General features: G+C 36.9%; 1 pseudogene; it reads left to right on the plus strand.

The window, feature by feature from the left end:
* Nucleotides 1-27,070: 27,070 nt before the first annotated feature.
* LOC140514788 (C-1-tetrahydrofolate synthase, cytoplasmic-like) lies at nt 27,071-70,887 on the plus strand (annotated as a pseudogene).
* The last annotated feature ends 73,292 nt before the right edge of the window (nt 70,888-144,179 follow it).

A 144,179-nucleotide genomic window follows, 5' to 3' on the forward strand; every position in this document is an offset into this window, starting at 1 on the left:
TAGCTGGTTGGAAAAATGCCAGAAAAGGGGAAAAAAATAAGACTATAGAAGGTTACTTTCTTGGTGAACAGATATTTTCTCTCATCCTTTCAGATGAGGAAGAACAATGCTTACCATCAGGGAAAGACATAAAAATCAAGGCTTCTGTATCCCAAACATCCAAAATAAATATTCAATGGTCTCAGGCCATGGAAGAGCTCAAAAAGGCTTTTGAAAATCAAATAAGAGAGGTGGAGGAAAAATTGGGAAGATAAATGAGAGAGATGCAAGAAAATCATGAAAAGTGGGTCAACACCTTGCTAAAGGAGACCCCCCAAAATGCTGATGAAAATAACACCTTTAAAAATAGGCTAACTCAATTGGCAAAAGAGATTCAAAAAGCCAATGAGGAGAAGAAAATTTTAAAAAGCAGAATTAGCCAAATGGAAAAGGGGGTTCAAAAGCTCACTGAAGAAAATAGTTCTTTAAAAATAAGAATGGAACAGATGGAGGCTAATGAATTTATGAGAAACCAAGAAATTACAAAATAAAACCAAAAGAATGAAAAAATAAAAGACAATGTGAAATATCTCACTGGAAAAATAACTGATCTGGAGAATAGATTCAGGAGAGACAATTTAAAAATTATGGGACTACCTGAAAGCCATGATCAAAAAAAAAGAGCCTAGACATCATCCTTCATGAAATTATCAAGGAAAATTGCCCTGATATTCTAGAACCAGGGGGCAAAATAAATATTGAAAGAATCTACTGATCACCTCCTGAAAGAGATCCAAAAAGAGAAATTCCTTGGAACATTATAGCCAAATTCCAGAGTTCCCAGGTCAAGGAGAAAAATATTGCAAGTAGCTAGAAAGAAAGAATTTGAGTATTGTGGAAATACAATCAGGATAACACAAGATCTAGCAGCTTCAACATTAAGGGATTGAAGGGCATGGAATATGATATTCCAGAAGTCAAAGGAACTAGGACTAAAACCAAGAACACCTACCCAGCAAAAAAAAATAAAGAAATTTTATTTCTTTCAATGAAATAAAGAACTTTGAAGCATTCTTGATGAAAAGACCAGAACTGAAAAGAAAATTTGACTTTCAAACACAAGAATCAAGAAAAACATGAAAAGGTAAACAGCAAAGAGAAATCATAAGGGACTTACTAAAGGTCAACTGTTTACACTGGTACATGGAAAGACAATATTTGTAACTCTTGAAACTTTTTTTAGTATCTGGGTAGCTGGTGGGATTACATACACACACATATACACATAGAGAGAGACAGAGAGCACAGGGTGAGTTGAATAGGATGGGATCATATCTAAAAAAATGAAATTAAGGGGTGAGAGAGGAATATATTGGGAGGAGAAAGGGGCAAATGGAATGGGGCAAATTATCTCTCATAAAAGAGGCAAGTAAAAGACTTTTCCGTGGAGGGAAAAAGGGGGGAGGTGAGAGAGAAAACATGAAGCTTATTCTCATCACATTCGACTAAAGGAAGGAATAAAATGTACACTCATTTTGGTATGAAAACCTATCTTAAAATATAGGAAAGTGGGGGAGAAGGGGATAAGTAGGGTAGAGGGGATGACGGAAGGGAGGGCAATGGGAGGAGGGAGCAACTTGAAGTCAACACCCTTGGGGAGGGACAAGGTCAAGAGAGAGAATAGAAGAAGTGGGGGACAGGATAGGATGGAGGGAAATATAGTTAGTCTTACACAACATGACTATTATGGAAGTCATTTGCAAAACTGCACATATATGGCCTATACTGAGTTGCTTGCCTTCCCAATGAGGATGAGTGGGGAGGGAGGAAGGAAGAGAATTTGGAACTCAAAGTTTTAGGAACAAGTGTTGAGTATACATGAGTTGCATACAACTGGGAAATAAGAAATACAGGTAATAGGGTATAGAAATTTATCTTGCCCTACAGGACAAAAGAGAAGATGGGGATAAGGGAAGGGAGAGGTGTTAGAAGGGAGGGCTGATAGGTGATAGGGTAATTAGAATGCTTGGAGTTTTGGAGTGGGGGAGGGGAGAGATGGGGAGAAAATGTGGAACTCAAAATTTTGTGGAAATGAATATTGAAAACTTAAACAAAAAAAATGAAAAAGAAAAAAAAGAATTTGCCTTCACTCTTACTGTTGGAGGAAGGATTCTGGTCATATGAGCAGAGCCAAAGGAACACGGAAGACTTCTGAAGATTATTGACTTCTTCAAATTTCTCTAAGAAAGGGTGAAAAGAATTTGTATATACATTGATGTATATACATATATGTTTATAGAATGAAAACTCTTTGAAATCACAGATTCTTTCTTTCTATCCTATTCCTTTCTTTTCTTCCTTCCTTCTTTTCTTTCCCTTCTTTCCTTCCTTCCTTCTCTTTCTTTCTTCCTTCCTTCCTTCCTTTCTTTCTTTCTTTCTTTCTTTCTTTCTTTCTTTCTTTCTTTCTTTCTTTCTTTCTTTCTTTCTTTCTTCCTTTCTTTTTTTCTTTCTTTCTTTCTTTCCTTCTTCCTTTCTTTCTTTCCTTCTTTCTTTCTTTCTTTCTTTCTTTCTTTCTTTCTTTCTTTCTTTCTTTCTTTCTTTCTTTCTTTCTTTCTTTTTTTCATCTCCAGGAACTATCACCTAGTTTGTACTTAAAATAATACTTCCTCATTGATCATTCATCCCAATTAATGTCGATTCAAATCAGTTCACTAAGATTAAACATCTCCTCTCTATCAGGCACTATATTAGGTGCTTTAGCTATTCCCCCCTTTTTTAAGGAAATAAAATCAATTACATTTGACACACACCTAGGGAGTGCAGTAGATGATATAGAGCGCTGGTCTTCAGTTAAGAGGACTTGACTTTAAACCTGGTCTTAATCACTTACTAACTGTGTGATCCTGTGCAAGTCTGTCTGGCTCATTTTCTTCATTTGTAAAATAGGGATAATAATAACACATATCTCCCAAAGTTGTTGTTAGAGAAGAAAATATTTATAAGGAGCTTTGCAAACATTAAAGTGACATATCAATTCTAGTTGTTGATGTTGTCATTTTTAAATTGACTGGGTTAGAACTCCTTGTTCTCTTCTTCTCTCCATCTCTTTTTTTCTCCAATTAGATGTTTGTTGTATCTAGTGGATTTCTACCTGAAGAAAGGCACCTGATTCTAATCCTTTACTTAATTTTGCTGATGAGAGATTTATTTTTTTCTCTGTCAGAACTCTAACTCCAGATGTGGTCAGTTCACTTCAATTTTATATAAAGCTTAGTAGGCCAGTACTGTGTTCCAGGCACTGAAGACAAGGCTCACAAAATAAAACTATCTCTGCCCTCAAAGAGCTTGCATACAGATTGGAGTGCCTACTTCTGATTGATACCAGCTGCATGTAGCCTTTTTCCCTCTGAAGGGACTAGGCAACTGTGCAGCTATTAGGTATGGAAGTGTCCATCTGCCTCAGAAAGAGGGAATTGCTTCACTAGATGTTCCTTATAGCAGAAAAAAATGGATTTGGATTTCCTACTCACCCTATCTCAAAAAATTTCAAGAAGAGAGTACTAATAATTGAATAACTGAAGGAAGCAAAGGGCTTCATGATAATAAAAATAGCTTGCATTTAATGTTTGCAAAGTATTTTACATATGTTATCTCTTTTGATCATAACAGTTGGAAAGTAGATGTTCTCGCCATTCGATGTTACCACAGTGATTGTTTCACTCCTTTTCTTTTTCAACAGAGTTAGGAAAAATCACAATATTGTCCCATAGCATTCACTTCTCTGTCTCAGTCTCTGAAGGGAGTATGCAATGTCACCTTTCTATCTTCACCGATCCCTCATTTGAGGTGACAAAAAAAAGAGTAAGTGACTCTTGGCATGTTCATGGGATATTTCATACAGGCTTCCAAACGGGTTATGACCAATGCCTTCTCATGTCTCTCTTCTCATTGTAGACCTGACAACAGAAAATAATAATAATAAATAATGAGAACAGCCAGTGCCGCCTAGCTATCTCTAGACCCTAGAATTGTGACATGCTTCCAATGTCCTATTAATGATAGCACAATGTGTCTTTCCCTTAAAACATTCATTTGTGGAACATATTTCTGTCAATGGGCTGGCATTACAAACCAATGATCTATACATTTCCTGGAAAGTGCAGAGCCTGGAAAAACTGATGCTGTAGTGTATTTTCCCCATCACTTACTTCAAGACATGGGGCAGTTATTGTGTTTTCAACACATGTGAAATTGGGTGAGATTGATGTGTCAGATTCTCTCACACTATGATTGATTTTTTTCAGTGCATCTATAAAACCAGCCCTAGAAAATGACACATATATTTGTTGAGATAAAACTATAACTAGTTTCATGTTTTTAAAGTTCATTAACCCATTGGATTCTTATACAGTGTAATTAAACTGGAAAAACAATAAAAGTCTTTCAAAAAATTTTTGTGAAACACAATAGTCCATCAACATTTATTCTATTCTGCATTCCCTGGTGTTTCAATTGTCTGTCTGTAGAACTGGCTACAAGATTTGCTCCTTTTTCCACAAAATCTGAAGTGTTGATAGCCAGGAAACCATGACCTTATAAAAATGCTAAGGTGTAAAATACCTTATTACAGCAAGGGCAATATATAAACTCTTGCGGGCTAGATTTGATTTTTATCTTTAAAAAAATATTTAAATTGCCTTACATGAACATAGAGGGTAGGGGGATGGGAGAAGAGGGCTAATAGAAGGGAGGACAGATTAGGGGAAGAGGTGGGTTAAGGTGCATGCTGTCCTGGGGTGGGGGTGGGGATAGAGGGGGAGAAAAATTAGAATTCAAAACGTTATGGAAATGAATGTTGTACACTGAAAATAAATACATAAAAAAAACATTGAAATTGTACTTGAGATTTAATTGGTCCAGAAAACTGAACCTCAGACCATGGATGTTACTTCCTGGTGGGAGTCTGGGGCTTCTTCCTACAGTTTGACACACTTCTGACTGGAGCACCAAGGTCCATGTAGAATCTAGGAAGCTGTATATATTTGAATCAATGCCATCACTGTTTGTCCTTCAAGAGGACCATGGCATCAGGAAGGTGAGTGACATGTGAGTGAATTGAATTTAAGTGATGGAGGGCTGTGCAAAGTCATCAACCTTACTTTTTCCTCCTGAACCAATGCTATATGTCCTTGTTGAATATACTTTCCATGTTATGACTAAGAAAATTTTCTATTGCTAAATTCTATATGATCTATACACATCATATTTCATTCTAGTATCAAAATTCAACCACCAAACCAGTCTGAGTCAAGTCTGGCCTTCGACATTTGACATTCCTTTACCAGACTGGAGCAGAACGATATTGTGATTGAAGTGGAGAAAAGACAATGTAAAGGAAGGACAATGATCAGAGACCCTGATGTGGAAGCCCTGCCCCCTCTTTGTTCAGAAGAGATGATAATTCTGTATATAACGTTTAAAGTCGATTTCCTTTTCAGATTGATTAGTACTGAATATTGGCTTAAGATAAAGTTTGACAGAACATCAAGGATCTCTATGTTCCATCTCTCAGAATCTCTACCCAGAGGGAAGGTTTATGATAAGTATGGTGCCTTTATGCAGGTAGAAATCTATTAGACACAACAAACATCTAATTAGAGAAAAGGGATGGAGAGAAGACGAGAAAAAGGAGTTCTAACCCAGTCAATTTAAAAATGACAACACCAATGACTACAACTGATATATCACTTTAATGTTTGCAAAGTTCCATATAAATATTTTCTCCTCTAACAACAACTTTGGGTGGTAGGTGGTATTATTATCCCTAATTTACCAATGAAGAAAGTATGGTGTGAAGGAGAGAGAAGACAGGACCGAGTCTCTGTTGTGACTGTAGGCAAATGTCATGATCCATAGCCAAGTGAAAGAGAATTGTGTTGAGTTTATATTCCATCAGATCAGGGCTGCAGTTGATTTGGGATTTTCTCTCCACAAAAGCCTGAGGTTTGAGTAAGCAGACTTAAGTGGTGGAAGGAGGCTTAGGGAGGAAGGAGCAGGAGGGGCTTCCCTCCAAGGCTGTTACCCATTTTACTTTCCCATTGTTCTACTCCAGAAGGTTAAAAGGGGCCCCTTCAGCTCCCGAGTGAGGAGTGGAGGGGACGCTTTGACTAAGGGAGGGGGAGAACGGGGAGAAGGGGAGGAAAGGGAGAACAGGGAGGAAGACAGCTAGTTTTTTATTTTTCTGCTAACCTCCAAGACACACACTTAAATTAATTAAAAATAATAGTAGTAAAGGATAGAATTGTAATAATGGAAACAAAATATCTTAGTAGGAAAAAAGCTGCCCTTGAATTCAGGAGTCTAGTTCAGATCGTTCCTTGGACATTTAGTAGCTGTGTATCACTTGATTCTTAACACTAACAACAACTATGAGAATAGGAATCTCTTAATAGTGACTCCTGTTACTTTAAATTTTTTAAGGCACTTTGCATATATTTCACGTGATTTTTACAATAATTCTGTGATGCGGATTTTATTTTTATCCCCACTTTACAGAGAAGAAAATTTGACACTGAGAGAAGTTAACTAACTTGCCAGTAGTCACACAACTAAATACATATCTGAGATATTGGAGTATCAGGGCCTTACCACTTCCACCAGCCTCACTGTTCTCTTTTGAAAGGAGAATAAGAATCTTTGCTTTAATTAAATTAAATTAAATTAAATTAATCCTTGCTTTTGGATTGTAAGACATTTGAGAGTAGGGACTGTTTTCTGCCTTTTTCTTTCTTTTTTTTTTTTATCCTTAGCAATTAGCTTGCGTAATCTCAGACAAGTTCATTTAAGCTTTGACTCCCTCTGCTTCCTAAAAGAGTGGAGCTGATAGCACCCATCTCCAAGGTGAGCTTGAAGATAAAATGAGTTAGTGCGTATCTAGCGTTTAATACAGTCTCTCACTTAGTTTAATTAGTTTAATATAGTGCTGCCCTGTATGGTTTCAACCCAAGTACAAGATGCCCCTCCCAGCATCACTTGTAATCTCCTCTAACTCAAGCCTTGACTGCCACTGCTTCCCTTAGCCTCTTCCCCAATAGGGCTGGAGGGCAGAGCACCAAACTCCTCCCAAAGCCTTCCTCTGTAGAGGGCAAAAATGAAACTTCCCAGTCTTCATCTACTACCTTGGCTTGTTTCAAACACATGGAACAAGATGCCTCCTGGTGTGCCTCCTTCCACTTTCCTGCCTCCTTTTGTGTGCCTCCTTCATTATATCGCAAATTATTAGTATTAATTGTATCTCCACCACTTAGTATAGTGCCTGGAACATAATAGGTATTTAATAAATGTTTAATGGATTGAATGAATACAAATGTTACTTATCATCATCATCACCATCATCAAAAGCATTTAATTTGCTCAAAGTGCTGTAGAAATATGAGTTGTTGTTTTCACGTCTCACAAAATTTTATGAGAAGAATGTAACCTTGAACTATGAGAAGCAGACCCTCGCTGAACGCACTTTAGGACCTTTGGGCTTATTTACTGCACAGTTCTTTGGAAATGAACAAATACAGGAGTTCATAGAGGTCTGTTGGACTCAGATCCCAGCTGTCAAAGAGAGAAAAGCCCAGTGAGACTGTTGCATGTTTCTTTCTGCCAGGGTAAGATATACTAAAGTCCCTTGAGAGAGGACTTAACACTTACTTTTTGCCAAGAAACTTTAATTCCTTGTTGGCTGAGTAAGCAGAAGTATCTGAGAGCCAAGTCAATATGGTATGATTTTCAACCAGACCAGCCCTTTCAGAAGAGGTGTGGAGGGCTCATGGCAGGTCCATGTTGGAGGGACCTTGGCACCACTCTTTGCTCCAGTTGGATCATCTGCTAAAGTTTATCCAGAAAATCAATCCACTGGAAAATATTGCATTACAGCTTTAAGAATGCCATTAGTAAAGAAGAAACTATTTTCAGGATTCAAAGGAGAAAAATGAAATGAATGTGTTCTAGTAAAATCCTGGTCATGACTAGAAATTGCTGAGGTATCAAGGAGACATAGCTTAATTGAACATATGTCTTTAGCACCCACGGCTCATTCAGCATCCCGTATTACATAGAATATTAGCCAATAATATTTGATGATAATGAGTAAGAAGTAGACATTTTCAAGCTAATAGTGCAAATGTCATGGTACACTATCCTAATTGCATACAACCTTTTAATTTCTTGGGTTCCTTCCTCATAATTCTCAATTTTTGGTGGTTCTTTGGGAGGCAGATGATACCTTCAGTTCTCCAGGAGACATTTTGGTGCTTTCTATTAATAAAAAATACTAGCATATAACATCAGCTTTAAGGAAATAAACATTTATAAGCTAAGTGCTTATTAATAAACCTATTATCAAACACTCATTATATACCTACTATGTCCCAGGCACCATGCTAAGCCCTTTACAAATCCTATCTCATTTGATTCTCACAACAACCCTGGCAGGTAGGTACTCTTATTATTTTCATTTTACAGTGGAGGAAACTGAGGCAGGCAGAGATAGTGAGGTGTGTAAAACTAGACTTGAATTAAATTCTTCCTGATATCAGGTTGAGCACTCTAGCAACCTGTCTGAAACAGAGAATCAATAGCTGAATGAATTTTGTAATTCCAGCTTCCATGAGAAGCAATAAAAAGTAGTTCAATTTTTTTTTATTTTTGAAAATTTATTTTATTTTTAATTTATGGAATAAAATAAGTATTCCCATAACACAGTAGAGTAAAAAAAAAAGATGATTGTGCATGAAACTGCAAATCTGTTGTGCAAAACCTGCAATTCTTTTAAAATACATAATAAAGTTATCAAGGTTCTTTTTTCTTTTTCCTTTTTTCGTCTCTTTCCCTGCTCTATCCTAGAGATGGTTATCCTTAGACACAGATATCATTTACACATATATGTAAAATTATTCTTTATATACTTCTTTATCAGTTCTTTCTCTGTGTGCAATTAGCATCTTTCTTCATATGTGTGTTTACTTCTTTCTGTATTTGTAATTTTTAATTTGTATATTTATAATACTCAAAATGACGCCATGGCTCAAAGTCAAACAGTAATGTTACTGTGTACAGTTTTCTCCTAGTTCTGTTCACTTGCCTCTCTGTCACTTCATGCAAGTCTTTCCATGCTCGTCTAAGATCAGATAACTCAGTAGACCTGCAATATTGTGGATTTGGAATCTACATTCCTAAAACCAAAGCTCCCTGGGCCCTACTAGTGCACTCATGTTTGTTAGTCTGCCAGTTGATCCAATTAGCTAAAAGCAAAAATGTTTATGAAATGGTATAGAATAAACAGTAAAAAAGTAAATAAACCAATGAAATATGGGGGTGTACTTTCCCACAAATATGTATGTTGTCAGTAGGAAGAATGAGCACACATTGTAAGTATATTAGTAGAAAGACATACACATAAGGAACTTAGATTGCCAAGATAACTCTTCATTATCCCATTCAGGATCTTATCATTTTTTTCCTCTTATGTTAGAACTATATAGAAATGCTGCTGAGTTTTTTCTTTACCCTGATACCTTACCAAAGCTAATTATCATTTTAATAATTTGTGGGCTGATCCCTGTGGCTTTCTAAGGACACCCTTATCATCAAGAAATAGGGATGGAGGCAGAGCCAAGATGGCGGAGTAGAAAGACACACATACGCTAGCTCTGAACCCACAGTCCATAAAATATCTGTAAAAAAGAACTCCCAACAAATTCTGGAGCAGCAGAAGCCACAGAACAATGGACTGGAGGAGATTTCGGTTCCAGAGAGCCTGAAAACCTCTCGCAAAAGGTCCTTCACGCTGCGGACCTAGAGCCCACAGCTGCTTTGGCTGCAGCACCCAAGAGGAGTGGATCCGAGTAGGCTTCAGAGATGGAATCTCCAGTGGCCGCACGGGTCTCTTCACCCAGAGGTTACAAGGGTTGGTGAGAGGGTCTCTTTGATGGGTCCAGAGGGGAGTCGGGGTGCCCCCATAACTCAGGCCCCCTCGGGAAGCAGTAGCGGAAGCAGCAGCAGACCTGGGCTCCCCAAGCAGACAGGAGCCTGGATCCATTGTTGAAGGTCTATGCATAAACCCCCTGAGGAAACTGAGCCCGTGAGGTGGCCCTGCCCCCACCTGAGCACCTGAACTTGATCTCACACTGAGTAGCAGCCCTGCCCCCGTTAAAAGCCCTGAGGCTGGAAAGCAGCCTTTGAATCTCAGACCCCAAGCGCTGGCTGGGCAAAACTGGAGGCCAAGTGGGTGTGAAGAGAATATTCAGAAGTCAAGTCACTGGCTGGGAAAATGCCCAGAAAAGGGAAAAAAAAATAAGACTATAGAAGGTTACTTTCTTGGTGAACAGGCATGTCTGCCCTTCCTTTCTGATGAGGAAGAACAATGCTTACCATCAGGGAAAGACACAGAAGTCAAGGCTTCTGTATCCCAGCCAACTCAATGGGCTCTGGCCATGGAAGAGCTCAAAAAGGATTTTGAAAATCAAGTTAGAGAGGTGGAGGAAAAATTGGGAAGAGAAATGAGAGACATGCAAGCAAAGCATGAAAAACAAGTAAACACCCTGCTAAAGAAGACCCCAAAAAAATGCTGAAGAAAATAACACCTTGAAAAATAGGCTAACTCAATTGGCAAAAGAGGTTCAAAAAGTCAATGAGGAGAAGAATGCTTTCAAAAGCAGAGTTAGCCAAATGGAAAAGGAGATTCAAAAGCTCACTGAAGAAAATAGTTCTTTCAAAATTAGAATGGAACAGATGGAGGCTAATGACTTTATGAGAAACCAAGAAATCACAAAACAAAACCAAAAGAATGAAAAAATTGAAGATAATGTGAAATATCTCATTGGAAAAACAACTGACCTGGAAAATAGATCCAGGAGAGACAATTTAAAAATTATGAGACTACCTGAAAGCCATGATCAAAAAAAGAGCCTAGACATCATCTTTCATGAAATTATCAAGGAAAACTGCCCTGAGATTCTAGAACCAGAGGGCAAAATAAATATTCAAGGAATCCACAGATCACCGCCTGAAAGAGATCCAAAAAGAGAAACTCCTAGGAACATTGTGGCCAAATTCCAGAGTTCCCAGGTCAAGGAGAAAATATTGCAAGCAGCTAGAAAGAAATAATTCAAGTATTGTGGAAATACAATCAGGATAACACAAGATCTAGCAGCTTCTACATTAAGGGATCGAAGGGTGTGGAATAGGGTATTCCAGAAGTCAAAGGAACTAGGACTAAAACCAAGAATCACCTACCCAGCAAAACTGAGTATAATACTTCAGGGGAAAAATTGGTCTTTCAATGAAATAGAGGACTTTCAAGAATTCTTGATGAAATGACCAGAGCTGAAAAGAAAATTTGACTTTCAAACACAAGAATGAAGAGAAGCCCGAAAAAGTAAATAGCAAAGAGAAGTCATAAGGGACTTTACTAAAGTTGAACTGTTTACATTCCTACATGGAAAGACAATATTTGTGACTCTTGAAACTATTCAGTATCTGGCTACTGGGTGGGATTACACACACACACACACATGCACACACACACACACACACACACACACACACACACATAGAGACAGAGTGCACAGAGTGAATTGAAGAGGATGGGATCATATCTTAAAAAAATGAAATCAAGCAGTGAGAGAGAAATATATTGGGAGGAGAAATGGAGAAATGGAATGGGGCAAATTATCTCTCATAAAAGAGGCAAGCAAAAGACTTATTAGTGGAGGGATAAAGAGGGGAGGTGAGAGAAAAACATGAAGTTTACTCTCATCACATTCCACTAAAGGAAGGAATAAAATGCACACTCATTTTGGTATGAAAACCTATCTTACAATACAGGAAAGTGGGGGATAAGGGGATAAGCAGGGTGGGGGGGATGATGGAAGGAAGGGCATGGGGAGGAGGGAGCAATCTGAGGTCAACACTCATGGGGAGGGACAGGATGAAAAGAGGGAACAGAAGTAATGGGGGACAGGATAGGATGGAGGGAAATATAATTAGTTCTTACACAACACGACTATTATGGAAGTCATTTGCAAAACTACACAGATTTGGCCCATATTGAATTGCTTGCCTTCCAAAGGGAAGGGGTGGGGAGGGAGGGAGGAAGAGAAGTTGGAAGTTTTAGGAAGAGAAGTTTTAGGAACAACTGCCGAGTACTGTTATTGCCAGTAAGAAATAAGAAATACAGGTTAAGGGGTATAGGATGGAGACAAGGGCAGAGAGGGATGATAGAAGAGAGGGCAGATTGGCAGACAGGGGCAATTAGAATGCTCGGCGTTTTGATGTGGGGGGAGGGAACATAAGGGGAGAAAATTTGGAACCCAAAATTTTGTGAAAATGAATGTTAAAAGTTAAATAAATGAATAAATAAATTTTAAAAAAAAATTCCAAAAAAAAAAGTTAAATAGATAAATAAATTTTTTTAAAAAAAGAAATAGGGATGGTTGTGTGTCTTCTTTGCCAATGTTTATACCTTTAATTTTATTCTTTTATAATATTGCTTATTTTTTTTTTTGAACTAGTTACAATGTCGGTAGAGGGGCACAAGTTTCTTCAAACTGTATTCACCAGGAAAGTTTCCCATGTTTTGTCATTGTGAGTAACAATTGCTTTTTATTGTTAATGTAAGCTTTTGATCATACTAATGTATAGTTTTTTGTGCCTATGTTTTTTTGGAGTTTTTTTAAAATGTAAATTAATTCTGTATTCTGTCAAGTTTTTTGGTATCAATTAAAATAGTCATGTGCTTTTTATTTTCACTTTGAGTCATATGATTGACAATGCTAATTGCTTTCCTAATGCTCTTAGAGATATATGTGCTCCTAGAATTATTCTAACTTGGTCATTGTGAATGTTTTTATATATGTTACATATGTTATTTTAAAATTTTGCATCAATACTCATTGGTGAGATTGCTCTGTAGTTCTCTTTTTCAATTCTGCCTCTTTCTATTTTGGGCATAAGTATCATATACGGGTTATAAGAGGTAGGAGCAAAGAATAGTTTCTGTCCCTCTTTCTGCAGCATAGTTATTGAGTGTCTTCATATAATAGATATAATTCACTTATAAGTTCTTCTGGCCTGTGTCCCACCTACCCCCATTTCTCTTGTCTCTTGTCTATATTATTTTTTTGCAAACTGGTTTAATGGACATAATTTTCCCATTGTTTTCCTCTTTCTTTTTGAACTAATTGATATTTTATATTTTCAGAGATATTTATCAGTTTCTTTTGAATCTTCAATTTTACTCATATGTGATTGAGTATACTTATTTCTGATCATTCTTCTAACCTCCTAAATCTGTCTTTTTTCTTAAAATTGATTTTACTGTATCCTTTTCTTGATCAAGCTATCTAGTGGTTAATCAGATTTTATTGACTTAAAAAATAATCTCCCAGGGTTTTTCCTTAAATCAGTTCAGTAGGGCTCCATATTGACTTTGAGAAACAACTTAGTAAAATTAAATATATTTTATGTATATTTTGTTAGGTATTGCTGAATTACAGTTTAATCTAGTTTAGTCCACACTAGGGAGCTGGCTATGTGTTTAACCTCTCTGTACTATGGAATAAATCATTAAAAAAAAATAAATCATCAAAAATACTAAAAAAATAAACCTCACAGATATACATATAGTAAACAGACACTTTAAAAGCTATAGTACAATATAGATGACTATTGCTTTACATTTGAATTCCTCTGTACTCTACACATATATACACACTTACATGGCCACATACTTCATTTGTGTTTTCATTGGTATAAGGAACTTCAAGGTGACTAAAAATTGATTAAAATGAGCCCCAGTAATTCACCTTTTATAAGAAACATATTTTAAAGGAAGTAAAATGAAAATTAGCTTTACACACACACATACATACATACGTATGTATGTATGTATACACACAAACCTATATAGGTACATACACACACATGCACATATATATGTATATATATGTATATGAACATGAGTATATGACATTTTCATTTTTGTCATCATTTAATCACAATTTGTTCTGATTAAAGTAATATGAATCTGTTCTCTATAAAAAAAATCTCTTCTCATTGCCCTCCCCAATACCAAATTCCTTGACTCTGTTTTTATTTTCTCCTTCCTGTATTTGTTTTGCTTTTACTTTCCCAGCAAAGTTGTAAACTTACTCTTGACTGTGTCCCCCCACCACAAGACAAACCATATCCTATCTTATGTTTCTATAATATTGATCTGTAATACACATTTTTTTTAAAGTTTTGTTCTATTTCGCTCTGATTTACTTTTAACCCCTTCTAGGATTTCTTATAACTTATTGCGAAAAAAACTAAAAAAATCGAGTGCATGAAAATAGCAAGATGCAGAGGGAAAAGGATAATTCCTGGTCACTGATTCCTGGTCACTACCTTTTCTCTCGTTGCTTGCTTATTCCTATGGATGATACGCCGTGGTGACCTCTTCAGGTCCCATGGATTTAATTATTATCCCTCTGCTTACAGTGATCAAATCTGTTTATCTACTAAATTTCTCTGCTGACTTGCATCTCCCTCTGTCTTTTGAACGTCAACTGGATGCCCTACATGTATCTGAATTTCAATATGTCCGAAACTAAACACAATCCCTTCTTCCCGCACCCCAAGCCTTTTCCTTTACAAATTTTCCTATTAAATTCCTTATTCTCCCAGTCTCCCAGGCTTTCAACCTATGTATCTTCCTTTTTCTCTTTCAGCACTCCACTCCATATCCAGTCTGTTGTCTAGGCCTGTTAATTTCATCTTTGTAACATTTCTTTAGTCCAGTGACACCAGCCTCCTTTTTATTTCTCACACAAGACATTCCCTCTCCCGACTCCTAGCATTTTCGTTGACTTTCTCTTGCCTGGAATGCTCCCTCTCCTTCTCATTGCCTCTTGTTTTTTCTTGACATTCTTCCAATACCAGTTCAAATACTGCATTCTACAAAATGTCTTTTCCAATCACTTCTGATTCTAATTCCTTCCTTCTCTTAATTACTTCCTATTTATCCTTTATATGACTTTTTGAACATTGTCATTTATAAGTTATGTCTGCCATTAGACTTTGTACACCTTGAGGGCAAGGGCTGCATTTCCTCTTTCTTTGTATCCCCAGTGCTCAGCAAAGTGCCTGGCACATAGTAGGTGCTAAATGAATGTTTATTCTGACTGACCACATCAAACTTTTTGGCCCTTCTATCCTGTCTGACTCTCTCAAGTATTTTTTTGTAGACACAAAGAAAGGATATGGTTTTACTATGCGTCTATAGGCAATAAAAAGCACTGATGAGTATTTACAAAATGATGAACGTGAAACTTCAGCATCATTGCTTTTGAGGATGAATAGGTAAAAATATCCTATGAAGAACTCACAAAGATCCTCTGAATTAAATCTACACATTCTAATACTTGGTGACTTCAGAGCAAGGGGGAGAATGATAAAAAATACATGGGAAATCTTGGTTAAAGGGCAGGAGAGAAGTCTTACTTCTCTCATTTTCATTTTATTGAATTAACAGATTTTATCCTATCTTCCCTTTGGTGTACGCTTATTTAGTAAATTTTCATTTAAGTTGTTTTTTAATTAGGGTCTCTTTGGGGTCCATACTACACTATAGGAAGCATACACTCCCAAAGGATATCCTATTTTATTGCTAAAATCAGTCTATGTCCCAAAAGTGATTTGTACTAGTCCTACTCCCTTCCTGTATCACAATCCACAACTGCTCCTATGAATACCCTCAGTCAGTATGCAAATAGTAAGATAATTGCCTTTGACAAATTAAGTTGACCTCAGCCCAGACCAACTATATCTTCTGGTACTGAAAAAATGATGAGCCATTGTCACATCCTTTCTGTTTCCAGGTGCCCTCCCTACTTGGCTGCTATCTGTCTCTGGAAACTCTTACACTCTTCTGGGGTAGAATGCAGCCCTGGGAAGCACAAACCTTATTTGGGGAAGGCACTTTCTTGGTGGATTTCTTCTTCCTAGCCCAGTCCATTTCCACAAACTTTTAGATCTTTTAGCATCAAAATAGAAACATAATTTAATGATAACCTTCTAAGTCAACATGTACCTAATAATTTCCCCTCATTCATATACAAATGATTCTTCTTCTTATTTTTTTATTATCACTCCTACAGGCATATGCAGTTTTTGAGGGATTAAGTTAATCTCTGTCTTTTCTCCCTCTTAGATTGGATAGAACTGTATTATAACTCTCCCTATCCCTTCCCCCCTCCTTATTTGAGCTACTTCTCTCTGAGTTACTTTGTCTTTTTGTCTCTGTGTATCTTTCTAAGCAGAGAGGTATCTATGTAAGGGAAGACTGTTGACTGAGAAGGGTGTCATATCTACATCAATATGCCTGTATCTACATCTTTATGTGTGTGTGTGAGTGTGTGTGTGTGTGGGGGGGGGTATGTGTATGAAAGAGAGTGAGAGAGAGACAGAGAGAGACAGAGAGACAGAGAGATAAAGACAGAGAGATATGGGAGAGAGAGAGAGAGAGAGAGAGAGAGAGAGAGAGAGAGAGAGAGAGAGAGAGAGAGAGAGAGAGAGAGAGAGAGATTCAGTAGGGGAATTTAGTCCACAGAATAAGAATGTGAATTTTCACTCTTTCTCTTGACCTGATTCTTCAAAATTTCCTTAAGTCTTTAGTGCTTTATATATATTTTTGTCTCTTGATGGTCCCTTTTTATTATTTAATCCTTCAGTCTAGTTTATTTAATACTCTTACTTAAGAAGATTCGATTCACTGATTATTCTTTTCTTGATAATGCATTTCTTTATGCATTATTATATTTACATTTCTTGTATTTGGAAATGTATATGCATATTTGCATTTCTTGTGTTTCTCTTACCTCGAATATGTTCGGATCAAACATTCTATTATATTCTCTTCTGTTTTAAAGAACATTTCACATTTCTCTCTTGCTCTAAATGTGCATTGTTTTTCATTGAAGATAAGGTTTAGATTTGCAGACTAGGTTATTTTGGAGTGTAACCTGAACTTCCTTGCTATTTGAACTATCATATTCCATCCTTCTTTTGCAATATATTATGCTTGGAGAGTAAAATAAAGTTATTCAGACTGATGTGACTTCATAACTGAAATCCATTCTCCTGGCTACTTACAAAATCTTTTAATTTGAATTTTTGAAGGTTAACCATTATATATCTTGACATTTTAAGTGTAAAGACTTTCCCTGGCAGCAATCTATGGATTCAATCAATCAGTATTTCTCTGTGAAGTTTTCTTGCATTCTTTCCTAAGATATGGAACTCATATATTTTTATCAGGTTCTTCTGGGAGATCTATAACTCTTACTTAATTAAAAGCATTCTGTCTTCAATGTCAGTCATTTTTACTTCAACATAATTCATGCACATGTTTCTTGTGTGTAGACTTTCTTTTTTACTTTTTTATCATCAATACCTGGCACATAGCACTTAGTAAATACTTGTTAATCGATCAATTGACTGCTGTGTTCTTAGGGAAATTATTGTCTTTTGTGTCTCCCAAATTTACCAGTATTTATGCACTTGAGTTCCAAATCTATCATTCTCTCATTCAGAACATCTTCTTTGTCAGAAACAACTATTGTATACCATAAGTTTTATGTTTTATTGCTTACCTGCTATGATTCTGCACTGACAACTCTAATTTCTGTACTGTCATCCTACTACCTATTTTTAAGACATACTTCTGTTCTTCTGGATCATGTTGATTCATGACCTTTTGGAAGTTTATGGATTTCTCTTTTAAGCAGGTTGTTTTTTATTCATATTCTTTTATAATATAATAATTGTTTAACATTATAACTTCTTGATTTTTAATAATTTTTCCCTTCTGTATTAGTCTTTTTTGTTGTTTTAATCTGCTTGATCTATCTATTGATTTATATATTGGCCTGACTATTCATTTATTTATTTACTCACTTTATTTATAGATGCATTTATATATTCATTAATTCATTCCCTTTTTGCTCTTCAGTGTTTTTCATGTAACCACAGGAACACAATTTCTTTGCCTTTGCTCATCACTCTTGGCCTTTCTTCCATCCACTACTGGACAGCCTATTGTTTGTAGAAGTACTCAGTCTTCTGGTAATGGGATTTGTGGGTCCCTGGCAAGGTTCCTTCCCAGAGTCAACTTCATTGGGAGAGCAAAGGCCCCTGATCAGTTTCCCAGATCAACCTGGTTTGGTTAGGCTGTAAGTACAATGAGTGGAAATTCTAAGCATTTCAAGTTTCTTATATCATTTCATGATGATTTCATTTTGTGTGTTGTATCTGTCTCCTTTTTTGGTGGACTTAGCTTTAGCCATTGCATGGCTTTTGTGTGTTTTGGGGAAGCTTTTTTAGTTTAAAGAGATTTGGGAAAAACAATACTTTACCATCTTACAGATCAAATGAATATTCTATTTCCATTCCTCTCTGTTTAGTTGAAAGATAAGAAACTCAATGTGTCAAAATTCGCATTACATTTATACTTGTCTGGAAAAATCTAAATGTTATAATTTTTTAATGTCAGCTTCATTCATTCATTCACTTAATGAACATCTGTATGTCATGCACTGGGCTAGACATTTAGGAAGCAAAGTCACAAGTAACAGAATCTCTGCTTTCAAGAAGCATACATTCTGTTGGGTGAAACACTAAGTACACAGATCAGTGAATATACAATATATGCAAAGTATATAATAAGTAAATGAATGGGGGGAGATTACTTGTAATTACCTCAATCAGTATAGGTCTCATTCAAGAGGTAGCGCTTACGCAGAAATTTAAAGGAAGCTAGGGATTCTGTAAGTTGGAGGAGGCAGGCTGGACAATAGCATGGAGTCATAGAATGGAATGTCCTGACTAAGAACAGCAAATAGTTTAACAGATAATTTATCGTGTTAGTTCTTTGAGCACCAGTCTACTCATAAAATGAGGGCTCCAGGTAAGGTAGGACAATCAAGCCAGATTGATTTGATCATTTAGGCCTCATTTATTCAATTAAAGTTGGGCTCATCCCAAGTTTTGAATATGCCCAGCCAACCTTAAAAGATGCGATCATGGGAAATCAAACACAAAACATCTGGGACTTTTAATGTAACCCAAACAATATGATGGGGATTTTCAGGTACCTGAAACAAAACTCCTGATGAATAACTTTGAGGTATAATGAATAGTTTCACTTCATTTTGAAAGTTCAGACATATTGACATAGGTAGAATTATTCAAATACATAAGAAATAGAAGACAGGGGATGCATGTTAGCATTCCACAGTTTGCCCTCCACTGCCTAAGAAAATGAAATTGATCTTATATTTCTCTGTATAGTTGGCTCTAGAGCTTGGCCTGAGTCTCAAATAATATACAGTAACACACAGCTTGAGAATGCCAAATAAACTGTTATTCTGAGTGATAAAAAGGCAATCTTTCACTGCTTCAAAATCTATGACCTTGTCTTCCCTTCTCTTGTAGAGACAGTTTGTGGTCAGCAATGGGAGTGAAAAAAATACAGTATTCCTAATGAATGTGTGTTCATCCTTCATTGCCAAAGAAGACCATGACATCAGAGAAATGATGATATGACTTGCACTTGACTTCGTTTTCTTTTCTTGAGTGAGGGAGGACTGTGTAGGTGACAGCCTCCCTTCCTCTCCAGAGTTATCTGAATCCAGTGACCAGATATTCATCAGGATGACTAGAGATGACCTAGAATGAAGCAACTGGGGTTAAGTGGCTTGCCCAAGGTCACATGGCTAGTGAGTGTCAGGTGTCTGAAGTGAGATTTGAACTCAGATCCTCCTGACTCCTGCACTAGTGCTCTATCTTCTGTACCACATAGCTGCCCCATTCCTAATGAATGTCCATTAATTGAATGAATGAGTGAAGCTGACCTAATAAAAATTTATTATACTTAGATTTTGGGAATTTTGACACTCTGAGTTTCTTGTCCTTAACTAAACACAGAGGAATGAAAATAGAATGTTTGTTTGATAAGTAAGAGGGGAGAGCACATTTTTTTCACCACACCTCTCTAAAGTAAAAAAATAAATTCTTTCCACACATAAAGAATGATTTAGTATTGTACTCATTACTCAAGAAGAAATAGGAAGAAGAAGAAGGGAAAAAAGGAGACTGTGTTCAAAGTGATCATTTATGGAGAAAACAAGACAATCTGGATGGTGATATTCATCAATATTCCCAAGAAACTGACATATATTCACCTAACTATGACCTTTTCAGGAAATGTAAAGCTGAGTTTGATCCCACAAATGAGTGAAATTCACCTCTTACCTTAGTGTCTTCTTTTCTTTTTTTTAATACTTTGTATTTTCAGGGTGTAAAGTGGCAGTTCTTGGAAAAGGTGAATGGTTCAGAAACCTCAGATTTCTTTTGGATAACTAGAATGTAGAAATCCAAGGCTTCAGTCCCTTTTAACTAATAGAGTATAAGAATACTCAATCAAGAGTGGTATAAGGATTGCATAATTGGAGGAGAAACCATAAGATTGTTGCTGACTCTATATACTTCAGGGTTTGCTATCAGGAATCAAAATTGAAGGTCTGAAGGATGCCTGAGGCAGCTACAGTGTGCAGTCAGGAGGAACTGCGTCCATATCAAGTCCCCTACTCTTACTAGCTTTGTAATTTTGCACTAGTCACTTCATCTCTCTTTACTTCAGTTTCCTCATTTTGATAACGGAGATAATAGCACCACCTGCTTCTCAGGATTGCTGGAAACATCTAATGAGAGATTTGTAAAGCACTTAGCACAGTGCATGGCACACAGTAGGTGCTTAGTATATGCTTTTTCCTGCTCCCTGACATGAGATAAGAGCTAAAAGAAACAGTGTTCAGTGAAATATCTGGCAATATCTCATTGTCTCTGTATCTGGGCACCCTCTCCCCTAACAAGAGTGGGAGAATCACGATAAATTTACTTTCAAATTTAACTCTTCTAGCTGAATTTGATTTATTTGAAGTTAAACAGTCTCTTTGATGTCAATATTTATCTTACATATCCAAAAAATTAAAGAAGATTTCTTTAGAGATAATCCTTATATACCTAATAGTAGTGTGACTCTGAGTTCTGTTTGTCCCTCAGTTTCCTCATCTTTACATTGAGGGGCCTGGACTTATTAACCACTAAAGCCCCTTCCTGCTCTCAATCTATGACCCTAAAGAAACTGTGCCTTCAAATGAAACATTTAATTGCAAGTAAATGTTAACATCCCAACAGTATGTCTTCATTAGAGATATGATTAAGAGTACAATTTGGAAGTATTCAATCCTTGTTACTATTATGATACTACTATGATACATTGTTTTTATTAGGAATCTCATTACTTGAGAAGTAAGACATAAAGATACACTATTTGTCTTGTATAATTGAAAAAAAAAAGTCTGAGTACAAAGTACCCCACTTGATTTTGTCTCAAAAACATTGCTTTAGATCCATAGCAGCCATGTCTCAATTTGAATTTTGTCCTGTGAACAAATGGTAGGATTTACACCCCATCAACAACCATCCATTATAACTACTTTTAACTTTTCATTTTTCAGAAAGGAGGTGAACTGTACACCCTTAATCATTTTAAATGTAACACAAATGATTGTAATATTCATGGGGGGAGGATGACTGCAAAACAAAGTTGTCTCCTTGGTCTCTGCAAATGCCTTAGATCATCTGTAAACTTAAAATAATTTATCCAAGCACCAAGAAAGAGACATTCTGGAAGAACCATCTCTTCTTTCTTGAACCATCTGTGTGGGTGGTAGGTATAATACTCAGCATAAAATGCTTTTCTATGCTATTGCAATCTTTCTAACTATGTCTTAGAGGGTGGTAGTGTTAGGGTGAGAACAGAGGCATCAAATGGCTGTGGTCCAAAACATCCTTTCCCCTCTCCCCCAAATCAAGATGCATCTAAATTATACAATTTAAGCAAAAAAAAAAAATGAAAGCCAATAATAATCTTGTGATCTCTTTCCTCCGGAGTCAGAATAACTTTAATTACCATTTCACAAGACAGTCTTTTAAATACTTAAAGACCTCTAACTTCTAAATTCTGTCTTTAACAGATTGAAGGTCTTCTGTTCCTTCACTGAATCCTTTACATGACATTTTCCAACCTTCTGAGATAAAATCTGATATATAAGATATAGAAGTGTAACCTGATGAATGGGTTTTGAGGCTTGGGTCACATAGAGAATAGATAACAATTTAAAATCGCAAGAGTCACTACCAAACAACTTTTTTTAAGAATGAAAAAAATTTCTCAAACGGAAAAAGGTAAAATATCACCTAACAAATAAAAAACAATATCTAGTGACTAAATAGTAAGAGAAATGAAGATAAAAACAACAGGTTCCATTTTGCATCCATTGGATGGACAAAGATGAGAAAATTGAAAGTAGCAAACATAAGAATAAATGAACTGTTGGTAGATCTGTGAATTTGTCTGACCATTCTGGCAATTCTTAATCTCCTCATATCTACCAATACCATTACTATGCCTACACTCTAAAGAGAGAAAAGGAACTGTGAAAAACTTACATGTACAAAACTCTTCACAGCAGCAATTTATGATTGAACTGGAAACAAATAACTTAGCATATTCCCTTTCATTCAGTACATAATTTGTTTCCAATTCATGGCTATTATTTGAAATCTTCAAGTGAAGGCTACTGATAGGGATGGAATATGAATATAGTGAAATACTTTTTGTCAGCAAGAAAAGGTAAAATGGGAAATTTCAGAGAAACCTAGAAAAACTTGTTCTACTGAAACAGTGAAATGACAGTGCCAGAACAATTTACAATAATTATGCAAAGATATACCACTTAGAAAGATTTAAGAACATTCAGGAACGTGATGCTCAGACATGAAGCCAGAGGACAAATATTGAGGCGTGGAGCTACTCACTGACTGACAGAGAATTGATGGACTCAATCAATGTTCAGCATCAGATGTAAAATTTTGAACATGATTGATATGGGAATTTGTTTCCTTTGATTGTATGTTTGTTGTGAAAGGTTTTTCTTTCTTTTTATATCTCATTGAAGGGTATAGGAGGGCAAATGTGGGACAGAGAAAAAATAAATTCTTTGTACTTAGAAAATCCTATTCATTAATATTAAAATAAGGATCCAGTCAAAGGAATTCCTGTTCAGGAACAGTCCAGACTCATTTCTATAGTTTTCATTCTCATTGTTACTTCTGGCTTCTGTGAGAGAAGGGTATGGGAAGAATGGAAAAATGGAGAATAAGTTGGGCCAAATAATAATAATTGGAAAATCATGTAAGTGACTTACAAGGTTTATACTCATGAATTAAGACAAAGGTTGAATTTTGGGGAGGAACAATCTGGCAAAATATGGGATAATTTGGGGAAAATCTAGAAAACAACCTCTAAACGAAGAAACTGGTCTAAATTTGACTTTCAGATTATAAGAGACTTGGGTTCAAGGAAAATTAAGGAGGATATAAAAGGTTTAGACTGATACAGGAAAAAAATCGATGAGGAATAGAACTCAAAGGAGTAACCTAAGAAGTATAAGGAATGAATAGTTGTTAAGACAAGGTAAAGTGAGCAAGAAAAAACGTCTGTGGAACAATTAAAGAAATATTATGGCTTAACTATAGTATGTAAAGTTGAGTGAAACAAACTGGCGAAAATGCAGATTGGGGTAAGGCACAGGGAGAAATGGATGTTGTTATGGCTGTGAAATAGTTGTCAAACAAGCAAAGGAATTTAAGTGTGGTTGTCAAGTTGTTAGGAAGCAGTAGTGTGGAGGAAAAAAATTTAGCCAGGTGCTTAAGTTTGTGGTGTAAATACCCACAAATAGTCTTAAGAAATGAAGTTGGAAATCTTGACCATTATGGAAAATACAAGAAAATGTTCCGGGACTTTCCTTGAGTTCATGATGTTTGCATTTCTTTCACAACTGAGTAGTTGTTATCTGTAGTCCTGGTGGAAGCTAATCCCCAGTTAGGAAGATAAGGTCAAAAATTAAAAGAAGACCTCTCCACACTCCAGGTGGTTAGGGAAAATAAAGCGTTACTAGAGGAAATAGAAGTAAAGCTTACACAGGGAAAATAAACAAACAATAAAAAAGAGATGGTAGGTAGAGAAGGAGAGATTTGAACTTTGCCAGAATGTTAGGGAATGGAAAAGCATGATTACATTACGACAAAAAGGAAGGGAAAAGAACTTATATATAATGAGAACTTAAATATAGATTTGACACTTTCCCTAAAGAGAATGAAGCAGAGTGCTCTGATAAGGAACAAGCTACTTGTCATTTCAAAAATGAGATAGTATAACCATTGATGATATCATCTGAGAAATAATAGTAAGAAGCAGATCACAAAGAGAAGCAAGGTAGTAGATGGTGATTCCCTGCTCAGCAGAAACTGGGGGCAGCTTTTGTTGATCTGATAATAAAGAGATTTGTTAATTTATCAAAGCATCCAAAGATAACAAAGAATCTCCAAAGACTCTGTTATCAAAATAGATTATAATTGTCCATTTTTATTGATTTATTTGAGCACCAATGACATGAATGGAAGAAACCTAAAAACTAATGCCAAAATCTTGGCCAAGAACCCTAGGATCTTAAGGGCATAGATTGTGGTTTCCTTTTGTTGCACATTAATGGAAAAGGGTAATGAAGAGAAAAAAATAACTACATATAAGTATATATATATGTATATATATGTGTGTGTGTGTGTGTATGTATACACATACACACAGATATCTATATATGTTTATGTGTAGTAGTAGTAGTAGTAGTAGTAGTAGTAGTAGTAGTAGCAGTGCATAGGTGACCAAGAAGGTAGTATCTGAGAATGGAATTTGGATTTCTAGACCATGGTTGACAGATTCCTGGCCAAAGATAAAGTACACCTAAGACAATATGATAAGAATTTTTTGCCAAGTATCTTGCAAATGTAATCAAAAGAAATTTAAACAAAAACAAAATGGTTGGAGGAAGGAGAAAACTACGTATATCCACAAAGTTAGACACTTAAAGTGAAGCCTCAAAGAAAGAAGAATCATATCTGAGACTCCCAGAAATGCACAGAGACAACAACCAAGAAGGGGATCAATAATAAACCCATAGCCTATGGAGTCCTTACACAAATTCATAGTTTGGCGAACAAGCAAGAGGAGCTGGAGTTTCAATGGAGAAAGTCTGATCTTATCACTGAGAATGGGAATGAATTCCATGACTAGACAATGCTTCTGCATTGGAGTACCTTCTAAAACACAAAAAAAAATACGAACATTAATAAAGCAAGAGACACACAAGGGGAAAGATGTAGCACTGACCATTAAGAAGGTATGCACAGGTAAGAAAATCCAGAAATTAGAAAAGGAAAGCACATGTGGTTCCTTTTCCCTTTTTAGTGATCTCTGGGATACAGACCTAGTAGTGGTATTGCTGGTTCAAAGAGCATGCAAGTTTGGTTGTCCTTTGGGGATAGTTCCAAGTTGCTCTCCAGGATGGTTGGATTGGTTACAACTCCACCAACTGTACATCAGTGCTCCAGTTTTCTCATTCCTCTCTAACATTAATCATTTTCCTTTTTTTGTCATTTGCATCAATCTGATAGGTATGAGGTGGTATTTAAGAACTGTTTTAACTTGCATTTGTCTAATCAAAAGTGATTCAGAACACTTGTCCATATGCCTACAGAAAACTTTGATTTCTTCATCTGAAAAATGCTGTTCATATCCTTTGACCATTTACCAGACTTGTTTTATGTTGGAGGCAAAATACAACCATTATATCTTTTTAAAGAGCCTAGAATTTCCAAGGATACAGAAGCATTAACAATAATCTATTATATTCTCAAGTACTAATGACAACTTGGTAAGGCAAATAATTCATTATAAAAACATATTTGAACATTTTTAAAGCATTGGAAATAATTTTTATTAGGCTGGTAAGTTCTTACCCTCTAAGCTTACAGAAGGTGATAAAGGTTGTGAATGGCACAAGTAAATGTTTTTTAGATGGAAACTGATATTAAGACTTGTGAAAACTATATTATCTTTTTTGTCTTTACAAAGAAACATGCTATTGTAAGGGTCCCTGAGATTTTGTTGATAAAACCACTGGAAGCAGACATTAAAAATATTGGTTGTTGAGGACAATATGCAGTGTAAACAGTTGGGTCCTTGGAAAGTACATAGGACTTAATCAGATCCCTTGACTTGGCTATTTACTACTTCAGTGACCTTGGGAAAATCACTTTAATTTAAACTTCCTGCCATCAGTTTCATCCTCTGCAGCACATAGTGAGTGCTGGACCCAGAATCAGGAAGACAAGTTCAAATCTGGCCTCAGATATGGAATAACTGTGTGATCCTGGATATGACATTTAACTAGTTTACCTCTTTTTCCTTGTCTGTAAAATGGACATAGTACAAGCACCCCAGGGCTGTTGTAAAGATTAAATGAAATGATATTTGTAGAGACTTAGTAAAGGCCTTGGCACATAATGGGTACTCAATCAATACTTCTTTCTTTTCTTTCCCCTTACTATGCTTTTTGTCTCAAGGTAACGAGTGCTTAATGGATCAGGATCACATTTGTAATGACCATGCTTTTTTATGACAACCTCAATGTGTGTTAGCTAGTAACAGCCCCCCTTCTTTACGACTCTTTTACAAAATAGATACAATTCATCTTCTCCACTTTGCCACTATCAGCACACTTGGGCAATTGATCCAAGAGACATAAAGACAACAGTAGTTACCAATAACTGTGACCAGGGTGCCAGCCTCACCCTATGAGGGTGCTTTTATTCAACTTTTTAAAAGAAAAACTGATTTCTGGGCTAATAATTCCTCAAATGGTCTTTACACCATTGAGAACTAGAGATCCAGATGGGACATTGTATCTGAAAAGAAGAGGACCAGAGAATTACTTATAAAGTTTCCTTATTTGTCTGTGTTGTGTTACCTAGAAGTTTATGTCTTCAAAGAGCCTGAGGAATTGCCAGGTCCCCAAACTACTGAAAGACTTAAGGTATGGCAAACAATGAAGGGCTGTGTTATGATGAAGGTGAGTTATGAGGTCATCATTAGCTGCATCATGGAAAACACATTCCTGGGCCTTTCCCTCTTATCTCAGGTATTCTTGTTCTGCAGGTTGTAGAAATCTTGCAGTCACTAATTAATGAATCTTAAATAACTGAATGATCTACCTCGGCAAAATTTACTTATAAAATGGAAGTGGATAGCAGAGTGGATTAAAAATAAGAATTCTAAAATATCTTGTTCACTAGAGACATATTTGAAGTAGAGAGAAACACACAGAGTAAAGGTAAAGGGCTGGAGTAGAATTTATTACACTTCAGCTGAAGTGAAAAATTAAGGTATAATAGATCTCTGGAGAAAATTGAATGAGGATAGAGAAGAATATGTCTTATTCTCAGAAATATGCGACACACAAAACTTGAGCAGGTATTAGGGGATAAAAATCTCAAAATCAAATGCAAAAAGACAGAAATATTAAATCCATTCTTTTCAGATCATGATGCAATAAGAATTATATCTAACAAAGACCACAGAAAGTTGGATTAAAAAGGATTTGGAAACTAAATAATCTAAACTTAAAGAATGAGTGGGTCAGAGAACAAATCATAGAAACAATAACGTCATTAAAGAGCATGACAACAATGAGATAATATACCAAAATTTATGGGTTAAAGCCAAAATGATACTTAAGGAAAATTCATTTCTCTAAATGTTTTCATTAAAGAAATAGAGAATGAGGTATGTAATGAATTTGTCATGAAACTTAAAAAGCTAGAAAAAAAATGAAAAATCTTCAATTAAACACCAAATTGGAAATCCTGAAAATTAAAGGACAGATCAATAAAAGTAATAGAACCATTGAACTAATAAATAATAGTGAGAACTGTTTTTCTGAAAAACAACAACAAAATAGATAAACCAATAGTTTATCTGATTTAAACATAGATGGAATAAAGGCAAATAACCGTATCAAAAATGAAAACAGTAAATTCACCAAGATCATACACTATGACCAAGTGGGATTTATACCAAGAATGTAGGGCTGGTTCAATGTTAGGAAAACTATCAATGTAATTGACCATATCAATAACACAACTAACAAAAATCATATGATTATCTCAATAGATACAGAAAAAGCTTTTGACAAAATATAGCACCCATTTGTATTAAAAAAAAAAAACACTAGAGAACATAGGAATAAATGGAGTCTTCCTTAAAAATGATAAGTAGCATCTACCTAAAACCATCAGTAAGCATTATATGCAGTGGGGATAAGGTAGAACCATTTCCAATAAGATCTAGGATGAAATGTTCATTATCACCATTGTTATTCAATATTGTACTAGAAATGTTAGAGAACGCAATAAGAGAAGAAAAAGAAATTGAAGGAATTCGAATAGGCAAAGAAGAAACAAAGCTATTACTTTTTGCGGATGATATGATGGTATACTTAGAGAATACTAGTGAACCAAATAAAAATAACTAGCTGAAATAATTAACAACTTTACTAAAGTTGTAAGATAGAAGACAAACCCACATAAATCATCAGCAGTTCTATATATTAGCCAAAAGGAATCAGCAGCAAGAGATAGAAAGAGAAATTCTATTTAAAATAACAGTAGATAATATAAAATATTCGGGAACTTACCTGCCAAGAAAAACCCAGAAACTATATGAGCACAATTACAAAACACTTTTCACATAAATAAAGTTGTTCATGGGTAGGCTGAGCCAATAAAATAAAGAATGGAATTCTACTTAAAATTAATTTATGTATTCAGTGCCATACTAATAAAAGTAGCAAAACATTATTTTATGGAGCTAGAAAAAGTCTTAACAAAATTCATTTGGAAGAACAAAAAGCCAAGAATATCAAGAGAACTAATGAAAAGAAATGTGAAGGAAGGTGAGCTAGCTGTACTAGATCTCAAATTGTTTTATAAAGTGGTCTTCATCAAAACTATCTAGTACTGGTTAAGACATAGTGATGGATCACTTACACATAACTCAGTAGTAAATAGCCATAGCAATGTGGCATTTAATAAACCCAAAGACCCCATCTTTTAAACAAGAACTCACTATTTGACAAAAATTCTGGGAAAACTGGAAAACGGTACGGCAGAAACTAGGTATAGACCAACATCTTACACTGTATACCAAGAAAAGATCAAAATGGGTACATGATTTGAACATAAAGGGTGATAGCATAAGCAAATTAGGAAAGCAAGAACTAGTTTACCTGTCAGATCTATGGAGAAGGAAAGAATTTATGACAAAACAAGAGATAGAGAGCATTACTAGGTATAAAATGGACAATTTTGATTACATTCAATTAAAAAGTTTTTGCACAAACAAAAACCAATGCAATGAGGATTAGAAGGAAAGCAGAAAGCTGGAAAATCATTCTTTATAAATTTCCTGAAAAAGACCTCACTTCTCAAATGCATAGATAATTTATTCAAATTTATAAGAATACAAATCATTCACCAATTGATAAATTGTCAAAGGATATGAACAAGCATTTTTCAGATGAAGAAATCAAAGCTATCTGTAGTTATATGAAAATATAGTCTAAGTCACTATTGATTAGAGAGATGCAATTAAAACAACTATCAGATTGTCTAATATGAGAGAAAAGAAAAATAATAAATGTTGGAGGGGATTTGTGAAAAAATGGATATCAATGCATTTTTGATGGAGTTGTGAACTGATTTAACCATTCTCAAGAATAATTTGCAACTATGCTCAAAGGACAATCAAATTGCTCACACCCTTTGACTCAACAATATTACTACCACTAGGACTGTATCACAAAAAGATCAAAAAAAGGGAAAAGGACCTATTTTTTATGAAAATATTTATAGCAGTTCTTTTTGTTGTGGTAAGGAATTGGAAATTGGGGGGAAATCCATCAATTGAGGAATGGCTGAACAAAATATAATATAGGATTGTAAAGGAATATTATTACTCTGCTATAAGAAATGATGAGCAGGCTGATTTCAGAACAGCCTGAAAGACTGTTATGACCTGATGCAAAGTGAAGTGAGCACACCTAGGAGGACACTGTATGTAGTGGCAGTGATATTGTATGTTATAAAATGTGAATGACTCAACTATTCTCAGAGATACAATCATCCAAGACAGTTCCAAAGAACTCTTGATGAAAAATATTATCTACCTGCAGAGAAGTAACTGAATACTATTTTTCACTTTATTTTTCTTTTTTTTCATTATCTTTTTTTTTTGCGTCTGTGTCTTCTTTCACAACGTGACCAGTGTGGTAAGATGTTTTGCATGGCTGAACATGTATAACTTATATGAAATTGGTTATTGTCCTGGGCTGGATGGGAGGTGAGGCAAAGGATTGAGATCACATGGATGATCTGATTGTGCCTCTGCATTTAGAAGTACAAGTGACAGATTCTTTTTATCCAGTGCTCAGCACAGAACCTAGCACATAGTAGGAACTAATAAATTTCTATTGATTGATTAATCTAAAGGCTCTGTTTGCTCTTCCTTAATTGCTACATTTTTATTTCCCTCACCATTTTATATACAATACAACATGGCAGCAACTAATCTTTGTTTGATTCATGTTAGTGCAGGTAAAAGTTTAGGAAGAGGAAGGACAATGATTTCCTTCGGAGGTATCAAATAGAATGGAGGCATATTGAAATTGTATTCCTAGCCATTCTGTATTGTTACTGTTGAATCCTAAATAATTGAAATGTTGATAATTATAGACTACATTTTCTACATGACTTTGTGGCTTACAATTTTCTGCTCAAAATAATTCTTTGTGATAAGTACCACAAGTATTGTTCCAATTTTACCATAGAGGAACCTGAAGGGCAGAATTCAGTACTGGAGCTACAATCTGAATGTGATTCTTTGAACTGGAAAACCTCATCCCTTTTCTTTATAGCACACTGCCTCTTTTAAGTATATTTTGTAAAGTTACATAGCATTCTCCTTGCTCTAGGCATTTCACAGTCCTCTCTTAAACCAATCACATATACATTAAAAATCTCATTGTACACTTGTCAGGTTAGATGCCATCTCTAAATAAACTCAGCTGGGGAAGGATTTTACAAACAAAAAACAAGAGGTTCCATTTGTTCAGCATACTAAAATGTTCTAGTCCTCTTTCAAGTTCTGTGCCCTCTATTAAGTAAAAAGAAGAGACATATTGATTTTCATGGTTCATTCAACTGCTAAAGTATCTCTTGTGGATAAAACCCCAAGGCCATATGGCTCTAATATGCTTAATATAGCTCTCCAAACACTATAAATTATGCTCTAAAATTAAATTGGACATGCATAGAGAAACTTGTTCAGAATGACAACAAAGGAGTTTGAGGTTCAAAAAAAAATGAATTTAGAAGATGAAACACAGGACAATTTATTTACATCACTAATGGCTAACCAATCTAAATTAAACATGGGTGTATTGATAGAGCACTTAATGTGGAATTAAGAAGTCCTGGTTTCAACCCTGACTCAGATTTAAGTCAGAAGGCACAAATCATTTCCAGGACTCAGTTTCCTCATTTGCAAAAAGGGAAGCCCACATATTAAAGAGTCATTGTGAGAAATGAGTGAGACAATGTCAGTCACTGATCTTTGCTAACTTCAAATGCTCTAGGATTTGAATGATGCTACTTAGGTAGCAACTTTACTTTATCACTCTCTCTGTTTCTAAATTTAAATGGGAAAGCAATTCATATACACATTGTGTCTGATGAATTAAAAGTAGTATTAGAAAGAAACAACATGATACAGGGGCTAATGGGCCATCCTTAGAGATAAGGAGACCTGGATTTGAATCCCATGCCTCATACTTGTTAGTTGTGCTTAGGAGCTCCCTCTGACACACACACACACACACACACACACACACACATACACACAGTATTTAGGTGGCCACAGACAGGTTACATAACCTCTCAGTGTTTGAGTCATTCTCTAAAATGGTAAGTTACTGATGGGGTCCCAGGGTGTTGGAGATAGTTTACATAGTAACCCATACTGAATGACATAGATCTTTCTTTCCTGCATGAGAAAGAAAGAGATGAAGAGAGAAGAAAGAAAGAGGAAAGAAGGGAGGGGGAGACAGAGAGAGCAGGGAGGGAAAAGGAGGAGGAGAGGAAGGGAGGAAGAAAGAAAAAAGTCAGAAAGAAAGGAAGGAAGGAAGAAAGAAAAAAAGGAGGGAAAGAAGAAAGAAAGAAAGAAAGAGAGAAAGAGAGAAGGAAACAATATTCTTTGGTTTGCCATTAACGTATGTGTTATTGAGTTGAATTTCTGTGAAAAGAATTCAGACCAACATCTCATTAGACTTGTAAATGTACATTTTTAATGGAAACATTCTTTTGAACATGAGAGCAGTTTACTGCCTTATCCTGGCAAAAGTGAGGTCATAAACTACGAGAATTTTAATTTAAGGAAAAGTTTAAAGGCAATTGTGGTTTGCCAAGATTATGCTTCATAAAAATTTCTTAAATGTTTATTTGTCAACAACTTATATGATTATCCCAAATTAATATGAGAGTAAAATCCAGCCTATTTCTTTCAATACATTGGGGAAAACATTGAACATTTTTCACTTGTGCTTTAAAAACCATTCCAGTCAAGCAGAGACTCTTTATATTTAGAGAGACAATGACAAAAGGAAGAAAAAGAAAGAGAGACAGAGAAACAGAAACAGAGACAAAGAGATGAAGATAGGGACAGAAACACAGATGTAGAGAGAAATAGACAGAAAGAAACAGAGAAAGACAAAAATAGACACACACAGAGAGAAATAGGGAGTTAGAGACAGAAACAGAGAAAGACAGAAAAAGAGAGAGAGAAAGAGAATGAGAAATTGTTGTTGTAACCAGACTCAAAGACACCCAGGACTATTCTTGTAGGCTCTCTGATGTGACTCATGAGAGTCAGTATTATGAGGTTCCCTTCCCTTTCCAGGATTATGTAATGGTTACTAATGCTATATTGGGTTTAAGCTTTATTCACTTTGGAATGACTTTGTGACTTTGACCAATCCTGTGTGTATTGGATCACATATCTCATGAGTTTTGTGGTCATCTGGAAAGCTGCCTTCTTGAATCAAATCCAAATTACTGACCCAGAATAAATCTGGCATCAAGGGATCTCCACAAGTCACCTCCTGTATCAAATATTGCTTAACTCTCTCCAACTATTTGCTTAAGTAACCATCCCATTAGTCAATCAACAAATGCTTTTGAGAGTGTCACTCTATTAGAAATGGGTCACTAAGTCATATTTAAGGATCCTTAAGTGCTACCACTTATAGATCATTTTAAAATTAGCTATGATAAATGTTTTCTAATGAAGTTCTGATCTTGTTTAATCTTGTTCAGGTTGCTCTGGGGAGTGTTGTGGACTGAGTGCTTGACACCGCTGCTTATGAGGACATGCTATGTGCAAGATAACTGATATGTAATGAGCCAAAGTTTGTACAACTTTCAGCATATAGTATCATTTTAGAGTCTTACCACTATAAAGTACATAGCATAGATATAATTGACCCTATTTTATAAAGGGGGAAACAGGCACAGGAACTTGCTCATGATCTCACAGATAAGCAACTGTGATATGGTAGAAAGAACCCAAGCTCTGCAGTCAGAGAATCAGAGTGCAAACTCATCTGTGACATTTAACTTGCTACCTAAAGGTCATTGGGCAAATCACCTTACCTCTGTGGCCTTCAGTTTCCTCAAGTGAAAAATAAGGATGTAGATTAGTTGGCCCCTGAGGACCATTTCTTGTCTGGATCTATGACTTTATGTTCTAAAGGCCTTCTTGACTCCACATCTAACAACTTAGTTACCACACAATGCCAACTCTCAGCTACTTTTTTTCATGAGTTCAAATATTCAACCAATCAAATTCAACCAGCCATGATTAAGCACCTGATTAAGCAACTCTGATGACAATATCTAGCATCACTTCACTCCAGAAAGCAATGTGGACAGCAATATGAGATAATAATTAAAAAGAACACTGGAATGAAAATCAGGGGAAATTGAATTCTAGTGCTATCTTGGTAACTGACTATCACTTTTGCAAGCCATTTCTCTCTGGGATGAAGAAGAAGAAGAAGAAGAAGAAGAAGAAGAAGAAGAAGAAGAAGAAGAAGAAGAAGAAGAAGAAGAAGAAGGAAGGAAGGAAGGAAGGAAGAGGAGGAGGAGGAGGAGGAGGAGGAGAAGGAAAGGGATGAAGAGGAGGAAGGGAAGGGGGAGGAGGGAATAATGGGGGGAAGATGAGAAAAAGAAGAAAAACAACAAACAACAACAAATTGAACAAATCTGGGGCTGATAAGTCTTGTATGAGCATAAAACATTGTATGAAGAGAACAGGATTTTGATATAGGATATGAAGAGAGGGGACTAGCTAAAATTAATACTAATTATTTTTGTAGCATTATGCTTAAGCCCATTTTCATAATGTTCTCCTCACTGGTGTAGGATGATTCGTCACTTCATGAGGGGTAGAGTTGGATAAGTCCTTTACATGAATTCTCTTACTTGAGCCTTACAATAAAGTTTTGAGAAAGGAATTATAGTTGTTCTGTCTATTGTATTGAGGAAGGCATTGAGACTCAGATAGGCATGTCATGATTTGTCTTTGATTCCACAGCTAATTAGTGTTATAAACAGGATTGAAATCTAGTTCTTCCTGACTCAGAATCCAATACTCTGTCCACTTTTCCATGACCCCTCTCATATGATTTTTATGTTTTAAGATGTATTAACAGAGGAAAAAATAATATCCAAAAATGTGTCATTATTTACAAATGTTCTCAATGACTTTTTCATTAATATCTACCCTCAGGCTCTAGTAATAACCTATATTTCTACAGATTTACAAAAACCCTGTGAAGTAGAGGGATTTAAATATAATTTCTTTCTTTACAGATGAGTAAAAGGAAGTTCAGGAAATTATACTGACTAGCCCAGAATCACTCAGCTAGTAAGTGTTAGGAGCTGGAACTGAATGCAAGTCTTCTGACTTCACATCCAATGGTCTTTCCAATACCATACGTTCCCTCTATGTATTTTCTTCAGGGCTCCATGGGTCATGCTCATTGGGCTTGACTTCTTAAAGAACCAACACAATGGAAAGCACTTTGGCTTTGGAGTAACTGGCCCTATATTTCTACCCCATCTCTTATGCTTATGGTGTGACCTTGAACAAGTCACGTAGCTTCAGTTGGCCTTATTGAACTCTTAATACATTGAAGTGATTGGGCAAGCCAGCACCTATGATCTCTTCCAGTTCTAAGTCAAAGATATCTTTTTCGAGTTTTTCTATCATAGAGTTGCTTCTTTATAAGCAGACATCCAGTTTTTGGCCATCAGAATTTATTAATTTTTTTTTTTTTTTACTTTCGGCCATCTGAATGTAAAGAATTAAGGAGGCTGTGACTGTTCACTTTTCTATGAGATAATTCTTTATTTTATGAGAGTGTCATGTATCAGCTGAAGCTTCCTAAAGGTCACCTCTAATCCATGATGACTGACTTTGATATTATCAATGAAAAGAAACTTTTGCGAGGTAGAAGAGACAAGGAGACACATACCCTGGTGATTTCTAGGAATTTGGTATGATGGTCTCTGGTGTAAATCCAGTCCATGAAATTCATCTGCTCAATTATTTCACAATCAAACATCAAAGAAGTCAAGGACCTAAAATTTCATCATGTGAAAAATTCCTCCACCAGTGCATATAAAGATACCTATAAATTTGGAGGATTGTATGAGACTCACATGGGTTAAGTGACTAGACCGTGTTCAAATTGCTAGGAAGTTTCATTGGATAGATTTGATCCTAGTTCTTCCTGGGCCAATTCTAACATGCTTTCGTTCTGTGTATACTGGCATGCTGCCTCTCCTCAATGTTCATCAATCAATCAAAAAAAAGAATGAATAAATAAATAAACAAAAAAATAATTAATTCCCACACAATGTTTGGCAAACATCTACTACATGAAATAGAATACACACTATAAGGAAACCAAATGATTGAATGCCAGCTACACTGGTTTCCAAAAATAGTTTACAAGAAATGTTCACCCAGCACTTACTAACATAAGTAGAATCTTACATGAAGGCAACATCTCATGGAACCATGACTTTTTTGAGCCCTTGAAATCTGTGAAAATGGATTGTGCCATTGGAAAAGGATTGTAAAATTTCCTAATAATAATACTAAAAATAATACTAATAATGATAGCTAACATTAAAATTGTACTTTAAGATATTCCAATTAATATATGTATTTTATTAAGAGGCAGTATTCCAATGAAGAAATCAAAACAATTTATAATCACATAAAATACTCTAAATAATTATTAATTAGAGAAATGCAAATTAAGACAACCTCAAGATATCATTCTATGTCAATCAGATTGACTGAAATGATTGAAGGGGAAAGTGACAAATATTGGAGGGGATCTGGAAAAAACTGGGATTCTGATTCATTATTGGTGGAATTGTGAACTGATCCAACCCTTTTGGAGAAAAATCTGAAATTATGCCCAAAGAGTTATTATTACTACATGTATCCATTGACCCAGGGACACTACAACTAGATTAATCTTCAAAGATGGTTATGGAAACAGGAAAAGAACCCATATGTTCTAAAATGTTTATATGGAAATTGTGGAGATGCCCATCCATTGGAGAATGGTCAAACAAGTTGTGGTATATGATTGTGATGGAATTCCACTGTGCTATAAGAAATGATGAGCTCAATGATTTGTTTGGGGGGGGGTAAGAAATGAGAGGGAAAGACTTGCAAGAAACAGCGAAGAGTGCAATGAGTGGAACCAAGAGAGCATTGTATACAGTAGTAGCATTAATGTTTTAAGAATGAATTTGAATGAATGAGCAGTTGTGACTATGATAAGTATCCAAATTAACTATAATGGACATACGAAAATCTTAAGACAGTCTCTGCATCCAGAGGAAAAAAAACTGATAAATAGGATTATGTATGGAATTTTTTGTATATATGTGTGTACACATACACACATATATAAATGAATACACGTGTGTGCATATATACATATACATATATATGTATATATATATGTATATATATCAATCTATCTATTTGTGTCTGTCTCTAGGACCAGGGCAAAGGGGAAGAAAAAAAGAAATTTATATGATAACTTTATTTTTAAAAGGAATAGTGAGTTATACATAGTAAAGTTGTGGTTTTATCTGCAATCATCTTTTTATTATGCCATGTTATGGAAATTCTTGCTTTACTCCAGAAATTAAAAATAAAATGAATACAAATTATGCAGACATTTAACTGTGTACATACATGTGTGTCTATCATCTGTTTCTCTCTCTGTCTCTTTCTCTGTCTGTCTGTCTGTCTGTCTGTCTGTCTCTCTCTCTCTGTCTTTCCAAGGTCTTTTTTTAAAATCTTGTCGGGCCTGCAAGTCCAAGGGCTCTTTACAGGTTTCATCCCTCTCCTACTGACATGGGAGCTTTAACCTGCTGTTGCAGACCTGGATGGGCTCACTTCTCAATTAAGCAAACAGTTTGCTCCCCTTCTCCCAGGGGTTCACTATATTAATACTGAACTGAATTTTGTGAAGACACCACATAGCCAATAGCCCACTGCATTTTTCAACTCCTGATCTCAAGATACTACCCAACCAAGCCTCCTTGATAGCTGGGATAATAAGAATAACCACTATCCCTGCATCATTTCAGCTTGCTCAGGTTAGGAAACATTTGTCCAGAAAATGCCTTGACTGAGGAACTCACATCTTCTGTTGCATTTATCCTAGCATTATAAAATATCAATTAAAGGAAGTCCATTTGACTTTTCTGGAACCTGTTACCCTTCAAGACAGCATTGAGTACAGGCAGAAAAAAAGAACCTTCTGAAATAGTCATCAACAATGCATGCATTAACTTACAATAATCATCAGATATTTATTCAGAGACAATTCATTTTTATTTTTGGTATAGTTCTAAGAAGGGTAGGATCTACTTTCCCAGGCCATGTAAAATAGACATATTGGATGAGATTGTGTCTAAGTCTAGTGTCAAAATTTGAATTTGAAGTATGAGAAGACTGATAGAGATGGGGATATTGACAAAGGCAAGAAATGAGAGCTGATTACCTGACAATGTGAAGAGAAAAAAAGGAACAACACAGTATTGAAAAAAGATTGGATATATTATCATGTGACGATTCATTGTTTTAACTAATAGCAAATGATATCTACAATTTCTGATTTATGCTATATTTTGAGGGACTGAGAAGGTCTGATTTCCCCCCTTCATTCTATCTCTTGATAATCTAGAAAATTTGTTCCTCCAAAAGATTCGTGTTCTTATTTTGTCTTGCTCTAAAACGTATCCTCTTGGTAGCTTAATTACGTTAGCATTAAATCTATAAATGGATTTGGTAGTATTTTTATATCTTCTTATGTGTGTAGCTGTATCTATATAATCTATATTTATATGTGTGTTTGTGTGTATATATGTATGTATGTACCTATATACATACATAGTGCATGTATGTACATTTGTGGTTCATTCTTTTGCTTCTTTAAGAGGCAATTTGTAGTTATAGCTACAATGTTATTGATTTGGTTCATGGAAGTTTAATCTCCACATACATACAGCATTTTGTAATCATTTGGAATGGCATTTTCCATTTCTAATAATCTCTCGGAGATTTTGTTATTGCTATGTAGATGTGCTATTGTTTTCTGAGAGTTTACATTGCTACAATACTGAAACTCTTAATTATCTCAATTAGTTTCTTTAAGTCTCCAAGAAATTTTAAGTAAGCCATTATATCATCTGTAAATCGAGATAATTTTATATCTTCTTCTTAAACCTCTACGCCTTTTTTTTTTCCTCTTTCCTAACTGTTCTTGTTGGCATTTCTATAACTATTCCAACATCTGGAAAAGGGACATCATTGCCCCATTCTTAATTATTTGGAAAACTTGTAGGGTTTTCTCATTATGTATCATTCTAGCTTTTAATTTCAGATGGACTAGTTTATCATATTAAAATGTCCTTTGGTGCCTAAGCTTTTTACGCTTTTTATGAGAATAAATGAATGCCATACTTTCTATTACATCTCTTGACATACCTATATGAGTTGGGATGCTTTTGTTTTTGATATGATTATATTAATAGCATTCTTAGTGCTGAATTATATTTGAAATTCCCAGTCTAAATTTAGCTTTAAATGATTCAAATGACTTTTTCATGACTTTCCTTTTTGAGGTGCAAGGATTTTGAGCCAATTTTAAAACCGGTATTCATTAATGTTATTATTCAAGAAGTTTGTTCATTTGTTTTAGCTTTCCTTTATTTAAATATCAAGGAGAAGAGAGCTTCTTTGTAGCATCAATTTGTATTATGTGTTGCATAATGCTTGTAAATGGTATTAGCAATGCCGTATTATTATTGTATGAGGCTTCATTGAAATACACTTTTTTGATATATGTAAACAGTGATATATATATATATATATATATATATATACATATATACATATACGTATATACATATATATATACAAGTGTATGTATGCGTATATATGTATGTGTGTGTATATAAACACGTATACACACACGTACCCACACATATGCATGTGTGTGTGTGTGAAAACACTGCCTACATATATTGTGGTAAAAGGAATTCCTACCAAAACCTCCCAACATCTGAGTTCTTTTCTTTAAAAGGTTTTGAAACTGCTCTTGATACTCAATTGGCTCAGGGTACTAGTACCACATTAGGGTTGTTGATATAACTTCCTGTTTGCACCCTCAGACTTGACTAATAGACCACTATAGGTAACACGGAATCAGGTATGCTCAGTTCAGTTGAATTGATGGTGTATTATCTGCTAAATATCTTTCTGCTGCTTGAAAAGTCATCCCCTTGTTATGGCTAAGGATATTTCCCTTTCTTAACTTTTAGTTGAATTGAGAGTGTCTCTTTTTCTTCCAATCTAACATCTTAAGTAATATAACTAGTTATTCTTTCCATCATGGGGGTGGTACCCCCATGATCTGGAAAATCTACATAATTTTTTTGGCCCTCCATACTAAAGAAGTTTAAATCTTTCTTCTTCTTTTATGGGGTGTTTATAGTACCTTAGTCTTAGATATAACCCATACCATTTTACTATTGTACCTTAAAGTCCTGTGGCAACAGGCAAACAGGCAGCAGGTGTGGATACACTGGGAGCTGTAGTCACAACCTCATGCACAGACGGCCCAGGCCATAGGGTTGTTTCTCATTGGAAGCAGCAGTGGAATTTGGCAACCCTCTGGGTGTCTGAGCAGCCTTTTAAGGACCGCACTGTTTACCTCCTGGTGTAAGGAAGGGGGTGAGAAAAGTTGCCCTAAAAATTGATTACCCAACTGTGGCCTGATTAACATGGCAGGCAAGGAATCCCACCCTATAGTTGAAACAAAAAAATGTACAAAATGTACAAAAACATCTGCAAAGACAATTCCACTCACCATAGGCACATGGAACGTGTGCACACTTAAAGACAACACAAAATGCAGTAGACCTGAAAGACAAACTGCTCTTGTTGCAAGAGAACTCAACAAGTATCACATCCAAAGAGCAGCCCTGAGTGAAACAATGCTGTTAAATGAAGGCCAGTTTCCTGAAGTCAGAGTTGGATACACATTTTTTCTGGAGTGGCCCCAGTGAAGGGGAACACTGTGAAGCTGTCATAGGTTTTCCAATCAAAACTAATCTAGTCAGTAAGCTGGTATGCCTGCTATAACTAGTGAATGGCAGGTTCATGACAATGTAATTTCCACTTGCAGGAAATGCTATGCCACCATCATCAATGCCTATTCTCCCACCATGACAAACCCTGATGAGGACAAAGAAACATTTTACTAAGACCTAGAGACCTTTATCATCATTGTGCCAAAAGAGCACAAGCTTGTAATTATGGGTAACTTTAATGCTAGAGCAGGCTCAGACAACCAGACTTGGCAGCCAGTCCTAGGGAGGAATGGAGTTGGAATTAGCAGCATCAACGGTCATTTACTGCTGAACACTTATGCATTGCAGGACCTTCTCATCGTCAACACTTTTCCATTTACCTAAAAACAATAAAACTTCATGTATGCACCCTCACAGCAAATATTGGCATCTGATAGACTATATGATTGTAAGAAGAAGAGACAGACAAGATGTGAGAGTGATGAAGGCAATGTTTGGTGTAGAGTGCTGGACTGATTATAGACTTATCCTTTCGAAGCTAAATATTTGCACTCATTGAGTGCCACCTCCAAAGCAAAACGACAATCCAAAGAGCTTTTATGCTTCCCTGAAAGCTATTTATGGACCAAAAATCTATGATGCATCACAACTACTTAGTGCTGATGGAGCCACATTGATTAGTGATGAGGAAATGATACTAGAGAGATGGGCTGAACATTTTCATAGTGTTCTCAACATACCATCATCAATCAATGCTGAGGCCAGTGACTGTTTACCTCAGGTTGAAGTCAATCCTTTCTTGGCTAAACTTCTAATTGAAGAAGAGGTTTTAAGGGCCATTAGGCTCCTTTCATGGGGCAAAGCACCTGGTGCTGATTCTATTCCAGTTGAGATTTACAAGGTAGGGGGAACATTGCTCATACAAAAACTGGCTGAAATTTTCCAGATTATATGGCAAGAGAATATTATCTCCGATAAGTTCAAGGATGCCTCCATTGTCTATCCCTATAATGGTAAATGAAAAAGATTGTCCTGTGACAATCGCAGGGGGGTATCTTTCTTAGTCATTGTTGGCAAAATTCTTGCTAGAGTCATCCTTTATAAGCTGATCCTTCAACTGAAAGTTCATCGTCTAGCTGAGAGCCAGTGTGGCTTTGGAAAGGGTTGAGGAACAGTCAATATGGTGTCTACTGGCTGACAACTCCAGAAGAAATGCCAGGGGCAGAACAGAGGTCTGTACACAACATTTGTAGATCTGACCAAGGCCTTTGATACTGTTAGGCATGAGGGCTTATGGAAAATTATGTCAAAATTTGGTTGTCCAGAGAAGTTCATCAGTATTGTACGTAAATTTCATGACAGCGTGTTTGCCCAGGTTCTGGATAGTGGACAATGCTCTCGTGCCTTCCCAGTCATCAGTGTAGTGAAACAGAACTGTGTGCTTTCACCCATGCTTTTTAGAATGATGTTTTCAGCCATGTTGACAAATGCTTTCAATGAGGATGGATAGGGCATCAAGATCAGCTACTGCACTGATGGTAAATTCTTCAATTTGAAAAAGCTGCAAGCCAAGATCAAAGAGGAGGGAGTATTGTTGCATGATTTTCTGTTTGCAGATGGTTGTGCATTCAATGCAGCCTCTGAATCTGAGATGCAGTGAAGTATGGATCAATTCTCTGCTGCCTGTGTAATTTTGTCCTAATAATTAACATCAAGAAAACACAGGTGCTCCATCAGCCAGCACCACACCATCCATACATGGAACCATTGGTTACAACAAATGGAGAAGTTTTGAATGCTGTTTTTACGTTCACTTACCTTGGTAGTGTACTTTCCAGGGATGTATACACTGACAATGAGGTTGACACACGCATTGCCATAGTTATCTCAGTGTTTGAGAGGCTCCAAAGTAAAGTATGGGAGAGAAGAGGTATTAGACAGACTACCAAACTCAAGGTCTGTAGAGCCATTGTGCTGACCTTATTGTTGTATGCCTGCGGAAAATAGACAGTCTACCAATGCCATGCCAAGAAACTGAATTGCTTCCATTTGAAATGTCTTAGGAAGATTCTGAAGATCACCTGGTAGGATAAGGTACCAGACATTGTGGTCTTTGTTTGAACCAAACTGCCAACCATTCAACCTATGTTTCAGAGAGTTCAGCTCTGATGGGCTGGCCATGTTGTTCAAATGCAAAATGTATGCTTGCCAAAAAGACTATTTAATGGAGAACTTGCATGGGGCAGATGATCACATGGTGGTCAGAAGAAGCAATACATGAACACTCTCAAGATCTCTCTCAATAACTTTGAATTTGATTATATGACGTGAGAGACACTGGCACAGGACCACTTAGCATGGCATGCCCACAACAGAAAGGGTGCTGTGCTCTATGAGCAAAGCAGAATTGAAACAGCACAAAAGAAACATTGGATGCCCAGATTTGTAGCAACCACTCCAAATGTTCACATGGACTATCTGTGCCCAACTTGTGGTAGAGCATTCCGAGCTCATATGGTATGATCAGTTACAGTCATATACACTGAAACTTCACTTTATCATATTGATTTCTTTTTGTTTCTCTTAGAGAATGATGGACAGCAACCAACCAAGAGTACTTTACTGTAAAATTTGAGTTGCTATTAGACAATGATATAGAAACGTGAATTTCTAAATTTCTAAACTTATTTTGTGTTGTCTGCTGACTTTCACATGTCATCTGTAACTTCCACAAAATTCCCCAAATATTTAATATTTAATTTCTTATATTTACCCATGATGTATCGAAGCTGCAATGGGGAAAGTCACAGTGTGGAAAGGATAGCTGTAGTATTATTACTATTGCTAATATTGCAATTGGTTGTTTTTCCTCTTTGCTATTTATTGCTATTTGCTTGATTTTTGCCTGTATGTTTTGTACATGTATGTACTGCTGTTATGTTTGCATGTTTCATTTCATTGCTGACATATATTTAGTCACTGAAGCAAAAAAAAAATAGAGTGGAAATTTGCATTGTGATATGTCCATTCTCCATAATAGTAAATACGGTTTTGATATATTAAAGAGATTTTCAAGGACTGAAAAAAATACTCAGAGGGATAAATGTAATCTAAGATTAAGTAGCCCCTTTCACAATGACTTTTGATATTGATACTCAACCTTTAGGAGAGGAGGAGTAGGATCTTGGCAAACAGCAAGTACCCATCGTTGTGTACAAGACACTTTGGGAAGACTTAGACAACTGTATTTCCTGAGTTAACTGTCATAGGCAATGAGTCTGCGAGAAATGACAATTTACTTCCATGAAAGAATGAGCAAGTTAGTTTTCAGTTTGGAGAGACTCTGAGGAGACGTTGTGAGTAGCTGAATCTCATTCTTATTCTATGGAAAAGACATGCTATGGAGAGAATATTCTGAGAAGAAATCCTGAGAAACTTTAATTGCTTTCTTGAGGAAAAAATGAATTGTTCAATTGTGGTGTTAAGATTTTGGAAATATTGCAGTCGTTGTGAGGGACTCTTTCTCGTAACTGATACATTTTATGAATATTTCTCTATGTCTTTGTATTATTTATTAATGTGAATAAATTATATAGTTAATAACATAAAGCTTTGCCTAATTCTCTAGATTATGTATAGAAATGAAAGAAAAAACTTATTGGTATATTTTTTTTTCTGGCACACATACAGACTAGCGTAGACAGAGAGAGGAAATTAATTAATGAAAGAGATATTGTCTGTTAATGATTTATTAGGAACTATAAGAACACACTCCATTATTTCCTTTTAATTCAGTGATAGAATTAATAAGACAATGAGTAAGTAGTAAGCTAAAGGATAGGGGTTTTGTTGTGCTTGTCCTGGAGAATAACTGAGAGATACTGTACTGCTCATAGCTGGTCCTCATTCATGGGGTGGCTACCTGTGCAGCAGATGGACTGCCTATGTATTTGCACACAAACATACCCACACTCACACACCATTTATGTAATACACACACACACATATATGTGGTATATATATATTGTATTATACACACACATATATGTATATATATACATATATATATACACATACCTAAACACACATATGCACAAATAGATACAGACGTTTATGTGTTTATGCATGTGTATATATGTATGTATGTATGTATGTATGTATGTATGTGTATAGAGGAATGAATAGATACCTAATCTGAGATCTCCAAGGGACATTATGATTTTAGCTTTTGTGGGGATCAGAAAGAGAGTCATTTCTGAGCATTTCCCTTTGTCAATCTCCAAGAAGGGTACTGGACTGCAATTTATTTACCCCATCTCAAAATATAGGTAGTTTGGGGGTAAAATCAGGGGGTCAGAAAAAAGGCACTTACTCTAATTGTTCACAAGGGGCAAATAATACTTAACTTGGTATCATCAGCTTTGGTACCTCCCATCAAATTCTGGCTACACAAAAAGCTAATATGCTTTCTTATTAAAACAAACATACAAAAGTAAGAAAGTTATAAGGTTAAAATAGGTTAAAGAATATACAAGCATAAATGATCTCTTCAGCTAAGAGTAAAACAAGCACCCAGTCCATGTAAGCTATAATCAAACAGATTTTTCAGGAGAAGGGGAAACTGCTCTTGGCAGCCTCTAGGGTTAGAAGTGCTGGCAATCAGTTGGCAGGCTATGAGATGGCTCTTCACATGTCTGAAGCTTCGGGGAGGTCTTTTATACACCTTTCAAAACTTCCAAGTTTTCTCTCTTGAACCTTCTTCAAAGTTCTCTAAAGGTCTCCTATCTTTATTCACCTATGAAGGTATACAGTATCATCAACTCACAGATTTTTCAGGTAACCAGGAATCATGTCTCCCTACACTTATGGAGCAGATAAAACATGGGTTCCATTAGTGGTGGGATTCAAATGAATCTTTCCTATAAAATCTGGCCAACCAATTTTTCTTAAAAGGCCATCAAAGAGGGCAATCCCATTACCTCCCAAAGTAACTCTTTTTTACTTTGAAATGCATGAATATTTTAGTAGATCTGTGATCTTGATAAAATAAGCACGCTGCTGGTAGAATGCAGATTCTAACCAACTCATCCTTTTTTTTTTTTTAAATAACTACTACTCTTATTAAAATTCTTTTATTAAATCCTCCACAGAGTTCCCCCACCCCATGTGCTTGAGACCTACTCACATCATATTAAATCAGTTCAACCTACTACGGACAATCATCATAAAATAAGTCTTTAAAGTCTAAAACTACAGTAAGACATTTTTAGGGACAACCTGTATTAAATCACTTCCCCTTTCTGAGCCTCAATTTACCTCTCTGTTAAATGAGAGGGATGAACTACGCTTTTTTCCTAAGTTCCTTTCAACTTGGAAATATTGTTTCTAACATTGCTCAGTTTATTGTCATTTTGTCGTTGCTTTTAATATAAGAAAATCACAGAAGTTTCTATGGGTCTTGCATTTGATCTAGAAACTCATAATCTATGATAAACAGAAAGTGGAAAACACATTTCTAAAGTCTCCTTAGGATTGCCCTTGAGGTCTGAGGCTGTTGACTCATAACATACCTGTGTTGGTGTTACGGTGGGAATACCAATCAGCAATACTGGAAACATTTGCTTCAGTTATTTTTACATGTTTTACTGGTTTCAGTATAATTTAATATATTTGTATGACACTTGTGGTTGTGGAATCTTTGTTCTACTTACTTCCAAGGAGTTCACTGATTGATTTCAGAAAATAAGTAATTAGAAACATATTTTGATGACTATGTTTTTACAAATTGGTTTGACTAAATAGAATAACTACTTCTACAAACATCGTCATTACTGGGAAAATTAAGAACCACCAAAACCTTTACAGCCAATGTCCTTAACCTGGAGTATGTGAATTAAAAAAAAAAAAAAGATAGCTATTCAATAGGATTGGTTTTCTTTGTACTCCCGTATATTTTATTTAATGCATTTAAAAACATGCTTCTGAAAAGGGGTCCATCAGATGACCAAACATGGGTCAAAAAGCCTGGTCTTGGATAATTTCTTCAAGAATTTTCAAAGATATTCAATTTTATAAAAGCGCAGAAACTGGAACATGCCTAATTTTTGCTTTTGTTGACTTCTGAAATATTGGATTTAATTGAGTTTAAACAGTTGCAAATCATCTACTCTCTTCCAAATTCTTGACTACCTGGATAGCTTTGGGAGAGGCACTTTTTGCCTCTGACTTTAGTTTCCTTTTCTATTAAATGAGGGTGTTGGGCTAGATGATTTCTAGGGTACCTCCCAGCTCTTAATCTATGTGTTGGACAAGCAGGTGTGTACTGTTGGAACTGCTGCATTATAAAACACAGAAATGCATCACTAAAAAGAATTCTCATTATTCTACACCTGGTTCCAATCAGTGTTTCCAAATGTTGCCCTCCTTAATGTCAAAGTAAACCCACACAATAGAAATGGCATGCATTTGATGCTAGCTTTCTATGATCTGATTTAGCTACCCTGGTGAATAGTTTACTATGCCTACCTCTTAATATGTCAAGCGGATTGTGGAAGGTTTGAAATATTCAAGACATGCTTGGCAAAACTATAGAAAATTAAGAGCTTTTTCAGTGTAATGATGTTCAGATCTCTATCCCCCTCTTCTCTTCACTTCCCTCCCTACCTCTCACTATATTTTACAACATCCAGGATTTCTGAGATCACACATATTTTCCTGAATGGTGATGAATTACAGGTTACTTCTTTAAATCAGGAACTAAAGATACAGAAGATGATGGGAATTACATTACATTATTTAAAAGGAGAAAAGTGTGTGTGTGTGTGTGGGGGGAGATATGTAGATCAGATCAGATCAGTCAATTAGGGAGCTCTATGAAAAACTTTGAAAGCACTGAAGTTCAGTATCATGCTTTGGGTACCCAGGTGCCCATGAAGATAGTAGAGAAAGAAAATCAAATGCTTTGACGAAGTGGGGGAGGGAGGAAAATGGAAAAGAAAATCAAAGAAAGACTAGGAGAAAGAAAAATGGGAGAAGAAAGAAGAAGGAAAGGAAGAAGGAAGAAGAAGGAGGAAGGAGAGGAGGGGGAGGAGGAGATGAATCAGAGAGAGAGAGAAAGGAGGGAGAGAAGGGAGAAAAAAGAGAGGAGGGAGATAAAGAGAAGAAAAAATACAGGAAGCAGTGAGGAGTGGAGAGAAGGCAGAAGGAAAAGAAAAGTGATAGAAGAGATAGAAACTAAATAACCTAAGAGAAATTTCGAAGTGCTTTGACTTTTTCTGGGACCTTTAGTTTCCAGAGCTTACTTTGGTCATGGAAAAGTTGATGCCAATGTCATTTCCCTTAGCTGATACTCAATTGTTTCAAATCATCCAGTCTACTTTTGTAGTGTTTTCCCTGCCTGGGCCATATGTCCCTTTGCTGATCACTTTCTGATCCCCCCACTCCAAGTCTGCTGGAAGTGCACTTTCACACTTCACTAAGAGAATAGGGCATGTGCTTAACCTCTCTGCCAGGGGAATTAATTACCTGCAGTTCTCAGTTCAGTGTGAAAGTCTTATCTGCTTTCTTTGGCAACAAAACTTCCCTGCAAAGCATTAGCTAGTTTTGAAGTTTTATTGTCTCCATCCAAGCACCCCACCCCCATTCTAGTTTAAATTGTATCTGGTTAACACAGTCTTATTTCAGTAGGTAATCTCATTGTGTAAATAATGAAAACAATCAAAATGAATTAATCGATGAAATAAAACTTTATATACAAAGCTGGACAAGGACTTAAAGACCTTGGCTTTTACTGGGTGTTATTGAGTTTAAGTACTTAGTATAAAGTGGAATCAATGAGAGAGACAGACAGAGAGACAGAGAGACGGAGACAGAGACAGAGAGAGGAGCGAGAGATGGAGAGAGACATACACAGAGAGACAGAGAGAGACAGAGAGAGACAGTGACAGAGACAGATACAGACAGAGGAAAGAGACAGAGACAGAGAGAGAAGAGAAAGAGAGGAGTCACACATACACACACACACACAGAGAGAGAGAGAGAGAGAGAGAGAGAGAGAGAAAGAGAGAGAGAGAGAGAGAGAGAGAGAGAGAGAGAGAGAGAGAGAGATCATTTAGCAAAATGGTCTTTTAATTTTATTTAATCAGATTCAAATGATAAGACATATTTCTGATGGAATCCCAAACTCAAAACGCTACATGAGGGGAAAAGAAATATTAGGATTTCAATATCAGTGATTCCTACAACTGGATTTTCTTGATTTTCAGGGAAATTGAAGTGATAATTAGTTTAAATAGGGGGAAGGAAAATAAGGAAATTTATCATTAATGGAGAAATTAAAGTTTTAAGCCTTTTTTGGAAAAATAGACCTCTTTGGCCTTCTATTCTTCTAATATTTTTCCTCTTTTTTTTTTTCTATAACAAAAATGAACTGGTAACCAAATGAACTAATTAAGGAACATGACTCTAGCAGAGTGATTTAAACTTAGTAAGTGCTTAATAAGTGTTTGCTGCATGCAAGGGTGAACAAATGAAATAACCAGCAACTAGGATTAGTAGATGGAAGTACATGGACACTAACATCCAATCTTATTTCTTATGATTCTTATGATCACACACTTTCCACTCTAGGTTGACCTGATAGCTGTGCCAGGTACCTCATACTCCATTCCTTGAGTCCCTGTGTCTGCCCAGGCTATTGTCCTGAATTCAAATGCACCATATATCACCTCTCCCTTGTAGACTCTCTTGTTGTTCAGTTATATCTGACTCTTTATGACCCCATTTGGGGTTTTCTTGGCAAAGATACTGCAATGATTTTGCATTTTTTTTTCTTAAGTTCATTTTACAGATGCGGAAACCAAAGCAAACAGGTTTAAGGGACTTGCCCAGGGTCACACAGCTAGTAAGTGTCTGAGGCCAGATTGGAACTCAGGAAGATGAGTCTTCCTGACTTCAGGCCCAGTGCTCTATCCATTGTGCCACTTAGGTACCTTATAGACTCCACGGATTCTCTTAAATCATAATTTTGTTGCCACCTGCTACACAAAGTAATCCCTAATCACTCATGTTCTGATTCTCTGGATTTTTTTGAAATTACTTTGGATTCCTTAGTATATACTTTGTATTTTCTTATCTGTGTACATATCTTAACCCCTTAGCAGAATGTAAGCTGCTTGAGACTGGAACTGATTTTGTAGCACTCTCTCTTTGTGCTATTCCAAAATCACACTCACTAGTTAGGTACTACCTTCCTAAGAAAACTCATAAAACCGTGTAACTCATGAGCCCTCGCTGACGAGTGCACATTTAGCTTTCTGCAAGCATATCTAGAAAAAAGACATTTCATGAATTTTAATGATCAGATATTTTCTCCATAGACCCATCAGTGTACACTATCACCCCAAATGCACACAATGTTGGTCAGAAGAGCAAGCACACACTTTAATGAGCGCTTGTGAACAAGGCCACTTAGGCTAATGATGCTGCAGGGATTCAATGTCCTTTTATTTTTCTCAGTTATGTCCTCTCACTGCTGCCCCAGGGCATGTCTACAGTTGGCTGGTCATTATCCTGGAATCCCTAGGCTACCTCCTCTCACCTTCTCATTTTCCACCTGCCAGGTCAAACTCTCTCTCCAGTCTTCTCATTGACTTATTCTGGTGTTTGGTAGATGTGGTTCTGTTGGATGCTGCCATGGCACTGGTGGTGGTGGTGGGGGAGAGGGGGGCTGGGTGGTAGTAGTAAAGGAGAATTTGGTTCTCCCTTCTTTCCTTTGCAGATTCTACAGGAAACTCTTCTAAGACCTGGTTGTCTTGATCCATGCCCTAGAGGTTTCTTTCTGTTTTGTTTTTTCAATCCACCAGGGGTCTTTAACAATTCTTTTACCATCATGAATGGGTTGCTTCCTCTATCACAACTTTGTCAATCTGTAAATAAATTAAAATGTCACAGATCTAGTAATGGAAAGGACTAAAGAGGATCATCTCTGACTCTGCTAGGCTTGGAAACAAAACAAACAAGCAAGAGACAGTTCTGAGTCAAGAAAGTAGGTCAAATAGAAAAGGAAGATATTCCTGCAGAAAAAAAACAAAACAGAAAACAAAACTCAACCTTGGAGGGCCCAATCTTTATATTTCTTTCGTCGCTCTTAGAGTGTACAACAAAAGGAGAAGGAGTTTCTTTTTGCTCATATGTCAAAACTCTAACAAACAGCTGTTGTTGGTTGCTTTTTTTCTATCTTTTGTTCTCAAAGAGAACCAGTAACATCAGGAGAGTGATGTCTTGACTTGCAAGTGAATTGTCCGTAGGAGACAGTTAGTTTGTGCAGTGCACAGAATACTGGACCTGAAGTCAGGAAGATGAATTGAAATCCAGCCTTAGGCCTTACAGAGGACAATCCACCTAACCTATCTTTACCTTAGTTTTCTTTTTTTTAAAAAGGAGATTTTTTTTTCAGCCATTTAAAAATAAATGTCCTTACTCTGAACTGCTTGTTTCAACTAGTTGACTATTAAAGTTGACAGAGTAATTGGGGCTCAAAAGGTATAGTTTTCAGAGACCACACCCACAAGTGTGTTTTGAACCTGGACTAGTCAATGTTCTGGCTACTCACATACAATATTTACCTCAGTAGTCTTTCTCTTCCCCTCCCGGAGAGCTATCCTATCTATTAAATAATATTACAAAAATTATTTCCTTTTATGGACACTCTACAGTTTTTATGGGGAAAAAAGTACTTCAAAAGAAGTTGTTCTCCTAAGACATTTTGTAACCATCCCAAAAAGGGTGGTTAGATTTTTCTGATCTTAAAAGGTCACCGTAAGGTAATAGGGGAGCACATCTGATGGATGAATTTAAGGTGTCTGCGCATGTGTGTATAAATGTATGTGAGTGTGTGTGTATGTGTATGTATGTATGTGTGTGTGTGTGTGTGTGTGTGTGTGTGTGTGTGTGTGTGTGTGTGTGTGCATGCAGTCCTGCCTTGGCTTTCAGAAGAAAATGTTCCTTCATTCTTAAAATGCATTGGAACACTAATGAGGCATAGTTAAACCTATGGCAGGGTACTGTATGCACTAATCAGCCCTAAAATTCCCCCCTATTATAGACCATATGTCCATTGCAACTTGGCTAAGATTAGAATCTATAACTGGCAACACTTATTCTGATTGTTCTCATAATGATCAAATACTAATCCATTTCAACAAAAGTTTTACAAACCTTAATGTCATAAACTCAAACTAGTATAAGCTGGATCTATCAAGTAAGGTGATGTTTGTGCATGTATTCAGTGTGTGTGCATGTATGGGTTTGTGTATTTGATAAAATTAATCCAAAGCACATGAAACTATCCCATTATGGTTTACTTACAGTAGACGAAGCCAAATTGATACTTTAGGACTCTTGAGAAACATTCAAACAGTCCAAGATTAGAAAGATGACTGTATCCCTCCTTCTAATAATCCTAGAATTTACAAGCCTCCTGCTGTATATAAACTCTCATGGCTGAATGTTGGGGGAGGAGTCAATGAATGAAGGCCTTTCTGAATTTTGATTTTATGTACTTTCTCCTAAGACCTATGATAGTTTTGTTTTGTGGGGAGTTGTGGGGATTTGTGTTTGTGTGAATTTCAACACTCTTCATTTGTTTTCCATTAAAATATGATTAAAAATTTTAGGGACATAAAAACCTGAAAATTACTAATGGAAGCCACCAAGTTGAATGGTAGAAATAAGACTGAAGTTGCATATGGAAGCTGGGATTCAAGTTCTGGTTTGCCATTTGCCATTTGTCGTCATCCTCTGCTGACTGATGTCATCATGAAATGATGTCTTGACTTGTACCTGAATTGGATTTAACTAAGGCAGAGTTGCACAAAGTTGCCTCGCTCACTCTTCCAGTCACCAAAGTTCAGTGATGGAGGAAAGATGAGGAGGCAAACTTAGATCCACAGATATTCAGTGACTTGATCAAGTTCACACAGGGTAGTAAAGGCAGTTACTCATCTGTAAATTGATTTGGCTTGACTTGATGACCTCCAAAGTCCTATCAAGCTCCAAGTTAATAATCTTATGTTACCAGTAGAGAGTTGTGTGCCAACATTGGCATGAAATATGTCACAAATGACATGGAAAATGAGATGAACCAATCCTGAAGCTAGAGTCAATGATGACAGAACACTTAAGCCATGAAATAGGAAAGCTCCAGAGAATGGCTTTGAGGATACTGGGTAGATTATCCTTGTTGCTTCCATGGGAAAACATGGACAAGAAGTATGGAAGTTCAAAAGCCTGGAGGAACTTGGATCTGCACAAAAGGAATCACTGATAAAGCCATGGATGCAATGGGGCATTTAAATAAGATGTAAAATAGTCATATCTGTGACCTAACATTAAAGTCTAGGATTATTGGTATGGTGATATCAAGTCCTATTCCCTCACTCCCTCTTCTAGCCTCTGTTTGCTCTCCTTATGTCTTTTCTCCTTTTCCTTCTTCTCTTTCTCCTCCTTCTGCTGTCTAGGTTTGTGATACCCTGAGTATAGATTCCAACATCCTGCCACTAATGAAAGTAAGAAACTTGTCTGTATTTTAGGCTTCAAGTGCTCTCTGTTTCATGGAGAGAATGAATGAGAGAATACTCATGGCTGCCCAGCTATGGTGTATCAGATGCAAAACTTGAATCATGCTTTTTTCCAACTCCAAGTTGGGTCTGCTTCCCTTGAGAGCCACATTTCACTAATTTTACCATCTAAGCTCAAAGACATTCATCCCCTCTGTTGAAGAGACTGGATAGTTTTCTCTTGATGATTCATAATTAAAAGGAAACACAATTACAGCAGGCATTTTTGAAAGCTAAACATTTTAAGCACTTGGGTCTACATCAGCCTCAACATCTAAAACTTTTCTAACCCTCAGAAATATGAAGCAGCCTTAATTTGATATTTGAAAAATAAAAATATTGCAGTTTTAAATTAGAATGAAGATAAGAAAACCTACATCAGTGAACCCAATATTGGAGGTGCTCTAAATTCCTTATAATTCAGATGAAAGAATATTTATCTAAAGTATCAACACTATACGTGAAGGATGATAGCATAAGTCTCTTTTGAAGGAAGTATGACATAGCAGAAGGAACACAACTTTTAGTCATAAGGCAGGGGTCAGATCCACCCCTGAGTACTTGCTTCCCATGTGTTTTTATGGTTCAATCATATTTTTATATTTAATTGATTTATTTTCAGTTCTTAACATTCACTTCCACAAGAATTTGAATTCAAAATTTTTCTCCCCATCCCTCCCCACCTCAGGACAGCATGCACATCATCCACGCCTTCCTCCAGTCTGTCCTCCCTTCTGTTGCCCACCTTCTTTCATTATCCTTCTCCTCTATTTTCCTGTAGGGCAGAATACATATCTACATTTCCCTGCCTGTATATTTTAATTTTCAGTTGCATACTAAAACAATTTTAACATTTATTCTTAAAGCTTTGAGTTCCATATTCTCTCCCTCCCTCCTCAAGCACACTCAATGAGAAAACAGACAATTAAATATAGGTCATACATGTGCAAAAATGCAAAACGCTTCCATAATAGTTTTGTTGTAAAAGACTAACCACATTTCCCTCTGTTCTGTCCTGCCCTTCATTTATTCCATTCTATTCCATGACCTGTTCTCCCACAATAGTGTTTGTTTCTGATTATCTCTTTCCCCAGTTTGCTGTCCCTTCTATTATTTTCCCTCTCCTATTCCCTTCCCTTTGCCTTCCTGCAGGATGAAATAGATTTCCATATCCAACTGAATGTGTGTTATTCCCTCCTTAAGTCAAATTCCATGAGTGTTAAGCTCAGTTATTTCCTTTTATCTCCCCCTCCGCCTCCATTGTAAATGATCTTTCTTTCCTCTTTTATGTGAGATGATTTGCTACACTCTATTTCTCCCTTCCTCATACTCCTAGTATGTTCCATTCAGCAGTAAATTTTATTTTTTTAGGTATTCTCCCTTCATATTCAGCTCATCCTATGCCTTCTATGTGTGTGTGTTTGTGTGTGTGTATGTATGTGTACCCATACAAACATACACTCATGTACACATACATACCTATAATATATACATGCATACATACCCCTAACGGTACATATATATGTTTTTTTTTTCCCTTTAACTACCTCAATACTGAAAAAGGTCTCATGAGTTAAAATTAACATCTTTCCTTGTAGTTATGTAAGCAGTCCAACTTTAATGAGTTCCTACAGACTGCTCTTTCCTGTTTACTTTTTCATGTTTCTCTTGATTTTTGTATTTGAAAGTCAAATTTTCTATTCAGCTCTGGTCTTTTCAACAAACATACTTGAAAGTCCTCTATTTCACTGAAATTTTATTTTTTCCCCTGAAGCATGATATTCACTTTTTCTGGGTAGCTGATCCTTGGTTTTGATTCTATTTCCTTTGAGCTCCAGAATATCATAATCTAAGCCCTTTGATCCCTTAGTGTAGAAGGTGCTAAATCCTGTGTTATCCTGATTATATTTCCACAATACTTTAATTGTTTCTTTCTAGCTGCTTGAAATATTTTCTCCTTGACCTAGTTTTCCTTTGGGGATCTATTCAGGAGGTGATAGGTGAATTCTTTCCACTTCTATTTTGCCCCCTGGGTCTAGAATATCAGGGCTGTTTTCTTTGAATATTTCTTGGAAGATGATGTTTTGGTTCTTTTTTTGATCATGCCTTTTAGGTAGACGAATAATTTTTAAATTATCTCTCTCAGATCTTTTTTCCAGGTCAGTTGTTTGTTCAAAGAGATGTTTCGGGGGGCGGAGCCAAGATGGCGGAGTGAAAGCAACGACTCACCTAAGCTCCTGGAAAAACTCCTCTGGATATATCTGGGGGGAGAGCCTGACCAGACTTTGGAGGTGTAGAATCCAGTGGGAGACGGACTTTGACAGATTCGGAGCCCAGGCTGGACTGGAAGGTCCACGGGAGGGATCTGTTCCGCGGGGGTAAGACCCCGGCGCACAGCGCAGCGCGGTCGGTGCGGCAGGGCGGAGGGGACCCGAGGGGCCCGAGAGTGGCGGGCGAGACCAGCGGAGCAGGAGATAAGCCAGGCCGAGCCAACGATATCAGCGCAACAGCCTTTGAAATCTTCAGCCAAAAGACGGGACTTCAGTGGGTCACTACTTGAACATCCAGAAGCTGGGATGCCAGAGTGATCAGTAAGTGCTCTCCCCTCCCCCCCGATGACCGTGAGGGAACCATAAAATTCTTCCCCAGATTGATCCTGGATCAGTGGAAGCAGGAGAAGGGGACGGGTGGTCTCATAACACCAGAGGCTAGAGAGGTGCCAAAGGGGGATTCTTCCCACCGTGGTGGAGGCTATCTGGAGGGACAGACGACCCAGGGCAGAGAAAAATTCTCACTGAGACCCAGGCAAGCCTCAGCCCGGGAGAAGAGCCCCAGGAGGGGCGGGAACACGCATTAGCCTCTAGGCGTGCCCCAGCCCTCCAGGGGAAAGGGAAGACAATAGGGAAGCTGGGATCACCATCCCCGGACCTTGCCTTTGCCTCAGGCCAGCTGAGGAGATATCCTGAGACCAGACCACACCTCCCACACACCTATCAAGCTAACCCCAGGGTTGATCTGGGAAACAACAACAACAACAACAACAACAACAACAACAAAAAAGCCTGCTTTTAGCCTAGACAAACATCAACTCAACTTAAAAGATCTGTATCTTCTGACTGAAAGAACCAAAAGCTACAACACTCAGCCAACATCATGAATCGGAAAAAGCAGACGAAAAGTGAAAAAACCATAGAATCTTTCTATGGGGATAAGGACCAAAACACAAACACCAAAGAGGTCAGAGCTGAGACTGTACTTAAATCTGAAACCTCAGATGGGACTATGAATTTCTCACAAGCACAACTAGATTACCTGGAACGTCTGAAGAAGGATATAAAACAAAAACTGGCCAATGATTTTAAAACTATAAAAAAAGAATTCACTGATGAGAACATTAATCTGAAAAAGAAAATTGAAGAAATGGAAAAGGAAGTTCAAAAATTAACTGGAGAGAATAATTCCCTAAAAGGAAGAGTTAATCAAACGGAAAAGGAAACTCAAAACCTAATAGGGAAAATTGATCAGATGGAAAAGGAAACCCAAAACCTAACTGGGAAAATTGGTCGAATGGAAAAAGAAATACAAAAATTAAATGGAGAAAATAGCTCCTTAAAGGGAAAAATTGGCCAGATGGAAAAGGAGATGCGAAAGCTAACTGAAGAAAACAATACGATCAAGATTAGAATTGGGCAAGTAGAAACTAATGACTCAATGAGGCAACAAGAATCAGTCAAACAAAATCTAAAGAATGAAAAGATAGAAGAAAATCTAAAATATTTAATTGGAAAAACAACTGACCTGGAAAATAGATCCAGGAGAGAAAATCTAAGAATTATTGGCCTGCCAGAAACCCATGATGAAGAAAAGAGTCTGGGCAATATCTTCCAGGAAATCATCAAGGAAAACTGCCCAGAAGTACTAGACTCAGAGGGCAAAATAGTCATCGAAAGAATCCACCGTTCCCCACCGGAAAGGGATCCCAAACTCAAAACCCCAAGAAATATAGTTGCCAAATTCCAGAGCTATCAAGTGAAGGAGAAAATACTACAAGCAGCCAGAAAGAAACAATTTAAATATCAAGGTCACACAGTCAGGATCACACAGGACCTTGCAGCTTCTACATTAAAAGATCGAAAGAATTGGAACCCAATATTCCATAAGGCAAAGGAGTTGGGACTCCAACCAAGGATCAACTACCCAGCAAAGTTCAGCATAACATTTCAGGCAAGGAGAAAGTCATTCAACGAAATAAGGGATTTCCAGAGCTTCCTGACCAAAACACCAGAACTCAATAGACAATTTGATCTTCAAATGCAGGTCTCCAGAGAATCATAAAAAGGTAAACAGAGGGGAAAAAACAAAAACAAAAACTTGCAACTCAATTAGGGCAATCTGTTTACCTCCCTGTAAGGGAAGATGATACCTGTTAATCTTGAGAACTGTGCAGCTATTATGATAAAAGGGATATATGTAGAGGGAACGGGCATAAAGTAAATGATGTCATGGCAAAAATATGATTTAAGTATGAGAAGGGAATGTAATAGGAGGTGTGGAAAGGGGGAAGCAGAAAATGGCAAATTATATCACAGGAAGAAGTACAAAACTATAGTAGAGGGAAGGAGGGGAGGGAGATGAGCATTGTTTGAGAGGTACTCTCATCTGATTTGTTCAAAGGAGGGAACAATAACCTTAAGCAGATAATCCTAACTAGCTCTATAGGTAGTAGGAGGGGAAGGGGGAAGAAAGGGGAGGGTGGCTAAAAGGGAGGAAAGAAGCAATAAGAGTAAAGGGGACTAAAAGGGAGGGGGGCTAAAAGAAGGAGGGGAAGGCTGCAGGAGGAGGGGGAGAAAAGTGAATACTATTGAGGAGGGGAAGGGAGACGGGAGAGTTAAAAGCACAAATGGTGGGAAAGAGGGTGGAGGGAAATACACAGATTGTAATCATAACTGTGAATGTGAATGGGATGAACTCTCCCATAAAACGGAGACGGATAGCAGAATGGATTAAAAGCCATAATCCAACAATATGCTGCTTACAAGAAACACATTTGAAACGGGGGGATACACATAGGATAAAGGTCAAAGGATGGAGCAGAATATATTGTGCTTCAGCTCATGTAAGAAAGGCAGGAGTAGCAATCCTAATCTCAGACAAAGCAAAAGCAGAAATAGATCTAATGAAAAGGGATAAGGATGGAAACTATATCCTACTAAAAGGCACCATAGACAATGAAGCAATATCATTACTAAACATGTATGCTCCAAGTGGTATAGCATCCAGATTCTTAGAGGAGAGGTTGGGGGAGTTGAAGGAAGAAATTGATAGCAAAACTATACTAGTGGGGGACCTCAACCTCCCCCTCTCTGAACTAGATAAATCCAACCTTAAAATAAACAAGAAAGAGGTTAAGGAGGTAAATAAAACTCTGGATAAGGTAGATATGATAGATCTTTGGAGAAAATTAAATGGGAATAGAAAGGAATATACCTTTTTCTCAGCGGTACATGGAACATTTACAAAAATTGACCATGTACTAGGACATAAAAATCTCACAATCCAGTGCAGAAAGGTAGAGATAATCAATGCATCCTTTTCAGATCATAATGCATTAAAAATTACATGTAATAAAAGGCCATGGAAAGAGAAACCAAAAATCAATTGGAAACTAAATAATCTAATTCTAAAGAAGGGTTGGGTTAAAGAAGAAATCCTAGAAACAATCAACAACTTCATTCAAGAGAATGACAATAGTGAGACAACATACCAAAACTTATGGGACACTGCAAAAGCAGTTATTAGGGGAAGTTTTATATCTCTGAATGCTTACATAAATAAAATAGAGAAAGAGGAGATCAATGACTTAGGCTTGCAGTTGAAAAAGCTAGAAAAAGAACAAATTGAAAATCCCCAAGTAAATACCAAATTAGAAATACTGAAAACCAAAGGAGAGATTAATAAAATTGAAATAAAGAAAACTATTGAATTAATAAATAAAACCAATAGTTGGTTTTATGAAAAAACTAATAAAATTGATAAACCTTTGGTTAATCTGATCAAAAAAAAGAAAGAAGAAAACCAAATTACTAACATTAAAAATGAAAGGGGTGAACTCACCTCCAATGAGGAGGAAATTAAAACAATAATTAGAAACTACTTTGCCCAACTTTATGCCCACAAATTCGACAATCTAAACGAGATGGATGAATATTTTAAAAAATACAAATTGCCCAGATTAACAGAAGAGGAAGTTGAATACTTAAACAACCCCATCTCAGAAAAAGAAATTGAACAAGCCATCAATGAACTCCCTAGGAAAAAATCTCCAGGGCCAGATGGATTCACAAGTGAATTCTATCAAACATTTAAAGAACAGTTAATTCCAATACTACATACACTATTCTTGAAAATTGGGGAAGAAGGAGTCCTCCCAAATTCTTTCTATGATACAAATATGGTTTTGATACCCAAACCAGGAAGAGACAAAACAGAGAAGGAAAATTATAGACCAATTTCCCTAATGAATATAGATGCAAAAATTTTAAATAAGATTTTAGCAAAACGAATACAGCATCTTATCACGAGATTAATACATTATGATCAGGTAGGATTCATACCAGGACTACAGGGCTGGTTCAATATTAGGAAAACTATTAGCATTATCGATCACATCAACAACAAAGCTAACAAAAACCACATGATTATCTCAATAGATGCAGAAAAAGCTTTTGACAAAATACAACATCCATTCCTACTAAAAACATTGGAGAACGTAGGAATAAAGGGAACTTTCCATAAAATAATAAGCAGTATCTATCTAAAACCTTCAGCAAGCATTATATGCAATGGGGATAAGCTAGATGCATTCCCAATAAGATCAGGGGTGAAACAAGGTTGTCCATTATCACCACTATTATTCAATATGGTACTAGAAATGTTAGCTGTAGCAATTAGACAAGATAAAGATATTCAAGGAATTAGAATAGCCAAAGAAGAAACTAAGTTATCACTCTTTGCAGATGATATGATGATTTACCTAGAGAATCCCAGAGATTCAAGTACAAAATTACTTGAATTAATAAACAACTTTGGCAAAGTTGCAGGGTACAAAATAAACCCACACAAATCCTCTGCATTCCTATATATTAGCAACAAAGTTCAACAGCAAGAGATAGAAAGAGAAATCCCATTTAAAGTTAGGGTAGACAGTATAAAATACTTAGGAGTCTACCTGCCAAAACAAACCCAGGGACTATATGAACACAATTACAAGACACTTTTTGCACAAATAAAGTCAGATTTAAGTAAGTGGAAAAACATTAGTTGCTCATGGGTAGGCCGTGCTAATATAATAAAAATGACAATTCTACCCAAATTAATATACTTATTTAGTGCCATACCAATTAAACTATCAGACAATTACTTTCTAGAGCTGGATAAAATAATATCAAAATTCATTTGGAAAAACAAAAGGTCCAGAATATCAAAGGGACTAATGAAAAGAAATGCTTGGGAAGGTGGCCTAGCGCTACCAGACCTTAAACTGTACTATAAAGCAGCAATTATCAAAACCACTTGGTATTGGCTAAGAAACAGAGAGGTAGACAAGAGGAATAGACTTGGCACTCAAGATGCAGTAGGCAAGGAATATAGCAACCTTCTGTTTGATAAACCCAAGGACCCCAGCTTCTGGGATAAGAATTCATTGTTTGACAAAAATTGCTGGGAAAACTGGATAACAGTGTGTCAGAAATTAGGCATAGACCCATACCTGACACCGTACACAAGAATAAAGTCCAAATGGGTACATGATTTAGGTATAAAGATTGATACCATGAATAAACTGGAGAAGCAAGGAATAGTGTATTTATCAGATCTATGGAGAAGGGAAGAATTCTTTACTAAAGGAGAGATAGAATGCATTATGAAATGCAAAATGGATAACTTTGAGTACATTAAACTGAGAAGTTTTTGCACAACCAAACCCAATGCAACCAAAATCCGGAGGGATGTAGTAAATTGGGAAAAAATTTTTACAGCTAAGCTCGGGGATAAAGGCCTCATTTCTAGAATATATAGAGAACTGACCCAAATGTATAATCATACAAGTCATTCCCCAATTGATAAATGGTCAAAGGATATGAACAGGCAATTTTCAGAGGAAGAAATTAAAGCTATCTATAATCATATGAAAAAATGCTCTAAATCACTATTGGTTAGAGAGATGCAAATCAAAACAACTCTGAGGTACCACATCACACCTATAAGATTGGCAAACATGACAGAACAAGAAAATGATAAATGCTGGAGAGGATGTGGGAGAGTTGGAACACTAATTCATTGTTGGTGGAGCTGTGAGCGCATCCAACCATTCTGGAGAGCAATTTGGAACTATGCCCAAAGGGCTACAAAAATGTGCATACCCTTTGACCCAGCAATATCACTACTAGGACTATATCCCCAAGAGATCATAAAAATGGGAAAGGGTCCCACATGTACAAAAATATTTATAGCAGCACTCTATGTAGTTGCCAAAAACTGGAAGTCAAGGGGATGTCCATCAATTGGGGAATGGCTGAATAAATTATGGTATATGAATGTAATGGAGTACTATTGTGCCATAAGAAATGATGAACAAGAAGACTTCAGAGAGGCCTGGAAGGACTTATATGACCTGATGCTGAGTGAAAGGAGCAGAACCAGGAGAACTTTATGCACAGCAACAACCACAGTGTGTGAGAGTTTTTTCTGGTAGACTTAGATTTTTGTAATAACACAAGAACTTCTGAAAAAAAAAAAAATCCCAATGGTGGACCTCAAGGCAAAATGCCTTCCACACTCAGAGAGAGAAATATGGAAGTCACTCACATAATGTAGCAGATCATGTTTGTGTATGTGTATCTGTTTGTGTATCATGTTCTGATTTGTTATACGGATTCTTTCATTTATCTTAGTCTGACTACATAGCATGACTATAGTGAAAATATACTCAATAGGAAAGTATATGTAGAATCTATACAGAATTGTATGCAGTTGTGGGGAGGGAGGGAGGTAGTGGGGGGTGGGTGGGGAGGGATAAAATCGCAATTGTATGGCAGTGATTGTTAAACATTAAAAAAATAAAAAAATTAAAAAAAAAAAAACAAAAAAAAAACAAAGAGATGTTTCACATTGTCTTCTATTTTTTCATTCTTTTGGTTTTGTTTTGTAATGTCTTCATTTCTCAAAAAGGCATTAGCTTCCATCTGCTCCATTCTAATTTTTAAAGAACTATTTTCCTCAGTGAGATATTAAAACTTCTTTTTTATTTGGCCAATTCTGCTTTTTAAAGTATTCTCCTCATTGGCTTTTTGGACCTCTTTTACTACTTGGATTAGTCTATTTTTAAAGGTGATATTTTTTTTCAGCAATTTTTGGGTCTCCTTTAGCAAGCTGTTGACTTGCTTTTCATGATTTTCTTGCATTGCTCTCATTTCTCTTCCCAATTTTTCCTCCACCTCCCTGACTTGATTTTTCAAAATCCTTTTTGAGCTCTTCCATGACCTGAGACCATTGCATATATTTTGGAGGTTTTAGATGCAGAAGCCTTTATTTTTATGCCTTCCTCTGATGGTATGGTTTGTTCTTTCTCATCCGAAAAATGGAAAAAATTCCTATTCACCAAGAAAGCTACTTTCTATAGTCTTAATTTTTTCTCTTTTTGGGGCATTTTCCCAGCCATTTACTTGACTTTTGAGTCCTTTGTCAAATAGATGGTATACTCTAGGGTTTAGTAAGTTCTCAGTTCCTCCAAGGTGGCACAATCAAGGGAGAGGACTTTTCTTCACTCCTGGGCTGTGATCTGGTCTGTTATAAACCATGAGTACTCTTCTGCTCAAGTTCTATGAGTAGGATTCCATCTCCAGAGTCTCTGCCAGCTCTACCATGCCAGCACTCCTCCTCACCCCAGGACAGCCACCCAGGATTGAGACTCAGATCTGCCACTTGATTCCCCCAGTGTCTTTAGGCTGAGGTCTCCAAAAGTCGGTGCTGCTGCTGCATTGGCTGCTGCCACTCTGGGGCCAGGACTGGGGCCAAACTGGGCTCCCTTCTCACCCAGGTGAAAAAGCTTTCTTACTGACTTTTGAACCCTTCTTTGGCATTTGTGAGTTGAGATATCTGGGAACCACAGCTGCTACCTGTGATTCTGTTCCCTGAAGCCTGCTCCAGTCCTGTCCCATACCATGCTGTGTGGCCAAGGCTTGGCTTCCCTCCACTCTGAACCCAGTGTGACAGACCTTTCCTTTTGGCCTTCCAAGCTGTCTTGGGCTGGAAATCGCCTTCACTCGTTCACTTTGTGGCTTCTGCTGTTCTAGGATTTTTTTAGAGTCATTTTTTATAAGTATTTTGTAGGCAGAGCCAGAGCAGGTCAGTCCTTCTACTCTGCCATCTTGGCTCCACCCTGGTTCAGCCATATTTGACTTTATATGACCCAATTTGGGGTTTTCTTGGCAAAGATGCTGAAGTGGGTTGCCATTTTCTTTTCCAGGTCATTTTGCAGAGGAGGAAGCTATGGCAAATAATGTTAAGTGACATGTTCAGGGTCTCACAGAGACTAAGTGTTTGAGGCTGGATTTGAACTAATGAAGGTGAGTCTTCCTTATTCCAAGCCCAGCGTTCTGTCTACCGTTTACTACCTAGATGTAGTCATGTACAAAACATTCCATTTCTCTGAAGCTCATTTTCTTTGGATATAAAACTGTTATAATAATATATTCAGCAGTTACCTCATGGAGTTGATGTGATGTACAAAGCATCTAATGCATGCTAAATGTTTTGCAAACTTTAAAGCTCTATATACATGCTTCTTATCATCATTAACCAAATGATCTTAAGCAAGTCACTTCTCTCTAGACCCGTTTCCTCAATTTTAAATAAGAATAGAAAGGTTGTGCTAGAACTCTGAGTTGCCTTTGAAACAAAATCAATATAGTATAGCCCTTGTCTCAACACAGGCCATCCTTTCCCTATAAATATTACCATGAGGACTTGGTGGGCTAGAAGTGTCTATATGTAGTTGGGCAGCCATTTCTCAGAGTTCTCTCAATTGTTGACTCTTTAATCTTGGAAGAACTTTCCCAGAGAAATACTACTTATATGGAAAAGTCAAACACAGGCAGAAGACACTACCTTCTGGAACTACAGAAGTTTCTGAACATGAATCAGACTATAAAGTCTGTGGGCAACATTTTCCTTGAGAACACAAGCAGATGGCAACAGAGACTGGGACCCGAGTAAAAGAAGTGTCCAAATGAGGCTGAGGTAGACACCAGGACTGGGATCAGAACAAAGAATCAAAATAACATGGGGCACACATGTGATAGATTAGATGAACAGATGCACAAGCACAGTCCCCAGCACCACCTTCCCCTCTTAGTCCTAATTGGAAACTAATTTTCATTTATCTGTTGACCACTTGCTTCCATTCCCCCCTCCAATCTGATGGGCATAAGGAATATAAGATGGGTAAAACAGCTATCTGTCCCTTTTCAGCAGTAACTTTATTCCTTTAGTTGTTTATTCTCATTTTATGCTATTTTAAAATGTTATCAAAAATATATGGCCATATAACAAAAGTTTGTCTGTCTGACTGTCAATGTGTGGAGTGAAACTGAGGGATCCTTAATCAAACACAGAGGGAAAAGGATATTTTTCCCTGAGTGGAGCTGGAGACAACCAGCTTATTAATAATTTTCCAGATATTTGTTTCTATGTTTAGAGCATATACAGTAGCTTTCCTTTGGACCCAGAGAGACAGAGAAACTTACCAGGAAACAAGTAAGAAAATCTCTGAGTTGAGGGTTGTTGAAGGTTTTGCCCTAGAGTACCCTGGTCCTGAAGCAGTGGAGGCTGCTATAGCCACTAGACAACCACTAGATGGTGCAGTGGAAGAGCAATGTGTCTCCAGACAGGAATGTGAGTTCAAATCCCATCTCAGACATTTACTAACTGTGTGGTCATGCTGAGCAAGTCACTTAATTTTTGTTTGTTTCAGTTTCCTCAGCTATAAAATGGGGGCAGTAACAGTATCTACCCAGAGTTGTTGTGAGTTTAAAATGACACAACATTTGTTAAGTGCTTAGCAGAGTTTCTGGCATGTAGTAGATTCTTTTCCCCTTCCTTTTCTCTGAGACTATTGTTTACTTGACTTGATTTTGAGTAACTTTGGCACATACCCACAAGGCCCCTCTTTTTTGATTTACAATATGATCATATGTTATCACCCATCAATTTGTTAGATACCCAAGAAAAGTCATTTATTCATCCATTCATTCATTCTACAAATATTAAACACCTTTATTCTAGATGCCATGCTTGGTTCCAGAATTTTAAAAAAAGAAAACTAAAATGAAATATATCTTGCCCATAGGGCATCTGCTTTCTTTTGTACAGAAATAGCAAATAAGCAGATAAGTAAATACAAAAAAAAAAAATCCAAATAAATGCAACATAGTTTCAATGGAGAAAGTACACTAACACCTGGGGGGGGGGAGGGTGGTCAAGACAAGCCTACAGTAGGAAGGGGCAATTAATCTAAGTTTTGAAGATAGCTAGATATTGTAAGAGGTAGAGGTGAGGAAGTAATATATAGAGGGCAATCTGTGCAAAAGTGTGGAGACAGGAGATTGAATTCCATGTACGTAGTACAGAAAGAAGGGTAGTTTTGCTGGAATAGAAAGTGCACAATGGGAAATAGTAGACAATCATCCTGGACAACAAATAGGAGACAGATTATGAAAGTTTTCAAATGCAAGAGGTTTCATGTTATAGAGACAGACAAGAGACATTGAAGTAGGGGAATACCATGGTCAGCCCTTTAGAAATGTCAGTTTGACAGTTGTTTGGAAGATAGATTGGGAAGCTAACTAGGAGCAGGGAGCCAAGTTATGGGTCTATGGTCCTATATATATATATATATATATATATATATATATATATATATATATATATATAATGATATATGGTAATGATAATAGTCCAAATATTGAGGGTTTGAACTAAGTCAGAAAGAAGAGTTTGAATGCAAAACATACTATGGAAGTAGATGAAAGAAGTGGAAACATGATTTGGTCCAAGGAGTAGCATGTCAGTTGTTCATACAAAGCAGAGAAAAAAATACCTAAACTCTTCTAAGGGAAAATAATAGTTAGTGCTTACTGTATCTGCAGACCTTTGGAATTTCCTCTATTCACCTTCTTCCCATTGCTCCTGGTTCCATGCTCTGAGGCCAAAGAAAACAAACTAAATGCCTCTTTAACATCATATAACTTTTCTTTTCCAAAAATTAAATCCAGCTATCTACCTAACCCCCGAAGTTTTCTCTTCTCAGGGTTAAACATCTCCAATTCTTTTGACTGATTCTCAAAAGACATCAGCTCAAGTACATTCACGATCTTGTTGGCCTTCCTCTGAATGTGCTCTGGCCTTTCAATGTTCTCCCTAAAATATGACCTCCCTAGCTCAACGCATTGTTCTAGATGTGGCAAGACTGGAGAATATTCGGTTTATGACTAGATCCTGTGCTTCACTTCTCTAACTGTAGGTACAAATACCTGATTGGTCTTAAGGAATTCACAATCCACTCAGTTGGTAAAATACATTTTATAGGATAATATAGGTATATCTACATGTATATATACATATATGTGCATACCTAAATACACATATACATGTGTATATGTGTATTGTGTGTATGTGAGGAGGGAAGGAAAGAGGGGAGAAATAAAAGAGAAAGAAACAAAGAAAAACAATGAAGAAGAAGAAGAAGAAGAAGAAGAAGAAGAAGAAGAAAAAGAGGAGGAGGAAGATTTAAAGCTAAAAGTGATTTTCAGTTTCATAGCCCAGCCTGTTTATTTTACATAAAAGAAATCTGAAATTTTAGGCATTAAATTTTAGAAGTCAAATCATTTTAGAAAAGCCAAATTGGACCCTGACAATTCTTTTTCTATATGCCTGTGAATTGCAAAATCACGGAAATCTATTGGAAAAGTTAACGGAGTGGGGGTGTTTTTTCCAAATTTCTCTCCCTCTCCCTCTCCCTCCCCCCCCCCCCTCTCTCTCTCTCTCTCTCACACACACACACACACACACACACACACACACACACACACACACTCTTCAAGTCATTACTTAAACCGCAAGCACTAAAAATAAAGTGCTACATTCCACTAAGGCATTTGACCATTTCACTATAACTAATGGAAATAATTGGCTTGGTAAAGAAAGATTTGGGAGTCAACTCCAGCCAGTTAAAAATAACTAAACAGGCTGTTCTATTGAAATTTTCTAGCCACTGTGTTTGAAACGTAGTGGTAACTTCCTTTCTCTCATTCCATGACAGCACAGCCTGATACAGTGTAACTAGGAACAGTAGGAGAAGGTAAACGATTATGAAGCCAAAATTAATCTTACATACTGACAGATCCTGAATTTCCTTTTAAACTTATGTTTTGGGGAACTTCCAACATTACAAGGAAATATAGGACAAGTGACTTATAATAGATGTCCCCAGCGGGACAAGGAGAATCTTTGACAGTGGTCTGATTATTAGAATTCCCCACCTGGAGCCTCGAATAAATATTGGGCAATCAGGGTTCTGAATAAATAACATTACCTGGGCTGTCCCATTGTACACTCGGACCATGAACAAAGGGACATGGGGAAATACACATGTCAAGGTTGATCACACTTCTATAAAGAAAAAAAGGAAATAAGAAAGGAAACAACTTAGTTCATCACCTGCAAATCGGTGCTTGTTAGGGAACAAGTAAGTGAAGGGGAGAGAAAAGTTTACTTTCAGGCTAGTTCCTTTGCATTTCCCAAAATTCATCTGCCTCTAGTGGAACTTCTCACACTTTTCAGCTGCAATGACATAGGGCATTCTTTACATCTATCCCCATGGCTTGAAAAAGGAGAACAACTGTATCATTGGCCTTTAAAACCTTTCCCAGGCTCAGATTCGATCCAATTCAGACTCTGTCTAGCTGAGGTTCTATCTGGCCCACTTGTTGATACAAGAGTTCCAAATTGGACGTAACAAGATTGTTGTTGCGCCAATGCATGACTTGCTTCTATGGAATAATGCCACAGTGATCACATTCCATTCAAAGACTATCCAGTTGTCTGAGGAGGTGAATAAAGCTGATATCCTTGTAGTTGCAAATGGACAATCTGAAATGGTGAAAGGAGAATGGATTTAACCTGGAGCAGTCATAATAGACTGTGGAATCAACTATGTTTCAGATAACAGAAGACCTAATGGAAGAAGAGTTCTGAGGAATGTGGCTTATAATGAAGCAAAAGAGAATGCTTCCTATATCACCCCAGTTCCTGGTGGAGTTGGACCCATGACTGTGGCAATGTTAATGCAGAGCACAGCTGAAAGTGCAAAGCATTTCCTAGAGAAATGTGTACCAGGAAAATGGAATATCCAGTATAATCAGCTTAGCCTTAAGACTCCTGTTCCAAGAGACATTGAAATATCACATTCTTGCACACTAAAGCCCATTGGTTACTTGGCTAAAGTCATTGGCTTGCTCTCTGAAGAAGAGAAAATGTATGGCCAAACAAAAACCAAGGTTCCGCTGTACACCTTAGAATGCCTGAAACACCAACCTGATGGAAAATATGTGGTCGTAACAGGAATAACCCCTACATCTCTGGGAGAAGGAAAGAATACAATTACAATAGGGTTGGTTCAAGTTCTGGGAGAACATCTTCATCGGAATGTTTTTGTTTGTGTTCGACAACCATCTCAGGGCCAAACTTTTGGAATAAAAGGTGGATCTGCAGGAGGGGGCTATTCTCAGGTTGTTCCAATGGAAGAGTTCAACCTCCATCTCACTGGTGACATCCATGTCATTGGTGCAGCTAGTAATTTGGTTTTTGCTGCTATTGATGCCCGCATATTCCACAAACTGACACAGACAAATAAGGCTCTCTTTAATTGTTCAGTGTCTTCAGTTGATGGAGTAAGGAACTTCTCAGGTAGTCAAGTCTGTAGGCTGAAGAGACTAGCAATTGAAAAAGATGACCCTGCCACCTTAAGAGATGAAGAAATATATAGATTTGTGAGATTGGATATTGATCCAGAAACCATAACTTGACAAAGAGGGTTAGATACCGAAGACAGATTCTTGAGGGAAATCACAATTGGTCAATCAACAACTGAGCAAGGACACACACATGAATAACTCAGCTTGACATTTTTGTGGCTAGTGGGATCATGGCATTTTGGCACTTACCAGTGGTCTAAAAGATATGAGGGAAAGATTGGGCAAGATGGTGGTGGCAAGTAGTAAGAAAGGAGAACCAAACAATACTGAAGATTTGGGAGTGAGCAGCTCTTTGACAATGCTCATGAAGAATATAGTCAAGTCCAATCTCATGCAGATGCTAGAGGGGACCTCAGTGCTTGTTCATGCTGGACCATTTGCCAATATTGCACATGGAAACTCCTTAATCATAGCTGACAGGATCACACGGAAACTTGTTGGCCCTGAGGGATTCATAGTGACTGAAGCAGGATTTGGAACAGATATTGGAATGGAAAAGTTTTTTTAGCATCAAATACCTATATTCTGGTCTCTGTCCTCATGTAGTGGCACTTGTTGCCACAATTAGAGCTCTCAGAATACATGGAGGGGGTCCAACAGTCACTGTTGGAATACCTCTACCGAAGGATCACACAGAAGAGAACCTGGAGCTTTTAGGAAAAGTCTTTTGCAAGTTGGGCAAACAAATTCAAAATGCCAGGATATTTGGCATTCCAGTAGTCGTGGCTATCAGTGCATTCATGACTGGTACTGAGGCAAAAGTGGAATTGGCTTTCCATCTGGCTAAGGAAACTGGAGCCTTCAGTGCTGTGAAATGCACTCACTGGGCAGAAGGAGGTAAGGGAGCTGCTCCCCTCGCTCAGGCCATCCAGAGAGCCTCCAAGTCACTTCCAGCTCCTCTATGACATGCATCTCCCTGTTGTAGATAATATCAAGATAATTGCACAGAAAATCTATGATCTATGGGGCTGATGATGTTGAACTATTGCCAGAGGCTCAACATGAAGTCGAAGTCTACACAAAGCCATGATTTGGAAACCTACCCATCTGCATGGTTAAAATACATCTGTCCTTATCTCATGACCCAGAAAAGAAAGGTGTGCCCACAGATTTTGTTCTACCAATCCATGACATCTGGGCCAGTGTTGGTGCTGGCTTCTTGGACCCTTTGGTAGGGACATTGAGTACAATGCCTGTTCTCCCAACTTGGCCCTGTTTCTGTGACATTGACTTGGATCATGTATCAGAAGAGGTGAATGGATTGTTCTGAATTGATTAGGTGTATCTTCCAGAAGCTACATTGGAAGTTTACCCAGAAGCCTGCATTTGTAGTGCCTGATTTACATTATCATATGTAGATTTGCTTAAATCATGGAAGTTTTTTATTGTTCCTTGTGAAATTAAACTAAATTAAATGATTTTAATATTAAAAATAAAAACCAAAACAAAACATCTCTCCCAGACTTCTGGCTCCATGGCCACCGTTGCTGCTCATATTGCTCCCAACCTGCCTCCTTTCCCACTCAGCCATCACCCAAGCCTATGTAGGGAATCCCCTTTTCCTCTTTGTCTTCCTATTCCCTTTTATCTCCACTTCCTGCTGTCCTCTGGGAATTCTTAGGTAGGAAGATAAGCCAACAACCAAACCAAATCAAAGTAAGCAACCAAACCAACAAACACAATGACAAGTTTTAGAATGTTTAGTAAAGATTTCAACACTTCCCTAGGAAGTCCTTAACATAGGCATCACATTATCAGTAGGGGAAGCTAGGTGATGCAGTGAACACAGCACCAGTGTAGGAGTCAAGAGGACCTGAGTTCAAATCTCATCACAGACACTTGACACTCACTAACTGTGTGCCCTTAGATAAGTCACTTAACCCCAGTTGCCTCATCCTGGGTCATCTTCAGTCATCGTGATGAATATCTGGTCACTGGATTCAGATGGCTCTGGAGGAGAAGTGAGGCTGGTGACCTGTACAGCCCTCTCTCCCTCAAAACCAAGTCAAGTGCAAGTTATGTCATTATTTCTCTGATGGTATGGTCTTCTTCAGCAACCAAGAATGAACACACACATTATCAGTAGCTCAGAACTTTGCTGAGGATCTGTCCAAACAACTGTTATACCTGAAACTCCTTGAAAAATAGAAATAACTGTATGATAGCATCTCTCGTGTATTTCAACAGAAGGAAGGGCAATCTATGTAGTCCTGCTTCATTTACAATGGTGGCGGGGTGGAGAGTCAGCCTAGATAATTAACTAACCTCACTTCAACTAAGTGGTAAGATATTGCACTATAATGCCTTTACCAGGTGAGAACACTTCTTCATTGAGTCAGATCAAAGACACTTCAACCAAATTCAATGGGCAGTCTGTTCTGATTGCTTCTGATTCATGATCAGTCAGTAGATCATGCTTTGTGGATCACTTATAAAATAGTGAGCCATTTCAGGATCCAAGAATTTCAACTTCAGATAATTACTAGGAGAGTTACCTTTTAGAAAGATACATTTGGTGTGAGTGGATGAGAGCAACTTGGCTTTAGCCTCAGTCTCTTTCACATTCTCCATCTCTCCAACCCCTACCATGACCAGAGGAGGACTTTGAGAGCTTTTGTGGTCCTGGAGGACTTGGGACTTTCCGAGATAGGAAGCCATCAAGATGTTAGCATCTTTCCTCGGACAGCAGTGGCTGGTGGTAGTCTCTTCAGTGGGCAGCTAAGAATATTTTGTATTTTATAGGAAAAGACAGATTCAAGGCTTTATAAGAGGCCCAGCAGGGGAAGCATAAAAAAAACTCCACCATGCCGAAAGGGAAACTCTAATCACCAGAACATGTGAGTTACCCCTTAGTCATAAATGCTCTCTAAATTTGTACTCACTTTCCTCTCAGGTTTGGTGGGAGAGCGTCACAGATTTTTTGGGGTGGGATGTTTTGTGTCACTAATACCATTGTTGTAAATAATCATTTCTAAAAGATAATACAGCCTGGTTGACTAATTGATATCACTGGTATTCCTTTGGGAAAGGAGGGAAGGGAGTAATGGTACTAGAGAGAAGCCCTCCCTCTCAAGGACTCAGGGATTAAATAAAGCTTACCAAGGCAGTGGAGCCTGGGAGAGTCCTCTAGAGTATTGATGTAATTAACTTAATCACTACTGCTAAATGGGTGTTTATTTCTCTTATTTAATTTCTTTGTTGTTGCTGTTGCTGTTTTTCTAATGTTCTTTGACTCAAATTCAGTGTAAATATTTTTTATTGTCCTGTTTTCTTGCTAGTTGAACATTGTATTTTGTCAAGTCATCCAGTTCAGCCTTTACATACTTAGAGAATTACTTAGATCACTTATGTACTTAGAGAATTACAATCCACCCAAAGGGGTTTTCCTTTTAAAAATGATGCACTTTTGCATGTGTGTACTCACAGGTACAGTCACATTATAGAAGTCTCTGTGTGAAATGATGGGGGAAGAACACAGGATTAGGACTGAAAGGACATGGATGAAAGTATGAGCTTAGGAAATCACTTACCCGTTTGATGCTCTTTTCTCTCATCTAAGATGAAGAGGTTGGGAAAAATAATGGCTTAAAGTAGTTTTCAGGCTTAACTAGGTGGCACTGTGGATAAAATGATGGGCCTGGAGTCAGAAAGACATGAGGTCAAATCTATCCTAAGACACTAGCTGTGTGACCCTTGGCAAATAACCCTGTGTAACCCTGTTTGCTTAAGCTTCTTCATCTGTAAAATGAGCTGAAGAAGAGTAAACCACTCCGGTATCTTTGCTAAGAAAACCCCTAATGGAGTCAGGAAGAATCAGACATCACTAACAAAACCCCAAACCCTTTCAACTCCAAATTCCCATACTTTTATGTAATGTTAGCCATCTTTAGGACAGAGAAGAGGGAGGGAGAGAGGGCGGAAAAAGACAAAAAAGTACATGACATCTTCAGTATACATTTTAAAGTAATAACAAGTTTGTACATAATAGATTTGTAGTTTCACGTGCAATTATCCTTTTATTAAATTATGCTGTATTATGGAAATATATATTTTTTCCATAAATTAAATTCTATTATTTGACTGCTCAATTTAAGAAATTTTCACTAAGTACCTAATATGTTCAAGGTACTATGGCAGATATTGAGCATATATAGACAAAAATGAAGATTCTCTGCCTTCAGTGACCTTACATTTTAATCAGGCACAACCAGATTGAACATAGTTTCATCTGTATACCTATATACTCTACAGAGTGAGAGATCTGATAAATGGTATATTTCAGTAGAGAGAACACTACCCAGCTCAGAGAAAGAATATATATTTAGCAGAAACTGAAATAAATCTTGAACGGAGATAAGATGAGAAATATGAAAGGAAGTGATAGGGAGATACAATATTCCAAGTTTGGAATAGGGCCAATGCAAATGCCTAGAGGTGGGAAATGGTATACTGAGTTCAACATTTTGACTAGAATCTAGAGTATATGAGATGGAGTAATATAAAATCAGTCTGGACAGATTGATCAGATACGTTAAACTACTTTAAATACCACCCCAAGGAATTTGTATTTTTATTACCCTAGAGCAGTAGTTCTCAAAAGTTTAGTCTTGGCACCCTTTGTCTTCCTAAAAATTACTGAGAATCACAGGAGGCTTTGCTTGTGTGGGTCCTATCTATATTTATCATATTGCTATTTAAAAATGATACATTTAAAATATTGCTTTATTAGCTAATTTTAATCAACTGATAGACATTTGTCAAGTTTCTACTATGTGCTAGACACTCTGCGAAGTTCTGGAAATATCACAAGAGTTTTGCAGAATCCCTGTCCTGGAGGAATTTACAAGCAAATTGAGGACACAGTACATAAACATATATATACAGAGAAATCTATATATAGGATAAATGGGAAATAACAGAGGGAAGAACCTGGAATTAAGATGGGGTTGGAGAATAAGAAATGTATTATCTGTTAATGTAAATGAAATTTTAAAATTAAAAGTAGCTATATTTTTCAAAATTTTTGGTGAGAAGAGGGTAATTGATTTATATATTTTTGAAAATCTTTTTAATATTTAGCTTAGCAGAAAGCTGGAGTCTCATATTTACTTCTGTATGCAAACTGCTGCTTTATACACATAATATATACGTGTGTATATGTATGCATGTCTGTATAAATCCAGTCTCATATATGTGGTTGAAAAAGGGAAGAGAATTTTCAGAGCATTTTCATATCGTGGATACTTTGATACTACTCTGAAACTCGAAGTATTTCTTTTAAAGCTAATTGCAACACAGGATCTCAAACCACATCATGGAACTTTTTGCACTCTATTACATTAAAAGCCATTGGTCTATCTCATACTTAGAATGAATGTTTTACCCATGCATGGTTTTGTAACTTCACAAATAGGTCATTTGGAAAATAATGGTTCACTGAGTTATACAGATTTTCTAAATGATAACAGATTTCATTCTATAATATAAAAAAAGTATATTTGGTGATATCAAAATTGATTTCATTAGAAAACAATCTTTAAATATTGGGAAACCATCAGTACATGGCATTAGATACATATTTTCCAAAATTCTAATTTTCTCTGGCAAATTCTAATTTTATAATTGGCAAAAAATACCATCAGTTGTTTTTCCTAAAGGGGTAAGTTTAATTTTCAAGAAAATGTCTGCCAAATGCCCAAATCTGAATACCACAGCTTGTCACTCATTCCTTCAAGTAAAAATGGTGTTCACAGAAAATATCCAAAAGACAATTGCAGGTTAAGATTTGATTAAATTTATAATATCCTCCATTCTGTCCCATCCAACTTATTCTGTTTTCAACTTTGACCCTTTCCCTTTTCAAAAGTGTCTGCTTCTGTCATCATTCATGCTGATTTGTCATCCTCTTTATCATCCCCTCCCCCCTTATCCTCTTCCTTCTTACTTTCCTGTAGGGTAAGATACCCTTAATGTGTATATTATTCCCTCCTTAAGCCAAATCCAATGAGAGTAAGGTTTACTCAATTCCCTCTTGCCTCACCCCTCTTCCCCTCCACTGTGAAGCCCTTTTCATGCCTCTTTTATGTGAGATAATTTATCCCATTCTATCTTTCCCTTTCTCCTCCCAATATATTCCTCTCTCACCCCTTAATTTTATTTTTTAGATATCATCTCTTCATATTCAACTCACACTGTGCTATATCTATCTATCTATCTATCTATCTATCTATCTATCTATCTATCTATCTATCTATCTATCTATCTATCTATCTATCTACCTGTCTATCTATCCATCCATCTATCTATCTATCATCTATCTATCATCTATCTGTCTGTCTGTCTGTCTGTCTGTCTGTCTGTCTATCCATCCATCCATCCATTCATCCATCCATCTAATCATCTGTCTCCTCCAGCTCAAAGACTAAGACTAAGCAAGGTCTCATGAGTTACAAATGTCATCTTTCCTTGTAGAAATGTAAACAATTCAACTTTAATAAATCCCTTATGATTTCTCTTTTCTGTTTACTTTTGAATGCTTCTTTTGATTCTTGTATCTGAATGTCAAATTTTCTATTCAGCACTGGTATTTTGGCAAGAATTCCTGAAAGTCTTCTATTTCATTGAAATTGTACATTTCCTTCTGAAGTATTATACTCAGTTTTTCTGGGTAGGTGATTCCTGGTTTTAATCCTAGATCCTCTGTTCTCTTGAACATATTCCAAACCTTTCTATCCCTTAACGTAGAAGCTGCTAGATATTATGTAATCCTTATTGTATTTCCACAATACTTGAATTGTTTCTTTCTGGCTTCTTGTAGTATTTTCTCCTTGACCTGGGAACTCTGGAATTTGGCTACAATATTCCTAGGACTTTAGGATAGCTTTCAAGAGGTGATTGGTAGAGTCTTTCCATTTCTATTTTACCCTCTGGTTCTAAAACATCAGGACAGTTTTCCTTTATGATATCCTGAAAAAATGATCAGTAAACCCCCCCCCCTTTTTTTTTATCATGGCTTTCAGGTAGTCCAATCATTTGCAAATTATCTATTTTCCAGGTCAGTGGTTTTACAGTGAGGTAGTTCACATTGTCTTCTGTTTTTCACTTCTTTTGGTTCTGTTTTATACTTTTTTGATTTCTCATAAAATCATTAGTTTCCATTTGCTCCATTCTAATTTTGAAGTTATTTTTTTCTTCAGTGAGCTTTTGTACCTTCTTGTCCACTTGGCCAGTTCTGCTTTTTTAGGCATTCTTTTCCTCAGTTTTTTTTGGACCTCTTTTGCCATTTGGGTTAGTCTATTTTTAAAATGCTATTCTCTTTAATATTTTTCTCTGTGTCTCCTTTAGCAAGCTGTTGACTCCATTTTTTGGTGATTTTCTTGCATCACTCTCATTTCTCTTTCCAATTTTTCCTCCATTTCTTGTATTTGATTTTCAAACTCATTTTTGAGTTTTTCCATGGCCTGGAGCCAATTCATATTTTTCTTGGAAGCTTTTGATATAGGAACTGTAACTTTGTTTTCTTCTGGTTGTATGTTTTGATCTTTGTCACCAAAGTAAGATTCTATACTATGAGTTTTTTTATGCTGTTTGCTCATGATCCCAGGCAAATATTTGACTTTCTAACTCTTTGACCAGGTAGGACTCTGTTTCCAGTGGGGATGGGGGTGGGGGTGGGTGTATCGTCCCAGGCTTCAGGGATTTTGTATCAGTCACTCAATCCTCTACCCTCTGTAAGCCCAGAGCTCTGGAAGCAGTTGCTGCCACCTGTACTGGCACCTTGTTCTCTTCTGCCCTGGGTCTGGAACCCAAGCTGATCAGGTACCACAGAATTCTCCCACTGACCTTCTATGCAGTCTTTGACATTTATGGGTTGAGAAGTCTGGAAACTACCACAGCTGCCAACATTTCCTTCCCCTGAGGCTCAATCTGACCCTGCCTACGTCCAACTGTGATCTGCTCTGACCAGGGTGCAAAAGACACCTCCTGTCGACCTTCCAGTGTGCCTGGGGCTAGAAATTGGTTTTGCTTCATCATTTTGTGGACTCTGCAGTTCTAGAATTTGTTTAGAGCCATTTTTTACAGGTATTTGGAGAGGTTTGGGGGAGAACTCAAGAAAGTTCCTGCTTTCACTTTATCATCTTGGTTCACCCTCTTTCTCTAGCACTTTTTAAACTGTGGGTTGCGACTCATTATAAGGTCATATAAACTGAACATGGGCGTTGTGAAAATTTTGGCAATGGTAAGAGGTTTCTAAATGGACAACAATCAAAAATTAATTCAAAATCAAACACATAATGAATCTGAGTTGTTTCTGATAGCACTTCTTGGTGATGCATTGAATAACTTCAATGCCTTGGTTCTAAACACAAAGCATGCACACTTTGCACTGCACATGCTATCAGGTCACAAAACATCAATGAACACTGTGGGAACACCTCAGCTCAGATTCAAGACTATTATATGTCATGAATTGCACTGTTTTTACTGCAGATATAATGTTATTAAGTGATTTTTGGCTTGTTATCAGAATAGAATTTCCAACCATTTCTGAAATGGCAGGAAACATACTTCTGCCATTTTGTACTACGTGTTTATATGAAGAAAAGCTATGGAATCAAAATATCAATGAACTCTGAAAAACATTAAAGATACTCTAAGTCTTGCAGTATGAAATATTCTTCCAAAGATTTTATTATTTATGTAAAAATAAGCATATCCATCTCATTAGAATGCAAATTTATTTCCATCTTTAAAAAATGGTAAAATTTTACATATACCAAGAATTATTTAAAATTTCTTTATGATTTATAATTAGTAAATATTTGACTTGTATTCCTATTTTATATACCTATAAATCTGAGATTATATAAAAACTTCTTGAGCAAAAAAAGGATTGTAAGTGCAAAACGTTTAAGAACTGTGCTATAGAACATCAATAAGGACTGATCATTTTCCCACATTTTATTATCATTTGGCTATCTTACCCATCAATTTCTCCAGACTTTCACAATAGGATTTCCACCATATATACTCAGTTCCAGATGGCCGCTTTTGCTGTCAATGCTTTCCATAGTGCCATTTCAATCTCCTCTGTAAACATATCTAAAAATGTGGTGGTTCCTTTGCCACTGATGGTGAAAACAGTTGTTTTTATTATATTTACACATTTCCTTCCGCTATTTTTCTTCTATTTGTTTTTCTTCCATTTTCATTCTTAAATAGCCCTTGCATATCTTTGATTGGTTTGATGTCTTGTCAAGTTTCTTTCATTTAGTTTCATTATTCCTTCTTCTTTCATGAGACAATTCTCTTCACTGCACCCATCATTCTTCTTTGTAAGACTTTAAATTAGTGCATATATATATATATATATACATATATATATATATACACATACATATACATATCCATATGTATATAAAACCAGCATTTATATGTTTATCAACTGATGTAGCCCATTATCACTGCCATCTTTTGGGGAAAAAAAGACAGAATTTCTTCTCTTGCTGTCTGTTCTGAGATTTCTATAGAAACAGAAAGAGAAAAAAAAAAGTGTGACACAAAGACACTGACAAAACCCAGAAAGCTTTTCCTTTTAGTCAACAGGGACCAATTTTCTATTCTTCTCTTCAGGTGATGGTAGGCCATCCTTGCTCCCTGTGAGCTCCCTAACTCCTTCCCCTTGCGTCCTCACTGTCTCCACAGCTGTCAACATTTTACACCTACCTGAAAGGATAACTTAGCCCTTGTCCCAGACTCTGTATCCTGTCCCATCCCTTCAGAATTTTGATACTGGAAAAAAATCCAATACCTAAGGCAAGGGAAATATAAGAGATCTAAATTCAAATGCTTTGACATCAAGTCAGATTTGCCACCAGTGCTATTCTGATCTTTTACTCTGGCTCTTATCATTTCCTTGTGACCAAGGTCATTGTATTTACTGCGGTTCCAGAAACCGGGTCAGTCAGTCTTCCCACATTCTTGACATTGTGCCCTTGTTCTCCTATTCAATTACTTCTGGGAGAAGGATCCTACTTTGATTAGTCTAAGGATTTGAATTCTTGACCCTGGGCCCCAGATTCCATGGCTGTATTCCTGTAATTTGTATTCCAGACTGCTCTGATACCAATCTATTGCTTGAACAAATATAATTTCCTAATCTAATGTCTGACCTCATTATCTGCTCCAAATCCAATGGGTTGGTCTCCAGTTTAGTCATGGTCATACCAATTCTGACCCCTATCCAGCTGAAATAGCTTTTCTGATATATCTATATGTTTATTGCTAAATGAACAAATACACGCAATATTCTCATCCAAGAAATACATGATTTTTAACAACTTACCTATGATTCAAATACTTTCTGAGAAAACATGTATCCTTTATCCTCAAATATTATTATATTTGATCAACATTTAAGTAAAAAATGTTTTTGAAAAGGACATAAAGGGTTTTATTACATCTATTATTTTTTCTTGATGCTACAAAAGATTTTGCAAAACTACTAAATCAATCAATCAGCAATTATTTATTAAATGCCAGGAAATGCACTTTACTTCAGAAATATAAGAGAAAAAAATGAAACAGTTCTTTCCTTTAAGGACCTCACATTATAATGCAGAAGGTATCAAGAACATTTAGAAGTAAAAAATAAGAAAATATAAAATTGACATGTACAAGTATGTACAACATAACTAAACTCAAGGTAGTTTGGGAAGGGTGCCATTAGCAAGTGGGGTGACCAGAAAACTTCATGATTCTTGAACTGTAAAGAAGATTGAAATAAGGCCCAGTAACAAAATATTAAACTTAGAGCAAGGTTAGTTCTAGAAAAATAGCAGTATGTGTGGAAAGAATGACAAGAAAGGCTAAGGACAACAACAACATTTTATTTTTAATTATATTAGGAGAAAAAGTAAGATCAAAGAAATTGGATCTCAGAGTAGAAAAAGGGCCAATGGAGCAACATTATGACATGATCAGCTTTGATAGACTTGACTCTTCTCCATGTTCTAAGACAATTTCTAAAGACTCATGAATGTTACCCACATTCAGAGAAAGAGCTATAGAGTCGGAATGCAGATCAAAGCATTCTGTTTTCACTCTTTTCCCCCCTTTCTCATGTTTTTTCCATTTTGTTCTGATTCTTCTTTCACAATATGATTGATACAGTAATATGTTTAATATGATTGTGCATGTATACCCTATATCAGATTGCATGCCATCTTGGGGAGGGAGAAGGAAAGGAGGGAGGAAAAATTTGGAACTCAACATCTTTTAAAAGTGAATGTTAAACTATTTTTACATGTCACTGGAAAAAAACAAAATATTACTGGAAGGAGGAAATAAATTTAGAATCTGAGTCCTATACCAAAAAAGAAAAAAAGAGAGAAAAAAAGAAAAGGGGCCAATGATAACTAACAACTGTTGAAAATAATTAATTTAGATCTTTTTCTTATTTGGACCCTTGACTCATTTTCAATCAGTAAGTTTAGTGTGATTCCATAGGGGTAACTGTCATTTCTGTTGTATTTATCCATTATTTTACATTTAGGCAACTAATATAAATAACTATTAAAATCAGGCTTTGATAAAACTCATTGGGATTCAAATGGAACTACATAACCATGCATTATTCTCAAATCACTCTTGCTCACCCTCATTGGCTAACCATAGGTCCCATCCTAAGCCTCACTTGGGCATTGTTTGGGTTTTGGTGGCTCAGAGTGAGTGTAAATAGCAGTTGTTTCTGTTTTTGTCAGAAAGCCTGAGGGTCTTTTCCTTGAAGACTGATTTTTTTTTCTTTTTGGATTATGTAAAAGGCTCCATTCTTTGTCTCATTTCTTTAGACTGTTTTGCACTTAATAGTATTTTTTCCCAATTACATGTAAAAATATCTAGCCATTAATACTGAATGGACATTATCTTAGAGAAACTGAAATCTAGGAAAGACCTTAGCTTAAAAAGGTCAAAGTCTCCCACTGTATCCAATGCTATCTCTAGTCATCCTATCTATTTCTTGCCACTGGACCCAGTCGGCTTGGGAGGAGAAAGTGAGGCTGGTGACTTCACAGAGCACTGTCTCACTTAAATCCCATTCACCTATTAATCACAGCACCACCTCCCTGATGCCATGGTCCTCTTAGGACAAACAGCAACAACAACAAGGAATACTATATGCATACATGCATGCATATTTCTGTATATGTACCCACATATATAAGATGCATGTGTATATATACACACATAGACACACACATATTACACATACACATATATACACACACACAACACATGCATACATTGGGGGATAATTAGACAAAGTCAAATAGATTCTTTCTTATATTCAGAGCTAAAATCTTAAATTACACTTTATAAGTTCACTTGCTTGCTGTAAAGTTTATTTGCTTAACCACAGAATTCTTACTAGAGGACTTTCACCCTTTTCTACCTAATCATTGTGACCAAGCACAGAGTGGCTGAGATAACCTAGCAGTAGAAGTCCCCCACATGTTTTTGTTGCCCCTCCATCCTTTGTCATCCCTCTATTGCCCAAAATGAGGAGGCTCCCATCCCATAACCACTTAGCAGAGATGACCTTTGCCTTGCCCATGACTCAAGAACAGTAGCTCTGCACTCCATTATGGAGGGTCAAGATATGTATCTGTTTTTGGCCTGTGTAGATATTTTTCTCTACCTGCCATCAGCCCTAGACTAGAATGTAATACTGTAGGTTCTCTTGGAGAGTCAAGGCATAGGTCTGTCAACCAATGATATTCTTTATTTTATTCTGCTTCATCTGTATCATTTGGGTATCAAGCACTATAAAACCAAGGTCTTGGAAGAAGAGAGCATCTCAGATCATGAGGAAGATCTGAAGTCTCATTCATTAGAGTGAGCCAGGCCCCTTTAATAAATGTTGGCTCAGAGTTCTGCCTCAGCGGTTTTCATTGTGGATTGGACAATTTTGTGGCCCGCACAACAGAGGGAGGACTGCCATATTGAACAATTCTTATTTTGTTACTGTTGTGTTGGCAAAGGAAAATGAAATTTACATTGGAAAGGACATGTGAATAAAATAACTGATAATAATTTGATTGGAAGAAAAGTATGGAGTAAAAGAAATATGTAACTGACCTGGAAATCAAGTTACTTGGCCTAGGTGCACCATAGCCCTAGTTCTTGAAGGAATTATTGGATGCGATTGCTGAATCCCTGTCATTAATATCTGAAAAATTATGGAAAACAGAGGAGGTATCACAAGAATCAAGAAGAGGACATGTTCTGATCTTCAAAATAAAGGGAAAAGAACAGTCTACAAACTATACACCAGTGAATTTGGCATGGAAAAATTCCCTAATGGATCATTAGAGAGGTGGTTGGTAAATAAGATGGGAACTGGTGATTACAAAGAGACAGCATTGAGAGCAGCTCATTTCATATTAATCTCATTTCCTTTTTTGGCACAATTACTAGTGAATGAGAAAAATACTATGAGTATCATTCACACGGATTTTTATCGAATCCCTTAGCAAAGCATCTTATAGTAGTCTTGTGGACAACATAGAAGGCTACAACTTAGAAAAGAATACAATCCTAAGAATTCAGAACTGGCTAAAAATCAGAACTCAGTTGATAATTTTTTGATGATAATGAGACAAGAGGTCTCTGGTGGAGTATTCCAAGAATCTGTGCTTTGTCTGGTGCTATTTACTAGTTTTATTAATGACTTGGATTAAGGTAGAGGTAACATGTTTGTCATATGTTCAGAGAACGCAAAAATAAGATGGATAGCTTGAATGATGGATGCTAAAATCAGGATCCAAAGGAATCTTGGGAGGCTAGAACTTTGGGCTGAATCTAAGACAAATATATTGCAAAGAGATAAATGTAAAGTCATATGTTTGCATATAAAAATATCAACTTCATGAGGCTGATCGGGGAGGTATAGTTAAATGGCAGTTTTGGAAAAAAAAAGTTTTAGTGGAATTTAATCTCAATCTAAGTCAGCAGTGTGATATAGAAGTCAAATATCTAATGAGATCATGGGCTGAATTAAGAGAGATCCATAGATTCATCTAAAATTATTTTATGAAATACTTCTCAAATGCCACCCATCAAATGACTGTATAATTTGTTTCAGCTGTTTGTTTTATTTGCATTCACCCTAATCCATACCCCAGGCCTCATGTACCCTAGTATAAGCATCTGTTTTAAATTAGGGAGAAAGTACATTGCAGACCACCTGAATTTGGTAAAATTTCAAAGTAGCAGTACTTAAGTTCTCTTCTGAAATTTCATGGAAACGGTTTTATATGTCATTGTTTTCCACTAAAACCAAACACAAATATGAGAACAGCCCATAATTTTTATAGGCTTGGATAATGAAGACAATCCTAATTGGAAAAGAAAAAGATTTGAGATTGCTGAGAAGTGCTGAGATGCAAGAAAAAAATAGCCAAGATCACAAACACTTAATTAGGTGAAATAAATCCATTACTGCCTGAATGCCAGGGAAGAACAAATAATGGCAGAGAATTAAAGCTAGCACATAGTAAGTCACAGAAAAAAAAATAACATTCACAGAATGTTCTGGATATCCCTGTGATATCACAGGCTCTACAAACATCCAACTAATGTTTTTCACCCAGAGTTTATTCTAAAAATGAAAGGAAGATAACTAATGTATTGTAAGCTTCTGTACAGGACTTATGAGAAGGCATGAATAAGAAGACAGAATGATACACAACAGGCTTAGAGCAGCTAAGTAGCGTAGTAGACAGAGTGCTGAATCTGAGTCATGTCCACGCATGCAAACATGCTTTCCTCAGTTCAAATCTGATCTCAGGCACTTAGTAGCTGTGTGGCCCCGGACAAGTCACTTAACCCTGTCTGCTTCAGTTTCCTCATCTTTAAAATGAGCTGGAGAAGGAAATGGAAAACTGCTCTAGTATCTTTGCCAAGAAAACCCCAAATGGGATCACAAAGAGTAGGACATGACTGGTCAACAGCAACAACACTGAGGGAATATGCAAACCAAGAGATCCAGGACACAAAGCAGTATTGCTATACCACAGTGTTCAGGCCACTGTACTAGGTTGGAACTGTTAGGATAAGAGGTTATCTTATCATACATTTGTTGAGGGAAGGAACAAAGATGATGGAGCAAAATCTGAGAGTCCCTGAGCTCTCCCCCAAAGTTCTTCAAATACCTGCAAAATATTACTCTAAACAAATTCTGGAAGTGCAGAAGCACAAAATAATGGAGTGAAACAAATCTCCCACCCAAGACAGCCAGGAAGATTGACTTGTTGGGAGCAGAGTGCAGTCCATCATAAGCTCCCGCACAGACAGAACAGAGCAGGCCTCAGGGCACTGAATCACAGGCTGTTGGGGCAGTTTCCAGACTTTTCAGCCCACAAACACCAAAGACAGCATAGAAGATCAGTGCGAAAACACATTTCAATGTTAAATACAATGTCCTTGGAGAGATGACAATTCAGTTCAATTTGATTCAGCAATAATCAATAACACATTTGTTATCAATCAACCAATCAGTAAACATTTAGGCACTGGCTATGTGCCAGACATTGTGTGAAGTGATAAAGATAGGAAGTAGAAGTCCTTAAGCTCAAGGAGCTTTAAATCTAATGCATGCATGCAGATGTGCAAACAAATATATGTAAACAATCTGCATAGAATAAATAGGAAATCACTAACAGAGGAAAGCCACTGGAATTAAGGATGGAGACACTTCTAGTCAAAGACAGGATTTTAACTGGGATGTAAAGGAAGTCAGAGAAGTTAGAAGGAACAGAGAAGGGAGTGCTTGGACATGGGGGACAACCAGAGAAAACACTCAGAGTAAGCACCCAGAGTATTTGTGGAAGGTGCCTTGGTAGGCAATGGAGATTCAGAGATGAAAGTCCTTTCCACATCAAGAAACTTCTAATCTTTGATGGGGATAAATGCCTAAGTAAAGCATTCAGTCAGTCAGTAGTCATTCATTAAGCATTTACTAAAGGTTGGGAGCTCATAAATGTTTAACAACAGGTCTCTTGTCTCAATTCTCACTCAATGACTGGGGAATCACTAGATGAGTATGGCATCATGAGATCTGGGAAAGACCTTAATTTAGAAAGGCCAAGATCACCCACTTCATCCTGGGCCATTACCAGTCTTCTTAACTTCTGTGTTGTCACTGGATTCCAATGAGTGGAGGAGAGAGAGAGTAGCTCTGCCTCATTCCAATCTAATTCATGTTTGTGATGTCATTGGGACCCTTTGTGAACAGAAGGAGAACACCGCCAACTTCACACATCTTTATACAGTGTGTCCCAAAAGCATTAAGCTTTTGACATCTTAAAACAACATTAAGGTTTGAGGGACAAAGAATACTTGGAGTTTTCTGTTCATATGTTCATGTTCCATAAAATATCTTTGCTTGCCAGATCATGAACCTCCTTAATCAATCAACAAAAATGTATTAGTCATCTACTATGTGCCAGACAGTGTACTAGATATTGAGAATAGAGATGCACTCAAGAAAGGGTAACTACTCTAGTGGAATTTATATTCTCTTTGGGGATATATGTACATGGAGAAATTTATATGAGGCAGTTAGAAAAAGACCATTCCAGCAGTTAGGCAAATCAGAAAGGCTTTGTGTGGAAGGTGGTACCTGAGCTTTGTCCTGAAGAAGAAAAGGGCTTTTCCTTGATGTCCAAGTGAGGAGGCACCATATTCCAAGCGCTGAGCATGACTAGGGCAAATGCACAGTGATGGAAATGGAATGACTTTTGTGGGGAACAGAGAGAAGGTCAGTCTAGTTAGACCCAGTGATTCTCAAACATTTTCGTCTTGGTTCCCCATTATACTCTTTAAAATTTTGAGGACTCCCAAGATCTTTTATTTATGTGAGTTATAGCTATTCATGGTATCAGAAATTAAAATGTCTTAGTGTTATTATGAAAATAGTTTTGACCTCACAGACACCCTAAAAGGGACTTAGGGATCCCCAGGGTTCTCTGGACCACACGTTGAAAACCACTGAGCTAGACCATTGAATGTGGGAAAGGGAGTAAAGTATAATGAGAATAACCTTGAGAAAACTCCAGTAGTTCTACAGGGACTATGATACTGCATTCAGGCATGTGGTTTGGATTGGGTTCAGTTCCTGGAAGACTGCTCATTAATGAGGCAGGGCTAAGTTCTTTGTTTTCACACTCTTTGTCTTATTAAATCTCCACCCTGGTCACTTGAGGGTAAATTTCAGAAAAAGAAGTGCCTTGAGAATATTGGTACTAGCAACCACCATGCTCTGATCCAAAAATTTGAGTTTTTAAAAATAATTTCTTTTTAAGGAATATGTTTAAACCATTACCGATAATAAGAATACTTTTGTATGGCTGCTAACGGCATGTAGTGATGGGACTATATCTTCACAAAAATCTACAATTAAAGAGGAAAGGGGAAAAAATATTAATCAAGTCTAGCATTTATGAATCAGTGATAAAAACTACCATTTACTTAGTACCTGGACGTTTGTGGAGCCCTTCATAAAATCATTTCATTTGATCTTACAACAGTCCTGGGAGGTGGGTGGTGTTATTATCCTCATTTCTCAGTTAAGGAAAGTGAGGCATACTGAGGTTAAATGACTTGCCCAAGGGCACAGAACTAATAAATATCTGAGTCTGGATTTGGAATCTGGTCTTCCTGATGGCAAGCATAGCACTCTATCTACTACATCACCTAACTGCTTTGTATTCAAGTCTCAGAAATTCCCAAACAAGTAAAGAGGTCAGAGAAATAGAGGACAAAGTCTTGCAGACAGTGACCCCACTTTTGCCAAAAAAATCTAACCAGGGTTAAATGTATACTCTATTTTACAAAAGAATACATATGCCTGGCCTATGTGGAAATGAGAGGACTTGGCTTTTGCACTTTCCACCCCTGCATATGACTTTTATTGAGTCACACCAAGGAAACAACTAAGCTGGAGGCAGTCAACCACAGAATGAACAGTGCTACAGCTTTAAGAATTAATTTCAAACAGAACCCATTCACAGCTTTACTAATGAGGCTGTTCCACATGTATGCAGGGCTAGATGGTTGCTCATTTAATCACTCTACTTCCTTGAGGGAAGGGGCAAGGGAAATAAAGAAAAGGAAACCAACCACTAAAAGTATAGAAATAGAACATCCTACTAACTCCAGAAATAAATTGTCTAGTTGGGAGAATAAGGATACTTTCCCCCCTTTTAATCCCTCTTGTGGGAACAAATTCCTCCAAAATAATTAAGCTTACAATTTCAAAAATAAGTGTCCAAAATGTGCAGACTACTTCCAACTTTAAATATAAAATTTCTCCCTCATGCCAGCCTTACCAGATGTGTCTCCTGGTATACTGATATAGCCAACTTGTCCTCTCCTTCAAGCACACGTCAAGTAGGGGTTGGGGGAGTGGGAGTGATTGAAAACTAGAGAGTATGGAATCCATACTATATAATCCCCTTAAAAAGTTTTGTTCTGTAAAGTTTGGATTCAGTCAAAGGGGACCTAGAGGGCCACATATGGCCTTGAGACCACAGTTTTCCCACCCCTGGTAATAGATGAATCTGTGAGTAGAAGGTTCTTTTGTTTCCCATCATTTTTGGTTTTGTTTAGGAAAGAGGCAGACTTCTCAGAGAAGTAGCCATGGAGTTTTGGACACCATTTTGGCAAATGGAGCAGAGAATGGAGTGATGGCCGGTTCTTATTATCTTTTGAACACCCATGATCAGAAGACATGGGCACAAAGAGAACATGAAAGGAGGTGATCTCTTGATCACAGTGGGTAAACTGAGTGGTAAACAGGTGGTTCAGAACGTGTTTTTTCAACCCAATTGTCATATACCATCAAAATGGCAACTTGGTCAAATATTTTACATAACAGAAAGAAACTGAAGTAGTCTCTCCCTAAAATAAGGATAACACACCCAGTTTCACATGTTTGTTTATTTTCCTTATAATAGAGCACATAAATAATTCAAGATTTAGCCTCAGCTGTTCAAGTTTCATAGCTACTTCTAATTGTATTCTATGTTTGCTTTTTCTCTTCCTAAATGAAACTCCTATATAAATACATATCCTAAGTTTACACTTTTTTAACGTGACTCATAATGCTTAAAGCATACAATTAAATTAATCTGCTATTCCACACACTTACTAAAAACTGCTCCTGCTAGAGAAATGAAATGATGAAGGTTCTCCTGTTGGGACCCAGACAATTGTCAGTCTGTCCCAGTCCAACTCTTTTGCTCCTATGGGAATCATGTAGGCACCCTGTCCCCTCTCTGCCCAGGGTACTACTCTTGGTATAGCATTAATCAAGAAAAGAATACCATGAGGAAAGCTTGCAGATGGAGACAGTACTCTGATTGGACTCATTCCTCAATGGTTGCCAAAGTCCAGTTTCTCAGTGTGCTCACTTCAGTAATACTGATTTCAAAATTACAAAAGTGCTCCCCCCACCTACTCCTCCATCCCCATCTACCACGACCTTTCCTACCCAATGTACCACTCAACTTCTGCTAGCCATGCCCTCTGGACTTCATGTGCCACAATTATTAATAATCAATAAACTTCCTTTCAAGACAGGCATCTTGGCAGAGAGAACAGAGAGCTGGCGTTGCAGCCAGAAATACCTGGGGCAGTTTGGCAAATGGACAGAGGTTTATGGACACTGGGAAAGGGGGTTTGTCCAAAAGAAAGTGGAATCAGGATGGAAAATGCCAGCTCCCAGGTACTGAGAGAGTGCTTAGACTAGGTACCAGGGCAGGAAGCAACAGGGCAGAAAGCAGTTCTAGCAATGTGCAGTGGATAGAGCTTTGGGCTTGAAGTTATAAAGACCAGAGTTCAAATCTGGCCTTGGATACTTACTAGCAGTGTGACCCTGGGCAAATCAATGAACCTCTGCCTCCCTCAGTTTCCTTAACTATAAAACAGGGACAGAAAGAGTACCTACATCCCAGGGGTGTAGTGAGGATAAAATGAGATAAAAATTGTAAAGTGCTTAGCACAATGACTAGCATATAATAAAGACTATATAAACATTTGTTATTATTATTAGTTATCATTATCTCTGAGACAGCATTGGATTCAGGGATAAGTGCCAATAGGTACTTCTGTCACCTACTACCAAGTTCTTTTGAAGCATGGATCAAAAGTGGAGATTAGCTGTTGTGAGCTTTGGCCCTGTGTACCAAGCATGGAACCAACTCTGCTATGTACATGATAGCTATGCGGTTGTGATCTCAGCAGCAAAGCAGAGTAGAGTATTCCAGACCAAAGAGGGGCTGACAGTTTAATTTTTTCAAAACTGTAGAGTCTGCCAGTGGGCTAAGAATGGTTGAGACCAGTGGTCATCTGCTGAATCTCCCCATCAGAAACAAGCCAATAAACTCAAACATAGTTCAGAAACTTGGAGCACTCAGACCAAGAGAGCAGCAAACAGACCTCTTCCTGGATCACAACATTTTGGGAGCACTACCAGCTTACAGGCTCCCAACCAGAGCTGAGAAAGCAGCAAAAGGATAGAAGTATCCAAAAGCTAAGAGCAGATGCCTCCCCAATTTCAAAATGTGAAGAGCTGAAGACTAACATAAAATTCAAAATAAAGAAAAAAAAAAGTTCAAGATGTCTGGAAGAAAAAGCAAAAAAGAAGAAAAGGAGGAAGAAGGAGAAGCCACAAAGGAAAAATTCAAGTACTAAGGAACCACAATCAGAAATACACAAGATTTAGCATTCCCCTCTATAAAGACATAGTGAGCTTGGGATATGACATTCCAGAAGGGAAAGGATCTACATTTAACAACCAAAATAACCTATCTATCAAAACTGAATATAATCCTACAGGATAAAAATGGACCTTTAATAAAGTAGAAAACAACCTAGCTACTTATGAGTGAAAGACCAGAGATGAGAACATTTGATATACAAACCCTGGATTGAAGAGACACATTAAAAAGGTAAATATGACTGAAAAATCATAAGGAACTAAATGGGTTTAAACTGTTCACATTTTTATGTAGAGATATAATACATATGGTCCCACAGAACCTGATCATCACCAGGGTGATTGAGGACGTCCAGTTAGACAAAGGACCTGGATCGGATTCAATTGTGTTTGGATAATCTCAAAAGAAAAATGGAATGGGTGAGGGAAGAGAATGCACTGGTACAATAGGGGAGGGACAGTATTCTTTCTGAAGTATGGACAATTAGTAAAAACAAAAAAATGAACCAAGTCCTGATTCAGAAAGTTTGTTGATTTCCAAAAATCTAAATGTTTACGTTGACAATTTAACAAGTAGCTCTCACAAGTTGGTGTGACCTAGCTTCATCATTAATTTCATATATTCAGTGATAAATTTGTTAATTATTTCAATTTTTCAATTTCTTTTTAACTTGTGGAAAGGAGAGAAGCCACTCGAGCAAGGGGGAACAAAAATATTAGAACTGGTATTTCCACAGAGGCAAATAAGGGGAGTCATTAGTGATGATCTCTGAATCCAAGGCAGTGTAGACAAGTCAAGTGCAAGATACTTTGGAACAGATCCTCTACCACATAAATCCATTTGTGCCATAGACTAAGACTGATCCTTCATATTCTTCCTCCACTTGGCCAATATTTCTCAAGTGGACATTTGAATACTTATGATCCTCATTTTCCCCTTGGTTATTCTTGCTTGTCTTAAATGTTTGGTTATTCCTTTGTGTTTAAATGTTCAGTTCTTTAAACCAGCAAATACGTTAAAGCTGTTGATGTTTGAACATTGTTGTGTTTTTTTTTCTTGAATTCAGCATCAAGTAGAATGGGATTGGCCTGGAGTCAGTAGGCGAGAGAGAGAGAGAGAGAGAGAGAGAGAGAGAGAGAGAGAGAGAGAGAGAGAGAGAGTTAAAACCATGATACTCCTGGGAGAGAGATTTCTAGCTGGTGGCTTAGAGTTGAAAAATAAAGCTGATTTATTTTTGTAACTTCCCTAGGCAAAGAGAATACATTTACCAAGATACTTCTAAACAAAGGAGTAATCAATAATGCCTAGGCAGCTAAGAATTTAGACTGGCCTTGAAGAAAGTACCTACCATTACTGTGGCCTAGTTGGAATGGAAAACCACTTTTCCAAGCCAAAGGAATGTCTAAAGAGAAACTCAATTCCAAAGGGAAAGGATAGTTTGGCCAACAAAAATTTGGGAGCAAGGGGAGGATAAATGCCTTACTCTCCATGCCTAACTGCTTTAAAAGCCACTACTACTGTTAGATTTATCTCCTCTTTTTTTGATTTCTGTTTCTATATGAGTCTTATAACTTACATAATTATTAATACAGCAGTGTTTCATAATTTTAAAATAAGTAAATATATAAATATGTGTACGTATGAATATATGTATATATGTATTTATACACACACAGCCTGCTTTGTTTTTTTTTTTTGTAAACTGATAGTGGTTTTTCAATGCATCACAGCATTTATTTTATACACAACTACCCCAAACTCAATTAAAGCTTCTCTCAGCTTTTACATATATGACTGATTATAAGCTTTGCAAAAAATATGGAAGGAGTTCTACAAAAGTCTACAAAAACTCCTTTAGATGCCAAACTGCAGTCACCAAAATATCAACTTAAAGCAATTGAGTTTAATTTTTGAAAAATAGTATTAAATGCCTACTGTGTGTTAGATGGTTGAAGAAATAGTATGCTACAGTGAAGTGCACTGTCTCTGGAGTCAGAACGTCTGGGTTCCAACTATACCTTTGTTGTTTACTGCCTCATGACCATAGTAAGCTTTGTTGAGCTCCCTGAATCTAAATTTCCTCATCTACGAAAGGAGAGAATTGGATTAGATGGCCCCTGAACAGGGATGTGTGGGTAAATATTGAAACAACTAGTTCTCTCTACATTATTAACATTATCTCCATCACTTTCTTAAGTTTCAACTGCCAAAAAAACCAATAAATCAAAACTTGCTTTGCAGTGTTTTCAGATTCCCAAAGTGTCAATGTTCAAGCTGGCTCCAGCACACCCCTGACTTTGATTTCTCATCACACTCAAGTTCTATGAGCCATTTGAGTGATATTTGGGACAAAGACTATAGTTATAATTTACCACCAATGTTGAGTCAGCCCTATTTCAGATGAATCTTGTAATTAAAGTGTTCCACCTCTGAAATTAAAAATTGAATTTATGCCACTAGCAAATTCTGGTACTATCAAGACCATTGTTCACACAGACCCCAGTTTACCATTTTGGAATTTTTTCATGGGCTATTTCTCTCTCTCTCTCTCTCTGTATATGTATGTACATATGTACATGTGTATACAAATGTATATATGCATGTGTGTTTGTGTACACACATACACATATAGACATACAATCATACATATAGATTATATGTGTATGCATGTATGTATGTATGTGTATGTGTTTCACTACAAATCAGAGTCCAAGTCAAAATTTTTCTTGGTTTTTTTCTCTGATGAATTTATATGAATATTTATTCGAATTTCATCTGAGTCAAAGGACTCATCTAAACTATTTTTACAGAAGTCCTACAGAGTAACAGGCATGTATGGAACCAAAGCCTCCATCTGTCTTTCTGATTTCCTTTCTTTACCTTTGACTCCACACAGAAACTGAAAGGGATGTAGTCAGTGCAGCTGACTGAATTCTCAATTATAATTCCAGAGAAGATAATTAGACTGCTCTCATTCCTCACATACTTCATTCTTAGTTAACTGGCAAACTGACTGGGGTTCAGCAAAGGTTAGCGTCGTAATCACTGCTGTCACAGAAAAAACAGAATGCAAATTTAGGTTGTGGGTCACTTGAGGCAACAGTCTTGGTTACTGGGGATGAGGAGCCTACAACACTTGGCGTTGTTTAGTCATTCAGTTGTGTCAGACTCTTCATGACCCTGTGGACCATATGGTCCGTGAGACTTTCTTGGCAAAGATTCTGGAGCGGTTTGCCACTACCTTCTCCAACTACAACATATTACTAATAGTAAAACTAGCATACTGATGTCATCAAATCAATGCTAGGACCTGACAAAGAAGTTGGTCATGTGGTAAAAGTCATGACTGAATAATAGATAGCTTGGGTCCTCCACTGCTTCTTTTGCTATACCAAATTATCTAGAAATACCCAGTATTGGGCAAATCCCACCCTAAAGGATTTATAAGAAGATATAGACTAGTAGGCAAGCATCTAATGGCGTGATGAGTGAATAAGTTGAGATGTATATCTTTGGAAGGAGTTTCCATGCTAGTGAGATCACAATTTCTTAAAGTCTTCACCACCATAAACTTTATATTGAAAAAAAAAATCGATCACTTATTTTAGACTGTACTCACTGTTTAGTTCAGGAAAATTACAGTGCAAATTTGAAATTTTTTTTTTTGTTGTTTTGGAAGACAACCATTTGTGAGTTTTGGATAAATGAAATACTTGTTTGAAATATTGTTTTTATGTGACATTTCTAGATTTTCATTTCATACCCTAAAATTATTCTCATTCTTTCAATGTTATTTAAGAATGAAGGGGTTTCCTCAAGTGAACAAACTTTTTTTATTTGGAATAATTCATTAAAAGGTCTTTGTTTTAGAAGTATTATATCTCTTTCTGCTTTCTTAGTAGGAACACAATGGGCACCTTGAATTTAGCTTTATTATTATAACGCAATGTGGCTAGCTAAGGGTTATCACACAGAGTTATAATTTTGTGATTTTCTCAGAGTATAATAAAGTTATTAGTTCTTTGCCTTCATATTCATGGACTAAAAGCACTTTTTGTGTTCTTTTGTCTAGTTTCCATGTTTTGTTTTGTTTTTTCTGACTTCCTGATTTAAGCTGCTATTTGTTGGTATCAGCATATCTGTGTCTCATAATAAGTGCTCCACTCCCACTTTGCTTTGTGCAATTTGCTTTGGATTGGGAAAGCAGAGTATAAAGCACATTAGAACTATATGCAAAATATTTGAGTTTTAGTCCATGTATTTGTTTTGTTTTGCTTTCTTTCTCAGAGGTATTGTTCACTTCCTTTATTCTCAGCTGCTCTCTGAATAATTGAGGTGTCTTGGCATAACCAAAACCAAAACCCTGGCTAACAGGCAGGGTGTTCAGATTTTTTTTTTTTCTCACAGCTGTACAGTTCAGATACTGATTCTCTTTTTAGACAAATGGATTCCAGCATTTTGCTTAACATAATGGGATATTTATTCAGTAAGGAAAAGACAGGAAGTAAGTAGGTTTAAGTGCAGACAGAAACAAGGGGAGAAAAGGAATCTTTAAGGGCACATTCAGGATTCAAATCAGAGTGCGTAGTCCACATAGACTGAGAAGAAAGAGTGTAGTTAAGATTAAATTGTACAGTCCATAAACACAGTAGTGGGGAAAAATATATGTCTAGCAGTGGAATCTCTGGTTAAAAATTAATTTGTTTTAGCCATATTGCATACTTCCAAGTTGTTTTCCACAGCTAATTCTGATTGAACTCATTCATAGCACTCCCAACAAAGAATGAGTGTGCCTATTTGCCTCTCTCATATTATTTCCATCCTTTATCATCTTTGCTTATTTGATGAGTGAGATAGGAAACATGAGGATAACTTTGATTTGCATTGTTTAATTATCAGTGTTTTAAAGCATTCTTTTTATAGTTGCTAATCAGTTGCAAATTTTTATTTAAGAATTGTTTCTTATTCTTTGACCACTGGTATTTTGGGAAGGACATTTGGTCTTATATAGTTCTATTTTCCATCTATGTATTTTGGATATTAAACTGTTATCCACAACATTCAAATCGAAGAGATGTTTCTTTTATCTGTCCCAATGTCCTCCCTTCTTGTAGAGGGATTCATTTTTCTCTTGAAGAATTTTTTTTTCAAATTTCAAATTTCATTTTGAATGACTTTGAAATAATTCAAATGTCCATTATTATTATTATTATATTATTATAATTTTCTCTGTCTGTTCTTTAAGGATTCATTCCCTATATATAGCTATAAAAGGAATATGAAGTACTTTTCTTTTTGTAATAATTTGAACTTTAATGTTGAGTTGACATACTCATGTGGATTTTATTCTGTAATATGCTATAGGACACTGTTCTAAGCCTAGTTTCTGACATACTGATATCTAATTTTCCCAGAAGTTAGTATGAAACCTGAATTGTCACAATTCTCAGGCCCTGAATTATTGAGTTCTGTTATTTCTGATTTCCCTTTGTCTTGTCTATTATATTGATTTGTTTTTCTATTTTAAATCAGTACCAAATGGTTTTAATGGCAACTGCTTCACAATTTGAAGTCTGGAAAAATTATTTGCTTTTTATTCTTAATGTTTTTTCCTTTTCATTGTTTTCTTTCATATTCTAGAAGTATTTTTCCTCTAAATGAGTTTCATTATTCATTCTACATCTGTAAAAGAAATCTTACATTAGTAGTTTCATCATTATAACATGGAATCCATAAATTAACTTTGGTAGTCTTGCCATTTTTATTATATTAGAAACACCCAGCCAAAAATACTAAAAAACCTTACAAAAATTAATTTCCTAATTTTAATGACTTTTAGAGTTGAAGCTATGCAAGTAATGAATATGCTTTATTAGACTGATCTCCAATTGTTTCATGCATTTTGTTTTATTTTGAATGTGATTTCCTCTTTGATTATTGTCTCTTGAATTTGCATGCCTTCTTTTTTTCTTAAACAACTCCTTATTGTCCCCTCCCCTTTTATGTGACTAGGTGCTGCACTTGAAAGAAACAACTCCTTCACATAGACATACATATGTATATACACACACACTCACACATACACACATATACATATATGTGTATGCACACACATATGTATATATACATATATATGTATGAAGCATATATGTATGCTTCATGTTTCCTTGTGACAAGATCACTATCTACCAAGGTTCCCTTCTCTATTTCTGAAAGTGGGTTAAGGTAGTTTTGTTTACTTAACATACCACTTCTGTCCTAAGAACTTGTTTGGCTCAGGGGTATAATGGTCAAGCTCCCAACCCCTAACAACTTTATGTTGACCTTTTGCCATATTGTTTTGGCTTCCTCTTTACCTAAGGATGTAAAAAAGCCAACCCAGGAGGAGTCAGTGCCTGTCAAATTCAGTGGATGTCCCAAGACTTCTTGGGTCTCTAATACTTTTCCCTGCGACCAGATATATTTCCATATAGATAAAGGTAAGGTGTATGTCTATCCAAATTTAGTGTTTCAGTATGTTTGTTGCCCATTCTTTCTATGCTATGGCTAAGCAAATCCCATTTAGTTAACTGTTGAGTGACCTACAAGTATTTCGTTTGGTATTAACACCAAATTATCAAGATTCTGGACTGAGTCAGCTTCATTCGTTAGATAATTAACATTTAACAGTGAAGGAATGGTTTAGTGAACTGTGGTACAGGAAAGGAATATGATGCTAGAATAAGAGAATTAGAATTGATATGTATGTGAGAGTAAGAAAAAATAGAGAAAAGTTTGCAAAATAATATGAGATTTTTTAAAAAATAGAGCCAAAGTGACAGATTGCAGCTTAACTCTGTCCATGTCCAAGGAGAAGAGAATAGGAATGCGAAGACACAGTCTCCTAGTGTAGACTTTAAGAAGACAGTTCTGTCTTTCAATGGGTCAAGCATATTTATTTAGATTTAAATAGCTGCACATAAATTCAATTGATTATAGGGATATAGAATATTGCTTGGTATATCTCATTTTAAAAAAAAGATAAAAAGAATTCCCCCATAGTACTTTCCACTTCCCAACAAATATGAATCTTTGGATTATATAATGATGTTGATTTTTGAAAGCAATCTGACATAGCTCCTGCCTTATATTAGTGGGAAAAGAAGAGGAGAAAACTATTTACCTTTGACCTTATGACTCATTTCTGAGTGACAGGAAGCTGCTGGACAAGATGCCAAGACGCCTTAAGGAAATCAGAGTGTCTGGAAGAGGTGGACCAGCTCCATACTTGACCCAACATCCCAGGCTGAGTCTCCTCAAGGCAAAATGAGGTTTTTTTTCCTTCATGACTTTTTAGCACACATGTACATATACCTATACCTATATGTATATCATATAAGAAACTGGCATGAGACATATTAGTAACATAAATGATTTCAAGTAGTTTCAATGATTATTGCTTCATAATATATTTTGGGGTCTGAAAGTGCTATTTCCCCTTCATTCCTAACCTTTACATTAGTTTCTCTGATATTCTAGATCTTAGACATATAAACAGATACACACAGATATGCATGCCTATCTACCTATACATATTCATATACACAAGCATATCTGTATATGTATGCATCCATATATGCCAGACACACGTATAAGAATTGTATACATACAAACATATGTACATATCTGTATTCCCATGATAGAAAAATTTATCTAAAATTGGGACATTCTCTTACTCAATAAGGAGTGTGTCAGATTTTTAATAAGATTACTTTTTCATCATAAATTGCAAGAAACCATTGCACTTAGTGGACACATAAAAGATATAAGCCATTAGTCTATATTGCTCCCCTCCCCTTCCCTCCTCTCTTGAAAGGGACCTGGGAGCTTGAATATATTAATTCTAAGTTAAGGAGATAATTATCAAACCACTTAGTCCTTAGAGTCCTAAAAAATAATACACCCCTGTATTACATCATTTAAAAATGCAGTTGCTTCTCTCATCATCAAAAGAATGAGAAGCCATGGGGATATAGCATCAACACTTTTAGGGTCTCAAGGTTCCTAGCCATATCCTGATTTATAACTCAAATCCACATAAAGCTTCACTGGCATGCCTAGGATCTCTTAACTAGCCAGTGTCAGAGCTGGGATACTAACCCAAATCTCTTGGATCAATAGCCCATGTGGTTCTAACTTTGCCACAGCCTCTCTCAAAAGTCCTTTGAGGGTATCAGAAGATCTTGTAGAAGGGACTGGATTTTGAGGCAGGGAACTAAGTTATAAATCTAACTCTGCCATTCTCTATTTGACTGGTCTTGGGAAAATCACTTCATGCCTCTAAGACACAGCTTCCTAATCTGTAAACTAAAGGGGTTAGGTGAAGAAGGAAGTAAATATTAACTAAGCACTCACCATGAATCTGGCACTTTACAAATATCATCACATTTGATTTTCCAACAAAAACCCTGTGAGTGAGGTACTGTTTTCAAGCTCATTTTTCAGTTGAGGAAACTGAAGAAGAGAGAGGTTAAGATGAAATGCCTAGGGTCACACAGTTAGTAAATGTCTGAGACTGGATTTGAACTCAGATCTAGCCTGACTTCAGGCTCTATCCACGGAACCATCTAACTGTCTCAACTACATGACCTCTGCCATGTCGTCTAGTCTATGAGCTTGTGATCATATGAAAACATGCACTTAAGGGAATATTAATAATGTCAAAATAATTTAATATATAATGTTATACTGTTATACTATGTTATATGATATTAATTCGATCCTATTATATAATGATAATAATAGAAAATATAAAGTTTATCCTTCTATAACATAGAATTTTGGTAGAAGAAAAAGCCTAAGGGGTAAACTAAGTGGCCCAGTGGATAGAGCACTAGCCCTGGGGTCAGGAGAACCTAAGTTTAAATCTGCTCTCAGACGCTTACTTACTAGTTGTGTAACCTTGGGCAAGTCACTTAACCTTGATTGCCTCCAAAAAAAAGAAAAAAAAAGGTAGCCTAGCTTGGTAACAAGCCTTTACCCTTCACTCTAGAGGTGGTTACAATTGGAATTGCAAGTTCCAAATCCCAATTAGAAAGTGATGACAAAGTAGAAGAGTAACAAATGCTAGGTAAGAGTGACTCTAGACTCATAGCATTAACAAATAGTGATGCTGATAGATTCCAAGATAAGTTCCCAGAAAGACTATGGTTAAGTGATCTTCTGTATCAGTTTGCTCATCTACAAAATGGGGATGATAAACCTTCTATTTCCCCTTTCATAGGGAAGTTGCAATAACTGACATTTACTCAGGTTTGTAAAACATTAGATATACAGTCCCATTTTAGCCTAATAGAAGCCTCATGAAAAAAATGTCCATTTTTACCCAATTTTACAAATGAAGAAACTTCACCTGAGGTTAGTTAGATGATTTGCCTTGGGTTACATAGCTAATGAGTGTTGGAGGTGGGATTCAAACCCAGGTCTTCCTGGCTCCAGTCCTGTACACGTCAATCTCCCCCACATGCCAGGAGGAAAATGCTTTGCAACTCTGAGGTGCTGTAGAATGCAAGTTATGATGATTTCTATTGGGATATCTACACTCCTACTCTTGCCTTTGCAATGAGTAATGATAATTTTATTACTGTTGGTGTTAATGCTATTGCTACTACTTAGCATTTTTACAAGATGTCCCAAAAGCCTTGGTGTGGTTTTGGGCTTTAATATCTTTAATAATTTAAAACTTCACTAGGATTTTGGGACCCTCTATGGAACACTTCAAAGCTTGCAAAGTGCTTCTAGATACCATTTCTTTTGAGATTCCTCACATCCTTTGTGAGGTAAAGACAACAGGTGTGATAATGTCCATTTTACAGGTGAAGATACTGAGATTCAGAGACAATGGGAATTACTCGCTTCGCGATATGATAAATGTCTGAGAAGAGATTTGAACCTGGGTATTTATGATCTCAATGTTAACATTCTTTCCCCTATAGTATATTCCTTCCTCCCTCCCCAAGATATTCTGGGTCTTCAGAGAACAATATTATAGAAGCATATATTTAGAACTGACTTTTTGGAGTCCATATAGTCCTGCTAGTTCACCATTTTACAAGTGAAAAAATTTGAGCTCAGAGATGAATTGACTTATATCTGATCCCAAATCTTCCCATGTTCCATTGATTCCACTAAGTCAGTAACAACAAAATTCTTTTTCTCATTTGACCCTCAGAATAGCCCTGTGAGGTAGGTGCTATAGCTCTTAATGCCATTTCATAATTGAGGAAACTGAGGAGTAAAAAGTGACCTTTCTATGTTTCCACAGGTATAAGGAGGCATCTCAATGATTTTGAAAATAGCTAGTACTCTGTCTTCTCTGTGTCTGTGTAGAACCCATTTTCTAGGTGTGTCTGGAGTGAGGATGTGCTTTGTTTTCATCTTTGCAGTAAATCTGCTATTTCTATTTCTTTCCATTCTGTGGAGAATGCATTAAAAGCTCTTTGGAATCTGGTGAAGTGGCACTCACTCAAATTAACTGGAAGATAAACTTGACCTTTTCTGACCTCAGAAGTTGAACTTCAGTTGGTGTTCTCTTTGGGAGAACCTGTTCACATTTCTGCATGCTACAGGCTATGCTCCTCTGTTGCTTTCTCTGGAGCATAGGGGCCAAAAAGGATGAACTGAGAAGGTGACCGTCCCAGCCTGCCTCAGGTTGCCAAACATCCTGCTAGGGAACACAGGAAATATTAATAACTTGACCGGTTGACCTGTCAAGGCCCACACAGGAGGTCCACTGCCAAGTAGATTTTGCGATAGGAAAAAGGGAAATAATTCTAGGCAGGCTGGAAAGAAGGTTGACTCTGAAGCCATTTGCCTTTGGAAAGTCTTCTTTTATCTGAGAAAACAATCATCTTTGTTCAGTTAAAGCAGCTCCTCCCAAACGTGGAAAAGAGAGATGCAACACTTTCTCATAACTCAAAATCCTCCATCAGCTCTCATCCCTTTTCCAATTTGGATGAGGAAAGTATATTTATTGTCACTAAAATGAATTTGGTTGCTTTCTCCATAGTGGATTGAATAGTGGACTTGGAAATAAGAAAATCTGCATTTGGATTTTTCTTCATTCTCCAGCTATATGACCTCAGGCAAGTCACAATTACTCTAAAGTCCAATATCACCATTTGTAAAATAAGGAAATTGGACTCTATTACCTCTAAGGTCCCTTACAACTCCTAATCTGTGATCCTAAAATGAAAACCTAGAGCCTTATCAAAGCATGCTAATTGTTAATAGAGAAGTGAATGAATGAACCTCTCTCCAGAATGGTGCATTCTGCAGACCATAGTATTGTTACAAAGATAAAATGAAATAATATATGTAAAGTTCTTGGCAAACTTTACAAGTATTTTATGAAAGATTCTTATTATTATTAACTATTATTATTACTGTAACTACCATTTTCTTAGGTCTCAGTAATATTTTGTTATATTAATAATGTGCAACCATTTTTCGATTAATGGACACATTCTTAATTTCCTCTTTAGCCTAAACTTAATCTCTCGAAATCCACCATATTTTTTTGTATGTCTGAGTACTTTCTCTGTGCTATTGATCCTTTTAGGGTATAAGTCTGATTGTGGTATATTGATGGACTGAAGGCTTTGCTCAATTCAATGGTTATGAGTATAGTTTCAAATTGCATTCCGGAATGGTTCAACCAATTCACAGCTCCACTAAGAGTGCACTAAAGTGGTTGTACTCTGACAGATCTTTCAACAAGAGTTATTTGTTATCTTTGCCAGTCTGAGAGGTGTAAGCTTGAACCTTGGGGTTTTAAGTTTCAGCTACAGTGTTATTATTAGCAGTAATTGTGAGTATATTTTCATAATTGTCTTTTACTTCTTGCTTTTCTACTTTTGAAAAGTGACTTTTTATGTCCTTTGAACATTTGTTTATTAAGGAATGGCTCTTTTTTCTTCTAAAATTAAATCAATTCCTTTTATATCCTGAGTATCAAAAATTTACCAGAAAAATTTGTTTAAAGGCACTTCCTTCCATCACCTTCCCAGCACACACAATGTTAACTATTTCCCTTCTGATTTTACCTGCTTTAATCTTGTTTGTGCAGAAACTTTTCAATATTATGTTTTAAAATGTTTCCATATTCCTGCAATCATTTCAGTCTTTTGTTTGAACAATAACTTTTCCTATATCCATAGCTGTGAAAGCGGTGTCATCTTTTTTTTCTGCACTGTTTTGCTTAGGAGATACTTTGTATCTAGGTAGTACATCAATTTGAAGTTTATTGTGTTATGTAGTGTGAGTTATTGGTGTAAACCTAATTTCTGCTGGATTACTTTCCAATTTTTCCTAATAGTTTTTTAAAAAATGTGAATTCCTTGTACCAGTAGCTTGTTTCTCCTAATTTACTGAATATGATGTCATTAATTTCCTTTTAAATCTTATAACCAAGCCATGTTTTAAGTGAGAAATTTATTCTTGCTTTTGTCTAGAGAGAATGACCATTTCTATTTTTTTTATTTTATTTAACTTTTAACATTTATTTTCACAAAGTTTTGGGTTACAAATTTTCTCCCCTTTTATCCCCTCCCCCCCCAAACCCAAGCATTCTAATTGCCCCTGTGACCAATCTGCTCTCTCTTCTATCCTCTCTCTCTGCCCTTGTCTCCGTCTTCTCTTTTGTCCTGTAGGGCCAGATAGCTTTCTTTACCCCTTAACCTGTATTTCTTATTTCCTAGTGGTAAGAACATTACAGTTGATCCTAACACTTTGAGTTCCAACTTCTTTAGCTCCCTCCCTCTCCACCCCTTCCCTTTGGAGGACAAGCAATTTAATATAGGCCAAATCTGTGTAGTTTTGCAAATGATTTCCATACTAGTTCTGTTGTATAGGACTAACTATATTTCCCTCCATCCTATCTTGTCCCCCATTACTTCTATTCTCTTATGATCCTTTCTCTCCCCATGAGTGTCGACCTCGGATTGCATTCTCCTCCCCATGCCCTCCCCTCCATCCTCCCCCCCACCATGCTTGTGCCCTTGTCCCCCACTCTCCTGTATTGTGAGATAGGTTTTCCTATCAAAATGAGTGTGCATTTTGTTCTTTCCTTTAGTGGAATGTGATGAGAGTAGACCTCATGATTTTCTCTCGCCTCCCCTCTTTATCCCTCCACTAATAAGTCTTTTGCTTGCCTCTTTTATGAGAGATAATTTGCCCCATTCAATTTCTCCCTTTCTCCTCCCAATAATTCTCTCACTGCTTGATTTCATTTTTTTTAAGATATGATCCCATCCTCTTCAATTCACTCTGTGCACTCTGTCTCTATGTATGTGTGCGTGTGTGCATGTGTGTGTGTGTACTCCCACCCAGTGCCCAGATACTGAAATGTTTCAAAAGTTACAAATATTGTCTTTCCATGTAGGAATGTAAACAGTTCAACTTTAGTAAGTCCCTTATGACTTCTCTTTGCTGTTCACCTTTTCATGGTTTTCTTCATTCTTGTGTTTGAAAGTCAAATTTTCTTTTCAGCTCTGATCTTTTCATCAAGAAAACCTGAAAATCCTCCATTTCATTGAAAGACCATTTTTTCTCCTGAAGTATTATACTCAGTTTTGCTGGGTAGGTGATTCTTGGTTTTAGTCCTAGTTCCTTTGACTTCTGGAATATCCTATTCCATTCCCTTCGATCCCTTAATGTAGAGGCTGCTAGATCTTGTGCTATCCTGATTGTATTTCCACAATACTTGAATTGTTTCTTTCTAGCTGCTTGCAATATTTTCTCTTTCACCTGGGAATTCTGGAATTTGGCCACAATGTTCCTAGGAGTTTCTCTTTTTGGATCTCTTTCATGTGGTGTTCTGTGGATTTCTTGAATATTTATTTTGCCCTCTGGTTCTAGAATCTCAGGGCAGTGTTCCTTGATAATTTCATGGAAGATGATGTCTAGGCTCTTCTTTTGATCATGGTTTTCAGGTAGTCCCAGAATTTTTACATTGTCTCTCCTGAATCTATTTTCCAGGTCAGTTGTTTTTCCAATAAGATATTTCACATTATCTTCCATGTTTCCAATCTTCTCGCTTTGTTCTGTGATATCTGTCTTTCTCATAAAGTCCTTAGCGTCCATCTGTGCCATTCTAGTTTTGAAAACTATTTTCTTCAGTGAGCTTTTGAATCTCCTTTTCCATTTGGCTAATTCTGCTTTTGAAAGCATTCTTCTCCTCATTGGCTTTTTGAACCTCTTTTGCCAATTGAGTTAGGCTAGTTTTCAAGGTGATAATTTCTTCAACATTTTTTTGGTTCTCCTTTAGCAGGGAGCTGATCTGCTTTTCATGCTTCTCTTTCATCCCTCTCATTTCTGTTCCCAGTTTTTCCTCCACCTCTCTAACTTGATTTTCAAAATTCTTTTTGAGCTCTTCCATGGCCTGAGCCCATTGGGTGCGCTGGGACACAGAATCCTTGATTTCTGTGTCTTTGTCTGATGGTAAGCATTGTTCTTCCTCATCAGAAAGGAAGGGAGGAAATGTCTGTTCTCCAAGAAAGTAGCCATCAATAGTTTTATTTCTTTTCCCTTTTCTGGGCATTCTCCCCAGCCAGTGACTTGACCTCTGAATATTCTCCTCACACCCACCTCGCCTCCTGGTCCTCCCAGCCAGCGTTTGGGGACTGGGATTCAAATGCTGCTTCCTGCCTTAGGGCTTTTGGCGGGGGCAGGGCTGCTATTCAGTGTGAGAATTAAGTTCAGATGGTCAGGGCAAGGCCGGGCCACCTCTCAGGCTCAGTTCCCTCAGGGGGTTTATGTACAGACCTTCCACAATGGATCCAGGCTCCTGCCAGCTTGGGGAGCCCCTGTCTGCTGCCCCCTCTCAGCTTCTATCTCCCGGGGGGGCCCGAGCCATGGGGACACCCCACTCCCCTCTCGACCCACCAAAGAGACTCTCTCACCGACCCCCGTCACCTGTGGGTGGAGGGGCTTGTACCACCACTGGAGATCCCGTCACTGAAGCCTGCTCGGATCTGTACCTCTCGGAGCCCCGGCCGCTGCAGGTCTGGGCTGGGCTTCGCGTCTGCAGCGCGACGGACCTTTTGCGAGAGGTTTGCAGGTCCCTCTGTGGGTGGAGGGACCCTAGTGGCCGCTGGAGATCCCGTCCCCATAGCCCGCTCAGATCTTTTCCTCACGGTGTCGTGGCCGCTGCAGGGCTGCACTCAGCTGCCAGTCCAGGCGCCCAGTCCACAGCGCGAAAGACCCCCCGCGAGAGGTTTGCAGGTCTCTCTGGAACAGAAATCTCCCTCGCTCCAATATTCTGTGGCCTCTGGGTGCAGAATTCACCATGGGTTGGTCCCCTCTAGCCGTTCTGTGGGTAGTGGGTTCAGAGCTATGTGTATGTGCGTCTTTCTACTCCGCCATCTTGGCTCTGCCGCCCCCCCCCCCCCCGACCATTTCTATTAAAAATAAAAAAATAATTAGGCTTTTCCAGGAATAATAAAAAGGGTATGCCAAAATCTTTAAAGCAAAGGTTCTTTACCCAAGGTCTAGGACAGATAGATAGAGGTAGGGGGAGGGGTGTGTGTGTGTGTGTGTGTGTGTGTATGCAACAGGCTGGCAGGGTAAGTATCTTTTTCCTCTTCTTAGGTTTTTTTCTGGCCACTGCAGGGTAAAGAGTTGAGGGAAGTGTGTGACCATATGAAATATACAAGTTGTGCCAAAGAGCTTATGGGTACTAAAGAGTTGTGTGGAAGGAAAGGGAGAACAGGAAATAAGAAAGACATTTAATTAGCACCTTCTATATGCTAGGCACTGTGCTAAAAGCTTTATAAATATTTCATTTCTGGGGTAAGATGTCATGGGGTAGAGGGAAGAGAACAGACCTTAAATCTGTTTTGCTTCCTCTGAATCCCTCATATAAATCTAATCCATCAAGACCCCCTCCCCATTTTCCATTGTCTTCAAACTAGTTCCTTTTGGAACCCAGGGATGGATAAAACAAAAGGGTGTGTCAAAGGTATCACCCACTTAACTCTAGTATCACTGTAGCCTACATTTCGTAGTGCACTTCTTTAAACCAATGATCCTTAACCCAAAGATAATGAGCTTGTTTAAAAAATTCCTCATTTGATTACTATTTCAGTATAATTGATTGCTTTTGTAATCCTACATATTTTATTCTATGAATTTAAAAACGGTGTTCTGAGAAGGGGTTCATATACTGCAAAGAAGTCCATGATGCGAATTATGTCAAGGATTCTTGCTTTAAAACCTTTTGTTGTTGTTGTATTGATGTTAGTTTATGATGGAAATATGTCACAGTTTTTTTATGTTTTGTATTCAGATTTATAAATGGAGGTGGGGGGAATAAGACCGAGAAGTTGAGAAGCCAAAACTCTTAAAGGGAAAAGAAACACCCCAAGCATAAGCTGGGGGTGAGGTGTGGACCTGAGAGATATTGTGTGATACTTTTATAAACCTTCAGAGTTTATATGAATCCCTGTCATATCCTATTATACAAAGGAAAATGAAGAGAAAAAATGTCCATGCAGTAAAAGGGGTAGATCCACAGCTGCCATTTTAGTCTGAGGATACTTAACCTACTTGGCTTTGGAGGTATTGTGGTTGACCAATTAGCCAGATGAACTCAAGCAGCTGAGTCCCTGACATCTTTGTTAACTTGGCCTAATATTTGATGTCTTACACCTTCAAACACATGCGAAAAATGAATATTTCTCTTGTATTTAATACCTATTGCATTAGGATCAAAAGCTTTCCCTTTGTCTACTTCCCCATGCAGAAATCAACAAGTGTGACAAATCTCTCTTAGAGATTTACCCAGGCCAAGATCTAATCAGACAGTTAAAGAAATTCTAAGAGCAGGCCAATGGGTACATTCCTGTTATTGTGTTTACTCAGACAGGTCTGGGAAAATGTGGATTCTTCTTATTATCAAGACAGGTGATACAGAAATTGATGACTCTTTGATCAAGGCATGAGTGACCTAAGTCATTTATCCCAAGATAGCCCACCTTCTACTGTGTTAACCAATCAGAGTTGAATGGGCACCATTCAGGAACCTCTTTGAAGGACATATAAAATGTGACCCCACTGCCATTAAAGGTCTTTGGTCTTAGAGAGATAGCCAAATGACCATTTCAAAAATTAGTAACCTGCTGGGCTTTCTAATAAAATGATTAAATTACCCCAAAACTTGATCTCTCAGATCTTTTTAATCATTAAATATATCCAACATATATATGTGCATGGGATTATCTGTAAAAGAATATTTTTATGTTTTTTATAGTATTCAGATTATTAGATTATATTTTATATTCCACCTTTTGTTATTCATGTTATGTTTTAAGTCACATGTCCCAGGGACATTGAGACCACTCTGAGGAAAGACTCATTCTGATGAAAATCATTGCTTGTTTGTGGCCTTATATTATTCTATTATATTCATATAGCAATAATTTCTTCAACTATTCACCAGTTGATAGCCATAACCTCAGGCTTTAGTTTTTGCTTCACCTAAAAGATAATACTGTGAATATTTTTGTACCTTTTGGTCCTTTCTCTCTATTTTTGTCTCTTTGAGCTATGGACTTTGTACCAGTATTGGTGGGTCAAAAGGTATGCTTAATTTATGGACCTTTTTGTTGATAGCTCTAAGTTGTTCTCAAGAACAGCTGAATCTATGAATTGATATATTACTTATTAAATGCTTACTTAATGTATATTAATAACTTCCTATATTCTAGGCACTGTGCTAAGCACTGGGAGTATAAAAACAAGCAAAAATCCTTCCCTGCAGAGAAGGAGCTTACATTCCAACTGGGGAAAAAACACATAAAAAAGAAACTGAAAAGGAGTAGGGATAAAGGTACCCGTGTAGGGCTATGGTGAGTCAGAGAGCTAAGGGTTTAAATACAAACTCAAGCACTTATTAGCTGTGTGACCTTGAGCAAGTCAGTTAAGTGTGTTTGACTCAGTTTTTTCATTTGTACAATGAAATGGAGAAGAAAATGGCAAACACTTCAATGCTGTTGCAAGAAAACCCCAAGTGAGGTCATGAAAAGTTGGACATGACTGAAATGACTGAACAATATCTTTTTTGGAGGTTCTGGGATAAATCCATATCCTATTATTATTCTTTTGTAATCACTATTCTTTAGAGAATTGTGTGATTTTCCATCTATACTATTTCACTTGGTGATCTCATCAATTCCCATGGATTTAATTACCATCTGAATGAGAATGATTCTCAGATCTACTTATCTTGCCCCATCCTCTCTGCTGACCTCCAGTCTCCCATCTCCAAGTACCTTTCAGATATTTCAAACTGGATATTCAGTAGGCATCGTAAACTCATTATCTCCAAGTTACAATGCATCATGTTTCCACCCACCCTACTTTTTCCCTCAGTCTTGCACCACACACACACACACACACGCACACCTTCCTTATTACTGTAGAAGGCAACATCATCCTTCAGGCTCACAGCCTAGGTATTATCCTAGATTCTTCACTGTCTCTCTCATGCCTCATATCCAAGTTGTTGCCAAAGTCTGCCAATTTCACCTTTGCAATATCACTCAAACATATGCCCTTCTGTCCTGTGATACTGCCACCAGTCTAGTACAAGACCTCATCACTTTATACCTGAGCTATTGCAATAGTCTGCTTCTGAATCTGCCTGCCTCATTTCTCCCTCCACTCCACTCCATCTTTCATTCAGATACCAAAGCTATTTTCCTAAAATGCAAGTTTGACCATGTTACCTTCCCCATTCAACAAACTCAATTCACCCCCTATTGTCTCAAGTATCCAAGTAAAAAAATATTCATTTTTACATTCAAAATCTTTCATAACCTTTTGTTATTCAGTTATGTCTGACTCTTCATGACCTTATTTGGGGTTTTCTTGGCAAAGATACTGGAGTGGTTTCCCATTTCCTTCTCCAACTCATTTTACAGATGAGGAAACTGAGGCAAATGGACTTAAGTGACTTGCCAGGGGTCATACAGATACTAAGTATCTAGGGCTAAATTTGAACTCAGGAAAATAATTGGTCCTGATTCCAAACTCAGCATTTTTCCACTCATCCACCCAGATGCCTCTTTCATAACTTGACTTCTATCTACCTCTCCAGTCCTCTTACATCATACTCCCTCCCAAGTATTGTCAATCTAGTCACACTGGCCTCTTGGCTGTTCTCAGTACAGGACATTTTCACTGATTGTACTTGGGATGTTGTCCCTCTTCAGCTATACATACTGACTTTACTGGTTTCCTCGAGGTCCCAACTAACATCCCATCATTTACAGGAAGCCCTTCCCCATCTCTCTTAATTCTAGCATCTTCCCTCCGTTAAATATTTCCTTTTTTTCCTGCGTGCAGTTTTTTTTTTTTTTGCCTTATGTATTGGCCTCTCTATTAGATTGTAAGCTCTTTGACAGTGGAAACTGTCTTTTGCTTCTTTTTGAATCCCAAGTGCACAGCACCATGACTGACCCATAGAAGGCACTTAAATGTTTATTGATGAATTAATAGACAGCTAAAATAATTGGATTTTTTGTAGTTGAATAAAAGCATCGATCCAAGTTCAGCCTCTGCAATCTTGACACGTAAGTAGCTCATCCTATCCCCATGTCATTTTTATCTTCCCTGCTAGGTCTTTAAGTTTTAAAGACTTTTTAGGAAAAAAAAATCTTCCAGGTAGCGTGAGATTATGAGTTTGGTTATACCTAATGTAAAAACAATTCTTTAAAGTTTAGATTTCCAAATTATCTCCCTCCTTCTCTTCCCTCACTCTGTCAGAAGGCAAGTAGCGTGTTATAGGTTATGTATGTTCAGTCATAAAAACTTCTTTCCATAATAGACCTTCTGTGAAAGACAACACAGGTACAATAAAAAGAAAAAAAGAAAAATGTATGCTTCAATCTGCATTCAGACTACATCAATTCTTTCTCTGGAGATGAATGACTTTTTTCATCATAATTGTTTTTTTTTTTTAAATTGTCTTGGGTCACCGTAGTGCTTAAAATAGCTGTTATTCACAGTTGATGACTGTACAATATTTCTGTAACTGTGTACAGTACTCTCTTGGTTCTCCTTACTTCACTCATCATCAGTTCATGTAAGTCTTTCCAGGTTTTTCTAAAATCATCCTGCTTGTCATTTCTTACAGCATAATAGTATTCCATTGCTCAGCCATTCCCCACTTGATGAGTATCCCTTCAATTTCCAATTATTAGCCATCACACACATACAAAACGCACAAATAGGTTCTTTACCCCTTGGATGTAATTCCGAATTGTTCTCCAGAATGACTGGACCAGTTCACAATTGCACCAACATTGCATTAGTGTCCCAGTTTTCCCACATCCCCTCCAAAACTTATCACTTTTCTTTTCTTTCATATTAGTCAGCCCCTGACAGGTACGAGGCAGTACCTCAGAGTTGTTTAAATTTGTATTTCTCTAATCAATAATGATTTAGAACTTTATCATATGATTATAGACTGCTCTGCTTTATTGATATTCTTTCACTAATTATCAATAAGGCAATCACTTCAAAAACAATTTAATAGCATTGGGATTAATTGTTCCTTATATGTTTGGTATAATACACTCTTGAATCCATTTAGTCTGGGAATTTTTTGTTTGGGAGCTCATTGATAGCTTGTTCAATTTCTTTTCTTTTTGAGTCAGGCTTAAGTATTTTAGTTCCTCTTCCATTAATCTGAGCCATTTATATTTTTGTAAATGTTCATCCAGTTCACTTAGATCACTAGATTTTTTTGTCATATAATTGGGCAAATTAACTCCCAATAGTTTCATCAATTTCTTCTTCTTTGCAAGTGAATTTACCTTTTTTTCACTTTTGACGTTCGTAATTTGATTTTCTTCTTTATTTTTATCAAGCTAATGAATTATTTTTCTATTTTATTGTTTTTTCATAAAACCAGCCTCTAGGTTTATTAATTAGTTCAATGGTTTTTGTTTTTACTTTCAATTATTTTAATATCTTATTTGAATTTCAGAATTTCCAATTTGGTTTTTCATTGGGGATTTTTAATTTGTTCTTTTTCTAGCTTTTTTTTTTCATTTGCATGTCCAATTTATTGATTTGACCTTTCTCTATTTTATTGATGTAAGCATTTAGATACATAAAATTTTCCTTAACTACTATTTGACTGCATCCCATAAATTTTGATATGTTATGTTGTTGTCATTTTTTAAATTAAACTATTGTTTCTATGATCTGTTACTTTACTCACTCTTTTTATAAGGACTGGATTATTTATTTTCCAGTTGTTTAAAATCTATGTTTCCATGACCCTTTATTTTAATTATATGAGGTGAAGAAGACCTTCACTGGGTTGGTAGAAGTGTTCAAGGAAAGAAGAGGATGGATAAAAGATATACTACACAGTAGTAATAGTAGGCCTTTGGCAACTGGTTGGGTATAGGGTGGAAGAAAGAACTAAATTTGAGGTGGTACTTAGGGGATTGGAAGGATGGTGATAGCCTCCACAGTAATAAAGGAGTCAGAAAGAGGGAGATTTCTCTTGTTATTGTTGTTGTTTGGGGGTAGAGTTTGGCTATATTAAGTATAAGATATCTGAGTTATCCAATCTGAGATGTTCAATAAGTGACTGGAGGTCAAGAGATAGGTTAAGGATCTGAGAATCATCTGTATAGAGATGATCATTGCAGTCATGGAACTGATGAGATCACCAAGTGAGACAGTAACAAAAATCACCCTTCCTATATGGGTCACACTATGTTTGCTATACATATATAAGACTGGGCTAAAATTTGTAATGCAAATGGTGTGTGTGTGTGTGTGTGTGTGTGTGTGTGTGTGTGTGTGTGTGTGTGTGAATATACAAATATGCACAGTCGACAGGTATTTTCCTGGCTAGAGATATGAGGAGTCCTTTTCTCTCTAAAAGAATCCCTACTGGGTTCACTTCTGGTCATATGTAATTACTACCTTGCCTGCATGATGTGTTTTCTTCCCTACTTGGTTAATTCACTGATGAGTGAGGCCAAACAAAAAATCATTCCTCCAGGCTTACTCCACCCTGGAGTGAGATATTGTGGCTATTGGTAGACTCTATTAGAAATAGCCAGACCTCAGTTGAAATCCAGCCTCAGATTCTTCCTCAGGTATGTGATCTTGGGCAATTCATTTAATCTGTTTACCACCGAAAAAATGAAGATATTTACAGCACCTTCCCTCCAGAGTTGTGAAGATCAGATATAAAATTTTAAAAATATTTATTAAGTAATATATACATATATATTTAAACATTTATATAGTGTTCTATATGAATATTGTTGTTATCACTGTTAGTTCTGGGTGTTGGATTTCTAAATACTCTGCTGATTTTGCAAAGCTCACAAGGTTATTACCTGGTCTTTTACATCTGGATACTCATACATCAAGGGTTAGGAAAGATTCAGCACAAGAATCAAAAGAAGATACACTGTGCATTCACAGGTCAGGTGGAAGATAGGGCCCAATGACCCTCACCTACTCAGAAGGTCACAGCATTTCTTCCTCATTTGAAAGTCACTAGGAAAAAGATAGAGAAATCGTCTCCTTGAGCATTGTGTTTGCACACTAAGTTTCACCTCAGCAGTCCTTCAAAAGACTCTTCATCTTAAAGCAGAGAGTTATCAGGAAGCAGCCAGATCAGGGATGGGGAACCTGCGGCCTCGAGGCCACACATGACCCTCTAGGTCCTCCAGTGTGACCTTCTGATTCAATCCAAACTTTACGGGAGAAATACTCTTAGTAAAATAATTTGTTCTGTAAAACAGTGACTCAGCTAAAAGGTTGCTCTCAAGGACCTAGAGGACCACATGTGGACTCCAGACAATAGGTTCCCCACCCATAAGCCAGATTGATGGGGTGCTTCAGTGCATGTGCTTGGGCCCCAATTCTAAAATCACATTTCTTTTTAAAAATCACATTTCTCCTTAGCCTCAAAACACTATCCCAAGCAGTTTCTCCCCAGCCCGAGGACATAGCCTGCCCCAGCAACAACTGTGAACTCTCTTCCTGCTACAACAACGAGTATAGCAACCTATAGAACTTAATAGTCTGAACCAGCTGTGTCCTGGCTGAATGGGCTGTGCCCTAGGTCATAATGACATTTACTGCTCCTTGACCATTCATATGTATCCTAGACTCCCTTACATTTAACTTGTCTAACAGGACATTGATGAGGGCAACTTGGTATTTCTGAACATCCCTGACAATTACTTGACTTAGTGATGTTTCAGGCCTAAAACCACACTACCAGGTATTTCCTGATGAACTCTGGGTAAAATGCCTGAGCAGCAGATATCAAAAGTACATGTTCCTTTAAGAGCTGACCACTCCTTAACCACTCCGTAATCCAACCCCAAAACATCTAGTTAGCATATTTGGCACATGCTTCACTATAGAATATCCTATATAAACTTTTCCTTTACTCCTCTAAAGTTGCAGGTCCTCTAAGAACTTTTGCCCACTGAAAAGCATTATAAATCTTTACCTTAACCTCAACAATGCTTGAGTCCACAAATTCCTTCCAGGAAGCCTGCTGCTGGTACCCTGGTCTTTGTGGGAGTCTCACTACCACCCCCTTCCAGCCCTCATCAAGATGATACCCCATGTGCTCTGAAGTGAGAGAAACAGGCCCTCTTTTACACATACTTGTAAGGAGATTCACTGAACCCCACATGCTTTGGAATCAATAAGGTTATAGTACACATGTTTTGAGAACTAGACTCTCATTGGCCAGCCCCTCATCACACACACACAAAGGCACACATACACACACAAAATAGAAAAGAGGATTTTTTGGTGAGACATGCAGAGCCTCATTTTTTTGGTTTCTGTATATTTCTAATGTAATATGATGGCTTCTACAGTGCACTATTTGCATATGTTCAGTTTGGATTTCTTATTCTCTTGTCTATTTCTCAGTCATGAATGAGGTTTCTTTGTTTTCTTCCCTTTTTAAGTATCACTATCATAATCACTCTACCTTTCCCACAGTTCTCCCACAAAACAAAATAAACTAATTAAGATATCTTTCACAATAGTTAATTGTAATCATGTCAATTGTATCCATCTATTTTCTCTGTATGAAAATAGATGCTTAATTCTGCATCTCTAGTCTGTTACCTCTCTACCTACAATGAGAAGAATGCTTTATCATTAGAGAAATAAACAATGACTTCTTCAGATTTCCTTGGTATTTCCTTGATTTCAATTCTTATTTTAGATAATCTAAGAATGAAATTATCCCCTTATGATTTTTTCTTTTTATGCTGTGCATTTATTTTGATATAGTGTTTTATTTTTTCCAATTACATGTAAAGACAATTTTTGTTTGTTTTTTAAAAATGAGTTTCGAATTCTCTCTCCCTTCCTCTCCTGTTTAAAATGGTACATGTGTGCAATCACGTAAAACATATTCCCATATTGGTCATGTTGTAAAAGAATAAACAGACCTAAAGGGAAAAGATCATGAAAAAATAAAGTAAAATAGTTTGCTTCAATTTGAATTCAGAATCCATCAGTTCTTCCTCTGGATGTGGATAGCATGTTACATCATGAGTACTTTTGAATTGTCATAGATCATTGTACTGTTGAGAATAGTTGTTATTCATAGATAATCATCACACAGTGTTGCTGTTACTATGTGCAATGTTCTCCTGATTCTGAACATTTAACTTTGCATCAGTTTATATAAGTCTTTCCAGGATTTTTTTTTAAATCAGCCTGCTCCTCATTTCTTGCAGCACAGTAGTATGCCATTGCATTCATATACCACAGTTTTTTTCAGTCATTCTCAATTGATGGCCATCCCCTCAACTTCCAACTTTTTCTCACCACAAAAAGAGCTGCTGTAAACATTTTTGTGCATGTAGGTCCTTTTCCCTTTTTATGATCTTTTTGCAATACAGATCTGGCAGTATATTGCTGGATCAAAGGGCATGCACAGTTTGGTTGCCCTTTGGGGCATCATAGTTCCAAATTGCTCTCCAGAATGGTTGGCTACCTTTTTATGCTTGCTGCAATATGTTGTTGTTTGACTTGGCTCTGAAGGTGCTGGTGATAGAAAGTTCCATGATGCTCTTGCCTCTACCTGGAGACATCTGTTTCTAATTTTATTTTGATATTGAACTGGCACATAATGAAAGCATTCATACCTTCATGTGTCCATTTCTTGTGTCTTTTGCAGTTTGCCTGCTATACTGGTCAGAAAAATCTGCACCAAAGTATTTCCAGCAAGGAAGGGTATTGATATTTCTGATTTGTTTCAGTGTAAATAGAGAAGAGTTTTTCATGTGAACATCACATACTTTAGCATTCACAGCATGCTCAGATTTATTTTGTAGGGAGAGATATAGAGACTGGACACATGACTTTTCCATGGTCATATAACTACTGCATTTCTGAATCATTTCTTCTGACTTTGAGTCAGGTTATCTGAAATGTTACATTGACTTTACTTATCATATATTGGCAGTAAGTTATTAAACCAAGAAGAAAGAACTGAGTCACAAAGTTTAAAATAAGCAGTAAAGAGGATGTAAGTGTGTTTTGGATAAATTGATCAACAATCACTGAAAGAATAAATTTATGGTATGTTTTTGCTCCTCAGTCAACATATTTTATTCCCGTGTTTAGAGTTTTTTGAACTATACAAACTGAGTGTTTTGTGAATGATTTTCTGAGTAACATTGGGCAGTAACGTTGTATCTGCAAGGACTTCAACATACACAGGAGGACCTGTTCTACAGGTTCATAGATCTGCTTTTCTAAAAGGAAAGCAATTGTTCAGGGGTCAACAATCACTTTAATCAAGCACATATATCATTCACTTAGTTCAGGGGAAAAAGTCAGCACCCTGAACTTCAGAGAAAATGCAAATAGAGAAAAAAAGATTAACCAACAGACAGGGTTTGCAAATGTCTGAACATAAGTAATACATACATCACAGATCAATAGACAGATCCAACTGTCTGAGCACTAGTTACCTGAGAGAAAAGCACCAACATCTGGGTTTTCAAAGCGGGGGTGGGGGTGGGGGGCTTTCTTAATGGTTGTCCAGAGTCTCATCAGACCAGACAAACACTTCCAATGAATAAGCCCCACAACAAAACTTCACCTCAGAGTATTTATACACTTTTTACAGTCAGAGGGCAGGACCCAGTGCCTCAATAGAAATTAACAAAAGGTATGGGCCTCCCCTAATCAAGCCTCCCTTAATGGACAGGCCTGTCAATGGCTGGGGAAAATCTTTAACTCTCTAATTAGCATTACAAATGTACATAAAATATAAGTGGGTTATATTTGAAAGATATCCAAGAGTTCTAATTCTTAGCAATAAATATGTGATGACTTCTGTTAACAAAGATGACTTCATGGCTACTCCAGATAGTAGTGTAGCCAGAAAATATTTTCAGATCAACCACTTTCTATTTTTTCTCAGTGGCTAATATTTCATCCACCTACTATGATGTGTCCATTCCATCATTCAATATATTAACAGTATTCAAGTCATCTGTCTTTCATTTGATCCAACTTTCATTTTATTGGACAATAGAGATGACCTGAAATCTAAATCTTCCTACAACAAGGATTTTCTCTCCCTGATTTCTTTGCTTTTTCAGCCTCTATAATGTATATTTTTAGAGTTGACGTTGAGCACTTTATTTTGTTATTTGATCTACTCTAATTCCTTGTAACCCTTTAATTTTTTTACTTTTGAATTTTTAAAGGTATTGGTACTTTCTGAAATGCTTTCTTCTCTCTCAATTCAATTGCTTGTGTTGCTTTTATCATTGAATTTCATTGGGTAATGTGACATTTATATTTTCTATAGCAGTTAGATAAGGAAATAATCTTTCATTATTTTTTTCCTGCAGATCTTTGATACTTTTTTCCTAGTTTCTTCTGGCCGATTGATATTTGATACTTATAAGCATTTACAGATATCTCCATATTTGTTCCTATGCTCTTTAGCATGGCAAAGTCTTTAATACAGCATGTTTTAGGCAGATATTTGCACATTTCCAAATAATGTAGGAGACTATGTTCCTTCGTGGTATAATGGCTGTCAGCTTTTTCAGATGACTGCTTTGGTATAAGTTGCACTCATTCCCTCAAACTCCAAAAGGGCTTTGTTGAAATTCCTTTCTAAGTATGCCCATTTTCCTTCCAACATTATTCAAGATGTTGGTATTAGTTTTGCTTTCTCTTTCCATATTACTTGGTGATCCTGATGCTTAAGTTGTGGATTTTCAATACTTGGCTCTTCAACTTTAGATTTTAGAACTCCTTTATTTATACTCTTATTCCATGTTATCTAGATTAAGGAATAAAACTATTTATTGCATTTACCTTAAACTGATCTACAGGATTGATTGTATTTGTTGGAATCGAGAATGTCATGGACAAAAAGCAGTATTCAATCCTTACCTATAACTGGTAAGACTTGTTTTCCATTCGTTATGATGTATTACTAGCCAGAGAAAAGTATTCATATATCCAATCCCTTTCAAGCACACTTGTGCATTACCTGAACTGGTCATCAGTACCATCGGCATTTGTCCATGAGGTAGGACATTGGTATTTCTACCCTCCCTAAATATCTTGCCTTCTTGTGGTACCAGAATCCAAAAGTGTAGTTGTGCTATCTGTGGTACAAGTTAAGTATCATGGGAGTTCTGTGTAGGAACCACTTCTGACTCTTATGTTGGTCTATGTCTTTCTTAGGGCCAGTTATATCATACTATCCCTAGTGAATGAAAGGAAACAAAAGTCTATTTAGTGCTTTTTATGTAACAAAATTATATGAAAAGTTGGGAATATGTAAGCAATCCATGACCTTAAGGATCTTATATAAATTTTAAAGGAATAAGATAATACATAAGGTATCTCAAAAGTCTTAGCATATTTTTAAGCTGTTAAATCTTAAAGGCTGTTGAGACAACCTGTAAAGCTATGATACTGGGTAAAATCACTATATAGAGAGATGGTGGGAAAACAGGTACATTTTGACTGGGAAATTTATAGGGATGGTGAATGGAGCCAAAAGCAAATAAATTGACAGTCTTTCTAGTAGCAGTGACAATATTCACTTGATTATAGTTCCAGTAATAAAAATCAAGTTGCAGGGGGTGGGGGTGGGGAGGAGACAGGTGCCTTACAGCCAGTTTGGATGCCTGGAGAGAGCCAGCTGATAAATTTTCAGTGTAAATATTTATACTGCATAGATAAATGTTACAAATCAGGGCTTGATTTATTGTTTTACTGATTGTTAAGACTTAAGAAAGTGTTAATAATACACATTAAATTGAAAAGTGTGTCACTGACATTTTTTTCTGGAGAGAAGATTAACATTTACTAGTATACCATTGTGTGTGTGTGTGTAGCGGGGGAAAGGGTATTGAAAAAGATGAGAGGAAAATAAAGCAAAACCTAAGCAGACTAACCAGCCTGATATAAAGAATCAAATTTGATGGCCATTTAGGACCTCGGGGCCACCAGTGCAGAAATTCTGAGGCTAAAAATATTAAGGCCTCTGGAACACAGCCTCTGATTCACCAGATCCCAATTGGCCATAATTCAGGCTTCCTGGTAGGCCTTCACAGCTATTATAGCAGTTTCCCATCAGTCATGCCAGGCTTGTAATTCCTTCCTTTATCAATGTACCCATCACCCACCCCCATAACATAGATGAAGCACTGAGTTTTGAGAGGATTATTATTATTGTTATTAAATATTGGACATTATTGCCGCCAGCCAGGAAATTCCATCTGAAATAACAAAAATGCTGAAATTACAAATCATTTATATTCAGCACTTCCTTCATCTGAGTCCTGTATCCAGGAAATGTAGGCAGTCCAGTTGATGAATATACTGGCAGCTGAATTTTGTTTCAACTACTAAAATTTCCCTCCAAGTAAGGGATCACATTCATCTTTTCTCTTTTGTCCCCTGCCTACCTCCCCCTCCTCTTTCTAAAACCATTCTGTCAATAAGAAAGCCCAGGAAACCTTATGTGTTTATGTGTCTTTGTGCCTGTGTGTGTGTGGACAAGCAAAGCACAGAATACTTTGATAAATAACTGAAATTGACTTCATTGGAATTGTTTTCTCTGTTCGTCTTTTGCCTGGTGCAGGGTTTCTTTTTAGTAGCTCATCTCACACCAGACGCCTGACCTCTGTCACCATAATCACCCTTAATGGAAATTTCACCTCATGAAAAGATAAGATGAATTTTTGGCAGCTGTGGGGGATTATGAAGAGTAAGACCAATCTGAACTGGAATCAAAAGAATAAGACGGCATCTATACCCTCCAAACGACTCAGCTGGTTTTCATTAAACATCAAGCTGACATTTATTACAAAGAGGGTAGCCAGGAGACAGGCCTAGCTAGGCTTCTGCACTTAGAGTAAAAAGGCCAGAGCTTGATAAAATACGTTTTACTTTTTGAATTGAATTCAAATGCCTCTTCAGTACTATTTGAAGCTAAATGCATTCATCTGAGCGAAGGGGAAGGGTATGCCTCCATTTACCAGCAATGCTTTACCCAAGGTTGGCCAACTGATACTCTTTTATATCACATGGCTCTAATAAGCAGGGACTAGTAACCATAGACCATAAAATGATGAATTTAGATTACTAAAGGACAGTAGATGCCATCGAACTTCATTTTAAAGATGAGCAAACTGAGACCTAGAGAGTTTTAAACAGTGAGTTGAAATGACTTGCCCAGGGTCATATAGCTAATAAGTACATGAGGCGGAATGGAAACTCCTGATTCTACGTCTAATGTTCTTGTACTGCTGCCAAATATAAATTATATTTACTAATGAAAGGGAACATCTTATATAATATAATTTGACAGATGATTAACAGGCCTCTCTAAAAATTAGCTGTAAATATGTTTAACTTTCTGTGTGGAAAAATTATTGCATTTTTATAGAATATCTTCTAAATTTTGTGTAATCATGTTCAAATTAGCTTTTGAAATTTCCAGGAAAAAAAAGTCCATTCTTCCTTAAAGAAGACTTATTTGCAAAACACTCTGGTTGTTTACAAGCCTAGAATGTGATTGCTGAAGTAGAAAATGGGCAAGGCTCTAAAATGCAAACTGAGGATGAATTATGAAGGTGAGGGAATTTGACACAGGCAAGGGAGATGACATGATGAGCTGCCCTTCCATCAAAGTTTGTGGTTAAAAGTGGAGCGATTGTTATGTAGTTGTTACTTGGGAAGAAGTTCCAGCTCATTTCGGAACCATTCATAAGGCAACAAAAGCAAGTAGTCTAAGGCTGCTAGAGCCAAACCCCTGACAGGGTGCAGGGTCATCTAGAATCCAGGGACTAGGCAGGATGATAGCCATGGTGTCTTGTTTTCTCATGTAATATATTTTCCAAGTGTAGTAGTAGTAGTAGTAGTAGTAGTAGTAGTAGTAACAGCAGCAGTAGTAGTAGTAACAGCAGCAGTAGTAGTAGCAGTAGCAGCAGTAATAGTAGTAGTAGCAGCAGTAGTTGTTGTTGTTGTTTTAGTAACTAATACTTTGTGAAATAAGAAATATAATTGTTTCTTTTCTTTTTGGAAATGATTATTAAACTAGTAGAAGAAGAAAATGCCTGGATATAACTTGCCTAGATTTTTAGCAGAGCTTTTGATAAAATGCATACTAACATTCACATGGAGGGTATCACATGATAAATTTAGGTTACTAAAAGGTTGTAGATGCCATCAAATCTCATTTTGAAGATGAGTAAACTGAGACCTAGAGAGTTTTAAACTCTAGGCCAGTAATATCTCCCTGCCCTTCTCGGATCCTCAGGAGCACGGGGTTTGGTGGTCTCCTTCGTCTGCTATTGATTCAAACCTCTATTGATTCTTCTCCATCCTACTCCAGGTTTTTGAGGGACACTCTGATTATCTTCTCAACTCTCTTAACTTACTTTAAAGGTATAGCAAGCATCTACAAAGAGCCTGAGGATACCCCTCATCTCACCTGAAGGATAGAGATGGGGATGAGGCTCACAGTTTAGCTCAGTTCCTACACAGCCCTCCCTGGTCCCACTGAATTAATGTCTAGAGCCAACATTGCTGGTATAGAGTCCCAAAGGTGACTGTAGACCCATGATGTCAACTAGAAGCCTGTAAAACCCATTTGGATTCCTGTGCTCCTTCTGGCCTTTGGACCTTCCAAAGTCATATTCTCTACTCTGTACCCAGAAAGGAAATTAAAAATGGGACAGTTTAAGGACCCAGATCCATTTCTTGGTGGCCAAATGGCCTAGGGTATTGGAGGCAGAGGAGAACCCAAGACCCTCCCCCTTTACTTTATGGTCCCTGCTGAGGAGTGAAGTAGTCACACTGCCCTCCACACACTCATGCAAGAATACTTCAAAAATCCCTTGGTGGGGCTGACTCAAGCTCCTTTAATGACAACAAAACCAAATGTGTAGCCAATGGAACAAGGCTCCTGCCCCTGTGTAATAGGCAAACCCAGAATATCCACACATGCTCCAGGCCTCATATTTGTGCTGGAAGTTCATCTTCCCTGTAGAAGATGGCATCTTTGATGATTTGAACATGCAATCAGAATCCTCCATCCTTCCAATGAAAGATGATGGAAAGATATAGACTAGATACTAATACAGTTAGTTGGATTCATAACCAGTTAGGTGACTGATTTAAAGGGATTTGTCATTAGTGGTCCAATGTCAACATTGGCAAGTTGTCACTAGTGAGAAATATCAGGGATGTGTGCTTGGGTCTGTTGTGTTTAACATCTGTATCAGTGACTTGGATAAAAATCCAACAGTCATGCTCATCCAATTTACAAATCCTACAGAACTAGGAGGGTTAGCTCACAAAGGGGATGATGGAAAGGATGCCAAAAGTTCTATACAGTGTAGAGCATCCAGCTGAATCTGATGAAGTGAAACTCAATAGGGATAAATGTAGTCTTAAGCTTGAGTATTAAAAAAAAAAAGAACAACTGCACATTTACAAGACGTAAGGGGAATGATCAGGTAATGGCTCATCTGAAAATGATTTGTGACATTCACTGGATAGGAGGCTTAGTGAGTTAGCAGTGTGATGTGATGAAAGAATAGTGTGGTCTTGGGCACATTAATAATCTTTGATAGTAACAAAAGCAACAGTAATACCTAGCATTTCCTGCAAAGTGCTTTGCATATGTTATCACATTTGATCCTCACAACATCCTGTGAGGTAAATGGAAGAGGAAACTGAGGTAGACAGAAGACAGAAGGTAAATGAGTTGACGAAGGTCATGCATAACTAGTGTCTAAGGCAGAACAATAATATTCCTACAGTCATACATGACCACAACTCAGTCTGTCATTACCCGATTGATAAGCATCCTCTCTATTTCCAACTCTTTGTCACCACCCACACCCACACCCACACACACACACAAACACAAACACATGCACACACACGCATACACACATACAAGCTGCTATTAATTTTTTTTGTACATATGGATCTTTTTTCTATTTCTTTGATGCCTTTGGGATACAGATTTAGTACCAACATTGCTGGGTCAAAGTGTACACTTTTTTCTAATTATTGATGATTTAGAGCGTTTTTTCATATGACTTTTGTTAACTTTTATTTTTATAATGTAAATTACCAGTCCATACCCTTGGCTTATTTATCAAGTAGCCAGTGGCTCTTAGCTTTATAAATTTGACTCTATTTCCTTTATATTTGAGAAATAAGACCTTTAGTGGAGAAATTCTTCACTCAGCTCTGAAACCGATCTCCCTAAAATATAGGTCTGATTGTATTATTGCCTTATTTAAACAACTCCATTGGCTCACTGTTGCATCACAAATCAAATAAAATATCATTTATTTGACATTCAGATAGCCTTTTAATATATCCTACTCCTTTTCTATTTTTACACCTTACTAAGCAGTTCCCACTCCCATGTACTCTGTGCTGTTCCTTGAACAAAACAATCCTGATTCTAGGAATTTTCTCTGGCTGTTCTTAATGCCTGGAACTCTCTTTCTCCTCGTCTCTGCCTCCTGGCTTCATTTAAAACCCAGCTTAAATCTCATCTTCTCTGAATTTTTATCCCTTTTTATATTGACCCTTCCCCCTGTTGATTATTTCCAGTTTCCCCTGTACATATCTTATTTATATATAACTGTATTTTTTCTCTCCTATGAAGCTATGAGATCAAAAAAGAGACTGTCTCCAGGATAGTAGGTTGAAACCTAGAACCATGACTTCCCCACAAGTTGAAATAGTTTTCTTTTCTACACAAGAGAATGTTGAGGATGATTAAACAGAGGATTATGGGCCAAGATTTCATGTGCCTCTGGATCCTTCGTCCTACTTGATATCTTGCTACCATATTTATTACCCTTTCTCTTTAGTTTACTGCTAACTTGTAGTTTTTAGGTTAAAAAATGAATTTTATACTCACTTAAGAAAAATGGGCACCAAATGTCCTGTTGTTAGTAGAGTCATCTTACCAGTATGTGTAACGGATAGAGTGTTGGACTTAGCATCCAGAAGAACTTATTTCATATCCCTTCATTAATACTACTTACCCAGGTGATTCAAGGGCAAGCTACTTTAGCTCTCTGAGATTCAGTTTTCTCATCTGCAAGGTACTACCATTACTATTATTACTACTTCTTCTACTACTACTACTTCTACTACTACTGCTGCTGCTGCTGCTACTACTACTACTACTACTCCCAAATACTACTTAACATGTATATGGTATTTAGGATGTGCCACACTGTGTCCTAAGAATTTTAAAATTATCTTGTTTGATCCTCCTGGTAGTCCTAGTAATTTTTGTCTCCATTTCACAGTGAAGGCAACTGAGGCAAACAGGTTCCATGACTAGTTGAAAGTTTCAGAGCTAGTGCCTGAGTCCTGACTCAGTCTTTCTGACTCTAGATCCAACATTCACTGTACCACCACCAATGAGATGACTGAACTAGATGTACTATGACCATTTTAATTCCAGTTCTATGATCCAGTGATCTCTTCTTTAAGGTTTACTAAACCCTAATGAGAGAATTTCAAGGTTTGGTATGAGGATCTCATTGGTATCTCTTGTTTGTATAACATGTATGAACAGAGATCACTTCTGATTCTTTCTTTCTTTTTTTAAATATATAATTTATTTATTTTTCACATATCCGCATTTACTTCCACAAGAATTTGAATTCCAAACTTTCTCCCCATCTCTCCTCATCCCCCACCCCAGGACAGCATGCACCCTATCCAATGCTTCCTCCAGTCTACCCTTCCTTCTATCACCCCCCTTCTTCCCTCCTCCCCTCTATTTTCCTGTAGAGCAAAATAAAGTTCTATACCCCATTATCTGTACATCTTATTTCCCAGTTGCATGCTGAAACAATTTTTAACATTCCCTTTAAAGATTTGAGTTCTGTATTCTCTCCTTTCCTCCCTCCCTTCCTCCCCTCAATGAGAAAGCAAGCAGTTCAACATAGGTCATATATGTATAACCATGGAAAATACTTCCATAATAGTTATGTTGTGAAAGACTAACCACATTTCCTTCTCTCCTGTCCTGCCCTCCATTTATTCCATTCTCTCCCTTGACCTGCCCCTCACTGTAGAGTCTGCTTCTGATTATCCCTTTCTCCAATTTTCTGTTCTTTCTATTATATTCCTTCTTCTATCCCCTTCCCCTCATCTTCCTGAAGGGTAAAAATAACCCACTGAGTGTGTGTTATTCCAGCTTTAAGCCAAATCCCATGATGTTAAGGACCACTTATTGCCTTTCATCTCTGCCCTCTCCCCCTATATTGTAAAAGCTCTTTCTTGCTGCTTTTATGGGAGATGATATGCTACATTCTACCTCTCCCACTCTCTTACTCTTAGTATATTTCACACAACAGCAAATTTTATTTTTTAGATGTTCTCCCTTCATATTCAGTTCACCTTGTGCCCCTCCCTATACATAAATATATATGTGTACGTATATATGTGTGTGTGTATATGTGTATATATAGATTCGTATACATACACCAATGTACATGGACATCCATACCCACACACAAACATATATAATATACACACGTATATACCCATACACACATATATACATGCATGCATGAACACATATTTACACATATACACACATCCATATATACATACATGCACATATACAAACACACACACATATATATATATACATGTATATGTACACACATATGTGAATATGTACTCATGTATTTCCTCTAACTACCATAGAACTGAAAAACGTCTCATGGCTTACAAATATTATTTTTCCATGTAGGAGTGTAAACAGTTCAGTTTTAGTGAATTCCTTACGACTTCTCTTTCCTATTTACCTCTTCATGTTTCTCTTGATTCTTTTATTTGAAAGTCAAATTTCCTATTTAGCTCTGGTCTTTTCAACAAGGATGCTTGGAAGTTCAGTATTTCACTGAAATTCCACTTTTCCCTGAAGCATTATACTCAGTTTTGCTGGGTAGGTGATTCTTGGTTTTAATTCCAGTTCATTTGACCTCTGGGATTTCATATTCCAAACCTCCTGATACCTTAGAGTAGAAGGTGGTAAATCCTGTGTTATGCTGATTGTATTTCCACAATACTTGAATTATTTCTTTCTGGCTGCTTGTAATATTCTCTCCTTGACCTGGGAACTCTGAAACTTGGCTACAATATTCCCATGAGTTTCCTTTTGAAAGTGCAAGTTTCACTTTCAGAAGGTGATTGGTGAATTCTTTCAATTTCTATTTTCTCTATAGTTCTATAATATCAGATTAGTTTTCCCTGATAATTTCTTGGAAGATAATGTCTAGGCTCCTTTTGATCATGATTTCCAGGTAGACCAATATTTTAAAAATTATCTCTCCTGGATTTATTTTCTAGACCAGCTGGAATATGTCACATTGTCTTCTACTTCTTTCATTTTGGGGATTGTGTTTTATAATTTCTTGATTTTTCATATACTCATTAGCATTCATCTTTTCCATTCCAATTTTTAAAGAACAATTTTCTTCAGTGAGCTTTTGGAGCTCCTTTTCCATTTGGCCAGTTCTACTTTTTAAGCCATTCATCTCCTTCTTGGCTTTTTGGACCTCTTTTGCCATTTGGGTTAGTCTATTTTTAAAGTTGTTATTTTCTTCAGCATTTTTGAGGGTTTCCTTTAGCAAGCAGTTGACTTGTTTTTCATGATTTTCTTCCTTCCTTCCTTCCTTCCTTCCTTCCTTCCTTCCTTCCTTCCTTCCTTCCTTCCTTCCTTCCTTCCTTCCTTCCTTCCTCCTTCCCTCACTCTCCCTCCCTCTCTCTCTCTTTCTTTTTTCTCTTTCCTTCTTTCTTTTTTCTCTCTTTCTTTCCTCCTTCCTTCCTTCCTTCATTTTTAGTCTTCAATATTTATTTCCACAAAATTTTGAGTTCCAAATTTTCTTACCATCTCTTCCCTTCCCCACCCCATAATGCCTTTTATTCTGATTAACCCTTCCCTCAATATGCCCTCCCTTCTATCACACCTCTCGCTTCCCTTATCCCATCCTCCTCATTTCTTGTAGGGCAAGGTAGGTTTCTATACTCCATTACCTGCATTTCTTACTTCCCAGTTGTATGGAAAAACAATTCACAACGTTAGTTCCTAAAACTTTGAATTCCAACTTCTGTCCCTTCCTCCTTCCCCACCCATCCCCAGTGAGAAGACAAGCAATTCAAAATAGGCTATATATGTGTAGATTTTCAAAAGACTTCCATAATAGTCATGTTGTGTAAGATTATATTTCCCTCCATTCTATCATGTCCCCCATTTATTCTATTCTATCTTTTGACCTTGTCCCTCACCAAAAGTGTTTAATTCTAATTACCTCCCCCTCCCATTTGCCATCCTTTCTTTCCTCTCCCCCACCTCAGTTCTGCACTTTTCTCCTACTTTCTTGTAGTGTGAGAGATTTTCATACAAAATTAAGAGTGCACATTATTCCCTCCTTTAACTTAATATGATGAGAGTAAGCTTCACTTTCTCCCCTCTCACCTCCCCCTTTTCTCTTCATTGAAAAAGATTTTGCTTGAATCTTTTATGAAAGATAATTTGCCCCATTCCATGTCTCCCTTTGTCCTCCAAATATATTCCTGTCACACCCCTTAATTTCATTTTTTGCATATCATCCCTTCCTATTCAAGTCACTCTGTGCTGTGTGTGTGTATGTGTGTGTGTGTGTGTGTGTGTGTGTATGTGTGCATGTGTGTGGTGTGTCTTCCTGGGTATATCTGCCTGGGTATGTACAATCTCTCCAACTACCCAAATACTGAAAAAAGTTTTACGAGTTACAAATATTTTCTTTCCACGTAGGAAATTAAACAGTTCAACTTTAGTAAGTCCTTTATCATTTTTCTTTGTTGTTTACCTTTGCATGGTTCTCTTGATTCTTGTGTTTGAAAGTCAAATTTTCTATTCAGCTCTGGTCTTTTCATCAAAAATGCTTGAAAGTCCTCTATATCATTGAATGACCATTTTTTTCCCTTGAAGTATTATACTCAGTTTTGCTGGGTAGGTGATTCTTGGTTTTAACCCTATTTTCTTTGACTTCAGAAATATCCTATTCCAAGCTCTTCTATCCCTTAATGTAGAAGCTTCCAGATTTTGTGTTATCCTGATTGTGTTTCTACAATACTTGAATTGTTTCTTTCTAGCTGCTTGCAATATTTTCTCTTTGCCCTTGGAACACTGGAATTTGGTTACAATATTCCTAGGAGTTTCTCTTTTCAGATGTCTTTCAGGAGGTAATCAGTGGATTCTTTCAATATTTGTTTTGCCCTCTGGTTCTAGAGTGTCAGGGCAGTTACACTTGACAATTTCATAAAAAATGATGTATTTTTTTGATCATGTATTTTATGTAGTTCCATAATTTTTAAATTGTCTCTCCTGGATCTGTTTTCCAGGTCAGTTGTTTTTCAAATGAGATATTTCACATTATCTTCTATTTTTCATTCTTTTGGTTTTGTTTTGTAATTTCTTGATTTCTCATAAAGTCATTACCTTCCATCTGTTCCATTCCAATTTTTAAAGAACTATCTTCTTCAATGAGCTTTTGAACCTTCTTTTCCATTTGAGTAGTTCTGCTTTTTAAAGCATACTTCTCCTCACTGGCTTTATGCACCTCTTTTGCCATTTGAGTTAGTCTATTTTTAAATTTGTTATTTTCTTCATCATTTTGGGGGGTTTCCTTTAGCAAGAGTTGACTTGTTTTTCATGATTTTCTTGCAGTACTCTCATTTCTCTTCTCAATTTTCCCTCCCCTTCTCTTTCTTGATTTTAAAAATCACTTTTGAGCTCTTCTGTGGCCTGAGACCAATTTATACTTTTTTTTGGAGTCTTTGGATGTAGCAGCCTTGTTCTTGGTTTTCTGTTGAATGTTTCTGATTACTTCTCCCTGTTCCTTAGGTGATGTAAAGGTTGTCACTCTCTGTTTCATACTTGCTTTTAAGAAAACACTCTTTCCCTGCATCCAGACATTGTGCTAAGTGCTTTTTACAAATATTATGTCTTCTGATCCTCACAATAGACATACGACCTACATGCCATTGTTATGCCACTTTTTCCAGTTTAGGAACTTGAGCAAAAAGGAGTTGTGACCAGTAATCCTGAGGGAAAGAGTAAAGGATTATGTAATGTAAAATTAAAAAAAAAAGAAGCCCAAGTTCTCAGAGATAGCTATCTTTAGACTTGTAGAAGAGAAGTCATCAAATTTTGATTACTTTAACTACAATAGAAAGTGAGAATTTGGGGGCACACAGACCAGCATATAGTGCGCAGACCAGACCAGCATGCAGCACACAGACCAGCCCAGCATGCATTGCACAGACCAGTGTGTTGAGCAGACCAGTGTGGCACAGCAGGGACAGGACTTGGAACAAGCTTCAGCACACCACCACAGCAGTTCCCAGATTGCTCAACCCACAAATGCCACAGACAGCTTCAAAGGTCAGTGGGAGGACTCCTTCACCCAGGAGAGGGGAGCGAGGTCTGGACCTCTGGCAGAAAGCACTGCAACTATAACTGCCAGTTTTGGAGGCTTCCACCTAGAGCCCATGGGGGAATGGAGCCACTGATCTGATTCTCAGCTTTGAAATCCACCAAGGGGTGAGGAGGAGCACTGGCAGTGGAGCTGGATGCAGTTGGGGAGAGGGAATTACAATTGCAGATTCTGGGCAGAAACGTTTTTGGTTGCTCCCAGAACAGTGTGCAGGCCAGGAGAGGAGTATACTCCTCTCCCTTGATTGTGCCACCTTGGAGAAACTGAGAACTTACAGGTCCCCAGAGTATACCCTCCTCATGACAAAGGGCTCAAAAGTCAAGTAACTGGCTTGGAAAATGCCCAAAAAAGGGAGAAAAAATAAGACTATGGAAGGTTACTTTCTTGGTGGACAGGTATTTTCTCTCATCCTTTTGGATGAGGAAGAACAAAGCATATTTATCAGAGGAAGTCAAGGCTTCCACATCCAAAACATCCAAAATAAATAAACAATGGTCTCAGGCCATGGACGAGCTCAAAAAGGATTTTGAAAGTCGAGTAAGAGAGGTTGAGGAAAACTTGGAAAGATAAATGAGAGAGATGCAAAAAAATCATGAAAAGCGGGTCAACAGCTTGCTAAAGGAGACCCCAAAAATGCTGAAGAAAATAACACCTTTAAAATTAGGATAACTCAATTGGCAAAAGACAATCAAAAATCCAATTAGGAGAAGAATGCTTTAAAAAGCAGAATTAGCCAAGTGGAAAAGGAGGTTCAAAAGCTCACTGAAGAAAATAGTTCTTTCAAAATTAGAACAGAACAGATGGAGGCTAACGACTTTATGAGAAACCAAAATATCACAAAACAAAATGAAAAGAATGAAAAAATGGATGATAATGTGAAATATCTCATTGGAAAAATAACTGACCTGGAAAATAGATCCAGGAGAGACAATTTAAAAATTATGGGACTACCTGAAAGACATGACCAAAAAAAGAGCCTAGACATCATCTTTCATGAAGTTATCAAGGAAAATTGCCCTGATATTCTAGAACCAGGGGGCAAAATAAATATTGAAAGAACCACTCATCACCTCCTGAAAGAGATGCAAAAAGAGAAGCTCCTAGGAACATTATAGCCAAATTCCAGAGTTCCCAAGTCAAGGAGAAAATATTGCAATCAGCTAGAAAGAAACAGTTGGAGTATTGTGGAAATACATTCAGTATAACGTAAGATCTAGCAGCTTCTACATTAAGGGATCGAAGGGCGTGAAATATCATATTCCAGAAATCAAAGGAACTGGGACTAGAACCAAGAATCACCTACCGAGCAAAACTAAGTGTAATACTTCAGGGAAAAAATGGTCTTTCAATGAAATAGAAGACTTTGAAACATTCTTGATGAAAAGACCAGAGCTGAAAAGAAAATTTGACTTTGAAACACAAGAATCAAGAGAAGCATGAAAAGGTGAACAGCAAAGAGAAATCATAAAGGACTTACTAAAATTGAACTGTTCACATTCCTACATGGAAAAACAATATTTGTAACTCTTGAAACTTTTTTTGGTATCTGGATAGTTGGTGGGATTACACACATACACACACGCACACACACACGCACACACACACACACACACACACACACACAGAGAGAGAGAGAGAGAGAGAGAGAGAGAGAGAGAGAGAGAGAGAGAGAGAGAGAGAGAGAGAGAGAGAGAGAGAGAGAGAGAAATAGCATAGGGTGAATTGAATAGGGTGGGATCATATCTTAAAAAATGAAATTAAGGAGTGAGAAAAAATATATTGGGAAGAGAAAGAGAGAAATGGAATAGGGCAAATTATCTCTCATAAAAGAGTGAAGTAAAAGATTTTTCAGTGGAGGGGGAAAAGGAGGAGGTGAGAGAAAAAACATGAAGCTTCCTCTCATCACATTCGACTAAAGGAAGGAATAAAATATACACTCATTTTGGTATGAAAACCTATCTTATAATACAGGAAAGTGGGGGATAAGGGGTTAAGCAGGGCGCGGGGAATGATGGAAGGGAGGGCAGTGGGAGGAGAGAGCAATTAGAAGTCAATACTCTTGGGAATGAAAAGATCAAAAGAGAGAAGAGAAAAAATAGGGGGCAAGATACAATGGAGGGAAATATAGTTAGTCTTACACCACATAACTCTTATGAAAGTCATTTGCAAAACTACACAGATATGGCCTATACTGAATTGCTTACCTTCCCAATGGGGATGGGTTGGCAGGGAAGGAGGAAGAGAAGTTGGAACTCAAAGTTTTAGGAACAACTGTTGAATATTGTTCTTGAATACAACTAGGAAATAAGATATACAGGTAATGGGGTATAGAAAATTATCTTGCCCTACAGGACAAAAGAGAAGATGGGGCTAAGGGAAGGGAGGTATGTTAGAAAGGAGGGCAAATTTGTGATAGGGGTAATTAGAATGCTTGGTGTTTTGAGGCAGGGGGAGGGGAGAAATGGGGAGAAAATTTGGAACTCAAAATTTTGTGTAAATGATTGTTGAAAACTTAAATACATAAATTTAAATATACAAAACATTATGGGACTACATGAAAACCAGGATAAAATAAAAAGCCTAGACCTCATCATTCATGAAATTATCAAGAAAAATTGCCCTGTTATTTCAGAACCAGAGGGCAAAATAAATATTGAAAGAATCCACTGATCATCTCCTGAAAGAGATCTGAAAAGAGAAACTCTTACGAATATTGTACCAAACTCCAGAGTTCTCAGGACAAGGAGAAAAGATTGAAAGCAGCTAGAAAGAAATAATTCGAGTATTGTGGATATATACCAGGATAATACAGAATCTGGCATCTTCTATATTAAGGGATAGAAGGGTTTGGAATATGGTTTTCCAGAAGTCAAGGGAACTACAATTAAAACCAAGAATCACTTACTCAGCAGAACTGAGTATCATACTTCAGGGGGAAAATGTTCATACAATAAAATAGAGGACTTTCAAGCATTCTTGATGAAAAAAACAGAACTGAATAGAAAATTTGACTTTCAAACACAAGAATCAAGGGGAGCATGCAAAGGTAAACAGAAAAAAGAAACCATAAAGGACTTTCTAAAGTTGAACTGTTTACATTCCTACATGACAAGAAATATTTGTAACTTTTTGAAACTTTTCTCAATATTTGAATAGTGGGAAGGATCACACACACACACATGCACACACACACACACACACACACATAGACAAAGTTCAAAGGGTGAGTTGAATAAGTAGCAATGATACTTAAAAATAAATCAATAAATAAATTGAGGGTGAGAGAGGAATGCATTGCGAGGAGAAAAGGAGAAATGGAATAGGGCAAATAATCACTCATAAAGGAGGCAAGAAAAAGCTTTTATAGTGGAGAAGAAAAGGGAGGAAGTGAGAGGAAGAAAGGGAAACTTACTCTCTTCACATTTGGCTTAAGGAAGGAATGACATGCTCACTCAGTTTGTTATGAAAATATATCTTGCAGTACAGAAGGACAGGCAAGAAGGGGACAAGTGGGATGAGGGGGATGATAGAAGGGAGGGCAAATGGGAGAAGGGAGTAATCAGAAGTAAGCATTTTTGGGAAGGGACAAGGTCAAAAGAGAGAACAGAATAAAAGGGGGGCAGGATAGGATGGAGGGAAATGTAGTTAGTCTTACACAACATGACTATTATGGAAGTCTTTTGCAAAACTACACATATACAGCCTATATTGAATTTCTTGCCTTCTCAGTGGTGTTAGGTGGGGAGAGAGGATGGGAGAGAAGTGGGAATTCAAAGTATTATGAATGAATGTTGAGAGCCGTTTTTGCATACAACTGAGAAATAAGAAATACAGGTAATGGAGTATAAAAATCTATCCTGCCCTACAAGAAATGAGAGAAGAAAGGGATAAGGGAAGGAGGGGTGTGACAGAAGGCAGGGGGAGGGGAAATATTGAAGGAAGGGATATTATTGAGGGAAGGGGTAATCAGAATACAAGACGTTATGGGGCAGGGGGAGGGGAGAGATGGGGATAAAATTTGGAACTCAAAATTTTGTCAAAATGAATGTTGAAAATTAAAAATAAATAAATAAACATTAAGATTAAAAAAAAAAACTATGTCATATGTAGTAACTTGCTTATTGAAAATCGAATAGAGTATCATTTTCTCATATACCCTAATGTTGAAGGTGGCATTCATTAATGAGTGACTGGCATTCAATAATTTAACGTCATCCAACGTATTTAAGTGGACATAACTGTGAAGGAATTTGGCATATTCATTTATATGGCCATTTTTCTTTTCGTTAAACCATTAAATCTCTTTTTGCAATAAATCCATATGTAGTCATAAACTATTTAAGATTAAACCTTAAGATTTGATAGCAAATATTTTGAGTTGCAATGTATTAGAATTCCCTTTGGCCCAGACATTTTAATAGATTTTTTTCCTATTCTTATTATTTGCTAAAGAATATGTTAAATATGTTTCTCATTTGTGATTTCAATAAAGAAATATATGTTGTAAAATTAAAAAAAACAAAGTGAGAATTGGAAGAATTTCCCCAAGGTCTATTTATACTATAATAACATAAATAATAATAATAGTAATTCATGAAGGATGCCCAGTCTCCTTTCACATTTTCATCGATGATGTCATCAGTTTGCACACATATACACTTACAGTGTATCAGTGCATAAATTTTGACTCATCAAAATTTTACAAAAATCAGAAAGTCGGAAATTTTTAGTAAGTTGATATTTGCCAGTATCATCTGGACAAGCTTTTCTTGGTGGTAATAATACCATTAACAATTTTAGCTAACTTTTCTGGAATCTTTCCCTTTTTGAGATTGTTTTGAAAAAAAAGACACACTCATCTTCATGTTCCATTCAATTCATATTTTTCTCTGTATATATTCTTGGACAGTTCAAGCTCCTCTTCTCAATCCCATCTTTTGAACCACTGTTTAATTTCCTCATACAGCGTATTGAAGTTTGCCAGTCCACCATAATCAATGGTGAGAATAGCATACTTTTTGAAGACCTGCCAAACAAGATTCATAATTCATTGCAACTTACAGGCTTATGGAGGTGCCTACAATGTGATTTGCAGCACTGTCAGTGTCACACTGCAATGATCAGGTTATCTTGACTCCAAGGCTAGTCCTCTGTCTTCTACTACATGTGAAGTTTTGAGACACACAAATGAGTTTAAAACACAAAAATGGTATTAAAATAAAAATATAAAGTATTTTTCAATTAAGAAATGCTCTATGAATATGTAAAATATACTTTATAATAATCAAAATGGGGAGATAGTTGTAAATTTTCCATTTAGTAAGACTAATATAATTTTATACATAAATTTTCAATGTAAAATAAGTAGTCTCGGAAAAGACATTTGGATGTTGGATAGAGTGCCAAGTCTCTAGTCAGGAAGACTCATCTTCATGAGTTCAAATCTGGCCTCCTGTGCTTTCTAGCTGTGGGAACTTGGAGCGAATCACTTAATCCTGTTTGCCTCAGCTTCCTCATCTGTCAAATGAGCTGGAGAAGGAAATGATAAACTAGTCCAGTATCTTTGAAGAGAAAACCCTAAATGAGATCATGAAGAGTCTGAAATGACTGAACAGAAATGGAAAGTCTTGGAGAAAAACTGTGTTGCAGAGCTTTAAAAAATATGAAGACGTACTTTGGCCTGTGTGTCTTTGATGACAGTTTGATTAAAACACTACTCCTTTTTTAATAACAAATAATTTGAATTTTTTTCACTTATAATTTCACTTCAACGTATAAGAAATTAATCATTCACAATGAAGATATTTACATCTGACATTGTTCGATGGGGGAAGAAATGGTCTCAGGAGAGGCTGAAATATAATTTGTGCTTTCCCGATGCATTATTGAGTTGAGACCTCCACTGCAGTTGTGTAATAATTCAGGCAGTGAGAAGAATCTCCATCAGAAAGCCAGTGGGGAGGGCTACCACAAAACTTCCTATTAACTTTTATTGAAGTGGGGTTCGGTTGCTAGGTAGGCATTCATGAATGTATTGCAATTGTTTTTCTTAATATCCAAAAGGGCAATGGTGTTTATTCATACTCCATAGTGAGTTAGCACTACATTTCAGGGAGAATAAGGGTGTACTCTGTGGATAATGGGATTCAAAAGTAGAGATAGATTTCCCTGACAATTTCCATGTAAATGTTATTTTAATATTTGGTTTATTCATTCCATGTGATATGGAGCTTTTGAAAGGAAAAGTTCTATGATATCACTGATTTGTTGGGAGGCAGCTAGGTGACACAGTGGAAATGACAAACCACCCTAATATCTATGCCAAGAAAACCCCAAATGCAGTCACAAAGAACTGCACATGACTGAAACAACTGAACAAAAATTTATTAATTTAGAGCTAGAGGGTATCTTTGGGATTGTCTCATCCTTTGCATCATGTATCCAGAGATAGACTGGACATTGGAGACACTCTACACCAAAACCCTCATTTTACAGATGAGGAATACCTGTCAGGGTGATATGATTTGTTCAAATTCACACAGATAATAAATGAAAGAATCAGAATTAATGCAAGGTCCTTTGACTTTGAATCCAAGGCTCTTTGTAACTATTTATTCATCCATTCATCTACATAAAGAAAAATTCATAAGACGAAAATGTTAACATCTTGTCAAGCAATTGTTTTTTCTATATCTCTCCTATCTTTCTCAGCCAAACTTTTAGAAAATGTTACCTATATTTGTGGTCTCCATTTCCTTTCCTCTCACTCATTCCTCAAGTCTTTTCAATCTGTCTTCTGATCTAATCTTTAAATGAAATTACTCTATCGAGATCTACCAATGATTTCTTAATCTCCAATTCTGGCTTTTCTCAGTCCTCATCTTACCTGACCTGTGTTCTAAATTTGGCTCTACTCTTTCCCCTCTCTTCCAATTCTCTCTTTTCCAGTATTCTATGACTCTTCTGTCTCCTGGTTCCCCTCCTTCTTGTCTAATCAGTATTTTTTTTCTGGCTTCTCATCTATAATATGTGTCCTAACTCCCAGCATTCTTCAAGGCTGTACTTTGAGTCTTCCTCTTTCTCTAAAGTCTTTCTCTTTTGGTGTCCTTGTTGTGTAGTATTATCATCTCTATGCAGAATACATACATGTATTATGTTGTATATACAAACATAATGCATATGTTTGTATATACAAACATATGTATATATGCATATATTTACATATGTGTATATATGAACAGTTTGTTGTGAAATTGGAGGAAAAGTTGAGTCTACACACAGGTGGTAACAGTGGACCAGAAAATAAATGGGCAGTTTTCAGGAATTTGGTGTACAGTACTGTATTTTTTCATCTGGGTCAGAACCCCCACAAACACCAAGACTGGTTTGATGAAAATGATGAGGAAATTCAGAAGCTGCTAAATGAAAAACAAGAACCAGCAGGATAGTTCATCCATCTCTAAGAATGTGACATTTAATTCCATCAAAAGTAAAGTACAAGCAAAGTTTAGAGAGATGTAGGATTCCTGTCTCAGTAAAAAGACAGATTAAATTCAGTTTTATGCTGCTTTAGCAATCCAAAGCACTTTTATGATTCTCTGAAAGCTATTTATGGACCAAAAACCTAAAGTGCATGACAACTTCTCAGTGCTGATGGAGCCACATTGATTAGTGATAAGGACATGGTCCTAGAGAGATGGACTGAACACTTTCATGGTGTTCTCAACAGACAAATCAATGCTGAGGCTATTGACCATTTACCTCAGGTTGAAGTCAATCCTTCCTTAGCTGAACTTCTAACTGAAGAAGAGGCTTAGAGGGCCATTACACTCCTTCCATGTGACAAAGCACCTGGTGCTGATTCTATTTCAACTGAGATTTACAAGGTAGAGAGACCATTGCTCATAGAAAAAACTGACTGAAATTTTCCAGGTTATATGGTAAGAGGAGGTTAGCCCCCAAGAGTTCACGGATGCTTCCATTGTCCATCTCTATAAAGGTACAGGGAATAGATTGTCCCTTGACAATCACAAGGGAGTCTTTCTCTCTTATTCATATGTGTGTGCATATGTCTATGAAATTTCCAGATCCAAAGTCTCCCCTGAGCTTTAATTCAGCATTACCAACTACCTGTTGGTACATTTCAAACAAGATGCCTTGGAGACTTTTCAAACTCAAACTGAACACAGTGGAAGTTATCTACCAGTAATATACGTGCAGTTATGCAGAACATATTTCCATGTGACTTATGTTGGAAGACACAGACAAAAAACAAACAAGAAAATTAAAGTTTTGAAAAACTCTGCTTCAATCTGCGTGGAGACTCCATCAGTTCTTTCTCTGGAGATGGCATTTGTCATCATAAATCCTTGAGAATTTTCTTCAATCATAGCATTACTAATAGCTAAGGTATTCACAGTTGATCATCATACTACATTGTTGTTACTATACAAAATGTAATTCTGGTTCAGCTCATTTCACTTTGCATTAATTCATGTAAGTCTTTCCAGTTTTTCCTGAGAGGATCCTGCTTATCATTTTTTATAATTAATTTCTTTTTAGTTTTCAACATTCATTTCTACAAGATTTTGAGATCCAATTTTTCTCCCCATCCCTCCCTTCCCCCACCCCAAGACAGCATGCATTCTGATTACTCCTTCCGCCAATCTGCCCTCCTTTCTCTCACACCCCACTTCTATTGTCCACTTCCCCTCTATTTTCTTGTAAGACAAGATAGACTTCTATACCCCAGTGCCCGGATGGCTTATTTCCCAGTTGATGTAAAAACAATTTTTAGCATTCTAAAACTTTAAGTTACCACTTTTCTCACTTCTTCCCTCTCCATCCACCCCCATTAAAAAGGCAAGCAATTCAATATATGTTATACTTGAGTAGTTATGCAAAACATTTCCGTAACCATCATGTCTTGAAAGACTAATTATATTTCCCTCCATCCTATCCTGCCCCACCACTTATTCTCTCTTTTTACCTTGTCCCTCCCTAAAAGTGTTTACTTTTAATTACATCTTCATGCCATTTGCCCTCCCTTCTATCACTCCCCTACACACACTTATCCTCTCCCCCCTCCCTACTTTCCTGTAGGGTAGGATAAATTCTCATACACAATTAAGTGTGCACGTTATTCCCTCCTTAAACCAAATCCAATGAGAGTAAAAATTCACTCTTTCTCTCTTCCCTCTTCACATCCATTGTAAAAGTTATTCCTTGCCTCTTTTATGTGAGAGATACTTCACTTTCTCCCTTTCTCCTGCTCCCAATATATTCCTCTCTCACCCCTTCATTTTATTTTAATTTTTAGATATCATCTCTTCATATTCAACTCATTCTGTGCTTTCTGTTTATAAATTTAATCCCTCCAACTATCCTAATACTGAGAAAAGTCTCAAGGCTTATAAATACTATCTTTCCATATAAGAAAGTTCAACTTTAGTAAGCCCCTTATAATTTCTCTTTCCTGTTTTCTTTTTCATGCTTCTCTTGTTTCTTGTATTTGAAAACCAAATTTTCTATTCAGCTCTGCTCTTTTCATCAAGAATGCTTGAAAGTCCTCTATTTCATTGAATGACCATTTTTCCCCTGAAGTATTATAGTCAATTTTTCTGGGTAAGTGATTGTTGGTTTTAATCCTAGCTCCTTTGACCTCTGGAATATCGCATTCGAAGTCCTCTGATCCCTTAATGTAGAAGTTGCTAAGTATTGTGTTATCCTGATTGTGTTTCAACAATATTCAAAAGTTTTTCTTTCTGGCTGCTTAATATTTTCTCCTTGCCCTGGGAACTCTGACATTTCACTGCATTATTCCTAGTGTTCCTTTTGAGTTCTCTTTCAGGAGGTGATTAGAGGATTCTTTAAATATCTATTTTGCCCTCTGGTTCTAGAATATCAGGGCAGTTTTCCTTGATAATTTCTTGAAAGATATTGTCTAGGTTCCTTTTTGGTCATGGCTTTCAGGTAGTCCAAAAATTTTTATATTATCTGTCCTGGATCTATATTCTAGATCATTTTTTTTCCAATGAGATAGTTCACATTGTCTTCTATTTCTTTTCTTTTCTTTTTTTTTTTTGGTTTTGTTTTATAATTTCTTGCTTTTTCTTAAAGTCATTAGATTCCATCAGCTCCATTCTAATTTTTAAGGTATTATTTTCTTCAGTGAGCTTTTGAACCTCTTTTTCCAGTTGACCAATTCAGTTTTTTAAGGAATTTTTCTCCTCATTGGCTTTTTGGATATCTTTTGCCATTTGGATTAGTTTACTTCTAAGGTGTTTTTTTCTTCAGCATTTTTCTCATTTTGCATCACTCACATTTCTCTTCCCAATATTTGCTCTACTTCTCTTACTTGGTTTTCAAAATCCTTTATGAGCTCTTCCATGACCTGAAACAAAATCATATTTTTCTTGAAGTCCTTGGATGTAGGATCTTTGTCTTTGTTGTCTTTTTCTGGTTGTATATTTTGATCTTCATTGTCACCACATTAAGATTCTATAGTCTGATTGTTTTTTTTGGTTTTTGCTCATTTCCCCAGCCAATTACTTGACTTTTGTGCTCTTTATCAAGGTAGTTCTCTGCTTCCTATGAGGGTGGGGGAGTATTGTCGGCAACTTCATCTTCACCTCCTCACACACACATACACACACACACACACACACACACACACAGTGTGTGGACCAAGAGCTCCAGAAACAGTCACTACTGTTGCTGATTCAGCTGTCATGGACTCCTTGGTCTCCTCGGTCTCCTCCACTGCTTTACAGTTAGGGCCAGACCTCGCTTCTTTCTCATACAGGTCTGACAGGTTTTTTTTCCACTAACTTTCCAAGTTGTCCTTGGAATTTTGGGAAAGAGAAGTCTGGAAACTGCCACAGCTGCCAGTGATTCAGTTCCCCTGAGGCCTGCTCAGGTACCATCTGTGCTGACTCTGCCCACACTGGACTGTGCTCCACTCTCAGCCTAGTTCAATAGATGCTTTCCATTGACCTTTCAGAACATCTTGGGCTGGAGATTTACTTTATCCCATCTTTCTGTTAGTTCTTTAGCTCCAGAATTTGTTGAGAGTCTTTTGGGGGGTTTGTGGGAGAGTTTAAGCAAGTTCCTGCTTTTATTCTGCTGTCTCAGCTCTGCTCCCTGCATCTCCTTTCTTATAGCAAGGTATGTTCCATCACAACTTTATATTAGAATTTGCTCATCCATTCCCCAATTCATGAACATTCAATCAGTTTCTGATTTTCTTTTTGCCAACACCATGAAAGCTGCTATAAATACTTTTGTACATATAGGTACTTTTACTTAAAAAATGTCTTTAAAGTGTAGACCAATAGTGGTATTGCTGGCTCAAAGTGTGTACAGTATTTTGTAGCCCTTTAGGTATAATTCCAAATTAATCTACATAATGGTTAAATTAGCATACAGCTTCACAAACTGAGCATTTCTCAAGTTTCCCACATCCCTGTTAACATTTCTGATTTTCTTTTTCTGTCATTTTAGTCAATGTGACAGCTGTGAGTTGGTACCTCAGGGCTGTTTTAATTTGCATTTTTCTAAACAATGACGATGTAGAGCATTTTGATATGACTCTAGAAATGATTACCTCTTGTGAAATTGCCTGTTCATATCCTTTGACCATTAATCATTTGGGAAATGGCTTTATTTATTTATTCATTTATTTATATTACATTTTATTCAGCTTCCTATATACTTGGCATATGAGGACTTTATCAGAGAAACTTGATGTAAAAATTGTGCCCAGGAAATAAAATTAAAAAAACAGCAGCAGCAACAACAAAGAAAAGTAAGACCTCCACATGTCAGGTAGGAGTTTTGTGAAGGGTTTATGAAAGAATATGGACAAGAATTACCCACAGTGGGGATGCATGGTTATATGGCTATCTGCAATTGTGAAGAGACTGCCTACCTCAGTTAGATCATTTGTCCATAAAAGTATTAAAGTATGCTCTGCATTGTATCATACAGAGAGCATACCTTTTTTGTTACATAGAATAATTCTGCATGGAATAATTCAATAATTCAAGTACTAAATTCAAGAATACACTCTTGCGTCTTGGATTCCCCAGCTTCCTTCAGACTCACCTCAGATATCATTCAATTGGAGTACAATCTCAACTGAAAAATGGGGTCAAAATTTAGATCACAGAGGCTTCAGAAATGAAAGGAGACAACATGGAGAAAATGAACACAGACAGCTTTTCTTATGACTTTGACTGTAAAAAGAAGAAGAGATTTAAGATGAAAAATTGAAGATCTAGTGAAGATTTTGAAGGTGAAAGCAGTCTTTGGTATTTTTGTAAACAGCAGGGAAGGAATGGTGATTTGGACAACGTAAAATTTGTTATATAATCTTTACTGTGGCCTCACTACACAAAACAATCTTGTTATACCTCTCTAATTGATTGACTGTTCCACTTGTTTTCATAGCTATTCCAAAGTTTCCATTCATCCTAAAGTCTTCTTCCATAACCATTCTCAACACATTTTAATGAAGGACTTTGGTTTATACTTCACGAAAAAAAATGAGACTATTTACTGAGAACCTTCTCTTTTCCACTCCTCCTCATCTCTCAATATTCATATGTCTTCCTTGACTATCTCCTCCTTTACCTATGGCTCACATAAAGAGGAGGCCTTCTACTTGCCAAGGCAAGACACACTACAAATCACCTTTGATTCCATCTCTTCTTCTCTATCCGATTTTCCCTATTGTCTACTACAATCCAGTCCTTCCAATCTCCAGTCCTTCTTTGTCGTTCAGTCTACAGAATCCATTAAGAATTTACTATGTGACAGACATTGCTCTTAATTAAGAGCACATATATTGGGCTTGATGATGAGAAGAATTAACTCTTCATGGAAGTCTAGAATATAGAAGAAAAAGTGTTACCTTATTGTGGTGAGAGGGCAAATGAGATTAAATAAGATTAAATAACAAATTTACAATGGACACAGTTAATTCTTTTAGCTTCAAAGAGGAACACAGTAGTAAGAGTGGGTGAGAGGAATGTTGACAATAATTCAAATTTAGTGCCTGATGAAAAAAAAAATCTTAGAAATGAAAAGAGCAGAGGTAAAATAGTAGAGAGAAGCCTAAAACAACCCACTTGTAACAGAAGACAAAAACTGTCCAAAACAAGAAGGTGGGTACCATCCTAGCTCTCAAGCATTAAACTAAAAATGAGACTCATGAGGACAAAAGGAAAATACAATAATTATAGAATGGTCACAAGAGAATGAAAATATATAATACTTTGAAAAAAATGGATGAATATCTCCAATGGAAAAAAATAGAATCCTTAGACATAAGTTCAAAAGAGTGATAATTTTAAAAACATACATTAGGAATAAAAGTGATTTGAAAGTTCAACTTTTCTAAGGTGAAATAATTAAAAACTGAGAAATTAGAGCGAATCACTTAGAACATATGACATAAAGTCTTTTCAAAGCAGTAGATGATCTCAAAAGGAAAATGATCCATATGGAACTCGAATACAAAAGTAGGAAAAATGATGGAAGAAAAGCAAATAGGCAAAATCTTGGAAAGGGAGTATGTAAAAACTTGTATGAGTGAACAAATGAATAAAAATGTCATCCAAATATGCTGAGAAAACATAAAGATCATAAGTGTCTTAATTGTCATTGTTCATTTATTTCAGCCAAATCAAACTCTTTGTTATCTCTTTTGGAGTTTTCTTGGCAAAGATACTTGATTGGTTTTCCATTTCCTTCTCCAGCTCATTTTACCAGTGAAGAAACTCAGGTAAACAGGGTTGGGTGATTTGCCCAAGGTAGTACAGCTAGCACAACTTTCTGAGTATGGATTTGAAATCAGAAAGATGATTCTTTTTAATTCTATGTCCTATACTTTATCCACTATGACATCTAGCTTCGAATGTCTCAGAAAACATGACAAAATACATTTACATGCATGTACATGACATAATACAGGAAATAATACAAGAAAACTCACCAAAACATGTGAATATTGCTGACAGTGTTCTGACTGATCCAATTCATAGATCATTACGAGAGCACAACTCTGCATTTAAAATGTCAAAACATGCTGTTGTTAAATTTCAAAATTTCAATTTTGCAATCAGATCAGAGAAAGGTCTTCAGCTATGAAATTATGTTAATTTGAATCATTCAAGATTACTTTGTAGGCATAAGGAATCAGAGAAGAGATATTTGCAAAAAGCAAAAGATATTAAGATATCCCTCAAAACAAAATACTATGAATACTGTACCTGCTCATGGGAAGAAAATTATCCAATACATTGCTAGAAAAAATAAACTAGAAGTGAACATTCAAATAAAAAGCATGCCAAAGAGCAACATAAGAGAGACAAATAAGAACAATTAGTAGGAAAGAAATTAGTAAGGATGTGATCACTTCTTATATGTTTCTAGATAATTATTTTTTAAATACAAATTGTATCAAGCAATTGAAGAAAGACAAGACAGAAACACTCACAGAACTAAAACAATCCAAGGGGCTAGTTACAGATACCTTAAAGAGGAAGCTACAAGAAAATGGGAGAAAACATACCTGATAAGATACTTAATTGTAGGAGACTTTCTTTTCTTTCAGAACTTGATTTTACCAACAGAAAGATAAATGAAAAGAAAGTAGAGAACCAAATAGACTATTAAAGACACTAAATTTGAAACATCCACGTTATCTTCTGAATGGTTGTAGGGCCAACGTGATATTCACCACACCTACAGTGACCTTGAATATCCAGG

The sequence above is a fragment of the Notamacropus eugenii genome, chromosome 7 (genome assembly GCF_028372415.1).
Source record: "Notamacropus eugenii isolate mMacEug1 chromosome 7, mMacEug1.pri_v2, whole genome shotgun sequence".
Classification (NCBI taxonomy): domain Eukaryota; kingdom Metazoa; phylum Chordata; class Mammalia; order Diprotodontia; family Macropodidae; genus Notamacropus; species Notamacropus eugenii.